The 144,179-nt window shown below is 42.9% G+C and overlaps 2 protein-coding genes across 6 annotated transcripts; one reads left to right on the top strand and one right to left on the bottom strand.

The window, feature by feature from the left end:
- Positions 1 to 49,730: 49,730 nt before the first annotated feature.
- On the bottom strand, positions 49,731 to 110,665 carry CFAP58 (cilia and flagella associated protein 58). The gene is made up of 18 exons (XM_074830078.1): positions 110,624 to 110,665; positions 108,520 to 108,801; positions 102,781 to 102,929; positions 100,804 to 100,960; positions 98,559 to 98,753; positions 96,209 to 96,346; positions 93,025 to 93,184; positions 91,190 to 91,272; positions 89,833 to 90,024; positions 85,443 to 85,604; positions 82,313 to 82,459; positions 78,714 to 78,854; positions 78,138 to 78,361; positions 76,015 to 76,126; positions 73,554 to 73,658; positions 56,551 to 56,670; positions 55,258 to 55,391; positions 49,731 to 49,851 (listed from the first exon to the last, which is right to left on the bottom strand). The coding sequence occupies exons 1-18, from the start codon at positions 110,630 to 110,632 to the stop codon at positions 49,731 to 49,733; spliced, it is 2,631 nt and encodes an 876-aa protein (XP_074686179.1). The 5' UTR covers positions 110,633 to 110,665.
- Positions 110,666 to 117,564: 6,899 nt separating this feature from the next.
- Positions 117,565 to 143,041, top strand: ITPRIP (inositol 1,4,5-trisphosphate receptor interacting protein). Of its 5 annotated transcripts, none has more exons than XM_074831224.1 (4): positions 122,334 to 122,651; positions 122,750 to 122,856; positions 127,453 to 127,732; positions 136,931 to 143,041. In XM_074831224.1, the coding sequence occupies exon 4, from the start codon at positions 136,977 to 136,979 to the stop codon at positions 138,504 to 138,506; it is 1,530 nt and encodes a 509-aa protein (XP_074687325.1). In that variant the 5' UTR covers positions 122,334 to 122,651; positions 122,750 to 122,856; positions 127,453 to 127,732; positions 136,931 to 136,976; the 3' UTR covers positions 138,507 to 143,041. The 5 variants fall into 5 exon arrangements, with proteins under 5 accessions (XP_074687323.1, XP_074687325.1, XP_074687324.1 ...); XM_074831223.1 differs by having other exon boundaries at positions 136,844 to 143,041; XM_074831222.1 differs by lacking the exons at positions 122,334 to 122,651; positions 127,453 to 127,732 and adding an exon at positions 117,565 to 118,111 and having other exon boundaries at positions 136,844 to 143,041.
- The last annotated feature ends 1,138 nt before the right edge of the window (positions 143,042 to 144,179 follow it).

Raw genomic sequence — 144,179 nt, 5'->3', positions numbered from 1 at the left:
TTTTGATTGCAGGAAGGTAATCTGGAAACAGTCTGCAAGTCTGAATTAGGATGAGTCATGTATATTTTATTTCCTTCTTCAAATGCAAATGCTTGTCTAATGTATTTAAAGTTTTGTCTATTGCCAGGCTGCTTTACCAGCAGATGTACAAAGGGAAAGGGATGACAAGGAAACACTGCAAGACAATTTTCTTAGCACTTACAATCCTGAGTATAGTGTCACAGTAGATGTAGCTGTGATCCACATATCTTAAACAGTAGAGAAAGAGTCAAAGGGAAACAGTCAAGGAGAATGGGAAGAAAAAAGGATGTCCTTCATCATAACTGGGATGAAATGAGATATGTGCAAGACCCAGCTGTATTTGTGTCTTGCTGTGTTTACCTCCAACTTCTCTGATGTTCTCTTAGTGCAGGGCAGGTTCTGATCTCTTGAGTATCTTGAGCTTCCTGAAGTTTCCTCCAATGCATGGTACTAGAATACCCAAACATAGACATCATGCCCTTCCTCTCCCTGACCACATGCCTGATTCCTAGGTGGGACATTTGTGAAGTTAAGCAGCACAGGAAATTTAGTAGATGGAAAATATGTGGGGAAGGGAGAAGGATGTTCACAGTTTCCCATTTGTTTTGCATCACCAAATAGCCCAAAACCATGACACCTGATGTCTATTTGTGCCTTGAAAAAGCCCCAGGGACTGTGCAGAAAGAGTAGGCTGGCACAATCCAACCGACAGATGTAGGAGCAACAATGAATTACCATAGTTTTGTAAGAATAGCTTGCTTTGGGCCAGGTCTCAGAAGAGTATCCTGTCTGAGGGACAGAAACAACTCAAGGCATTACAGAGAAAGCAGAAAGCAAGTTACAGTTCAGGACTCTGAGCCACACCCATTCTATCTTCCATAGCACTAAGGCCTTCTCATGGCCAAGATCTCTGGAAGACAACTAAATCACTGAAAGTAAATGCATATTTTCAGTAACACTACTCTTTTCATCTAGTCTTATTCCTTATGCCTAGAAGCTGCTGCTCACAGAACAGTAGGCATAAGAGATGGAAGGAAACCAAAGGACCGATTAGGTCATTAATCCATCAATTTGACAGAAGATTAGTCCTTAGAGCATATTTCTTACTGTTTCATCCAGTTTACTTTTTAAACAACCCCAGCAATAAAGAGTCTATCACTTCCCTTGAGGAAATTACCAAGAGCTTGTTAAAGATCTCTCACCAGGACAATTTCAATTCTTTCCAGCCTACAGTTTCCCCTTTTCTTAATTTCACATTACTGCTCTCAACAACCTTTTGTGGCCTGCTTTGTAGGCCATTCCCCAGCACGCATTCTGCATGTGTGCATGCATCCTTCCTTATCATCTAGCCGTGTAAACGCATCTTCTTCCAGCCCTTTAGATTTGGGGAAAAGTGGCAGCTTCTTTTGGGATGTTTTTTCCCTGAACTTCCCTCCCACTTGTCTCTATGTTCTGCTGTCCCACTGTATTTAAAAAGCTCAGACTGCCACACTGATCTGCTGAAAGAAATAGGACTAAAAGGGCACAGCAGACTATGGAATGATATCAACTGCACCAAATTCAGAAGGGAAAATATAACACAGATATTTTTCTTCTCTGGTGAAGCAATGGGATGGGAGATTGGCTGTTCACTCCTCTATTGGCAAGAGTTGTCCTTTGAGTGCACCTTTACCTGCCTAGCAGAAGGATCAAGCTAACTTCTGGTACAGAGAAAAAAGGCAAGCATGAGCACAGAAAAGACATTTCCATGCAAGCACATTCCATATTGACACCATTACTACATCCAGCCACAGCAGAGGTTTGGATCTCAAAGCACCAGTCCTGTCTCTGGGTCAAGTCTCAACTTCCCCATGTTCAGAAATCGAGAGCAGCTGCAGTTATCAGTTGTGGGACTGGGCCGGGGCTGCCCCTTGCTAGATGCCAAAAAGCACAGCCAGAGGCTGGCTACATGCTGGAAGAATCAGTGGAGACAGAGTCCCTTTCAATCTGAGGGCTGGAAATCAGAGAGGGACTGAAGGTAAGAGGGATCACACACCACAGAGCCCCAAAACAGAATAAACAGTTCTTACAAGATGTTTTTGCTTAAGTAGGATATAAAGAGTAATTTCTTAGCATGGCATCTAACAGAGTCGCTGCCTGTAATTACAGGCAGAGGAGTGTCACAGACAGCACAGCATGGCCACTAGATATCCCCAGGTGGAGGTTCCCGGCGGAGCCAGCTCTTCTCAAGGCAATTGCCTGCTGGCTTACCCAAGTAGAAATACTGCAAAACACACTACAAATTACTCCAGTCCCACTGAAGCAAGAAGCTTGTGCAGATTTGTATCTGATGAAGGTCTGGCCAGGAGAGCACAGCCATACAAGTCATTCCCCACAGCCCCACTGACTTCAGAGGGAGTGGCATGCATCAGCCAGAGAACATCTGGGCAAGGATGAGCAGGACAATGAGCTCATGCTTCTGTGTCTGTCCACTGCAGGTCACTTTGTTCATCTGGAGGGGAAAAGAAAACAGAGGCTTTCATGTGACTGGAGAGCCACAGACTACTAGCTCTGCACTGAGCTTTCTACAGAGGATAAATAACAGCTTCCTCCTTCTCCGCTCCTAGTTGAAGAGGAGTTTAGGATCACAAGCAACAGAAATCTGCTCCTGATTATGCCAGCTCTGTCTCTTCCTCCAATGGATGGAAGAGATTGCATTAATGTGTTTTTACACCACACCATCATAATCTCTCTTGACTTTTAATGGCTTTGAGCTACAACCACACACCTTGAAGAGCTGAGCTTTTTGCATGCCTGATAAACCCAACTTTAAACTGATTATTGAAATATCCAAGCTGTTCATGCAATGACTGCCAGCTGAAACTGCACTCTCTTCACTGCTTAATCTTCACTTACATTGTCAGAATTCATTTGTTCTTTCCCACTGCACTCCGTGTTCCCAATTGCGCATTCCCAAACCATCGCACACACCCCTCTTCCCACCTCCACTGAGCACGCTGCTTACAGGATTTCTGGAAATGGATCATTCAAGGGAGAGTTTATTTGTTTCAAGCAATAAAACAAAAAAAAGCAAAAGGAACAAGTCAATTACTGTTTACTTCAGGACAAAACTAGAGCAGCTTTGATACCTTTATATGCAGCATAGAGTGAATTTCATATTTAATTCTTCTTCACTTCCTCTTATGGACTCCTAAGCAGTAGTAAGCAGCAATCAGCTCTCTACTCTGCCAAAGGCAATTGCATTTTAGAAGTAACCTGTCCCAACAAAAGTTTAAATAGAAAGCATAAATATCAAGGTGCAGTTACCATGTCCAGCAAGAGGGATGGAGCTTTTTCACCACCTGTGGCTTCAAGCAGTGCATGGACTTACCTGAGCCATGAGCCCAGCATCTGAGCAAGAAATCCCCACACCTCTGCTGTGCCAGCCAAGCCCTTCCTTTAAGTTGCCTCCAGCTCCTTTCATTCTCACCCCAACCAAGAAGCAGAGGAAAGAGGAACTCGAAGCTCTCAACTCAGAAGCATCCTCCACATTGCTAACCCCTTGCTCCTCCTCCACGTTGCAAATTTGAAGGATCTTTTCCTTTACAGCTGTTTCCACTCTCTCCTGAGGGCCAGGGAATCAAGGGCACACAGTTGTGGCCTTTCTGCAGAAAAGGGCATTTGCTGCTTGCTTGCCAGCTGAGGGACAATGTCCAGCCCCCTGAGGAAGGCCCATATCATCTCCTCTGCATGACATTTGCACAGTGCTTTGGAACACAGCTATGTAAATGTAAGACAATCAGGGGATACTGTTCAAATCCTGTAAACCTATCTGAAGCCAAAAGCGTAATGCCAGTTTACACCATCCAAGTATCTAGGTCTGTGTAATTAACAATTAGAGATGAAGCATAGGGGCTGTAAGCAATAAGACCAGGTTTATTCAGGTCTATGGCCAGCACTTATGCACAGTTTTACTGAAAAGCAAAACTCTCTCAGAAGAGAACAAAATTCAAACCAGTTGAAGGGATCATGTGATGCTGCATTTGTCATTGCAGTGGCTGGAACAGCATGTACAATTTTTGCAGGTGGGTCAGAAAAAGCCTGAGGCACAGAACAGCAGGTACAGTAGAGGTCAAACAGCACTATGGTGTGGGCACTGAGGCCAGCGGAAACTGTGAACACAAATGGGCTTGAGGACACTGCTTAGCAAGGTGGCATTTCCTACTTCTCTTCTACCGAAGTCATGGGAGCACTAACACTGCAACACTCCCGCACCTCCCCTGCCCCAGTTAAGTCCTAGTTACAAGAGTTGGCAGTGGTGATTTACCCAAGCCCCACGTGCAATGTTAGAAACACCCCAAGTCCTGAATTCCAACTATTGTATCTTCTTATGCTTTTGTCTGACAGATCAAAGAGCTTCTTTCATACATTTCTTCTTATGCAACACAATCCACTGGCCTAAGATGTTTGCCTTTATTAATAAATACTGCAATGATACCCTGAAAGTCACAAGTAAAAAGTGCTGGCACTCCACAGGGCAATGCATGTGAAATACTCCAGTACTTTTGTCCTGGGCTTTCCATGCAGCTCCCTGTTTAATGAGTCCATCACTAGGTTTAATGACCTGCCAAAGCTTTAGAAACACTCTGCCCTCCTCATCAATGATTCACTTGCAGTCTTAAAACTGTGCACAGATTAAAGAGGCTGCTGCTCTCCCACCTCGCTTCAACCCAAAGCAGTTTTAAATATTTCATCTCACCACAGAACTCTTCTGTACACATCCCAAAGGTGCTCTGAGAAGCTCTCGCTGGGAGTCTGGCTTTACCTGGCAGAAGGCCTGCTGGCACCATGAGAAAGCTGTTGCTGCCAGGCCTGGCCACATCCTCTATTTACTTTCTTTAATGAGTCCTTCATGACCCTGGCTGTCAAGAGTGGGGATAGGATTTTCTGAGGCCGTTGGTGCTTTCTATTTATGGAAGAGCAGATGGAAGCCCTGATTGCAGGGCAGAAAAAAGGAATACCTGATTCACAATTACCAGGGTCAACAGTAGCTTTCCTTCAGCTTCAAGGAAAACAGAGTCATGAACCTCTTTTCCTGTCAAGGGAATCAACAAATGCAGGAACATAGGCAGGATCTTGGACTTCCCAGATGAATACGTCGAGGATGACTAGTCTTCTAGGATACCCAGAACACCTTTATAGCTCTTACTGCGAAACAACCCTGATGTGAGAGATCTCATGGTCCAGACAACCATAGAGACCTCCTTCCCTGCACAAAGCAAGATTGTGTCCTGGGATATAATCCTCATGAACACATTTTTGGTCCCTGGGAAAGGAGAACAAAGTATCCCAGGGGAGAGAGAAAAAGACCTAGAACCACTTCTCAGCTTTGCCACCACTTTGCCATCTCCCAGATGGGAATGCTACCAGCAGATCTCACTGTCCAAGGTATTTTGGGATTTACAGATCCCTTGTACAGTACAAGCTATTACATTTCTATGAACAGCCATAATTCTGTGATACTATGGCCATGCATGCCACACACTTCTAGCAGGCAGAGCTCTGCCCAACATGCTGGATTCTGTTATAGCTGCAATGCCTCCACAGTTTCTCTAGGCAGATTCCTACAGCTTAATACTGGTTTTCAAACTATTCATTTATATATATCTGGTATTTTAGGATTATATGCTAAATAAACAAATCATTTAAAAGATCAAAAGACATAATAATAAGAGAATCACTTATTAAGCACATCATCATACACCCTCTCACCTGTTTTTTTTACTTTGCTCTTACCCTTCTTGTACCAGCAGTGCACAACAGCTTGACTGCTGGCACTCACAGGTAATGTCCCCCCCAGCATTTAGACTGTTGATAGGTCACTAATTTCATGGAAAATCCATTTTCCAGCAATTTGGCTAGCTCAACAGAGACAAATTACATTCTCTAGATAAATGATTTATAATTTTTGATTGGCAAATCATTTATGCACTTTTTTTTTTAACTTAGTCAACCAGCTCTGAACACAGAAAGAAAAGGACAAATCCAGGGAAACAGACAGGCAGAGAGATAAATGCACGCACAGAGACACACAATTTCCTTTGTAGCTGCTTCAGCAGCTCTGGATTTCTGCCCACCTTTTGGTGTGCTTCTCACCTAGAGGCCTTGGAAGAGGCAGAGAGCAGGTTGCAGCCACCTGAACACCTGTGCCCATATCTTGGCTTTCTTTTACAGAGGAGTCAGTTTGATTTCACAGCCTGCAGGAAGTGGCAACCAGCCTGCATTTCCACAGTGTTTTACAAAGGGAATTTATTGACAGTGTAAGATGACTGCTGAAAACATGAGGAATCAATGCCCGTCCTTACAACAGGGGTACAGGACAACCTTAGTCCATGCTGTCCATCCACCCTGACTGATGGGGAAAACCTCAATTTCCTTGTCCATTCAACCCCAGAAGTGTTTGGAAAGGAGACATTCATCACAAGGAGTTGAACTGGAACTGCATAGGTTGCAGAAGGGCGTTAAACCACAGTGAACGCATGAGATCCAGCAGTATAGGGCCACAAGATCCATCTGCTCATCCCAAACAGACAGTCCATTTTCTCCATTTTCAGTTAAATTGTGATGGGAACATGGAAGATCTCAAAAACTTTCTGGTTTTCACACACCTGAGTATTAATGAAGGTCTAAAAAAACTGAGAGCCCAAATTCCCCAGTCACTGACTCAGCCCTTCTCCCCTGTTTTCTGGATCTGCAGCAGTCTAGCCTCTGCAATATTGGTGGTTCACAGCTAACAGCCACACTCAGTCCCCACATGCCTGTTGGTTCCCCATGGCACAGGAAAGGTTCCTCAGCAGATCATCTTGGGGCCCTCTGGAGAATTCCTGACCTTTGGATTTTCATTTAAACCAACTTAAACATTTAGGACTTCCATGGCACAGAAGAGCCTTCACCAACACAGCTCCCTTTACAGCACCCGTTCATGGTCAGGATTGTGGGTGAGGGACCAGATGATCCCCCTACACTGCCAGGGACAGTACAGTTGGCAGCACTCAGACACATCATTTCCTTGTCCTCATTTCTTCTCTCACCCCATAATGGGAAATGAGGCCAAAAACTCTCAAGAGATGAAGGGGGTCACATTAGTCCGTGGCAGATAAGGCTAAATCATAAAAATTTTTGTTTGTTAGTGTACTCAGAAAATGAAGCCTTGCCTTCTCCTTTGTAATTCAGCCTTTTCTATATGAGGAAAGAGTGATGAGCTCTGTGGGCCTGCAAAGGGTAGCCCTGCCTGAGAGAGAAGACAAAGATCCCTTTACTTAGTGCAAAACCAAACAAAAGTGAGCAATAAAGCACTGCAGAAAATGAGCAGGTAAGTACTTGCATTTTATCTTCAGTCAATACCTTTTCAGCACGGCTGATCTCTGAAATCCGATTTTGTGTTGTACTGCAAATCCATACCCCCTGGGAAGCTTGCATCCCTCTTGCTGAGCATTAGCTCTCACTTCATTTGTCCACACAATCTCTACACAGCTATCATCTCAACATCCAAGCAACCTTAAACAAAAACATAATCTCTCCATAAAGCACACCTCTATACTCAAATAGCTGTTGCTCTCAGGTGTCCCATTGCATGAAATCCATCACCAAGCCACTTTGCCTTCCTCAGCGAAGGGAGGATGTTGAGACAAGAAAGCTCTGTAGTGCCTCACAGGCTTAATTTACTGGGGTTCATTGCCTCTCCCTGGCTCACTCTAATCTTTTCCAGGGGCAAGAAATCCATGGCATGGATCCTTGACCAGAGCCACTGCAGCAGCCACAGAAGGATCCATTGTACACCCTCATGTACAACAAAGCCATCACACTAGTATGTGGCAAGATAGAGCTTTCAGTTAAAGGACTGTGTGATGAACAACTAGACTCAAGCTGAATGCAGGAACCAGATGATGGGGCAATAAAGTATCCATTGCCATAATGTCAATTCGCTACCTCTTTCTTTCATATCCCTTCTTGTCTAATGACTCAGGACATTCAAGAAAAGTGAACTGATCAGTGCAGTTCAGCTGCTGTTCAAGCTGCATACAGAACACATTGTGTTTCCCTATTACCCTCTGTTAGTTCTAGCTCTCCTACTATGATCGGTGCAGGGTGAATGTCCACATTTCTGTATAAACCCTGTCCAGAAATCCTTGCAGTTTAACCACAGCAGCAAAGTGTCAGATTAAAAGATGCAGGTGCTGAGACTGTTTCCAAACTGCCTTCCACCTAGTTGTCTCCAACAGTTCAGCCAGAGAGCCATCACCACAGTCTTCCCTAGGGGTTCTCACTGGAGTAACAGTGCTAAGCCTGGGCACCACACTAAACTACCAGTGGCATCAGGGCGCCTAAAGCAAAGAGATGTCAGGTACCTACTATGCTACTAAAAACCTTATGCACTTGGCCAGCTTGAGTCATATGAAAATCAGGCTTGACAAATCATAAGGATCAAAAGAGCATCTCCATCCCTAACAGAAGCAGGGTAACCTTAAAGAAGTTTTATCAGGGTTGAATTTATCCCAGGCTATAGAAAAATCATCACAGTAGTCTCAGAGATGTGAAACACTGTTATGAGAGGGCAATTATGTTAGTAAATTACACTGAGGAGTTAAGGTTAGTGGAACCAAACCCAAGCTGGTGTGAATCATCGCAGTTCCACTGGACGGAACAGTTACATTATTTACTCCAGATGAAAATTTGTTTCACTAAGTTGAACAGAACAAGTGTTATACACAGAATCAGACTTAAAAAACAGTAAAACACAATTTTCTGTCCTCAAAGTAAATATTTCCCACACTGGATTTCAAATCTGTGGGCCATGTCAGGTGCAAGGCAAGGCCCCCCATTTGCTGACTTAGACAAGAAAAAAGACGTAGCCTGACAAGACCTGTCAGATATAATCCGCTTGCCACAGCAGGAAGCATCACTGATAGATTGATGGGCCCAGCCCCCCTCAGTCACCTCAGCCCATCATTTAAGTCCTTTCTCCAGATGCAAAGCTGGCTCCAAGGACTGCAGCACAGGTATGAGATTTCAGAGGCCTGGGCTCCATCCTTGCTTCTACTACAGCTGTTCCTTAGCAAGACTTTTAGGTTGTGTCTTAACCAGTCAGTCTTCAGACTACCTTGCACTGACACCAGTGAATATCTGTGGAAAAAAAACCTTCATTTGAGGTCCAGGGACTGGACCCCATGACATTGGGTGCTTCCCTCCTGGCCACCCCTCTCTCATCTTTCTGCTTTGCCTCTCTTCATTGCATTGTTACAAACCCCCTGCCCTGAAGTCTCTGCCACAAGGAACCAGGGTCAAGAGCAGACCTGCAACTCCTTATTCCTGATACTGAGCTCTGCCATACCCTGCTTCCTCCCACAGCCCAGGAGGAGGAAACTTCTGGAAGGTCCACTTTCTGAGCAAGCAGCATGCTGCAGGCAACTTGGTGCACTGCAAGATGTTGTATAGATGGGACAACACTAGCAGTCAGAGGTAATCGCTCACATTAAATCACCTGGGATGTAGGGTGGGGGAAACAGAGAAGCTCTTGAGCACATTAACCCTTGTCACATCACCCCACCTACAAAAGGCTTAGACTATTCCAGCCACCAGAGCACTGGAGCTACAACACTACTGATGAAGAGCTACAAAAGAAGAATGAGCACTTTCACTTTACAGTCACCTGTAATCCCAGCAATTTACATTGACCTGAAGTGGTAATGGACAACAACATTCAGCATTAATCCCAGAGACCAGCTCCCCTCCAGCCTCCCTTCCTTACAACAAGGGCAGGCTTTGCACACTGGGGCATTAAATCAGCAATCCGCTACTTCTCTGATGCTGTCACGGGACTCCACTGCTCACGTTTCCCTGCCACAGGAGTCTGATTCACAGTATTGGGCTCTTCATCTATGGCTGTTGAGCTGATCTGCATATCAATCCAATAACCCTTTGCAATTAATTAAGATGAGAAGGAGGGAAAAAAGGAGAAAGAAAAGATGAAGCCCTCTGCAGATGTTGTCCTCACATATGGTCTCCCATATGGTTGTGTGTCACTGCTGCTTCACTTTATAAGATCTCTCTCTTTAGAGAGTAACTCCAGACCCTTCCATATTGCAATCAAGAGATTGATTAAGAAACAGGTAACACTGCAGGCCACTTTGTCATTGCTGATAGAAGTGCTGAACAGCCACTGCTAAATTACAGCTATCAATCTCCCAGGCTGTACATGGATACATTAATTATTTCTTCCATTCCCCACAGAGACAGATGCTTCCCGTTTTCTTGACATAAGCTGTGTGGATCACTTGCCAGTCTGGCTTCTCTACATTATTATAATGGTATCTTTCCCTTAGATGTTATCTTTCAACTTCTAATAGCCTCCACAGGGAGACAATATTATTACTTAGTATTTCTAAAGGATATGTCTCTAATCTTCCAAAATTTCTTAATGCATCCTAAAATTACTGTATTATGTTGGGATGAACTATTAGCCCAGATAGACAGGGTGTGTGTAAGGCCAGGGGTCTGGTAGCAATGACATGACTTGCCAAACATCACACTGATGACCAGTGACAAAGTAGACACACAAGCAGAGATTTTAAAGTTGGATTTCACACCAGCATGTAAGGATAAGAAAGAATGAGAGACAGCAGTCCGTGACCTGCTTGTTTAGGGAAACTGGAGTCCACATGCACAAAATGACATAGCTTCAGCTATATTGAGGCCCAGGGAAGATGCTGTTTCTCTACAATCATGCAGGACACTCATGAGATCCCAGCGGATGAGAAGCAGCAGCAGTTGAAGCCACAACCACACCGCAGGGCCACTAGCAGCAGTTTGCCAGACTTTATAAGATCTGACAAGTTCCCTGCAGACACAGAAAGCTCATGGGTTTCTGCAGGGGGAGAAAGTCCCTCTGCATGAATTTCATCAACAAAACTGGAGCGCTCTCTGACTAGCAGATAAAGAAAGGAGCTGGTTCAAGGGATTTCCATTTCAGGTTCACACCTGGTCCATAATCCTTGAGGGGAAGATAGCTGGAGATGTGACTAATATTAGAGCAATTCTACAAACAATCTCTCCTAAGCATCAGTTTCTCCAGGCAAAGAGGAATCGGCAGTTTTTATAGCAGTTTCTTTTTTATGACTCACTTCCATGTCATTATACCAATAAGATCCTGTCTCTCCAGGGTGTTTTTCTCTGGTGATTAAAGCTGTGAGCCTTCGACCTTGTGCCTTATCAACACTACACAACACACACTATAACCACCTAGAAACTTGCTGCCTTTCATCCCTTATTGCTTAATAAACTTGCCAGCAGACCTATTGCAACAGAATAATGAAGCTAAGCAATTGCATTCAGCTCAGTAAATCTGGGAGCAGAGCCTGTTAAAAATAAATAAAATTAAATTAAAAAAACCCCAAAACTAATTGCAGAAATGTGGAGTGTTATGAAGAGATCCTGTCAGTTCAGCCAGAGTTCACAAACCACTCACTCCTGCTATTTCAGCTGCTGAGAGAAGCAGCAGTTATGAGAGGAGATGAGGGCAGGGAGTTGCGTAAAGCTAGAAGAGGAGGCAAGAGGAGGTGTCAGGACAGATCCACACACAGTCTGCACCTTAGGGAGCTACAGCAGGGGTTGCAGACAGCATGGCCTTTGGCATGAGGTGCTTGAGAAGGGAAGAGATGGTGCTCAGAAACAGGTGCTTTGGCAGAGTGATATGGAGAAGGCAGCCCAGCACCTGGCTCCTGAAGTTTCAAATTTGGTGAAATTGCAGCCAGCTGATGTTAATAACATGCAGTTCATGTTGTGTTAGTGCTGTAATTGGGCATTTGCTGGCATGAAGCACAAGACCAGTCTCTTCCAAAGCAAGGCATGGGCAGAACGTAACAGTAAAGCACAGAGTAAGCACTGCATTTGCAGGAACATCCAACACTGCCATACCAAGCAGTCGTAAGATGGCTATTCAGGTCCAGATGCCTGGCCAAGGTGCTGAAGGTATGTCCTTTTCCCACCATTGACTATGTATGGAGCCAGTGGTGACTACATTTCTACTCTGGGTGGCTTGTTTGGGTCCTAAGGACAGGTCCACAGACCATCTAGTCTGCAAGATCACACACAGACATCCCACAGGGCCCATGACACTGTCAGTCACATGTTGTGCCACCCAAGACTGTTAACATGCAAGACTAAAAGCCACAGAAATTTATTCAGCCCCCAGCAGACAGTTAGGAGAAAGCAAGAGCCATGTTTGCTCCCATATCCAATTCACTCCAGCAACAAGGAGCTCATTAGGGGAGAATGCCTAAGTCATCACCGGATTACCTACAACTACATTAAACCTTCTTCCTGTACAGTTCCCTGACCTACTGTTTTACCATCATATATCTCTCTCCTTTCATCCTTCCTCAGACAATAGCATCACACTGCAAGGTCTCCTTACTGCTTCATTTCTGCACCCAGCAAGTGGGATCAGAACAGGAAGCACTAACTTTACTATTCATGGAAAGGCCTTCTTGATCAGGCAGCTTGTCAGGACCACAAGGAAACATGAATGCAACAAGGAGACCACATTGTTTTCCATGCAATGGTAGAGACAGGTCCAGAGGGTTGACCCAATCCAATGAAAAGATGAGTGGTCTCCAGAATCCAGGGCCATCACAAGGCCCCAGTGGTTCCCACTACCACCACCACCCCACTTTCTCCAGCTACCAAGTCACTTGTAACTGAAGCTAGAGCTGTGTCTGGCTTCCTGGGAGAAATTTCTGCTGCAGGTGTAAGCTGCTGCTGGCCCTTTCCACCAAGCCATGCAATACATCTCCCAGATAGACAGGGAACGAGAAAAGGGAGTTCCATCACCACAGTGCACTTCACAGTAAGCACTACAATTTATAGCACATAAATACTGTATGTATACTGCAGCATTTTGCAGACATTATCATCACAAAGTATAGGTAGGAGGCGGGAATAACAGCTTGTAACAACTGTAGCATAGACAGCTGCTTTCTTTGCCATGTCTAATGCTGTTTGGGAAGGTAAAATAGGTCTACCAGCAGTGCTTCTGCTAGCATACGCTGCAGCTCCACGTGGGGCTTCTGCTGAATAATTAGGTTAAAGAAGGCACAACCACGTAAACAATCTTGTAGAGGCTTTCTAGGAGAAATTTCAAACAAAATCATTCGTAACTCCAACCACATCTATTCCCCAGAAAGCAGATATGTTGTCCTCATGCTTGGCATTTGCACTGTATTTAACACAGACGACTGACCCAGTCACTGTGGTTGAAAATCTGTAGACGGGATTAATCTCTTGTAATGCTATATGACACAGCTAATGACATGTTTCAGCCACACACAAGATTATTTAAAAGTTTTCTGACACCAGAAAAGTCAGTCCTAGTCTTCCTACCCCTCCCTCCTCCCTTTCCCCAACCTGATTATCAGTCACATGGTCCCACTCCCTCCTTTGTCCTTGTGTCAGACCCTTCATAGAGCCAGTTCAGCTCACTAATCTGACAAAGCGCTTCCGTTATTCTATCCTGGGTAAAAACTTTTGGCCAAGTTTATTTTTCTGCCAATTTAGTGAGTTGAATCATCTCAGCAGGAGCTGACTGGCAAAACCAAAAATCAAAGCTCACAATAGCTGTACCACCAAAGACATACAAACAGAAAGTAAAAATATTCACGATCAGCTCAGCTGCACTACTGAACTGCACCCTCCATCAAACATTGAGCATCTTATTTTGGACTTCCTTGTATTAGACAAATAGGTGATTTCTCTCCTATAGCCCACAGGATATAAGAAATTATATTTTCACTGGTCTAGTTTATTCTCATTGCTGGATTGCTTGGCTCTACTGGCCAAAAAAGTAGCTCTTTCTCATTTGTGCTTGGAGTTTTCCCTGAGGAAGTTTGGCAGGATGCAGCTATGACATCTGTAATGGTAGCAGCATGGGAAAGGACTGCCAAGGTGATCCCCTTTTAGTAAGTGGAATCACACTGGATTTACACAGCCTTAGAGAAACCAGCCCAGGATTTTAGCATATAGATAAATGAAGGCTTGAAGCATTTGTCAAAGCTTTTACAAACTCTCTGTAGCTGGAATGGGACTTAGCCCATATTGTAGGGCTATTGCATACAGAGACACCACACCTGATTCTGGAAGCCTCTAAGATCACCAGAAGCACAGCACGAATGTGAGGAGAGTAGATCACTCTCTGCTCACCCTGTTCTTGCACAGGTGTTTGCTCCTGGTCACTGCTGGTGACAGCACAGCATCATCACAGATCTTTGCTCTGACCTGCCAGGTCTGTCTTCATGTCTAGCCTAGACACTCTGCAGCCACAGACAGTGGCCAGAAACCTTTCTTGACCCCTTCCTTCTCTTCTGCTTTGAGCTCTCATAGCAAAGAGAGCTTTGCTTTTCCCTTTAAGTATGTCAGACCAAGAGTATTCCACATTGACAGTTTGTCTGAGCGGCAACAGAATTACCATGGTTACAGCCTCATTCGTGGACTTGGGGAAAACAGCAGGATTCATGGAGCCGAACTCAAAAGCTCGCTTGTACATCAGAGAGCCACAACTGGAGATGAGTCAACATCAGAAGGAAAAGAAATTGCTTCTCCCACCACACAAAATGCCAAAAGGGACAGGCAGGAAACCCAACATCACATCAGGGTTTTGAGAAAGGTGAGCACAATTATTGTCATTAAAAGGCTTAGGGAAATATCTAGTCATCATCAGAGCAGGCAAGCAGTTGCAATCCAGTGCACTTCCTCCTTGAGGGCAAAGTCTGATTATTCTTTTAGAAGTGCAAACTCCCTCAAGCAGTTCTCTTTACTCCTTATTTTGTTTCAGCCAGAAGCTGTGAGGTTGTAAAGGCCCCACATACCTCCTGGCATCTTTCCTTGCAGCAGCACTGAAGGAGGCTGCAGGAGGAGCTCAAAGAGCTCAGCCTGGGAGACACAGCTCACCTATGTCAGCCTCCAACTCACAAATGTGACATGACACAGTCACAGCACAACCCTGCATGTGCTGCATGACCATGTACAAGGTGCAGCAGCTGAGAAGGTAGTGCTTCCCTCTCAACAGTAGCCAGCTGGCTGGAACAACATCCTTGCATGGACAAACAGCTCTGTCCATGCAAGGTCACCACCATCAGCCCAGGATGCTGTACCTGTAAGGCTAGATACAGGCTGTTCCCCTGAGGCTGGAGCCTGTAGATGTGTTCCCTCTATGCACAGCAGTATGAGTAGGTACCATGAGGTCCTCAAGCCATAGAACACCCTTATTTTTGGTGGTATCTCCCCCTGTGATGCATTTTGCCTTCAAAGCAGCCAGACACGCACCCATACTCCAGCTGTACAGCACCACCAAAGCTCCTCTGCACCAAATATCCCAGAAGAAAAGCTTTTCCAGTGCAGGAAAAGCTTTTCCCTTGTGAGAAAGCTGGCCACATTCTTGGGGGCACTGCAAAATGCTGCTGTTGCGACATTGTAATTCAAAGCCTCAACGGATGCTTCCCACCAGGTACAGACATACACCAGGATGTCGCTGGTGTTGCCCTGTAGGGCTGTGACCTGGGCTCAGGAAGTGACCCACAAGCTTCTCTAGTAGCACTGGAATGGAAATCCCCTCCAACACGAGAACACAAACCAATTTTGTCAGTCAGAGCCCTTGGAAAGTAACTAGAGAGCAACAGGAATCCACCACACTCACTTCTAGAGGTTGCTGTCCACATGAACTCCTTTTCCAGTCTTCTTCCAGCACAAGATGATGAAAAGCAGCCTCACCTCCTCACATTTCATTGAGCAGCTAAGCAGTCTGAACATGCAGAAGAGCAAGGGAAGACCCTTCCCTGGTGCAATGTGCCTGACCTCTGTTGTGCATCAGCACTGGCCCTTTGAAACCTCCTTGCCCCCCACCAAGGCAGTAGCAGTATAACAGCTTACAAGCTCAGAGAGTGCACTTCTGCTGGTGTGAATACCCCTGCTTCCTGGGAAATCAATGTATTTACAGCCACAATTTAGACTGCTATAAGCACTAGCACTAAAAACATATTTGTGTTATTATCATTGCACTGCACAGTTAACTGCTCTACAAATATTTGTGTTGCCCACATTTATCACAAGGCTGCTGCTGCCTCCGGGTGAACTTACTTAAAATCTGATGTGTTTTCCCAAGACTGGAAATCTTAAAGGGGATGTGTGTATTTTGCATGCTCAGAGAAACACGGCACCCTGATCCAAAATTCCCTTCCACTGAAGTGGATCCAGAGGAATGGGGACCATTTGCTTCAGAGGAAAAGCATGTTGGGGCAAGACAAAATACAGACTTCCCAGGATATATTTTTGGACCAAGAAGTGAGGCTGCATTTACTTTTCCTTTTGTCAGCTCATTGTGATTTGTTTAGATTTATCACCAGGCTTTCCTGATCCCCACCCCCCCACCCCCTCTGCTTTCTTTTTTAATTAGGCCATTGAGGCCTTGTTTTCAAAACTGTCTGGATCCCAACAGCAGCTTTTAAGTCTCAGACATCAAATGGTAGGCAGTTTACTATAGTTAATTATGGTAATTTTTGCTTAGTAGTAGCTTCCCTCTGAAGAGTCAAAACCACTTAGTAAAAGCCCCAGCCTCAGGCATGAATTTCTAAGAACATATTTTTTGCCATTTATTATTTTACAAAGTTAAGTAGCAGCAGAAAGTTAAAACCCAGAGGGGAAAAAAGAACTGACAAAAAGAATAAGCTTTCAGGGGCTGTACACCATCACATGATAAACAACGAGACCACATTTGCCTTTTGCAGGCATCAGGCACCTGTGCTGAGCTGTGGTACAGGGTCTGGGTCTCCTACAGTGGCCCAGTTTCCTGCCACCACTGTACTCTGCTAGCAAGGTCGCTCTGAATTCCATAGGACAGACAACCCTCTAGTCAACCCCAGAGCAAAGGCAGGCACAAAGGTATCCTGAAACCACAACAGTCTGAGCATGGGGACCAGGTGGGCTGTCACATGCAGAACATAGGTGTCTCACTGTCCCAAGCAGCTGGCCCCACAGCCATGCCAACCCCTCTGGATGCGGAGCATTGTGTGACCCACAGCATTCAACCCCTGCTGTATGCAGCCAGGACATCCCATGCAGCTAGAGAGCAGCAAGATCATAAAAATTACAGAAAACCACTCCCAAACACTTCTATAGGAAGATCGTAGCAACAGGGCTTTCAAAATGCCCTGACTAAAGCAGGCCCTGCCTCTTAGCAAGAATTAAGCCTGTGAGCGAGAACATATTGTGTGTTAAAAATGACAGGTCCTGAAACACAAATGCCAACTTACACATCCCCTCTTGGTTACTCCAAATAAATCCCCTGCACAGCCCTAGCCCCTCGGTGACAGCACTCTTACCTGCTGTTGTATCTCCTATATGTGCAGCTGCTCTACCTAAATTTCAACCCAGGCTTGTATCCCAGTATGAAACAAAACGAACACAACCATGGCATTCATAAAAACGATCCATATTACAAAGAGAATGGAGTTGATTTATGCAGGGAGGCAACCTTCTAGCACAAGAAAAAGAGACACATGTTCCTTCCCAAACCACCAAACCAAATGGTGAGGAATTAAGAGTTATTTTCCCAATGTCTGGGCCCCACCACCCTCCCACCTGCAGACTACTCAGCCTTGCATGAGTTGAATATCTTGCTTTCTGCCCCTACTTTTATGTTGCACATCAAGGATATTAACCTCTGTTTTCCAAGATTTCCTTCCAGGATCCCACTGAAAAATTTTCCTTTTGAAGAGAAGTTCACCAACTGGAAAGGAGAGGAAAACAGAGGGAGAACTGACAGTTTGCCTTTGATTTCTATGGCTACAGAGTCTGCCCAGATAATCTGGAGCATTAATACATGGGTCCCTTCTTTTATGAAGGGTCTGAAAAGGCAGCACTTTTATCAATTACTGAAATACGTAACCTTCAGGTCTGCTTTTCTACTGCAGAATTTGTTTCATCTTCAGGCTCCTCTTTTAGGCAATTTAACATTTCATCTGGGAATCTAAAAACCATTTGGAGCAGTTTAAGTCAAACTTTCAAATATTTATTACAAGAGGGGTTCAGAGGTAGGCACAAGAATGTAAAATACAAGTTCAGAGCTTCCTGCATAACCCATCTCAGAACTGGAGGAAAGGGCGGGGGGGGGGGGGGGGGGGGGGAGAGGGGGCAGGGAATCTGTATTTCTAATTTAATCTAAGGCAAGTATTTAAGCAATCATTATGATCCTTTCCAGAAGTTCTCATTCTCTGGATGTTGCAGCTGTTTGTTTGCCAAGTGGTTTGAACAGCTTAATCATTGTTTAGTGTAAAAGAAAATAATTGATTTTTGAAGTTACACTGAGACATTGCACAGCATTGCGAAAATTGCCTAAATTTTCAAGAACATCTTTTTAAATACAGTTTGCCTTTTTCAGCAAAGTAGATCTGGGTCTCTGCCTACTTTCAGACAATGAAATCCTGGCTCTCAGCAAGCTTCTTTACATGCAAACATGACTTGGTTTCAGTTCAGATATAGCTGGTGCTTTAGGTCAAACTGATCCTGCACAAGAAAAATTAGATGACCTTCAAGGCCCCTTCCAGCCTTATTCTGCACAATTCTGGAATGAACACTGGGCTTGTTTCTCCTCTCACCACCTCCTCCTTGAATACTACAGTCAGTCTAGAGAGCCACCAAGCAACGGACAAGCATTTAGCATTTGGGACTCACAGCTCCATCAAAGCCCTTCAGTGCACATGTGGCTTCACGCCCTGAAGTCACACCAGGCTATGTGTGCCGCTTTGAGCGTGCACGCTGGTCAGTAGAGGCTATGTGACAAGGGACAGGCTGGCGTGCTTTGGGGATTTTGGGGCACTAAAGAGAAAAGGAGCAGTGGAAAAGCTGCCAGTTGGCAGGGATAAAGCTGAAGAGGTCCATTTCCCAGGCCACAGAACTCTGCCGCCTGAGCTGAGACCTTTTCTTTCAGCAGTCACAGGCTGTGCCATTTCTCTCCTGTGCCAATTAGAGAGACCAGACAGCCCGTTCAGGAAAACATAAAGACAATTCCCGCAACAGCATCAGTGGTAGGATTAGCTGAGGCAGAGAGAAAACAACCATTTCTCCCTGCCAGACTGCAAAACCCACCTAACTTCCAGGAACAATGTCCAAGGATTGCACATCTATGACCCCTTACGCCTCAGAGCCAGCTCTGCTTTCCCAGCACAGAGCCTGTCTCCTGTCACAGTCCTTTACCACAGGTTTTTGGAGTCTTATGCACCCTTCCACCCCAAACCTCACAGGGAAGCACAATGATTAAAACTGCAAGAAGTGACTCACCTTCACTGCATTAACCATGCAGTGTCCAACAAGGGAGTGGTGGGAAAACCTCAAATAGCCTAAAAATCCCCCTTGGAGGAGCCCACAAGGCTCAGCTGTCTAGATATGCTCTCTTCTGCAGATTCAGATGTGTCGAGAGTAATTCCTGCAGTACCACTTCTCATGTCACACTTCAAATCTTCCGCTTCAGGACTAGAAGATTTGAGTGCATTAAAAAAAACCACCACATCATTCTAATACCTAGCTCTTAAATAGTGATTTTTAGATATAGATCAAGGTACTTTACACAGAATAGCTCAAAGAGAGTTATAACAAGGTCCAGGGCTGTGCTATAATAGTCAATGGAGAAATCCCAAAACACTGTGTAAAGATGCTTATGCTGTGGGGTCAGCATACACCCCAGAATTTCAGTTCCTTTTCCCCAAGTGCCACAGTGCACATTCAAAAGCAGTTGGTGCAACATCAGATGAAAACTCTCTTCGCAAATGTTCACCCTCCTCACAATCCACCCCACTACCACATGTGGTTTTAATAACCAAAACATAAAAGATGGTGTGAGTTGGCAGTTGCCTTCTGGATTACCATAAAAAAGCCCTTCTCTGTCATTAACCAGGCCTCTCCTCCATGCCACCACCAACCAGGGCAAAAATAGTACATTAAAGAGATACAGAGCATGACTTTCTTCTCATGGATTAGCCCAGACTAAAAGGACTGCCTCGTGTCTCTCACAGCTGGGACAACATGTACAGCAAGTCAAGGCAAGATTTCCCTTTTCCCATCCTTTCAGCAAATGGATTGAAATTCCTCATCCTTTTCACCATTACATTCTTCTTGGCCAGAACATGTCCCCTGGGTTCAGGTAAAAGGCTTTCCATGTGTCCCAGCTCATAACGCCCATTGAGGCTGGGGACACAAAGATGCAGGGAAAATCACTGTATTGGTGAAATCAGTGGCTTAGTTGGGTGTGTTTGCCTGTTCCCACATTTCACAGTTCTGCGCCCCAAAAGTCCCTGGGTCTGTGTGCAGCTGAAGTCATTTGTCCACAGAGCAAGGGAGAGCCCTATTCTTCTGCAAAAAGCAGAACAAGGAAAGGGAAAAGGGTTTAAATGATTGGAAAACTGAATCACATACTTCAGCTCTCCCTGCTCAGGATCTGTTCAATCCTAGCCTCCAGACCTCCTTCATAGGTACAAAGGAGTCAATCTGCTCCTCTGCCCAACAGCAGCCAAAATCTTGCCTGGAGCTGGGCCTCAGCACAACACCCTTGGACCAGCCAGCAGCTAACATCACACAGCTCTGTGCCAGGAGGTGACTCTGTGATGGGAAACTCTATTCACTTGTGAAACACCAGTGAACTATAGCCATCGATTTCACCATCTGTCTTAGTATTGCTGCCTTTTTATCAACTGCCTTAGCTTTGTTCAAGGTTGGGCTCCCCCCACCCCACCCCTTAGTAATAGGGTTGCTTTTATGGCCAGACCTGAATGATTGCTACTCGTATAGCAACCCCAAGGACAGTTTGGTTAATCAAGAGCACTTACCTGATGCTGCGCTCTCCTTTGGCTTGTTAAGAACTTGAGTTCAAAAGAGTTTCCAGCTGCCAAGAAATCAATTGCAGTGGTTATAGGAAATATCGAGGAGAAAGATCATAGAATCATTTAGGTTGGAAAAGACCTTTAAGATCGAGTCCAACCATTAACCTAACACTGCCAGGTCCACCATTAAACCATGTCCCTAAGCACCACATCTACATCTCTTTTAAATACCTCCAGGGATGGTGACTCAACCACTTCCCTGGGCAGCCTGTTCCAATGCCTGACAACCCTTTCAGTAAAGAAATTTTTCCTAATATCCAATCTAAACCTCTCCTGGCACAACTTCAGGCCATTTCTTCTTGTTCTATTGCTTGTTACTTGGGACAAGAGACCAACACCCACCTCACTACAACCTCCTTCCGGGTAATTACAGAGAGTGATAAGGTCTCCCCTGAGCCTCCTTTTCTCCAAGACTAAACAACACCAGTTCCCTCAGTCAGTCCTCATAAGACTTGTTCTCTAGATCCTTCACCTGCTTTGCTGTCCTCTGGATGTCCTCCAGCACCTCAGTGTCTTTCTTGTAGTGAGGGGCCCAAAACTGAAAACAGTATTCAAGGTGCAGCTCCATCAGTGCCAAGTACAGGGGGACAATCACTTCCCTAGTCCTGCTGGCCACACTATTTCTGATACAAGCCAGGATGCTATTGGCCTTCTTGGCCACCTGGGCACACTGATGGCTCATATTCAGCCACTGTCAACCAACACCCCCAGGTCCTTTTCCGCCAGGCAGCTTTCCAGCCACTCTTCCCCAAGCCTGTAGTGTTGCATGGGGTTGTTGTGACCCAAGTGCAGAACCCGGCACTTGGCCTTGTTGGACCTCATACAACTGGCCTCAGCCCACTGATCCAGTCTGTCCAGATCCCTCTGTAGAGCCTTCCTGCACTCAAGCAAATCAAGACTCCTGCTCAACTTGGTGTTGTCTGCAAATTTAGAAAGAGTGCACTCAATCCCCTCGTCCAGATCACTGATAAAGATATTAAACAGAACTGGCCCCAATACTGAGCCCTGGGGAACACTACTTGTGACCAGCTGCCAACTGGATATAACTCCATTCACCACAGCTCTTTGGGCCTGGCCACCCAGACAGCTTTTTACCCAGTGAAGCATATGCCTGTCCAAGCCATGAGCAGCCAGTTTCTCCAGGAGAATGCTGCAGGGAAACATTTTCAAAGGCTTTACCAAAGTCTAGGTAGACAACATCCACAACCTTTCCCTCATCCACTAAGCAGGTCACCTTGTCATAGAAGATCAGATTAGTCAAGCAGGACCTGCCTTTCATAAACCCACGCTGACTGGGCCTGATCCCACTGGGTTGTCCTGTACATGCTGCGTGATGGCACTCAAGATGATCTGCTCCGTAACCTTCCCCAGCACTGAGGTCAGACTGACAGGCCTGTCATTCTCTGGATCTTCCTTCCAGCCCTTCTTGTAGATGCCCGTCGCATTTGCTAACTTCCAGTCACCTGGGACCTCCCTGGTTATCCAGGACTACTGATAAACGATTGAAAGTGGCTTGGTGAGCACTTCTGCCAGCTCTCTCAGTGCTCTTGGGTGAGTCCTATCCATCCCCATAGACCTGTGTGTGTCTAAGTGGTGTAGCAGGTCACTAACCATTTCCCCTTGGATTATGAGGGCTTCATTCTGCTCCCTGTCCCTGTCTTCCAGCTCAGGGGGCTGGGTACCCAGAGAACAACTGGTCTTACTATTAAAGACTGATGCAAAGAAGGCATTAAGTACCTCAGCCTTGTCCTCATCGTTTGTCACTGTGTTTCCCCCATGCATCCAATATAGGATGGAGATTCTCCTTAGCCCTCCTTTTGTTGCTAATATATTTAGAGAAACAATTTTTATTGTTTTTTATGGCAGTAGCCAGATTAAGTTCTAGGTGGGCTTTGGCTCTTCTGATTTTCTCCCTGCATAACCTCATGACATCCTTGTAGTCCTCCTGAGTTGCCTGTCCCTTCTTCCAAAGGTCATAATCTCTCCTTTTTTTCTGAGTTCCAGCCAAATCTCTCTGATCAGCCAGACTGGTCTTCTTTCCAGCCAGCTTGTCTTTTGGCACATGGGGATGGCCTGTTCCTGCGCCTTTAAGATTTCTTTCTTGAAGAATGTCTAGCCTTCCTGGACTCCTTTGCCCTTCAGGACTGCCTTCCAAGGGACTCTGCCAACCAGTCTCCTAAACAGGCCAAAGTCTGCCCTCTGGAAGTCCAAGGTAGCAGTTCTGCTGACCCCCCTTTCTTACTTTTCCAACAATCAAAAACTCTGTCATTTTGTGATCACTGGATACAGGTGCTCTCTGCAGGCAGACATGCTGATTAAAAAGGTTGCCATCCCATGGCTGTGTTGCCACCTGCCAGCTCTCATGCCTGTGCAATACAGCAGGGGTCTCTGAAGTTTTTCTTAGTATAATTGATGGAAAAATCAGACTGAGGAATTTCAAGCTCATTTTGTGGCTGTGTTTGCTCAGGCTGGTAGACCTTCCATGCAGCAGGTCAGAGAGCTCAGGTGAGCCCTTCCATCAGTAGGGCTGGGGCAGTCACATCCCTCCAAAGGGTAGAAAACAGGGCTGGTAATATCTGCCACCCAGACTAGCAGATGTAAATGAAAACATTTTCCTATCCAGAAGGCACTTTAAACTCTTCAAGCTGTCTGGAAAACAGTGACTCAGGCCCTCCTCAGGCTACTGACTGCGATGAAACCCATTCACTCTCCACTACCTGTGACTGTGGCACCAAGCCTCCCCGTAGCCACATCCCTATGCAGACCCACATCAGCAACTTGCATCCCCCATCTCTAACACCAGCAACTACCATCTGAGGACACCTGGTGCCATACCCCAGCTTCTGATGACAACATCGAGCCAGAGTAGGGTAGACAGAATGGCATCAGTAGGGTCTTCCCTTTGGGAACACCAGCTCTGTGCTACCCCCTACCCCTCAAAACACACCACTGTAGAGGTCAGGCAAGTGGAGCAGCCAGTCCATCTGCCTGGCCTCCTCAATGTTTTCTACAAGGATCTCCCCTCTCCTACTTGGTTTCTCAGCTGCCACGGCACCACCTGGCCACCAGAAGAGCCAATCTGCAAAAGGTTCACATTACTGTTTCAGTTTTTTCTGCTTCAGAAGCACAGAAAGATATTGTGGGATGGCAGCTGTCTTGATATTACACTGCAGCTCTGAACCCAAGTCTGCAAGAACAAGTCAACATTGGTCAAATCACTTGAACTCTCCATATCTCATTCAATAGTCTGTCAAATGAGGTTGATAATATCTCACTAGGTTGCAGTGACGTTTAGTTAATTATTTTAATGCACTTGAAGATGTTTAGATATTTGCTATATGAGCACACATAGGCAAATCATCAGTAATTCTGTGAGTGCCAGTCCTTGATTGAGTATGTCAAGAAGTCTCTAGCAACAGGCAGGTGGTTAGCAAGTAGGAAAGTACCAAAGGTATCTGTGGACAGATGGCAAACCCCCCCTATCCTCACAGGTACCTGTCTTGTGTTTCAGAAGTACCCTGCCCATTTCTAACCAGTGACTGTCCAGCCTACAAGAGCTTCCTTTATCAACGCAGCAAGATGATGCTCCTGCATAATCAAAATTAATCGATTACGTTGTGCGACAGCTTATTCACTTTGATGTGCATATCTAAATAATTATTGCAGGTGTATGCAAAACAGGTTCTAGCTTAATTGGCTCCCTATTTTGTTCAGTTTTGGCCAGAATGATTGCCTATGAAGAAAAATCAGACAGATTTAGGCAGTTGTTATTGTTAAAAAACACAGTTTGCGGGGAGGAAGGAATTTGCAGTGGGGAAAAGAAGTCTCATTTGAATAACAAAACCATTTTTGTTGATGTTGTTGTTGTTTATGAGCTATTTAAGCCCTGGGGTGGGTAGAAAAGGGAAAATAAGAGGGATTTATCTGTCAAACGTATTTTAAACAGATAGTACCAATGATAAAAATCCCATTTTGAGTTTGAACAATAAGTAGCACATCATACAGTTTCTAGGAAGGAAATTAAAATAAAAGAGAACTTAATGAGCCATGAAAATATTGTAAAAAGTGGTATGTATTTTTTAAAATAAACACAAGTAACATTTCATCCCCCTTTAAGCTCTCAAATCTTTCAATTTATTCAGACAAATTCGCCATCCTCACTGTTAGAACAGTTCAGAAACCATGATGGCATTTAGCTTCCTCCCTTCAAGTCACAGGGAGAAATGTTTCCAGTGCAGAGCTTGAAGCACTGATGCCCCTCTGATCCCAGCAAACCTTGGCCTCTCTTGCTCTGCTTAGTTTGCAGAGGCAGAGAGTTGTGCCAAAGACTTGGTCCTTGCTCTGTCTCTACAGTCCACGAACAAAATGAGAAATAGCAACCTGTTGCCTCTAGCAGGCAGGCTGGATATGCACAGAAAAAAGTAGGCAGAAGGGACCAGCAGTAGGGACCGTAAGTGGCCACAGCGCAGTGGCTACCCTCACTCCATGCTGACTTGAAGAGCAGAGACCTCTGTGATTAGGATATTTTTAATACAACTGAGATATCCAAGAATATATAAGGTTCAGACACTGTGCACACAACAGCTCAGATCAGTTTTCAGCTCTACCATGAATCTCTGTTGCTTAAAAATCTGTCTTGGTCCCTCACTTCTACCATTGCTTTCTGCTTCACTGTAAGAGTTCACTAAAGTAATTTCTACTCACTCCACATAAAACAGTTTTGACACCAGTTCTATTTCCATCTTTTGGCTCCATGTGAAACATCCACATTTTAACAGCCCAACATTCATAGCAGGCAACAAAGCTGGGCATCCAAAGGTATCACACGCGAGCAGCACCTGTATTAAACCTGTTTCTTGTAATCAAGCCAAGAGACCAGTCACCTCCATCACTTGTACATGCAGCCAGTCACAGAAGTCAACAGTAAAAAAGAATGAGGCAAAAAATCCACAGGTGTTGTGGTATTTACATGGAAATGTGTATGCAGAAGCCTTCAGCTTTCAGAAGTTTGTCACTGTTTTAGAAAAATAAAATGTCCCTTTTATACTCTGAGTAGTTAGTCATACTTTCTTTTGTGTTTTGGGCTTCTTGGTTGATTTTTTTTCCAAACTAATAAAACCAAGACTTATCACAGACATCTCACAGGGTACATTTGCAACATTTAAATTAAAGGCCTATCATTTTTGACAGGCATCTTCTATTTTGATTTAAAAAATTTTAAAAAGTTTATTTTTTATATAGAAAGGGAAAAACATTTCAGGCAACTGCTCTGCAAGTGGTGATTTGTTATAAATGGATCAGTGTTTTCTTCCAGAGAAATACCCAAAGATATTCCTAATTAGCAGTAAGATAATTATCACAAAGCCTCCCATGTTCAGCAGTGACATGCTAAATCACCCCCGCTTGCAATTTCTAGAGCTCCACAAAAGCCAGAAGTGGGAAGAAGGAACCGCGAGAGGAGTTACCACCTGCTCGCCTGGGAACGAGCTGTAGCTCCCACCATTGCCAAGAGGTGAGTCCCAGCAGGCCCCTCGCACCCTTGCTCCCCTCCCAGCCTTCCCTCCAGGCCAGCTCCATCTCCTCATCCTCCCTATCTGTGCCTGTCACAGCTCTTTTCTCCCACTTATCCAGCGCTGTTTTCACTGTCTTGGTTTGCTTCGCTATGAGTCTGGGTATTCCCAACAGCACAGGTTAGCAAGAGCCTTTCTTTAAAGGCTTTTCCTGCCCATCAGTGAGCACAAGCTCCCCACAACTAGACAAGGGCATTGCTTCTTGCACACACGCATGTGTTACAGCTGCGGAAAAAGAAACAGAGCATGTAGTATGGAATATTTGGAAGTTGTTGATTTTTTTCTTTTCTAAAGACTAACAGAAGTTCCCAAAGAAACAAGCAAACAAACAAAAAATAAACCCATTTTGTTTCCATTTTCAAAAGCTGAGGTATTTCAGGATATCCGCATCAAACCTTATCCTAATCTTCATAACCTGGAAGGGAGAAAATGATGTGAAGACAAAGGCAGGAAATGAACCTGAAAATTGGAAAAGCCAAAATGTTTGAATTTCAACATTTGCAATGCAATTTCATTATTTAAATAGAAACAAATTGGTTTTGACTTTGCTAAAAAACAGCAGGAAATTTCAGCAGAGATGAGAGCTGCATCAGGACAGTTTCTCTTCTCTGCTCAAGATCAGATTCAGCATTTCTCCCTCTTGCCATTGTTTGCCTCTTGAGCAACTGAGTTTAGAGGAATGCTGACCATGCAGCTGGCTCTGCAGGGGTTTCCCAACTCATAACTCCTCCCAGAAATAAAGCAGGATTATCAAGAAGTTCCCCAAATCACAGTTTTTCTGGGGAATTCCAGATTCCCCAAACCAGCAGCATGTAACACATACAGTGGCAGTGGCGAGACCTTCCTCCTTGAGGGACAGGTGCCTCCCTTGGGCTGGTCCAGCCCCAGCCTCACAGAGTTGGGGCACCAAGACCCCTGTTTCTCATAGTCATCTCTGGCCTTCAAGCTCTGGCCCAGCTGTAGCACTCGAGACTGTTGTAGAGATGAGAACTGCAAAGTGAGTTGCCCAGGAGGCTGATTCAGAGAAAGAGCTTAATTTAGCCTCTCTGAATCACCCTGCAGAGATGGCTGCTCTCTGACTACAAAAGGAACTGGAAAGATTAGTGGAAAGTTTACCTCTGTGAATCCTTGTCCCCAGTGTCACACAAAGTCTGCTTCAGTGCTTAATCCACATGGCCCAAATCTTAAACTGTTGCCTCAAGCACTCTCATGCAAACAAAACAAAAATAGCTGGGACAGAGCAGAGAGTAGCAGAAACCACTTTCGTTACCATACTACGCACCATTTCAGTTAAAACATCATTAAAAGCAGCTCTCCATGCCCCGAGAGCCACCTGCACTCCCTGCCCAGGGGAAGGGGGAGCCCAGGGCTGCATCTGAAGTTCAGGGACAAGCTCAGCGGTGGCATGGACATGCAGCAGGGCCAAGGCTTTCAGAGACAGGGAGCAACCCAGCAACCAGAGCCAGTGAGCTCTGAGCCCACTTTAAACACCAATAGAAAGTCAGGGCTCATTTGTCTTGCTGTTTTATATAAAGGATCCTGAGCTATTATTAAATCACAGAAAGAAACTTAGAGGGGAAAAAAGGTTCTCAGACTCTAGCTCTCAGGTCAGCCTCGCACATCCAGAACATTTCCTTGCCAAAAAGAAAAAGCTTGATAAGGGGGTTAATGGCTGAGACACATACTCAGGAGAGCTCTCTGTGTTTCCATTTTTTCTGGAAACCTGACAAGGGGTTTTCTCAGGATGATAAACTTCAGGAAGAGGGTTTGCATGCTCACACTATCTGTGGGTCAGTCTGTCTGCACCCCCCTTTCCTTGTATCCTCCTCCTCCACAATCTTTTAAGCTTGGTAGTCAGTTTTGAACCAAACTGATGAAGGAAATCTGCTCTCTGCCCTTACCAGAGCCGTGCAGTTATGACTGCCATTATCTGTGCCTCACAAAGCCTGCACTCAGGGAAAGGAGTTTTGTTCCTTGGTGATGGGCCAGTCTGTCCTCTCAACCCCTCTGCATTTCTATGGACCAAGAAGCTGTCACATGGCTGATGTGGGGACCAAAGCCTCATCCTCTGCCCAGAAGTACGAGCATAAGCAAGGAGAAACAGAGGGGCTATTGCCAGTGCTCTTCAGGGAGCCAGATTTCTCCACCCATAACAGCATGTGCCCACTTGCAGCACCCAGAACTCTGACACTATGTTGTCTCTGACAGGGTTAGTCCAAGTTTTTATTGATCTGCATTTGTGGGGTTTGATCCACAGCTGCAAATTCAAGCCCAACACTAAGTTTCTTTTCTGGGAGCCCCCTCCACATCTTGTGCCTGTGTGTGCTCTTTGTTGTGCCACACTGAGGCACAACGGGCAGCTGTTGCCATCACAATAATGTCACTGAACTAAACAAACTCTGTTTAGAAGCTGCACCACATGCTCCACCTCATTACCTGAAAGAATCCTGTGCATCAGATGCTCTTGTTTTCACCAGCTTTGCTTCTTGCAAATGATAGGTAGTGTAAAGCAATCTGAAAAAGTGAATGTTTTGCAGATCAGACACTGCTCATCACAGAACGTTACAGCTCCTAAATTATTAATAGTAAAAAATGAGGTGTCCCAGAGCTGCTCATTTCTGGGTGAGGGAGAGTAGGAGGGTGGTAAGAAGAAAGGATTGTGCTATTACAGGTTATTTTTATCCAACGTTTCTATGCTTCTGTCATTAGCTAATTGATGACACAGCCTGTTTAATATTATGTCTGCCTTCGGTATTTATAGCTCACCAATTACTGTGTTATCTAGGTGCTACTAACAAGCTGCTCTCAGATGAATTTAGATGCTCATGGCTGGATTTTTTGGTGCAAGGAAATGCAACTCTCTTGAAATCAGCTGTTATATACTAGCCAAGGATTTATTGACTAGCCTGCTTAATCATGTGTGGCTATGCTGGATCCCAGTTCATCCAGTACTGGGATGCAGCAACAGTAGGAACAAGACACCATATTGCACAGCATAACAGTGACTGCCCTTCACTTCCGACATTTCTTCTGCACTCGCCACCAGAGGATCCAGGGCCAATTATGCAGTGGGACACCTCCGTGTGTCATCTTTGCCTTCAGCAGGGCTGGGAGCAACTCAAAGTAAATTTTCACACATTTGATCCAAGCACTAACTCCCTGGAGAGAGGGAGAGAAGAGGGGCTGATTTCCAGGCAACTGTCCAGTCAAATGCCTCCTAAATACTCTTTGTAGCTGAATTCACAGCACTGAGCAGCAACGTCATAAGTTGGCTGAGGTATTGCACTTGTGGTGGATGGCACTGACCTTTGGGCAATGCTGCTCAGTGAGAGAAGTTGTACAATCCACGTGCAGAGCAACCTCCAAATTCAAAACTGCTCTCAGCTATAACACACAGACACCAAACAGCTCGGTCATTCCTACAGTACATTACCAGGAAAAAATATGCCTCAGTACATATTAATTTCTCTTTCTGCCACCTACCCTACAGCTTCCATCTGACGATGACAAATGCACAGTCCCAAGGACACCATGTTCACAAAGAGCTTGTTGTTTAAGATGCAGGTCCCTTGGGCTGCCAGCCATCAGCAGGTCCTGTTGGTCTGTGGGACTCAGCAGAGCTCAGCACAGAGATTTAGTGATTCAAGACCCACCAGGAACATGCCTCTAACAGGAGCTTGTCTGCAGTGCTATATGTGGCATGCGCAGGAGTGGTTAGCTACAGTAAAATGGCAATTTTCTGCTAATTGTAAACAACGTTGATGCCCATGTATTTCATTTCTCCCTTTATTGAGTAAACCTGAGAAATAATGAAACCTGGGGAGAACATTTGAACTTTTATTGTACAGGGTAAATGCTCTATAACATTAACAAATCAAAAAACATTACTTCCTGAATAGCAAAATGCCAGGCCATTTAGATTAGCCATGCTCAGATTCCTGCTGTGATCGGTGTGTAATCGTCCACCAGCAAAGAACAATCTCTCAAAATTAGTGCTTGTCACAGAGCTCCAGACTGCCTAGAGCTGCACTTAACGAGGCTTATAGCTGAAATGCACAGAAATCTGCTTTTAACCCCAAATCAAAGAATAGCCTTTCCGGTGGCATTCTTGCTGCAGCTGGCCCCTGCCTCCTTTTCATCCCTTCTTCATGAGGGAATTTAGTTTGGCCTTAAAAAGCATCTTTGTTTTATAGAAATTGGCATGTTGCAATGCAGCTGCACATGACCCGCTAATTGCTCCCCCCACAAGACCCACAGGGACTCCAGGGATTGATATATCCTGGTTCAGCATTACATTACAACAGACACTGTGCATGAGAGACAAGTCATGAGACAGGACCAAGGCTCAGCAGCAGCTGAAGGGGACACTCCTCTCCCACCACCAAGCCAGTTCTTCAATGCACCCAGAGTTACAGTAGTTGGTCTGGCTGGAGCATCCCACATTAGAAGCAAACACCCCAGCACCAGGGCATTATTAGCTGCCCCAGCTCCTTCACTGCCATTTCTAGCCAGAAATTTTGTGATGGAGCCAAGAATACCTTGCCATCGCAAGTTTTGTTAAAATAAGCATATGTATTTGAAGAGTTTCAGTTTCAACAAGTCAGCATATTCTGCTAAAAAACATTTCGTTAGAAAACTCCCAGCCAGCTGTAATAGCATTCAACATTTCTATGAAATTTCTTTTTCATTCATAAAGACTGTCTGTATTTTTACATTAGAAAGTGACAGAAAAAAGTTTATATGCCCCCAAGATTGCATTCTTTAGTGGCAGTTCCTCAACAGGAAAAACAATAGCCTTAATTTTAAAAGGGAAGGGGAAGGCTGCAGAAGCATCAATGGAGAAGATTAGGTGGTCTGAGGAGAAAAACAGCACAATTAGCTCCTGTCTGCACCCGAATGCCTTCTGCAGGCTCTTCCAGCTAAGCCAGTAACAAAACAGTCAGGCTGCTTGGAGAAAGCAGCTTGGTCCTTCTTCACACTGCAGCACAGAGCTTAGTGGCAGAGCCTCCTCTCCAGAGTTTGCCCACGTTTGGAGGTTGCTCTGATTCACACTCTGTTTTCCCTGGCTTCTGTTTCACTTCCCCGGTCTCTGTGAGTGCAGACACATTTGAGGGACTGTCCAGAAGCTTATGAGCCCCCCACGAGTACCCAGAATAAACTCATCTCTAGCAATTAGATGGAGGCATTTTGCTTCCTTCAGTCAGTCGTAGAGGGAAGCAGAGTGGTTCTGCTTTCTCTTTGCACTCGCATCACAGAAACAAGTTATCAACAGAGGCACTGGCACAACACATCAAAACAGTGGTTCAAATAGCTGAATAGCCTCTCCCCAGACAGATATTTCAGGTGGAGGAAATCAAAGTAAAGGGCAAGGTCCTGTAGAAGTTATGAAATCATCTGCTTTAGCAGCTCAGTCTTAATCTGCCAACAGCTCCCCAACAAGGCATGTAAGAGAATAAAGTTAGAAGATGTGAAGCCTCTCGGTTTGCTCTCCTCCCAGCCAAAAATGGGCTCAGCTCTCCATGCACTTAGGGCTGAGCACAGTGCAAGGGAGCTCAGAGCATGTCTGCTGTGCTACATGGCAACGGGGAGCAGCGCCTGAGCCAGACGGTGAAGGGAAAAGCAGCTGCTGCACAGACAGCAGCTATTTTCTTTCCCAGCACGCGGCCTTTCTCAGCCGTTCCTCGCCTGCCATGCTCGCAGCACCCAGGCTCCCCATGATGAGTCCTGTCACATCTTTAACATCAAAAGCAGCACCGCGGGCTCCAACCCTGCTGGAGCAGTGAGATCAGCACCTGCCTTGAGCCTGGAGATAGTCAGATCTGCTGTGGCATCAGTCCCCTGTGCTTGTGCATGGTGTCACTGGAGGGAAAAAAAAAAAAATAGAGCATCTGGGGACAACATGAGATGTGCCTGTCCGCCTCTCACTCCTGCTGCAGCCCCAAGGTTCAGGGCGCTCCTGCAACCCTCCATGAGCCACTGTCCTGGATGTGCCACTGCCACAGAAGCCAGAGCAAGGGACAGAGCATCTTCTGTGTTGCAGCCTTTCTGACATGCTGGGCAAAGGAGGATTGTGCCAGGGCTCCAGTGAGGTTCACCCAATGTGTACACAGCCGTTTCAGAACAAAGCTCATGATCTGCCTGGGCCCAGGGTGCCTTGTTTAGAAAGCATATCCATCACCTCTGTCCAAATCCTCCTTTCAGGTGGACATACAGGGCAGGACATGAGAAAGGAGAGTCCAGCTGCACCAGGTCAGGAGAAGGAGAGGGAAAAAAAGACAGAACAGAGTGCTACAGGTTTTACTTCAGTCTGATAGGGTGTAAACAAATCCCTTGAGCTAAATGAAACATTTGGAAGAGCTGGACAGCAATGCACTCACACGCCTTGGCGCTGTTTGGTAGGGGATTGAGAAGAGCTTCCCCTGTGGGCTGCACAAAGGCTGCTCCCCAACATTCTCCCAGCTCCTGGGCTTGGATTGACTCAGGCAGGACACTGGGCAGGATGTTCACCCCTGACACCACAACACCCTTGTTCCCTGTTCTTTGGCCAGTATCCTTCTGTTCTGGAGTTTATGCTGGTGGAAGTCAGCAGAGCTGCACTGACACCAGTGCTGAGCATCCTGCCCTGGCTACAATCCCACTGCACTACATTTTGCACACCCCAGACAAACCAATACAGCAACTAGAACCTGAGCTAGCTAAATTGCCAAGCTATTTGTCCAGATTAACCATCCTTAGATATGTTGCATTAAACTGCCACAGCCTTCATGGTTGGTGAGGTATTCACTGTCTCACCTCATTGGGAGTCAGGAAAATGAAGCAGCTGTGTGAGGTGTCCCATTACTTAAACAGTTTGTACTGAACCTGAAGCACCTCACAGGGAGGCAGCCAAGAATTCGTCCTTCTGTTTCAGTAGTCCTGCCCCTTATCATAGTGTAAGTCTGAAGCATTACAAAAAAAAAAAAAAAATCCTCTACAAAGACAGGGAAGTGTCCACTACTGTCCTATGCAAATTCACTGTTTCCAATGGAGAAGCCCTGAATACATATGTAAAAAGTTTTTAAAGGTGCCCTTTGGCTATAAAACAGATTTTGCTCAGGGTTATGTCAGCAGCAGGAGACACATCCAATTCCTTGCACAGATCTTCCATTCAGGAGATGCTTAGGGCTGTGGCAGAGGAGGTTAACTCCTTGCTCAATTCATCACACCACAGAAGCTGGAGGAGACAGGGCTGCAGCAGACTAAGCTCAGGAGGATATTCAGTGCAGCAGCTGGATGACCAGCACAGGGAGACAAATCTGGGTTAGGGGAAGGGAGGGCCAGCAAAGCTACAGGAACGCAGCTCTTTGAAGAGGTCAGCCCCTTCCTCACTGGGAGACACTGGGGCTCTCTGGGGGCTCTGGAATGGCAGGCAGCTGAGCCTGGGAGATGCTGAACTGAGTGCCATCACCCAAACCTTTCTAATTTACCTCAGTGCAGTTCACTACACTCCAAGCTGGTCAGGGCCACAGAGAGGAGTCTGCACTTGAGATTTTCAGACCAAAGAGGATTGATGCAAACTTCAAACACACACATCGCCAGCACATCCATCACCTGGTCTGCATTTCATCCACCAGGAGGGAGGAAAAAAAAAGTTTGCTTGAGAGGCTTCCAGAAACTTCACAAGAAACAACTTCAGTGGGGACCAAATGACAGAGCATTGAGCCCTCCCCTGGCCCAGGGGCACCTGACGCAGTGGTGGCACAACCCTACCCTGCAAAGGGCAGTGATATTCAGCCCCCTACAGCAGCACTATTGGAGGGCTAGTCTCCTTCACCATCTCTGCAGTCAGACTGCAAAGGCACGAAGTAGCCTTCCTGCTTGCTTGAATACATCTTCATCCCCTTCTCTTACTATACTGCTCCTCCCTGATCTTCTACTGACTGCACTCTCCACCTCACATCATCTCTTTCCCTCTCCTTCCCCGAACCCTTCTTGTGGCAGCTTCCAGTCAACTGACTATATTTTGTTGTACATTAATGACAGCAGAGACAGAAAATAAGGACATGAGTCCTGCTCCAGAAGGAAGAAATAAAACCAGCCTTCTTGCCCTTACAGGGATAGCAGAGGGACAGGGACAGCAGAGGGGTGCACACGGCCACTGGCAGCAGGGCTTCCCCAACAAGTTACACTGTGAGAGAGCACAACATTTATATTATTGAATAAAAGCTGTGTTTATTTTTCGTACAGATAACTGGTGCCAGCCACATTTATCTCCCCACAAATCAGATGTTAATGATGGTACAGTAGCTCAGCCCACCAAAACATTTGTTGGTGTGGTGGTACTTGAATGCCTAACATTATCCCAGTGTCTGGTCTATTTAATGACCCTACAGTCACATCCTCTGGGCCTCATCCAAAGAAAAACCCTTCAGCTGAGCAGGGGGAGGAGAGTCCAGCAATAAGATGCCACCACAATTGTACCCATGCTTCTCTCCTTCAGAGAAATGGCACGAGACTGATGGTGATGGACAAAGGTGGACTCTAGGCACAGGGCTGGGCAACAGCAGCAGGACTAGAGCAGACCAATTTATGCCTTCACTGCAAATCAGAAAACTGAAGGAAAGCAGAGTAACTTGTTGCTATGATTCCAGTCCTGACTGATGCCATTCAGATAACATGTGCTGGAGAGGAGCATGGCAAAAAGCCTCAGCCCACTTCATACAGGAGCATCTCCTTCAGTCAGCTCCTTCTGCACCCTCAGACCCACCCAGGCTTTGACACCTCTGTGTTTCACACTGGCCCAGGCTGCCCATCCCAGAGGTATCCCGTGCCCTCACCGGCAGGAAAGCAGGGATCATAACCCATTGCACTTGCAAAGCACAGCAGAGAGAACTGCCTGAGGCTGCATGAGGGCACAAAAGCCCTGGAGGAGGCTGTGGAGGTGGTTATCAGGCAACAAGCACCATGGGCATGGGAATAAATCAGGTGGAGTCTCCTGACCCAAACTTCTGTTGTTCAGCCAGGCCTACTGCTTCTTTTTGACTTCAGTATTTGGTTTCTGAACACTTTTCACCGAGCTTCAGCAAGCCTTCCTACTACCTGCTAGGTTGTCCTCATTGGTTTTGATGCAGAGATAAAGGCTCCCCTCTCTAATCCAGATACCAATTATGTATTAGAGAAGGAACATGCTGAGCTCCCTGTGTTAAAATACATCACATTTGGTACAGGCACCTCACAGAGGCTGGCACAAAAAAGCCACAGTCCTACACATAGCCTGGGAACAGGTGGGGACCCCTCGCACACATACAGCATCTCTGGGACAGCCTTGCTGCCTGGGGAGGCAGCACAGCAACAGGAAGCAATGGAGGAGGAGGTGGGGGACCAAGCCCAGGGTCCCTCTGTATGCATATGGTCACTCCTGCAGCCCTGGCTCCTGCCACAGGCCCTGAATGTCTATTGCTGCCCTCTGTCCTCCTGCAGCTCTGCCCTTCCCACCTCTTCTCCTAAATCCTCCACATTTGGGCCTGAGATAAACTCTTGTAGCCACCTACACAGCCCATTACTTTGCAGGATCCAAATACTTTGCCCATCTGCTCTCAATCTGGTACCAGGTTGACCTTGGGTCAAGCACCCAAATCAAGGCTGGAAGATCACAACCCCTGCAGGCTGATGTAGTTACCACTATAACCCATATACATCAGGCAATCTTGGCAGCAGAACAATACTAGCCTTGCCATCCTATCTTTTAAATATGTGCTGTGCGTATGCTACCCATACGTCCATCACCAACACTATTATCTTTTAAGCATTTATACCATTTGCTGCAGTCCTCCGCAATAAATCAGGCTGCAGTATCAATGTCAAATCATAAGGGAAGATCATTTTATATAGTAAAGCACTGCTTTAAAGTTGCTTATGGCTGCTGTATTAAAAAAATAAAAATAAAACCTACCCATAGTTCCAAAACAGTAATGACTTTGCCTTTAAAAATGAATTAGATATTAAACAAAAATTATAGCCCCAGAGGGGATAATTGCAAAAATGTAACAAAATAAAATAAAATTAGGAAGAAGAGGGGAAAATATACCTTCAGCTCTGTCAGTCAGAACAGCTTTCCCATCCTGAACACACAGCAGCGCTGAAGAGCAGCGTGTTGGCACAGCTGTGCTGCTTTCCTTGCGTTCTTAACGCCACTTTTGGTTGAATTAAGGAAAGTGACATTCAGAGCAAGTGTGTGCTGTGCCCCTGCCCAAGCAGCCAGGGAGGAGTCGTCCTGCTGGTAGTGACATGGTGCAGTCATTTCTCATCTGAGAGTGTTCAGTGGTCCTGGGTGCCTCGAAGTCCCCAGTTGCCACTGCTCACCCACAGGAAGGAACCAGGGACATCTGTACCCCAGAGCTAGGGAAGAGCCTGCCCTGGCACAACAGCTCTCATGCGAGGCAATCTGGGACTCTTACTAATATTATTCCTCTAATGATAAAGAATGATGCTATTTGCTTCAAGGATCAACTTATCTGTTATTTCCCATCCCATGACGTCTGGTTAAATGTAGGCTCAGTGCTTGCAGGCATCAGCCCGGGACACTTGAGCTGGGACACTGGGGAGGGGACACAAGGTGGCTGCAAGAAGACCAGGCCCCTACTTTTTTCAAAACTCAGCCCATGAGACACATTGAGCCACATGCCCTGCTCCTCCTCCTCCTGCGCAGGGGAGGACTTCCACTGCTCCACCGGGCACCACCTGTTCCTATAACGCATCTCTGCCAATGCTGCCATCAAATTCAGCTATTGCACAGGTACAGACATAGCTCTCCCTGCCTAAGGGTGGTTTTACCAAGTGCCATAAGCCTGGGCATAGCTCAGGAACAATCATATTGCACCAAGTGCCTGCCTGCCCAGAAATGCCTCCAGCAAGCAAAGGTCAGCTCTTGCTCATGTGGTTGCAGCTGAGCTGCTCAGGACCTGGTGTAATGGTGAGGGCACCCATCACTCAGACAGAATCCAGCCAGCACCACCATGAGTGGCTTCAGAGAGGAGCAGTGACAGCTAAGAGCATCCCAGCAGACCCCAGCTTACACCAAGGCAGCACTAACCCTGGTTTCATGCTCCTGCCCAGAGCCTGGCCTCCTGATGCATACATGGCTGGATCAACAGCAGGCACTGGGCTATGTCACGGTCACAATTCTGGCTCCTCTCCAGCAGACCTGGAGAAGCAGCGAGCAAGCAGAGCAGCAGAGTCCCTTACACAAACCCAATGCTGCTGCGCTATGCAAGTGCAAACAGGGGCTGCACAGGGAGGGGGGAGGAGGGCGTTGTTATAGCAGCATTCAGAGGAAGAGTTTGTGAAGTTCCCAGGATGGAGACCTTGGGGATTTGGGCCAGTGGAAGATGTTAAGATTATGCAAATGTTCCTCATGGGTCTCACAGGAGTCTCTGGCTTTTCATCCCAAATTATTCCAGCTCCTCATTAGTCTATCTCTATCCCCTGCTCACCAAGCAAGCCAAAGTGTCATCCAGTTGTCAGAAAGCTACCACATATCACAGAGGAAACACGTTTGCTCCCTCACACTCACTCTGTGCCAGAAAGACTGACCACACTGGTCCTTCTCATTCATTATTCTAACTTACCCTGTTGACACCATTTGGATTTGGGGGTTTGTTTGTTCTCTGCTGTTACTTCTGCACAAGTCCAGCCCCGTGTGTTCCCTCCACCCTCTCAGCACCTGGAATCACACTGGGCCATAAGAAAGCCTTCCCACTAAAACTGCATAAAACCTTCTCCCACATGGCACTCGCCAGCCAAGGCAACAGGATAGCTTGGAGAACAAGACCCTAAACTCACAAAAAAATAATTCAAAACTTTCGGTGGACTTCACTACTGCAGGGTTTGGCCCTGGGCCAGCACAAAACCACAGGCTGAGTTATTAGTGGTTCTGTGGAGCAAGACATGACCAACATGCTCCCAAAGAAGGGAATCCCAGAGACCTTCCCATTACATGGGGACCAGGGCAGCTTCATACCCATTGCATTGAGGCCCTTTCCCAGCACCCCCAGTTTTCAGAGCTCACTTTGCCCTCAAGAAAGCACCAAGTAAAAGGCAAGGAGAAGCAGAGTTGTTAAAGGCATTCAAAAGATAGATGGCCCAAACCCATCTGGCAGACACACCAGCCTGGAGGCACGATGAGCACTGGGGTGAAGTCTTTTTGGAGGACCCCTGAACTGCCACCCCTAAACTCTGCAAGCAGAGCAGGGAAGCCCCGGAAGCTGAGGGCAAAGGGACTTTGGCACCTGATCCACACAGTAAATTAAGTTTAAATGAGGGACATGCCATAAAAGGGCCGTAAATGCATGACAGTGATTTATGCAGAGCCCCAGCCCTGAGCTGTGGTTACAACCCCATGATCCAGCCAGCTGCATTTATCACCACGACTCTCACTAAATTCTGCTCCAGTTCTGGGAGCAGTTTCCCTGGAAAATGGCTCGTGCTTCTGGGATTGCTGTGTCTTTCACTTTTAGGTTTCTTCTCTCTCTGCCTTTGGTTTTTTAATAAGCATCAAACTGCAGAAGTCCTAATGTTTGCTCAGGCTTCCACCCCTTCCTACGAACCATGCCACCCTTCTCCTCAAGGGGCTTTCAGTCTGTCCCACTCAAAAAATAATTCAAGAGAAATTACAGAGGAGTTATACTACTTCTGTCTCTGAAAGTGGTCTTTGTGCTCATATTATTTGCCAGTGACACTCCATCACCACAATTACCACTGCTATTTTATCTCTCTCTGCCTGTAATGCTGATGAAGGAGCAGCAGACAGTGCTGGTGTTTAAACTGAATAAGTCACTTAAATACATTTATACCCCTGGATCACAACATACTGCATAAAGCTAACCACCTATCATGCACTGACTTGATACAAATGCTCACCACGATATCAGGCAAAGCAATCACAAGAAAAATGCAGGATGATTTGAGCTGCATCTGCCTGCAAGTCTTTGACAAAGGTATTAGATGAAAAAATTCAAAAAAGGGATGAAGCATCTCACCTATACATGGCTTTTGCTGTGCTGACTCCACAGGGAAAGCAGCGACTTGAAAAACTCCTTGGTAGATTTGCAGCCATGCTTGTAATATCCTAATCCAGCAAGGAATTGCCCGAGGCTTGGCACTGGAACAGGGTTCTTTTCGTGAGCAAATCAAAGAGGAAAAATGCCTGGGGCCAGGATGCTTGGTATGGGGGACCTGGCTCATGTCCTGGCTGTGAAGCATCTCCCAGATGCCCTTCCCAGCTCTGCTCTGCTGCCCCATCTGTGTGCCAGGGCTGGGAGGCCTGTCTCCATCACTGCTGTGCTGGGAAACTGTTAAAAATTGGGAGATGCCTGGATGCTGACTCAATGATCCTGCACACCTTAAACACTTCTCTGAGGGACTCTGCCACAGACGTGACTGGGAAGAAATCACCTTGCACTTCCAGCTGCCTGTCTGAGACGTGATGTGGGTGTCTCTCCTGAGCAGGGTTGTTGTGATGTGGTTTGTGTTGGCCCCATTCCTTTTAGTCTTCATCTGGAATGTGCTAGAAAAAGGTGAAATACTGTTACAGACCTCATCACATCTGGAGCCAGATGCAGTCTCTGAAATTCACTGTCTACTGCAGCACCATTGAAGCAGAGAACAGTGGGGTGGAGAGGTTTCCCTGGACAATCTGAGGGGCAGATAAAGCTCAGCAGAGCTCAAGGGCTTTACAATGGCCAGGTGAACAACTTGGTGGTGATGGCATGTTATGATCCTAGGCAAGAGCCATTCTCTGAGCAGGCAATTAACCCAACACCTTTATTCCCAGTTGCCTTCTCCAGCCTCAGCACGGGTCCAGGACAAGATCGGGGAAGATGCGAGCCATGGTTTGGAAGCCTTGCATGGTAACACACTTCTGTGTTCCTCTGCCTTGCAGGTGCTTGGAGAGGAGAGGGATGAAGGTAAGACACGCTCAAATTAGGGACAACACTTCAGCCTCTCATCTACCCCAAGAATCTCAGCTCCCAGCATACCCCTGCTCCCTGAGCAACATTTTGCCCACAGCATGTTGTTATATGGACTGTGCTTTAAATGGCAACATTTCCTAGTTGAAGGATTGATCAGCACATCAGTCTTATTTTTTTCCAAGAGTCTAGTAAAAACCATGGAAGGGTTGATTTTTTTCCCCCTAGAATTTCCAATTGCCAGCTCTCCCATCAGGTAGCTGACAAAGGCAGTTTCCCAAGGCCAGCCAGCCTGTGCTACCGCAGCCCTAGGGGAAGCCTTTCCCAGAGCTGCACTTCATGACATATTTAATTAAACCTCACTGGCTGCTCAGCAAACTCAGCCTCTCCCAGTGAGCTGGGGGAAGAGGGGAGGAGAGGGGCTCTCTGAAAAATAGGCCAGCAGTCCTGCCCAGCTCACCCAGGAGGATTTGTCCATGCATGCACCAGGCTGTGGGCAGAGGTGATGGGAGGGAATCAGGCAGGTTACAGTGTCACAAGAGCAGGAGAAAGCTGTTTTTTCTGGTGCCAGGACAGAGACCTGTAACACAGACCCCAATACTCCTCCATGCTGTGCTCAGGAGAATTTTAGCTCAAGATTTGGCACTAGAAGTCTCAGGTTCCCATCCTCAACTCCAGCAAAAAAAATCCTCCATGACCTGTCTTGCCCTTGGTGCCTGCTTCTCTTCTTTCCTCAAATTCAGCTTCAACCCAGGCAGTGCAAGTACCTGAATGAAAGCAGAGGCCAGGCCCCATGGTACAGCAGTGTCACCACTTTTCCCCCAGGCAGACCCTGGGCTGTTTGGATGCATCAATTTAGAAGCTGGAGTCAACCAAGGGCAAAGCAGGTGCAGCCCTGGGACAATACTGAGGAAACCAGAACTGCCAGCACATGGAATAAAAGGGAGTGAAGAAAGCAAGGCCACAGCTGCAAAACTTGATCAAAGCCCAGCAGAAATCTGCTTGCTGCTAGCAAAGGAAATGGACAGGGGAGATGCACCAGGCAGCAGAGGGTTTGGGTAGTTTGTTGCCAGATTGCACTAGAGCAGATAGGAAAGAAAAATCAGTTATCCCTCAGCTTGAAGTAAGTTACAAGACACATCCCTCAAGAGCACAAGGTGAATCTCTTGATCAGATAAGGGATGTTGGCATGCAATTCCCCTTGATATCACCCGATTTGAATTCTAGTGCTTGTGAAGGGTGCATGACTGACAGCTCTGGAAACCACAGCTCTGGAAACTGCAGGCCTCTGTTCCCATGCAGAAGGAGCAGAGCTCACAGCCTCGGGCATGAGTATCTTGGTGCCAGCTCTGCTGCTGGCTGGAGAAGGAGGACAGAGCTCATCCCCTATTACATCCAGCCTTTGCACTCCCCACCAGAGCTGGGCATGCCGGGGCCAGCTGATGCCTTGTAGGGACAGTCAGCTGTCCCATATTAGGCAAAAATCAGGTTTGCCACCAGAAATATGACATCTCCCAAGGTTATGAATCACATCCTTCTGACACCTCCCCACACCACGAGAGATGGGTGTGAGCTGCAGAGGTGGAGGGGAGTGTGTGTTCAAACATTGGCTGAATACCGAAGTAGTTTCTTGGACATCCCATCCTCCCTTAGCACCTCCCCACTGCAGAATCCACCACAGAGTCTACCAACAGCTAAGCCCACCAGAAACCCCACGACCAGAGTCCCCATACTCCTGTAAAACAGAAGCACCTCATTTCTGAGGAAGACCCCCAGTGTAGCCATCCAGAGCATCTGGCTGCTTATCCTGTATTACTGACCATTGGACAGGAATTGGCCTGGAAATGGTTTGCATGCCATCAACATTCAATATCAATGATAAAAGTCAGAAGAAAAGAAAATAAAATCAGACTTGGATCCAGTAAGCACACATCAAATTAAAAGCAAAGAAAGAATTTCACCTGATGAGATGCAAATGGAAATACACTAAACCCTCAGCTAATGTACTCAAGCAGAGATCTGTTGACTTCTGTAACCAAAGTTCACTTAATTGCTCACTTCTTCCAATTAATACACGTAGCTTTAACTCATCTGTTGTGCTGCATACCAATCAAAACACTTATTTCTGCAACAAGGACAACAGGATCCACTCCAAAACCAAACCACAACAGAGGTTGTTTTAAGGAATTTTGAAGGTAACTTTGGCAAAAGCTGACTATTGAAGGTGCTCCAAATTCAGGACCGGTGCAAGCATCAGTACTTAGCAAATAGCTCACCACTAAGCAAATAAAGCAATGCAGGGCTGTGAAAGAAGGCTGGTCTGAGACATTTCAGATCGGCCTGTCTTTTTCCTCTACAGCAACTGAATCAGCAAGGGACTTGGTAATTTCTGGAAGACTTGTGTACACTCAGTTAAAATAAAACTCCAGTGATGAGTTTTCCTAACCTGCCAAGAGGGAATACATCTGAACGATAACACAGAAATTGCAGGGGATGAGGTAGCTCAAACAGGGACTTGGAATCGAGAACATTTATTACCCAGCCAGCCCCCAGAGTTTGACCTGCCATTCAACCATACCACGTGCCTCTGCACATCCTTCATCAAAGGGGGCTGCAATGAGGCACCAAGAAATTCTGAGGATGTTCACAAATTTGCAAGTTACCACCCTTCAGGTGAGATGCAGTAACTGAGTATTTGCTCACAGCCTGCCCTGATTGCAAAGTAAAACAGGCTTGTTTAAACTACTGCTTCAGGCACCTTTTCATTTGAAGTGACAAAGATGGTTTAAGCAAACACATTTTACTCTGCAATTGGGGTCAGCTAAAAACTTGGCCAATTACCTGTGGTCAATTCCTGCAGCTCAGCTGCCACAGGGTTGCTTCTGGCATGATCACTTGTGATCACAAGAATGTCAGAGCAGTCCTAGAAAATTGTGCTTTCCCACAGGAGCTGAACACAGCACTCAAATATTATTTTTTTTTTTTAATGTTTTAAACAAAACGTGGTTTTCCTCCAAAGGTACACTGTACTCAGCATAAAATTTCAGGGTGTTCCAGGGGAGGGGAGACAGGAGCACATATTGACCAGTTTCTTTATATTTTCTGCAGGGAAGAATGGTTAAACGGCTGCATTCAGTGCTGATCCCAAATACACCACTCCCTTACTATTTTTGCTTTTATCACCCTACAGCTCTCAACGAAGCCAAGCTATCAGCATGTTTTGCTGCTACGCAAACATACCTTGTTTCTACAGGGACACTCGGAAAATTAAGAGGTATCAATAAAAGTTTCAAATACATACTTCACTTTAAGTACATTCAAACCCTGTGTAGATTCTCATTTCAGATTAAAATGGCTTTAAATTACTGTTTAGTCTTCTGCCAAGAAAAGGCCCTGAGAAATGGTTCTTGCTGTGAAGAACTGTGAAGTTTAAATAGTCAAGACTGGCTGAAAGCATTGTTGTTATATCCACTTCACACCTGGACAGATTAAAGTGCCCACCACCAGAAAGGGAGGCTCCTGGCCATCTTGGAGGGAAACTCAGATCTGCCAAGATCCAGCCTGCAAAAATAACATCCTTCAAAACAACCTTTGCAGCCTTTTTTCTCTCTGGATGTTAAGTAAGCTGAAGAGCTCACCAAAAAAAAAAAAAAAAAAAAAAAACACACAAAAAAACAAAAAGGAAGAGGAAATACCAACAATATCTGCAAAATAACAAAGAATAGTAAAAATAAAGAAAATGGCTGGTCTAGGTTTCACAGAAAGGGAACAAGACTGCCATTAAAGCCAGCATAGGATGTGCAACCAGGAAATTCACTGTTAGGAGAAAGCTCTGACTAGCCATGTCAAGGTCAGCCTTGCCAGCCTTTCATCATCCCTGGAGGATGCAGTACCTTCTTGAAAACCATGGGGTCTCCTTGAAAGCACTAAGGCTAAGACATGAAGGATCCCAAGCAGAAAATCCACAAATACACTCTGATTAAGAAACAGTTCCACAATTTGCCCATAACTTACACATTTGTGTTCGTTGCCCTCTCAGAGGAGGTGCTGCAGGAGAGATGAGCACCACACAAGCCAGCAAGGCAACAGAGAAACTAGGAGCCCCAGCAGCAACCAGAGTAAGGGCTATTGGATGCACAAAGGCACAGAGAATACCAATTCCTCTTGAAAACCAAGTTAAAACCATCTCTGCGGAAGGGCCCCCCATACTGCCAAAGCCTTGGCCAACAGCAGCCAACCTACAGAAGGCCAACACTAATGGTGGTCACCCCGGTCCTGGGATTAGATGCAACAGCCTAAGAAACATGCTGCTTCTAGCCAAGGTAGATCACAAGAGCAAAGCCTACCTTCACCTTAGTTTCAGAGAAGTCTGCAGAGTTTAGCACTCAATTTGCTCCCTTCAATAACACCCCCTTAACCCTAAAAATCAATGCCTCTTCCCCTCCTGGGCATGCTGCTTGTGGTCACTCACTACCCAACTAGCACCGGGTGGGGACACTCACCTCCCGAGCTGCATCGTGAGACAGCCACAGTGTAGGTCCTAACCTGGGGGTGGCCACATTACAGCAACTGCTCAATATTTGGAGACCCCTACTCAGCCTTTTCACGTTGGAGTGAACTGAGGGCAAGACTGCAGCTTCACCTCCAAACTTCCTTGCTCCTGCGGCTGCCTGCAGGGACCAGGTTGTTGAAGGCAGAGCAGGCCCCAAGAGAAAGCTCAGCACCCTGCGCTCACCAGCTGGGAGGCAGCAAAGGGCAGGGGAGGATGTCAGCAGGTTTGGAACTTGTTCCAGCCCCAGAGATGCATTCCCACAGCCTTACTCATACTGACTTGACTGGGTGGCTCTATACACCTGTGATGAGGTTATATAAACCCACTGAGGTCAGCAGAGGGATTAAAAAAGTATATCGGTTTAATAAAGCCACATACGTACTCCAATTCAGAGGGAAAGCAAGCTGAAGTGTAAGGCTGAGCAGAAGAGCAGGCAGGCACCTGCAGCATGTCCTACAGATCCTGCCCTACTCCCCCACACCCATGTGTGCCACAGGCACAGCTTCACCTTCCCCTTGGAAAATGAGACTCCTTAAGGAAGCCCATGGGCTGAGATCCTGACATCTTTCTGTGTGCTGAACAGCACAAGTAGCTGATCTGCATGGGGCTGCTTAAAAAGTGCCCAAGTAGGGAACAGAAAGAGCATCAAAATCAAGCTCCTGCTTTTAGAAACACACTAAAAATACATTCTGCTAGAGGAGATGGCACAACAGCTAAACCACCTGCTAGGAAAATAATACTCAATTGCTAAAGTGCCTAAGTACAAACGTACATGATTTAGACTCTAATTTTGGTAGAGATAGTTGGGATGGGCTAACTTTCAGGAAGACTCATTAACGCTTCAGAGATGGCAGGCGCTGGTTTTGCTGCCTCACTTCTCTTCTTGACTCTCCTGCAAACTTTACCCTCTAGTGGCTTCACATGGGTGATAGAGAAGAAGTCAAAGATCTATTTCTCTCTGTTCTTTCTTGCAACTTTGTTAGGGCACAACAGTTTAACACAGGGATATGAAACAGCAGCCTGAGATCTGGCACTGTGTACTCACAGTTACTAGCAACCCACCTGCAGGCAGTGCTCTGGGACACGCAGCTGAACACCTGTAGCAGTTCCTTGTCCACAGGATCTGGGAGGAAAACCTTTCCTCTTGTTCACCTGGGCTTTCAACACCCACAGCCCCTTTTCCTGTGCAATACATCCCTCTCTATCCTGTAGCACCCTAGTCTTTGAAAGTACTTTGAAGATAGCACTAAAACTGTTCTTATGTCCTGCTGTCAGGGTGGAGCAAGAGCCAGCTGCTCCCTAAAAAACAGGAAACCACAAGAAACTCACCTGCAGGGCTGAGCTTGTTAAATGGTGCCCCTGGGCTCAGGTGGAGCTGATCAAGGCCCCTAAGGCCCATTAGTGCCCCAGGGCCCAGCACCTGTGGCTGCACTCACAGCAAAGTCTCTGCTCTGTGGTGCTGGTAAGTCTGTAGGTCTCACCTTTTCTTTCTGCCTGCCTAACCTGCCCTGGAGTTTGTAGCTCTCAACACAACAAAGCCTGATCTGTGACTTGTTTTTCACTGCTGTTGATGCAAAGGGTTCCCAGATTTATAGCAGCAGGACATGTTACTGGGTGTGTAGTATGTGCTCCTGCTGCTCTGAATTCACAAAGCAAATGTAAATTAAGGACTGGATTTTTGTGCCATGTCTTTGGTAGCTGACAGGTGATCCCAGAAGGGTCGTGCCTTTGAACTTGGTAAGTTCAGTGTAGTGTTTTGTTTGTGTCCTGCTTGTACAATACACTGAATATAGACCTGCCAGACAAGATCAGAGCTTGTTAGATGTGAAGTTGCTTAAAAAATTATCTACATATTGCAAGAGCTCTGAAAATGAACAATGTTACATACTTTGCTCACCGAAAAAGACTCCAGGATAGATTTACTGTGTAAGCTACTACAGCTCCAATCCGAACCAATTAAAGTGAAGAAAGATTTCCTCTAACTTAAGTGCCATGGATCATAGCCCTTCGCCTCCATCTTTTCACATATCTTTACAGGAACAAGAAGTTAAAGATATGCTTCCTGCTTCTAGGCTTACATCTTGCACAGACTGGAATTCAATTAACATTTTTCTGCAACAAAACTTGGAGAAGCACTTCAGAGCTGTTGCTCACAATGCAGAAGCAACTGAACAAATGATACTCTCATTAACGCGCTGCCTTTCCCTGCTGTGCAAGCCAAATCCTTGAACACTAAAAGCACCTCAGCATCAGCTGGGTTCACAGACATCCAGAGCAATTTTTCAAGCTCCCTGACTTTTATAGACCAGGGGGGAAGGGATTTGGTGTGCTTTAATCCATTCTATTATATGAACTCAGAAATGGTTTTCACTCTCTAGAGCTATAAATTAAGCTGGCTGCAGTTATTCTATTCCTGATTACGCTGAAAGTTACTGGCAATAATTTGATGACTTTATTTTCTCCCCCCCCCTTTTTTTTTCTTTTCCAAATTAATCTGTGAATTTAGTTTTTCTGGTAGTAAGTAAATAATGCAATAGAACTAGAGATAGTAGCCAACACATTCACATCTGGATGCCTGAAATTGTGGATGAACACAGTAAAAGCTCCTGTACTTTGTAGGTGGAATTTACTGTATTCCCTTCCCAGCCTTTCAGACTAGAAGAATGTATTGTATGAGAAAATCACAATTTTTTTTTTCACTTCTCTATGTTGTTTTTTTTTTTTAATCTAGAAGACTAATCGCTTTTTAGACATAAGTGAATTCACCTTTGCAAGTCATTAGACAAATACTATCCCACCCATTTTAGAGACTGGAAAACTCAAGAATCATTTAGGGATGGAGCTTCTTACTCTAAAAATAGTCCAATCTGTGTAATGCAAGCAACTATTAAGTACATCTAAAGATAGAAAAGAATCTGTATTGGTGTATTCATAAAAATATATGCAATTAGGGAACAGATTCCATCTGCTTGGCTCCCCTTCCTTTGCTCTGACCACTGTAACATCTTGTCTTCTAAACCCTGATAACAAACAGAGAGAAAGATGTACACAGACTTGGATAACCTCTGGATAAGTTAGGAGGTATGTTGTACAGTTCAGAGTTTAATAAATAAGTTGCTTCTCTACGGTGTGATGGTGATCGGGGAGTCTAACTGTGCCTCTCTCATTCATGTGAATTAATAAATGTGACTTTGATGATTTATTTGGGTACAAATGACTTCCCAGTATCAGTAAGCATAGCAGAGTCCAGCTCCAGGCTGGATACTCAGGACCTTAACAAATACTGGCTTTTAAAAGCTTCAGTAAAACCTACTTGGGATCCCATCAAACTCAAGTGCCCATGTCAGTTACTCTCAATTATTCTAACTATAAGGACATATCAGGTACACAAAAGACAAGATTCAGTCAGCATGACTGCCCTAAAATGATAACTTTAGCATAATGCACTTGACAGTGAAAAAGCAATAATAGCTATTTTGGGAACAAAAGCAAAATACAATGGATCTGATGACTAAGTGTTCTGGTCCCCAGTGTAAAAGCAAAGTAGATCCCTGTCGTATTTAACTTGATTCCTTTGAATTAAACACTTCCATTAAAAGTTTGCCACAGTAGCTTTAATATTTAATTATGTATTCCACCAAAGGAAAGAACAAAATCTTTGCAAAGGTTTTTTTTGTGCATGTGAAATATTTATCAGTATATCTCTTTGGACAAGTATTTTTATCCCCCAGGCTGGGAAAAAGCTTCCATGTACAAATCAGTTTCAAAACATTTTATTTTACAGCTTGAAAGTTTTCTATACTTCAGCACCTCATGCCGTGACTTTGTTATTTCACTTGTTAATGAATGGTAATTAAATCTCTTTTGGCTGAAAAGGTTGGAGGGCTCCTGCTGTATTACAAAAACAATTTCTGAAAGTTACAAAAATGCCCAAGTGTCTAGAAATTAAAGAGTAAAGTTGGCTGTGTTTTAGGTCCAAGTTTGAATAACTCGGAAGGATTTATGTGGGCAAACAGCATGTCCCAGTCAGTGTGTACCGTCTCCCCAGCTGCACAGACATAATTATGTCACATTGTGTCTACCGGAGTAAACAAAATCGCATTCTTAATAATGTACATTGTGGCCACAAACTTCCTTGATCTTACTAACAACTGTAGCAAACACTGCATAAACCCTATTATATACTACATGCACAAAGAACTGCTACATGTGTACATCTAAGTAAAGACTTGTTAATTTTGCATTTGCTCAGTAGGGCTTGAAACATCAGCCTATTAATTTTTCTTCTTTTCTGTTTTCTCATTTCTTTCAGGTGCTTTGAGTCAGAAGATAAATGGAGTGCTTACAACAGAGGTAGATTAAGGGGAAATAACTACATATTAAGGCATTTTGTGGTGTTACAGTGCTAAATAGAGACACAGTATTGAAGAAATATCTGCATGGTCTCCGGTATTCAGTTACACCAGTGTAGGCTTCTGCTGGCATCATATGGGCAGATTTGGTCCACAGTTTGTAAATCAAAACTATGTAAATTCTACTATTAAATGCCGTTTCCTGGAAGCAATACAGTGATTTCAGAGGCAAAGTTGATTCTGAATTTCTTTTAAAATTACAGTTTCTCAAACAACCCAGCACAAATAGAGTTTAGCAAGAAACTGGGAATGGGAATGTGATGAGTCCATTCCTAAGCTGTAACTTTGGGAAGGGGTCTGCTGAGAGCAAAGCCACCTCCGGTGAAGCGAGGAACATCAGACCTGTGGCGTGGAAGCTCAGGCTCCTTGTCAGTCAAGAATCGCTTCTTCTCCCTTTAAATAGAAACAAAGAAAAGGAATATACATCTTTCATTCTGCAGCCCAGTGATGTTTACAAACTAAGGAAATCTGTGTCCTCCAAAGTTTCTTTGATGCAACCACCTATCAAGAGATCATTAAAAAAATGTTGATTAAAGCCTGTTAGGCTAAACCACCAAGACTAGGTGTCTGTTTGGATCTAATTACAAGCCTACTGATGGTTTTTGGAATTATTAAAAATCAGAAATAAATGAGCTTTCTTCGTGCTACTCCCCAAAATGGTCAGAGCACCTCATTAGAGCAAGTTTGTACCTGAGCTCTGTGAATTCAGATTTCTAATCACCACCTCATTCTAGCAAGTATATGCCTGTTTTCAAACAAACAGCTACATTCATCAAAGGGAGATATTTTTTCTTTGTTGAATTTTAATGAATGATGTGATCTGTCTTCACATTTTAACAAAGTTCTAGTGATAATTACCCTGCCTGTGACATTTGCAGAAAACTAACAGTGTGCTGTGAGTGCACTGACAGCCCCTGGAAGTTGCTGCATCCGAGGATCCAGGAGGGTTTGAATTTGATGGCCTTAAGAGGAGGGAACGAGGGTTATCTGGTTCCACTCTTATGAGGTTGGGGAGGTAAGCACAGCACAACAAATACAAAGGGCAGCATTTCAAACTCACTGTGATATACCTGGAGGTTTCAGAGAAAGGTCCTGAGATATTTAGAATTAACCAAGTGAAGCTTTATGAAGTACTAGTTTATCATAACAACAGAGGTCTCAAGGCTTTACAAAGAAGGTCAGTGACATTACTTTTATTTTACAGTCATTGAGACTGAGACACAGACGTGAGTGCAACCAGGCTTTTGCAAAATCTAGCCTTGTCACATTAGTACCCTTTCTCAGTCCCCAGTAAGAGAAAAGAAAACATTTCCTAGAATTAATACTTCTCTCTTTGTCCCTACATAACTTTGTTGGGAGAGGAGGAAGTTCAGAGAAACCCTGTAGGATGACTAGTTAAGATTCCTTTTCCAAATTTAACCCATATGGAGGTAGGAGAATAGGCAAAAGATGGCACAGATTAACTTAACCATGAAAACCATTTATAACTGGTTTTAATTGTATCAATATAGCACTAATGGATGTGCCAGCTGACAGCTCTAAAAACTAACATGCTATATTTAGATGGCTCATCCTATCTCAAGTGTTGGGCTTCCAACTTTGGGGAGAGAAAATGATCCAGAGTCCATGCTCATTCTTTCTTCATGCTCCCATGGAGACAGCCAACAGATGTGCTCATCAGTATGGAAAATTCTATGCAGCCAAATACTGTAATATATTATGCAGAATTAATGTGCAAGCAGCCACATGCAAAAGCTCTGAGTTACTACTGACATCTCTCAGTGCAGTTATTTACATATATAGGACTGCAGGATCAGGTCTCTGGTGTGGATTTAAGCTTCATATTTTCTCACCAATCCTTATCAAGGTCAAACTGGAACCCTGGTGCTAGAAGCAACTAGGAAAAGTAGGGAAGCAGAAAGTGTGCAAGAAGTAGAAGAAGAGAATGGGAAGAGTGAGAAAAAGAAAGCCTAAGACATCTGGGAAAGAACATTCAGAATCAAAGAGCAGAAAAAGAGGATTTCAAATTCACAACCAAAATCTTAAACACTGGAATTTCAGCTTGAACACAAAGCTAAATTCTTGTTGTCACTCATTATATTCCTTCAGCATCCCATGGAAAGGTGCATTAGTTCAGTATCAAGACTTTAAATCACAAACCAGAATTGTCTTGTGCAAATCAATAAAAGCTTTAGATGATACCTTTGTGTGAGGTTATCTGAGAGTATTAATTCTCTTTCATACCAGGGTAGTCAATAATGCTATTAATGCTATTGTCCTGACAGCATCCTCTTTTTATTAGCAAAAACAGCCACATTTATTTCCGACATGGTGTTAACATCATAGTGATCAAGTTGGTGGTTTAGTGTCAGCTGGGATTTAGAGCAACTTGAGATTGTACAAATCAAATGGCCCAGCTCTTTGCCTAGCATCTACACACCAGGCAGTGCCTGTCCAGCCCAGTCTGTGGCAGGAACGTTGTGGAATGGCTGTATGTCAGGGGTGAAGGACTCCTTTGGGAGGGATCTGGCTGCACAATAGGCTCTCTCTACTGCAGAAAGCAAAAAACGTGTCTTGCACAATTGGCAGTTTGGAGGAGGAACGCTGCACAACAAGGTTGTTTCCTTTTCACTGCTGCTGGGTAACACTAAGCGCAGTCTAGAGATTACAGAAGCTGCAGTTATCCAGGACTGATACACCCAGTTATGCCTTGGGGTGTGCATATTCTTCAAAGCAGGATGTAGTCCAACAGGTTTGACTGGGGAGCAAAACAATGAGGGGCAGAGAAGAGCAAAGCCCAGCCTCTTGGGCCTCTTTGTGGCCACCTCTTGGCTGCCACAAAGACAAGAGAAGTGCAGCTCAGGACTGACTTGCTGGTAGCTTCTGAGCCTGATGTGGGAGCAATGAGATGCTATCAACCTGCAGAAGCACCACTAACAGCATCTGAATGTACTTCCAAAACACAGATGTCACAAACACTCCATGCTCATCGGACAAGAACAACAACGTGAAAAGCTGCACTAATGGTAGATATCTATCCCAAACCTATAAACAGTGTGATAAGTCCAGCACTAATTGACCTGCAACACAAAATTCCATTCACTGTATATGATTACCAGACCCAAGTTCAGTCACCATCATCTTGCACAATATTTTTGTTTTACTTTAAAGCAGTTATGCCCCTAACAAGTTGTGTTTTTTCAATAGTTATGACAGGAATTAATTCTAGGTATGCTATAACAACAAAACATGGGTGAATTTATTCTCATCTGACGAACAGAAAGAAACGTGATGCAAGGGTCCAAAATGGAAACATTAAAACTATTGTGAAGAGGATACTTAGCTGCTGGAAATGGATTATCAGGCATTATGGTAGCCTCACATATTGATCCTAAAGCTCCAGGAAGGCCATTAGCACTGCACAATTGTTTCTAATTCTAAACATTATGTGATTTGCAGATGGACAAAAGTCACAGTTTATCACTGACTATTTTGCTAATTTAGTCATCAAAACTGTTTGCTGGCTGAAATATGATTAAGGAAGAAATAGATACAGGCAGCTTTGAATTATATTCAGCAACGCAGAGAATTGTTGGCTTTAGTGTGTGAGGAAGGGACAGGCTGAGGATGGAAAGGGGTGGAAAGACAAAATGCATACACAGAAAAACTTGGTAACAGATCATGTCATCTGACTGCAGAAATGTAAGAAACTTCTCTTTAAAGTAAATAACTCCATTTTCAGAAGTGACTAATAGTTTTGTTGTCCCAGCTTGGAGTTCCATTATCAGAATAGTCTCATCTCTCAGACTTTGCAGATTAGGTCACTTTAATGGGCCACAAATTGGGCAACTAAGATGCTAGTCATCTTCTTTTAATCAAGAGGAGCAGCTGAATGCTCAGTTGTGGACTGAGAGTAGCAGGGAGGTGCCATCAAACTGCTACTAGTTAAGGAGAGACAATAACTACCTACAGGAAAGTTCTTGGGCTCTACCATCAAAGGAGTAAGACACCTGACAAAGCCAGACTCGGCATTGCTCACTCTCCTCCATCTGGAGGTAGGAAAGGAACAAGAAGCGGTTGGAGAATGCTCTTCCCTGCAACCATCTGCAATGGGGATCTGCCGCCAAAAGGGGATATTCATCAGTCACAACTACTACATGTTGGAAATAACGACATTGTTCTTACACCAGGATTATGTAGTTGACACTTGAAGAAAGGTTGTCCCCCATATTAGATGCTGTTTCATTACAATTTTTAACTTGTAAAATGCACTGAGGTCCTCATAATGCTTGAGGATCTCTCATGCTATTTAAAAAGTCATGGCAGTCAGGTGAAGTTCCTGGTGACTCGAAAAAGCGAAACATTGCATCCATTTTAAACAAGGGTAGAAAGGAGGACCTTAGGAACAACCGACCTGTCAGCCTCACCTCTGTGCCTGGGAAGATCATGAAACAGATCCTCCTAGAAGCTATGCTAAGGCACATGGAGGACAGGGAGGTGATTCAAGGCAGCCAGCATGGCTTTAGCAAAGGCATGTCCTGCCTCACCAACTTCTGTGATGGAGTGACTACATCAGTGAACAGGGGAAGAGCTACAGATGTCATCTATCTGGACTTCTGTAAGGCCTTTGATACGGTCCCCCATAACATAGAATCATAGAATCATTCAGGTTAGAAAAGACCCTTTGGATCATCGAGTCCAACCATCAGCCCTACTCTACAAAGTTCTCCCCTACACCATATCCCCCAGCATCTCATCTAAACGACCCTTAAAAAAACAAAACCAAAAACATCCTTCTCTCTAAACTGGAGAGATATGGATTTGATGGGTGGACTGTTCGGTGGATAAGGAATTGGTTAGATGGTCACATCCAGAGGGTAGTGGTCAACAGCTCAATGTCCAGATGGAGATCACTGACCAGTGGTGTCCTCAGGGGTCCTTGGTACCAATACTGTTTAATATCTTCATCAATGACATAGACAGTAGGATTGAGTGCACCCTCAGAAAGTTTGCAGATGACACCAAGCTGAGTGGTGTGGTTGACACACCTGAGGGATGGGATGCCGTCTAGAGAGACCTAGATGTGTTTGAGAAGTGGGCCCGTGTGAACCTCATGAGGTTCAACAAGGCCAAGTGCAAGGTCCTGCACCTGAATCAGGACAATCCCCAGTATCAATACAGGCTGGGGGATGAAGGGATTGAGAGCAGCCCTATGGAGAAGGACTTGGGTGGATGAAAAGCTGGACATGAGCCAGCAATGTGCTCCTGCAGCCCAGAAAGCCAACTGTATCCTGGGCTGCGTCAAAAGAAGCATGGCCGGCAGGTCAAGGGAGGTAATTCTCCCTCTCTACTCTGGCCAGGACAAGAACATCCAGCAGAGATGTTGCTGGCATGTTCTGCAGTCCAGTTAAATTATTCATATCAATGAGATGGTGCCCAGAGGACACAGATTAGTGTCTGGTTTCTCACGTCAAATCATAGAATCATAGAATAGTTGGGTTGGAAGGAACCTTTAAAGAGTCCCTGCAATGAGCAGGGACATCTTCAATTAGATCATGTTAGTCAGAGCCCCATCCAGTCTGACCTTGAATGTTCGCAGTAAATCTAGGCCTTGAAGATCATGGTAAATCTAGACCAGACGGAAGTAATATGAAGGATAACATTCAGGAAAATTAGGCAACAATAGTACATCACCTCAGTCAAATCTGGCCACATTCTGATCAATAGGGTAAAGCAGGTTCTAAAAAAAATCTAGTTTATGCAGAAAGTTGTGTAGACAAAACTGTTCTTTTCCCATACTTGGCCTGTTGTTCTTTGCGTTTCTGAGCCAGATACTTCTTCTTCACATTCAGAAGCTCGTTGGCAAGTCTTTCAATTTCATATTTGTATTCTTGGCTCTGTGATTCATACATATTCAATTCTGAGGACAAAACCTAACAAACAAAAGGCAAAAAGCAGAAACAGATGTTAGTTTCACTTACACATAAGTTAGTACTTTTACAAGCACTTTTTCCTTTCACATTTGATGATATAAGACAGCACCATTTTCCACCACATCTCGTTTTCTATCATGATGTTTCATTTGATCACCTCTGCTCATCTAAGGACAATTTACAAAATTAAGGCTATACCATTTAACAACAATAAAACCTGTAAAACATGCTCCAAGCATTATGGGAATGGTATTAATACATACATTAGCTCTTAATGTTCTGGGACACAAATTTGGGTGAAAACCCAAAATTAAGGTTTTAAAAAATAATAAAGCAGGGATTTATTTAATAATAATGAGTTTTAGTCACGGGGATCCACTTTGTTACGTGAAGCAATTCAATCCACACAGGCGAAGTAGTACCAGGCAGCGTAAATATGAACACAATGCTGCTTCCATGTGAATCACTAAACTTTAGGGAAAGTAGGAGTATGCACAGTGTGTTTTCCTTTGTTAAGAAGGAGAATAGCTTGACCTGGCACCACAAAATGGCATGCACGCCACTACGCTACAGCATACTGTGCCTGAAATACACAGTAGCAATTGACTGCATTAAGGACAAATGGGAACCGTATGGAAAACTTCAAATCACATTCAGTTTAGCTAAACTTTGGCTTCTATTTTACATTTTCTACATTGTTTTTCTTCTCAACGGAAAGCTAAGATTTGCATAACAGCCTCTTTGTTTCCTAAGGGCCCATCTGCTCCTGCATTTTTTTCCTCATGGTTAGTATAGACGTGATTATGATGCAGTGAACAGGAGATGATGACTTCAACAAAGAGAGAAGCTATAGAAGTAGATGAACTCCTGCAGAGACTGATCTTTCATGCAGGCAAGAACAAGGGAAGATCAGCTTATTCTATCAAAGAATCACTTTTTAATGTCATGCTTTCAAAGTTTCCTACAAGATGCCTTCAGAACCAGGAAACCCTCCCTTCTAGTGACAAGGGGTTAGGACAGATTACTCCTGTCATCCCTATAAAAGTTGCAAGTCTAACATATGTGTATACATTGCAAGAGAAATAACAAGAATTTAAGACTGGATTCTCAATATATTCCCACTAGTTTGTTAAAAAGAGAACAAAATGTCATCTCTTACTTTCAGCTGTTTAGTCTTCTCTCGGAGAGTGTGCCGGTAGAGCTGCAACTGTTCTGCGGCTTCAGGCCCAGGCTGCCGGGCCAAGATGTGCTTCAATTCCACATACAGTTTTTCCTTTTCCTAAGAAAAAGACAAGAGGAAGAGCTCTTATAAAACTACTATAGCAGCAAGCAAAACCTGTGATGAAATCAACCTCACTGAAATACAACTCAATCAGGAAGATATTTGCAGAAACAAATCTGCCTGTGTGTCAGTATTTCCTCACTAGCCATAAGGTATTTAAAGTTGTTGTGATAGCAGTGGGAGAGCTCATTAAGAGAAACATCCAGCTACTTCGAACCACGAATGAAATACTCTTAAACACTGTCATCAGTGAGCACACTCTACCACATGGAATATAAAACAGTCACTGGAAGAGTATCCAGGGGTGGGAAATTAATTACTAGTAACTGTGCTTATTGCAATCTTTCTTCTTATGAGCCACATTGCCTTACATTAAGGATCATAGCTTCACCCAACAGGATGTGAGCAGGCTATAGAAATGTCAGGGAAGGACTGTACAAAAGAATAACTACTTCTTCCAAAGAAAATCCTGCAAAGCACATGTACACACACACACGCACATATACATATATAAACTTTCAGTTTCACTGCAGGGGCCCTGGGAAAGGAAAAGTATAAGCAGCAATAACTATGACTAGCACAATTATCACCAAGTAATTTTAATTTGTCATGTGTCTCCTCTTCCTTCATGTTGGAACAGTATACTTGTGGGAATTGGATATAGCCATGTCTGAACAGAAATCACACCATGAACCCACTTATAACTTTCTGTACTGAAATGCTGCTTTCAGCTGTGTTTTGAGAATGTACTTGGTTTTAGTCTGAGGAATAAAGCTCTGAACAAAGCCACCTTCATAGCTTTGCGCATTACAATATTTTTAGTTACTACCCTCTCAGATCAAGATTATTATTATTTAACATTATTTAGCAAGATCCCATCTTTGTGTGGTACCTGGAGAGACAGACCAGCAGACAAAAGATTTAACTGAAGAAGACAAAAATAGGATGGGGGATTATTTACACCGGCTTTGACAAAACCCCTTTTTGCTGCTTTTTTTATAAGCTCTGTCTACAACTCTTACCAAAGAACTCTTCCACTGATGTGGGAAAGAGTGCCATCCCATCACCTAGAATTGCTACATTTGGCCTCGCTCAGTGGTTGAGTCAGGATTTTCAAAAGTGGCTTGTTATTTTGAACATGTAAAATTCTAGGTGTTCAGTCTTCAAGAGCATTAGGAGTTTGGAGCTTTTAGACCTGAGCACTTTCTGGAAACCATGCACTATAATGGTCACAAGTTGGGACCCAAAAATGGAAGCACTTCAAATCATAAATTACTTTTGAAAGCATTGCCTTTAAACTCTGAATATTACTGAGGAAGGGTTCCTTATAAATGAAGTGGTTCACAGTTTATCTCTGGAAAAATCAAAACCTCCTAAGACTCGAAGTTAGCATAATGGCAAAAATTAAATTGAGAATTCATTCTCAGTAGAGAGCTGTTATGTCATTACAAGAGGTTTCCACCACCACCTTTTCTTTCTGAGGAAGCAAGATTTTACTGCAAGTTAAAAACAACACCAAAAGAAAAATCTGCCTTGTCAAAATCTGGCTGGTCAGTATTAACATTCCACCCCTGAATGTGTCACAGATTTGTATTTTGGAAGAGTGTAATGGTAATTTGGATAAATATGGAGCTGTTGATGGATTGAAGGTCTTATGTGCAATTGTTTTCCAATTTATTTCTCTCCTAACCCTCTACAAGGGCCAACCAAGCTCTTCAAACATTGTGCAATGGTGTGTATAATAACCTCATTTAGAGACAAAGCGTGCAATTCTATCATAAGGAGAATCTATCTTATGCAACAGAGACTCGTTAGCTGTCCGATGTATATTGTCTCCATAATCCAACAGAGGCAGAACCAGCTGTCTTATAATGCATATACTGTCCTTCCTTGCTAAGCGCTGTCCATCTCTTTTACATCTAGTCAATTAATTTGTCACTGAGTTAGAAGCACCATATGTCAGCAAAATGTTAAAAGAAAAACCTGGATACTTCTTTCTTCAGCAGCAGAAGTTTATATTCACAGGTTGGCATTTCTATAATTTCTGACATTTTAACCCAAGATGCAAAAGAAACCCCAAAACCAAAACCAATTCACTTCTATTAATTTTAAAACAGCAACACCAGAGTAAATCTAAGTCAGTCAGTCACAAGTACATGTGATACTACCACCAAAAATGCATTGCTTACAGCAGATACTTTTATCTCTACACATAGGAAATCAGGAACGCCCAGGAAAAAAAAATCAGCACAAATTAATAAAGAAAAATTTTGGCTTCTACAGTACTCTAGCTATATGCAAAGGACAGATAAGCTATACAATGTGTATTACATGCAGATATCTTATAAATAGCCAGCTATCAGATACAGTGTAGAACACATAGAAAGACCTGTAGGGTTGTCTGATGTGTGAGTTGTATTCAAAGTAGCTTTCAGTTGTAGTGTATCAACTAACATCTCCAGAAGATGGATCTATATTGGGTTTTTTTGTTTTGGAAACAACTAAAATGCATGTGCATTCCTTAATGCATAATTCCCAATGGGTCCAGACAATGGTATCCTGACACTGACAAGAAAATCTAAGTCAGCAGTGATGATCAGCAGTGTAGCAGTAATTCAAAAACAAGAGGGTAAGCTGATCTGTTTGGTGCCTATTAGAAGTCAGTTAACACTATTTTGCCCAAAGTAGAAGTCGGTTAATGTTTATTTCTGTTGGTGGCTGCACAGATGACATTGGAGAAAAAGCTACCTGAAAGCCTACATCCATTGGGCAGGAATAGGTCAATTCATTATAGCATGTGTAAGATGGATTTCGTTGGCTTGTCCCAAACTGCCTCCCTTCACACTCCACTCTGTGCTCATGCCAGGCTGCAGTCACGACATACATCTTGCCAGAGTTACGAGTTCTTGAGATGAAAAGAACTTAAAGTCACAGACACACTGCAAGGCACTAATTCTTCTTGAGGAGGTGAAGGAAGATCCATCAGATCTCTCTGTAACTCCATGCTATTAAGCCTTCACTGGTAAGACTAATGTACATGTCTTCAGATCAGGCCTAGTCCAGTACCAAAGCTTTTTATGTCATCCTTCCCACAGCAAAATTCCCATGGAATCCAGCAGGTGTTTGACTGTAGGACTGAGCCCATAATGTCAGCCAGCTTCACTGGTTTATGACATAAACTAAACCAAGCCGATGGTGGAGAGATGAGGGCACATTCATTTTGTGTATGTAGGGCACACTGGGAGACTCAGATTGAGGGTTACAGTCAAATTTCAGGCATTCCAAAGAGAATTTCAGCACCTCTGTGAATACCTGCTATAAAAATTGTGTAAATAAAACTCCACATTATTTTTAGAACAGCCCTTCGTGTCTTAGATTTGTTTTCCAGGGGAGGTCCAAGGAGCCCACAGATCTGCCTTTAGGCTCAGCCATGACAATAAGTTTCTGCATCCCTAAGTCTCTCACTCATTAATTCAGAGGTGGGGGGCAGCGAGGTGAGTGGTGCTTTCCCCTATATTTAACTGCCTACTGTCAGCCAGAATCCAGAGTCCTCCGGGCCTGCTTGCTCTACAGTGAATTGAGAATTTTCTTCTGCAGAAAACTGGCTGATGTTTGGCAAATTTCAACTGATCCTTCAGGACCCAGTGGTCACGAATTGGCTCGCTCTACAGAAAGAAGAATCACTTTTGCCAGCACAATCCTATTTCAAAAGAAGCTATTGCTGCTGACTAGCACAGCCCAATTTGCTTGTTCTTCCCTGCCAGAAAGACCATCAGCACATTCACAAAGTGACACCAAGGCATTTCACTGCTTTGACAAGGAGTGGGAGGCAGTCACCAATGGTGGGATAGACCAATGCACCTGGTATTAGCTCTAAAGATGTGACTCCATTTCATTTCATCTTCTCCCTCACCATGACACCAGGAAACTCCTGAAATGACCCATCTTGTTAGTTAGCCCAGGGCATCATTCTGAGTCAGAGACGATGGATGACCGTACATTTAATGAAGATGTATTCGCAGCAGAAAAAGGCCATGAAGCCCCAGCTTCTTCATTTTTATCAGCTTGTCTTTCCAAATAGATAATTCAAAAAATTTACCTGACATAGCAGCACACCAACAGCCTTCTCCACCAGACCCACAAAAATCCTATTGTGCACCAAAATCTTTCTATCACACAAATTATTTAAAAAAATCCCACGCAAAAATTCACACACAGAAAATCCCCAAAACTTTGACTCAGAGTAAATTTCATTTACATTAGCTCCTGTGTCCAGCAATTGAGCTAAAGAAAAAACCCAACAAGTTAAAAATGTAGAGCTAAAGTGTGCAATGTAGTTTATGGTGGCAAATCCCAAAACATTTAACCTAGCTAAAAATCCTTATTTTAATTAGTAAGGTGAAGAAAGCAACACAACTCTGTAAGCACACTACAGTTCCTCACAGCTTTGGTGAGGAAAACAAGTCAGCCAACGTGTCACAGGGGGGTTTCTTGTTTATTGGCATTATAACCAAAATGTCAGTGCTATGCTGAATTCCAGAGCCATTTTGTTTACGATGCCATGCAGCAGCAGAGCATCCTTAAGGGGTTGTGATCCCTTTTCAGAAGTGTTAAACAGAACACTGTAATCAGGATTACATACATACATAGACATACACATCTAGTCATAGGCATTTTACCTGTATAAACTGCATGTTTATTTGTGTGTATGTGTATGCCTAACGCAGTAGCTGTTGGCTCAGGACATCTATGATTAAAAGTTTTATGAGGTGTAGAAAAAATTAGCATACAGTAACCTTCACAAATTTTATAACAATAGAAGCAAGTTGCCTCCAGCACTGTGAGAAATGTGCAGCATAAACTTTTCCAATAAACACTTTTTAAAAGCTCCTGCTCTTTCTTGTGTATTCCACATCTATCAGCAAACACCTCTGCAAGCATGCAGTTCCCTAGAACAGCTTGTATTTTCATCATCATCTAGACCCTCCTCTGTCTAATGTGAGGGGTTTTTATTGGGTAAATTAATTCAGGTTTGAAACAGGGTACTGAAGCCCTTTCACAGTGTGGCAATACTAACACTGCATGAGATGCTTTGGGTTTTCTTGTTAAAACGCTGACACCAATTTGAAGAAAAGGGTGGGATAATCTCCCCATTTTTGGTGAAATCTGCACCACTCTAAATGGAATGAAATTAAACCTGTCATGACTTATCCCTCCAGTTGATAATAATGCTTCTCAAGAGCACATCTGTTTCCTTTGGCACAAAGCAGACTGCACCAAATTGACTGGCATTTTCAAAACAGCTTAATGAGAGAGGAAAAAACACCTTGGAGCATCTTCTAAGGTCTTCACCCTTGACTCTTTTTTGTAACAGTAAGAGCTGAGTGCTGCATTATTACCATCTTCCAGGAACAGCAAAGTACAAACATTTCCAGCTAAAGTGCAACTGCAACTTACTATTATTTTTATTATTATTGCTAGGTACCTGTACTATTGTATCTTTCTGAGGAAGTGTGTGGGAAAACAGGGGGGGGTTTCCATTGGACAAACAAACAGGTTACATATCCTCTCCTCCTTTCAACTTCTGAACTCTGACACAAGGATAACAATCAGAAGAAAATGGCATGGATGCCTCTTGCTGAAATAACAGCTGCAATCCCCTTTTTACTATTGACATTACACAAGAGCTTATAAAATCATTAATCAGAGTAGCTCATTTAATCACAGTGTTTATACTTTACATTGCAGACAATGATCAATTAATAATCCCCTGTTCTATATGTGTGAACAGGAACACACATGCACATACATACACACAAAAGAGAAGTGAGCTGTTCCTTGAAGGTGAGAATTACCCTGGCATGGATTGATGTAAATATTCCAGCTATTTCCACAGTGCCTGCAGCTTGACAGCTGGGCTGAAGAGAGCTCTAAACAAACCTTTGTTTCACATTCTAGTAGCAGCTTGTCTTAAAGTATCCTGGAGGAGATTCAGAGGTTGATACAAATCTTATCAACAAGGAATCTAAATATTCTAAGTGAGTAAGTCTAAAAGGCAAACAATGGGGAGCCTTTCACTAGCTAATAATTACTATATACAGGGTTTCAAGCCCCCCAAAAAAGTATCTTCTTCAAATGTACGCTATTTGACTTAAAACCTCTGTATTTTAACATCAGCGTAAGAGCATGTATTTTAGCTATTCAATAGCCATTTGGATTTTAAAAATATCAGTTGAATCAAAGGAGAATTATCACAGCTCTGCTGTTAATGATTAGCTGTTGCTGCAGCTAATGCCCTGGGATGGGCATTCCCAGCAGACCCAGCTTCTGCTCTCACTTCTGACTGATCTGACAGATGACCTCAAAGGGTCAGAGTAACTGCAGAGCTGCTTCTAGAAATACCTATCTGTAAGTTAGGCACCTACATCTCTTTAATCACCTGCTTGACTTAGATCCTTAGATCTCCCTGAAAGATGAGAGCACTTAGCTTCAAGTCCTTTGGTGTTCTGGAATTGCTACCTCTGAACAGCTGTCTCAAAGTCAAGCCACCACTTAAACCTACAAATACCTGTCTAACAAGGCAGTAAAGCCTACATACATCTTTCTGACAGGATGGCAGAGTTTTCCTGCATATGCCAAGTACCTCAGGGAAGGAAGAGTGGTCTCCTGTTACACTTTGGAACCTATTAAGAAATAACAGCACATCTAAGAAACACACACGGTAGTTCTGGAATCATGAACATTTTAATATATGGCTTTCTTCAGACTCAGTGTAATTAGAGCTGACCCTCTGCTATCCTTCGAGGAGTTTTGTTTCAGCTTGCCTTGCCTGCTTCTTAAAAATTAAAGAAACAGAAACAGGATTAAAGGAAGGGGAAAGATAGTGAATCCTAATGTTTATGTAAAGACAACTGCTGTGCCCAAGTGTGCCATCCCCTGTTTAAGATTACAACTATATCTACTAACACAGGCATGGGAAGGCTCTGAGCCTAGAGGATGTGGAGCAACTGGCTGACTGATGCACCCTACTTGGCAGAGAGTGTCCCTGTGTGGCGTTCATGGCTCCCATGCACTCGTCTGGCTGTCTCAGAGTGAGGCCTGGTGGAACACGGTTCTTTCTATCCCTGTTTGTGTTTTCATGTGTCCAATTTTAAACTACCTTTTTTTAAAAAGCAGCAACACAATGCTGTTTAATTGCCTGCCTCTAACAGCCTTAGTGCTGCTGCATCTTTCTGCACATTTTCTCAACAACAGCACCATCCACACTCCTGTAAGAATGAAAATAAGTGATCTGAAATAGATAAAATCTAGTCTGTCCCTGTAGAATGTATTTTTGTGTTGGTTTTTGTTGTTGTTGTTGTTGCAACTATCATACAAAATAATAATCCATCACCGAATGAGATGCTGAAGATTGTCCATATCTTGCTGCTGAGGGACAAGCAGAACACCCTTGCCTCAATGGAAGAGTGCCTGCCAAAGGGTACACCTGAATAATAAAGATTTGCAGCTGGCTCTGGGCCACACTATATAATATGAGCTTGTGAATGTATTGCTACACTGCTGTTGCACTCCTCCAGTACTTTAACTTCTCTAGCAGCTTCTGGATGGCTGGCAGTCAGTATCGGATTGCTAACAGCACTACAAAGTTTGTGCATTGCAATGTATTCAGTCAGCACAGCGAGTCATTTACTTTCCCTTAACAAGATAACTGGTTGATTAATATACTTTACCCTGGGGTGCACAGCAGATTTATTTCCTTCCCAGATACATGCTGAATACAGGAATGAGGAGTAAACAAGTTTGTTTTCAGTTATTTGTTATTTACTGGAACAATTCCTGAAATTTTTATTCAAGCTTTATTCTAGAGAACTATCATTGAAGCTAATGGCAATTTTGACTAAGAACTTTAGGAATGGATTATTTTACAAAATATTTTAAGTCTAATGACACAAGATATCCATGCTCAGGAATTCTGGATTCAAACCAGATGTAACGTATTTGAATAAAATACTTTGACGATCACTGTTTCTGCTTTTCTGATGCAGATTACAGATAACGGTGATGTACCTTGAGTACTTATATGGCCTCCTCCTTTTAGTATCTGATTGCTGTTAAATCTTTAATGTACTTATGCTGAAGTACTGCTTCCAGCCAGGGCAGTGATCCTCTTCTCATTCTATAAGAAGTCTGGACACAAAAAGTTGCTACATGAATTGCCAAAGTTCACTAAAACTCCTGAAAGACACACAGAATTGAAACTCAGTCCCCCAGGCTCCCAGGACCAGTGTGCTGAGTAAACCTATAATGTCTGCTCCTTGCTTCTCAGAAACACCAGGGCTAGACTACAGCAGCAGGTTAGAAGCGTGGGAGAAAAGTCACAACCATAAACCAAGTATACTTCAAGCCAACAATCTCTTCATGCATGCTGAAATTCATGATTGGGAGTACGTGTATTAGAATGCAGAAAACAAATCTATACTTGACATTCACCTACCAAGGATGTACTTGTGTAATTGAATCAATCTTGCATGATGTGGAAGGATGGCATCTGATGACCTACCAGAGTTATCTTTGAAGCTCAAACTCAAGTAAATACATAAATTCTCCTAAAAAACTTTAAAACCAGATTACGCATTCATGTACATTTGTCACCTATAAACTAAGAGATTTTTACTCCACCTGCAACTTCCTCATCTTTGTAAAGGGAATCTAAATATTTCTGACTAAAACACCATTAGAGCAGCTAAAAATAGTGCAGATCCCCAGAACTTATTTTAATGTTTTATTCTAATTTCTCAAATAAATTTGAACCTTGCTTCTGTCCAAAACCATTTATCATGGGAAATCTGTTTTGTTTATGAGGGCAATGTAGTTCCATAAAGATTCAGTAAAAACTAAGCTCTTCCACTAAGAAGATTCTTCATCAAAAATGTGTTGTTTGATTGCTAAGTAATCTGCTTTGCTTGTCATTTTCCAGTACCAGAAATATTTGCACTATTTTTACTGGAAAATTATTTTCTTATTCTAAAGAGCAGCCAGTTATCTTCACCTGATGACATTAAAGTCATCAGCACCTCTTCCACCCATTTTTTCAGAACCCTGTTTAAACAAACATACCCTAAACAAAACAAAAACCCAACAAAACCAAAACGGCTATTTTCCTAGGAAGACTTTATTCTCTTCCATTTGTATTCCAGCATATGTGGGAGGAGGGAAAGAATGTAAATGTCAGTGTGTTTTTAAGAGCAGTTTATCACGCTGTAAATTTCTATAGCATAGAACATCTTCTAATTCTAGATGGACTGAGATTAGAAGGGCTAAAATAAAGTAATGTGCCAAGAAGTATACTCAAAATATGCAGAAATAGAAATCAACTCCTTTCTGAGGAGAGCTAGGGCCAGAACAGAACATCCCTCAGATCCCTATTGAATTCTTAAGGCTTACACAAAACTTTCAGGTAGGCATGTAGACCCTCAATAGACCTTCACACAGGTGACTCTTATCTTTCCTGTTTATGAGAAGTGATTATTCATTACATCATCACAGGATGGCATATGAGCCTAGGTAAGTTGCACTGAGAATAAACACAATGATCCTACAATTTTCTCAGTGTGAGTGGTTCTACCCCACTCACAGAACCCTACTGGATACACAACCATCTTAAAAAAAAATAATTAAATTAATTGGAAAAATAATATCAGTGTCAGAACAAAAGGCACTAGAGAAACTCTAATTGTATGGAGAAATCATCATGCCAGGCATAAAATCACTAGAAGACACTAATCCTTCAACTTAACACCAGTACTAAAATATAGAACATTTCCACTTACAAAGTTAAAATCCCCAATCAAAGCCATAGCTCAGTAATGAACATTTCAAGCACAACAAAAGGAAAATAAAAGGACAGCATGAGGAGGAAAGAACCTGAGAAAGTAGTCTTGAAGGACGAGTCAATGCATAAAGTACCTCCATATGTCACTTCATACTGCATTGGACACTCCAATTGAAATCAAATTCAAGGCACTGGACTGAAATTAATTTGATGGCACTGACTCAGTAGACTGTTATGCATCAAAACATTGTGCTGATAATTAGATATTTTTTGTTCATCACTTGTTAGAACTGAGTTACCGCCAGAGTTCATGGGAATACATTTTTTTCATTTGAAAAAAAGAACAGAAATTCTCTTCGGAGTTCAGTTCTAAATCAAGGCAATTCTTACAGTGTGTCTTTGACACACCAGTGCCTAGTTCTGCATGGTACTGGGGAAGTAAAGTTTTTCTTTATGATTCATACCCAGGTGAAAGCCAAAAAGTAAATGTTAGGCCTGAGTCCTTACTGTATTTCTCATTTCTATATTCCAATATAAATCCCTTGAAATTCTGGCCACTAACTTAGAACTGGAGTCATAAACTCAAAAACCACACTCCACCAGGTACTGTTTTCTGTCTCTCCTCTTCCTTAAGATACATAACAACCCTTAGATTTTTATTAAGGAAGGAAAGCATTTTTCTGCTTTTTTTTTTCCATGTCAGGAATCATTTCATCAATGGTTAGAAGCTTTGCCAGTTTAGCTTTCTCTGTTAGTGGTGCAATTTCTTTGTGCTGACATGGCTATGCCAGGTACTGGCTATGCAATTAGATGCAATCATACTGGCAAGAAAGTCTTCTGCCATTCAAGAGCTGGTATAAACTAAATCAGAAAAGTGACTTTTTGCCAGTAGGAATGGTACTTTTAAGAGTAGAAAAGGACTAAAGCTCAATATACTCACCCCTTTAATTGAGGGCTGAGAGAACCGCTAGCTTCAGCCACAAGATAGGGCATTAATCCAGTGCTTCCAGAGGAAGTCAAATCCTCCAGGAAATAGAGACAGAAAAGAGCCAAGTCCCAGTAAAGTATAAAAAGCCAAAAAGAAAATTTCCTTTTTCATTTTCAGATGGAAAAAACCCTTCAAAAGGCTGACTTTATATATAAATGATAAAGGAGCAGTAAAGAAAGGATTGTATTTTGGCAGTGGATTTTACAGTTCACCTGTAAGTCTCAGTGCATACAAAGCACTCTCCCAAACTACCTCTGCTAAAATCTCTCTAAAGGCAAGATGACAGAGAAACAATAATGGGCAGGTCAAAACAGACTCTTAGGGATTCTACAGTCATTAGTTTCCTGAAGTGAATTGCAGTTATTTTTATGAAAATAGACAATTCTGCCAAAAAAATTCCTAACTCAGACTATCTATGCTACATGTAACATGTAAGTAGGTTACACTCTCAAATCCGAGTGGAATCTATACTCAACTCCAAAAATATATAAATGTCAAATTTGAGAGAGTAAAGTAAACCTCAGCCATTTTGAAGATGTACAGGTAATACCTAAAATAAAACTGAACTGGGCTTTAAGAATATCAAAATAAAGGCAGGTAATAGGAGAGTATTCTATTTTCCCTAGCAGGCTCTCCAATGAGAAAATCCCTTACTCGGCATTTGAGCACACTTTTCTGTATTACGTGATGTACAATGGAAGCTACATGAGCACTGCAATGAAGAACCTAGTAGAAGCATGCTTCATGAAACTGCCAAGCTGGGGAAAGAAATTATTTTCAGAAGGACTAGGCTCTCATGAACTGGGCTGAAAAAAATGATACAAGATTGAAAAAAATAGTATTTTAGATAATAAATGGGCAGAAAAATTTTGTATAACAAATATATGGAAGCAAATCCTAAATCTCCTCCATTAGTTGGGAGAAAACTTTGATTTCAGTAGCTGCCAGCCTGCATAAACCCACATGGTAACACACTGTTCTAAAGCAGATTTCTTTATGAAACTATAGTACCAGCTTTGAGAAATAAAGATGGTTATGTATATGTTCAGACACTATAGCAACAAGCATATCAAATTGCATAGAACAGCTCTACTACCAAGTTAGCACGAATGAAATAAAACATCTGCCTATTTTGAGTGTTTAGCTAGCTATTGTTACTACTGAATTGAGTCATATCTCTAATATATTCATTCAAACACCACTGTAAGAGTGGGAATTATTTTATTCCCTTTTTACTTGATACGAGGCACGCAAAAGCTAAGTAACCTGCCCAAGGTCACAGAGAAAGTCTCTTTCGCTCTCTCCTCCCTGTATCTTACAATACCCAAAATGAAATGGCTGATTTATACTGGAGACAGCAGCATCCCCTCTACTCCTCCTACTCTCTGTCAGTGGGACCGTCAGTTCTTGGGGGGATTGAAACTTAGCTCAAAACTTGGCTCAATACAAGGACATGTGGGTGTTATCTGGCTGTAATCTCTGAGTCAGATATATGAGCTAATCATGCCTTTTGCCCTTGCACTCTTTGAAACTATGAGCTCAAGATGCTAACAGTCTGGAAGCATCACATCCTGACTGCCCATTGTCTCGTCTTTGTTGACAACTTAAAACAATGGTGATTAAAAATACATATGTATAGAAAAGCAGTACTTTCACTACTACATGCAAGGCTTAAATAAGATACATTTGCCTTTGCCTCCCTCCACAAATAATCTTGGTTGCACATCTCTCTTTTACATTTATGAACAGTCTTCTGAGATGACTGACAATGGAGGTAACTGACATATAATGTGAATCTTCCCACTGTTATCCATTCCAAAACGTTCAGTTGAATAAAATTCTGCTCAGTCAGACATAAAATCAAATTAGAGGAGTTCACTCTGAAGAGAAAGAACTAAATTTGAAACAAATAAAGCAGTGCATAATTTACTTTTAATGGGATAAGTTCCTAAAACCACACTAATCATAATCCTAACAAGATAATACATTACATTACGAGTTTACCACATCACTGTTCAGTATGCAGTAGAGCAGCAGAGCTTCAGTCACATGAGGGATTTGCCCCACATGCAAAGTGAGCAAGTATTTTTTTTTTGCAGTGGGAATTTGTTCAGCAGAGCACTTCTGTTTATTAATAATTATACCTTATGGCCATACAACACATTTTGTTCATACCACATGTGTTCACAAAGACCTTCACCCATCACTGAAATCCCTTGGTTAACACACAACGTATTTCTCCACAAAGACCTGCAGTATTGCTCAATGGTTTAGAAAAGAACCAAAAGATGTTGTATCTTTTAACTGCACAAATTCAGAAGGAAGGTAATGACTCAAACATGGAAGTTGGCTTACCCTGAAATAACATTTCCTATGTTTGGCAAAAATGCCATTGGATTTTTATTGACCATAAGTATTCAAGACCTTGGGTTTGGATCTGATTTTTAAGACAGCATTTTTCATCAGCACTGCAGATCACAACTGTAAGAATGCCTGAGTTAAAGGAGAAAGTATGACCGCCTGCTTTGCAGCTACTCTTCAAAGTCTCAGGATGTCCACACTTATTTGGTATATAAGAGTTGATAGGTTATAACCCAAGATGCTGTGGCTACAGGGCACAGATAAATCAGAAACAAGAAAAGAGCTTAATAATTTCTATAACATGGGACATCTTTCTACACCTTTATTAAAGTGTTCAACTCTGAAAAGTCACTCTAAAAAAACCAACATTCATCATGTTGCATATTCAATACCTCTCAGCAAATGTCTGATACAAAAAATGTGCCCTGCTGACAGGTTAAGAGATATTTTTGTATGGGATTTTAGAGTCAAGCTGGGTTCTTCCTGTACTGTCAGCAATCAAAAATTTCTGACTGAAATGTAGCGAATCATTCTTTTAATCACATAGCATGGATATAGCATGCTTTTACAGCTGCATCATTTTTAAAGAACTAACAGGTGAGAAATAGTGAGAAAGCTAATAAAAAGGATATGATCAAATACACATCAGGAGCACGTAAAGTAAGCAGATGCTTTTCTTCATGAATCTATATACTGTGATCCTTAGCAAAAATTTCCATTTATATATTCAGCTCATCCTGAAACACTGTTCCCTGCATAAACCAGCTTTTATTTAAGAGACCATTTACAAAAAAAAAAAAAAAAAAAAAAGAAGAGCAACAGAAGACAAAACTACACTGCATACAATACAAATGGAATTATTTTTTCCTTATACAAACATTATGGCTCTGCATGAGGATGCAGCAAGGCGAATACCCAACAAATCAAACTGCAGGTTGCTGACACTGGGCTGAACCATTTCCAGACGTGGGTTATTTCTAAATTCCAAAGGTGTTTTTAATACTCAATACTCAATCCACATAGTTTTTTGCACTCCATTTTATTACTACACTTTGATGTGAGGGAATTTAAGTTACATAATATTCACACACAGAAATCACAGACACACACTCACAAGCTTCACCTTCAATAAATATCCTATTTGCCAGCATGATGGCTATACACATATAATAACAGTTACGTATGGCAAGCAAGAGATTAAGATTGTTTTAAAGCAGATACATGCAATGGCTATGCCCTTGTCACAGGGTAAGATGTGGACGAAGACTGGGAGTGAGGAGGTGTGACTTATGCAAGCAGACACAACATGGGGAAAGCAGTAGTCCTTTGACCTAGTAAGTTTGTATCCCTCAGCTCCTGCACTCTCTGACTCTGAATACAGGGGATGTTACACCAACTAGGCACAGGCCAAGTCGTCAGCAATCCCCCACTCCTGCAAATGAGCAGAGACTGAACTGAATTGAGCTGACTTCCATAAAAAGAAGATGTTGAATGCCTTTAAGCATGAGGGGATTTACCAGAATTTAAAAAAAGAAAGGAAAAAAAAAAAAAAAAAAGGAATTATCAGACCTTATGGGGGAGCAGTGCCTTATACACTGGCTGTTATATTAACCAGACAGCAAACTCACGAAGCAAGATTAATTATATTGGGATGACAAAAATTAAAAATTCCAGAAATGGGGGCTAAATTGCTGCTGTTTTCTGTAATTCTACATTTCAGTGAGGATCAAACCCTACATTCTCTAAGGATACACTGCCCAAAATGGGGTCTGGTGAAGCAACCATCCTGGTGCATACAGCTGGGTTCCCTACAGAAGGTTAACATTATTGCTGTCCATTAATTTCCTTCTGCTGCAGGTGTTCCTCAGGCTCGGTCTTTCACCAGAGGAGTTTGGAACATGATAGCATCAATTTCGTAAGTTATTAGCAAGCATTTTGCTTTATTGAGTATCAGAGTATCACTTTACAAAACAGATATTACCATCATACCGAGGAAACCCACTCCAAAGAATAATAAAATTACTTGTACAAGGTTATCCAGACACTTAGCAGAAGCAGCTCAGCTAGTACATTTAACTTGTGAGACCTACGCCAACGACCTATGCAGCAGGACATACAGCCCTTTGAGGAAATGAGCTGGGGGATATCCTCCATCTCTGGTTACCTCTCCTTACCTGCGCCCTGCTATGGAAGAGTCCTATTTCAGTCATTGTGAAGGACTCAAAAACTCTGTGGTAAAACAGAAAAGAGTTCAGAAATGTTGATAATAAAGCCCTGAGCATGGTATTTTTGGTCTTTTCTTTACCATCAGTCTGAGGGAGACCTTCATTTCAGCACTGTTGCACGGGAAATTGGTGCAAAGGATATCATTAGCAATTCTAGGTATAATAATTAAATTTTATATAGCCAAAGTCTGACTTAAATCTAGGAAAATAATAAAAATAGATTTGCCATAGAAGGACTGCTGCATAGACAGAAAGATTGTGCCAATGGCTAGTACAGTGACATTTTCTTGGGCAGGCAACTTAATACCTCTATATCTCAGTTCTTCACTTCTAAATAAGGATAATAGCTAAACAGGAGCACACTAACGATAAGGAAAGATACACAATAGAGGCAATGTAAAAATCTAACAAATTGGGTTTGTGTATGGGTAAAGCACAGTAAATTTGAAGCTGTTTTTGCTACATTTTAAGCTAAAAAACTATTTCACTGACAGTATTTCAGTGCTATGCAACAAAGATTACATTTTTCCAAACAAAGGCATAATACACCATACACTACCTTCAAATTAAATTGCAGATCTACTTTTTCCTACGAAACAATAAAGAGAGACAAACCCTGACTTGATAACATCTGCTGAACTTCTTCTCAAGACAGAAGGAGATTCAGGTCACATTCTACTCTCCATTGAGCAACACCCAACATAGGCATCAAGACTATTAGGGTATTTAAGACCAAGATGTTAAAATCATACCTAGAGCTGGCAAACTGTAGCTATCCCTACAGTCACCAGAGAGGAGACAAATTTCCCAGTTTTACATCTAAGGTTGAAGCCCAAAGACAGTCCTTTTTTGTTATATTTGATGGCAATGTTTGCACTACAGGAATATAGTCTCTCCTTGATTCTACAACATAGATCTTATTGGTATCACTAGGGTTAAGGGACATCTGATACAGTTAAAAAAAGATAAGTATCACAAAAATTATTTTTTGGCAAAGTTCAACACAAAGACCATGAAGTCAAATATGGCCCAGACAGCAACAATTTTAAGTCACACAAACTCTGTAGGATTCATTCTGCCAAAAGCCATGCTGAGCACAAATGGAATCAAACAAGGATTTTCCTTCATGTCCTGGACATAACAGGCATGTTTAAAAGGACAAAAAGCTTTTCTAAAAGTCTAACACTGACTTGAAGACTGATCTATGACATGAATAATGTAAATCAGACCTTTAATTTTATTTTCCAGAGTTGTCCAGGTACCAGTAACCAGAATATAAAAATCAACTAATCAGATGTTATTTGTTCTCTTTCAGTGAGTCAGTGCTGCCATCTAAAGCTATCTAAGGGGCATGCAAAAGAAATTTAAAGTCATGCATCTAAATAACATTCAGGAAGCACATCTGAGTAGACAGAGAATGCAAGGTAAGTCAAATATATTAATAAAATACAACAAAATAATGATGCTGCAGTACCTGAAGAAGCAATTCTTTCTCTATCACTTCACCTGTCTTGCTGATAAGCTGCTTCTGTAGTCTCTGTATTTTCTGAATCAGCTCATAGGTACTTGGGTCACTGGCCTAGACAAGAGCAAAGCAGTCTCAAAAATTATACATTATAACAAGTTAGTGTTTCTTGCTTGCAAATGAAAACCATAATATCTAATTGTTCAAAAGTGACAAATATAAAATGGGGGGGAAGCGGGGGGGAGTGTTGGGTGTATTTTTAAATGGCATGTATACAAGCAGTCCTGAAACTGGAGTGTCTGCCTCTTGGAGATCAGTTGGAGCATGCTCATGTTTAACACTATTACCCTCATGAATCCTCCTCCAAACAGTTAATATAAATAGGAGTCCTTCACAGCTTAACACTCAAATCAACAAAGATTGGTAGGAACACGTGGCAGGGAAGGAAAAGGAGGTCAGTATATAATTTTTAGCAGAAACTGAAACTGCCCACTGACAAATGAAGAGCAGTGCAAGTACTTCCCACTATTTTAAGAACTTCAAACAGTGTCAATTGAGTTTTAAGAAGAGGAAGATTTTTCTCCTGAACAAAAGAAAGAGTAATATAGTTTTAAAACAGATTGAGAAATTAAGAGGAATAAATTATGGGTGTACATTGATGAATTATTATGAGGCTTTAAAGTGTCCATACGTGTGGAATCTCATTCTTCAATGGAATTAAGTGCTTAAAAAGGTGATGGACTGCAGGCACTATCCTGCTGCCCTCTATCTACATAGCCTGTAAAGACCAGGAGCTAGTAGATATCTGTCTCTCCTTCTTCCCTTTCCATTCTTTTGTCACAGATTGTATCTGAAGGAAGCTCTAAGGAGCAAACAAATAATTCTGTGAGAAGCCGCCAGCAAAGCTTACTTTCCCACCACTTTGGATCTTCTTGTTGAATCCTTTAATAAAGGGCAAACTGTCTGAAGCTTTTTCCCACTTGGGGATTCACAACACCTCTCTCCCACATGGTTTCTCCTCTCTCATATGGTGTCTCATAAGGATTAAACTCACACTGCAGTGCAGGTTCCAATAAAGTCCTGCTCTCTGTATAATTTGCTTGAGCTTATAAGGAACTTGATATCTCATGGCTCTTAATCTTTTGTTTGATGTTATCTAAATTGACTAATCAATTCAAGTGTAACTGGGACACTAACACAGATACACATGCAGCGGTTACAACACATTTCCTGAGAAACCAGGCTAAAAAGTAGTTCAGTCCTCACGACCCAGTCAGTCCTTGATTTTTTTATAGCACTATCCAAACATGGTACCAATTTGTGACTACTGTATTGATATGAGGGTGTTTGTTCATTAGGAATTGAACCAAAACCCCATGAGGATTATTTCATATGGATCTTGCCATCTGCTGGCCTTTCTGTGTTCCAAATACAGACCAGTGACCTAGAATGGAATGAAGTAATTTCTCTTTATCGGTCTCTTCATACATTAATTTTCGCAGCACTGGATGTTTTGACTGGCCTGATTTTCCTTTGTTGCAAGGTGCTGCTGGAGATTGTACCTAACTGTCTTTAACCTAGATCAGCTTCCTGCATTTTAATTCCTTTCCATGAGAACAGCTAAGCACACTGATCAGCTTTAATCTCAGCATGGAAAGATCAGAAATGAACTGTCATGTTAGTAAGCACAGCCAAAATATTCAGCTCTGCTTCTGTAGGGACTAGCATGTTACCACTCATTATTAGAGCAGCTAAGCAACCCAAGTTGGCATCAGATCAGAGATCCATGCAACGGAAAAATCTCAGCTGGCTCTAACTTACTTTGAAAATATCCAGTGATGCCAGTTGATGTTCACATATTTGGTCTGTGCTTGATGGATTTTTTTTTTTCCCTTTCATTTGGCAGGTTCAAATAGTGTGAAAATTTAGATTTGCTGTTTACGTAACAGTTGAACTCACATTACCTGGAATGGATATCTTTGGGAGCTCACCACTGTTTATGTGGAGACTCTCCCTTTGCTCACAGATGTAAGTTACCTTTTGACTTCATGTCTGTCCATTCCCCAGTCTACCTGATCTATGAGCCTTTCTAATTCTGGGTTTCTTCCCATATATATCTCCCTAATCGGGGAGGGTAGGATTGTATCTTTCCTCTATCATCCTCTTTCTCATCATCCATTTTAAGGAACCACCCCCTCCTAAATTCACCTTATGCATTCTTATTCCCTTTAGCATTTGACTGGCTCTACAAATCCCTCTGCAATTTTTCATTGAGAAAGTGACACAAAAATAACCCTGATTGCATTGTGCAAGGAAACCATTCAGCAGTTAACCATTTGACTGGTACTATGGAAATTTCGGTCTGCCTGCCCCTCCACATAATTTGCATAACAGTAAACGAAATAGGCTTTGTGCCATGTCACTGATTTGGTAATATGGGCTTTGGGAACATGAAACGCTGACACATCACCTCTAATTTTCTCCATCTGTGAACATTCAAGGGATTCTCCAGTTCTTCTTCCAAAACTTTGCACCTAGTTTGTTCCTTTAATAGTTCCTTCTGCATGTGATGAACCTCCTGTCTTAAGACCAGCATAAAACAAAAAGAAAAAAAAACACACCAAAACCACATCAGTGTGACCAGAGCTCTAATAGGGACATTAACAAATCATTCTCCCATGCACTACAGCACAGGCAAAGTGACTCTGGTGATTAATAGTCGACATTGATATCACTGAACAGGTGGAACCATAAGATAACACAGTTAGACATCTTCACTCGCTTTAGTAGGAATGCTCAAAAAAGGGACTTTTCATCAGTTCCTGGGGACTCTATTCCACAGCCTACTGAATCTCACTGCCCACATCTTCCCATACACATTAAGGCCAGAAGGACAGTTAATTCGTCTAGAATAACCTACAAATCAGTTATGGAGTCATACCCCGTTACCCTGGTATTGAATCTAACAGCTTGTGCTTGAAAGATGGTTTTAAATCTACGTGGCTCACACAATCCAGTAAATAAAACACACTCTAGGACTTAAGTATGATGACACTGTTCTTTAGAGAACCCAAATATTTCTTTTATTACCTCTCCTCAAGGAATTTCAGGGGTGATTTACTGCTGAATCTAAAATTAATTGAGCACTCCCAAGATGCTTTGACAACTAAGCTCTTATGGTGGGGATGGGGGCTTGAGGCGCAGGTAAAAAAAGACATGTTTTGCAATGGTCCAACCCTTACACTTTAGTGGGTGGATTATGTAAGTTCTCCAAGGGGAAAGGGCGTGTAGGATCACCATGTTCCTACTCCACCACTGAATCTTTTCCTGATAAACTCAGAGTTGCATTTAGCTCACTAAAGAGAAAAAGGCCTTTTTAACTGTGAGTTGGACAAGGTTATGGAAGAGGAAAAAACCCACATCTCCAATTGGCAAATCAAGAAAGCTAATTAGCAGCACAAGTGATAAATGGAGTCTTTCGACAGGCAGTTTTCATGATGGTTTTGGACTTCATTAAAGTCTGTGATTGCTGCTGCAGTTAGCAAGAATTGATCCACCCATCATGGCATGCATCGCAGTATACTTCAATTCCGTCACTGAGTTTCAATACAGTAACAGACTTTCAGCTGAATGCATTTGGGCAGCAAGTTCAAATCCTATTCCTGTCTGCAGTCAGTCGATGAAAACTGCAATTGCTAATGTTTTGTACCCAGTTCTCTTTTCTGTTACACCAAATCAAACTGGCATACTTCCACTGGAGTCAATGGGACTGACCACAGACTGAAGTTAATTTGCTCTGGTGAAAGCCATGGAATTATACTGATACAGTTAAGCTAAAGATCTCACCCAAAACTGTGGTGGCTACATAGAATTAGTATGACTGTTATCTGTTAAAAACGTAGCTGCCTCTCCTTATAAACCAAGACTGATTCTATAGAAAATTACAACAGTTTCCCATCAGCAAAGTCTACACCTCAAATATAGGAGAGTAAAAAAAGAAGGAAAGCATTAAGCCAGAGACGGAGAAGATAAATCAGGCTGGGACTATTAAACTTCTGTTTCAAAGAAACACAACCTTCAATGAAAATTTAACTAAATCTTTCTCAGAGAGCAAGTCTGCATATAAATCTGGAAGGAGAGAGCTCTGAAAATGTGCAGAGGTTTGTTATAAATATGTCAAGTATTCCCCATCCTCTGTGGATTGCCTAATAAAAAGCAGTTCCACTAATTTGGGCCTCGGGTACCACTAAGTAGCTCACTGAACTATGAACACCTTTTCTGCTGATGTCTGTCAAGTTTATTCTGTAGGCAGTAACTCACAGTACAAGGGGAAATACAGAAACTATTTCAACTTTGGCCAAGATGTCTTTTTTCCTCCTTTTCTCCTTCCTATATTTTAATTTTCTTAATTGCTGATAAATTGTTTCATAAATTTAATCCAGTCTGTGTTTGAAGTCAAACCAAACAATCCCCTTCTCCAAGGTATAATGTTTGTTGATGTAAATCTTTACCATGCTTAAAACATATTTTCTGTCTCAAACACAGAAACATGGGTGCAGTCACTATGGAAATGTATTCAATCAGATTTTCTACCTGAGCTCCTCCACATTAGCCACACTCTTGCCAAGTATTGCCTTCTCACGCCGCAGTTTTTTGATCTCCAGCTTGAGAAGTCGGATGTCTTCTATTCTCTGTTGGTATTGGGTTTCACCGTTGTTTAAGATGGACTGCTGGATTTTTATCTTTTCATAGAGCAGAGCCACTTCATCATTGCGCCGAACAAGCTGGGACCCCAGGATATCTCTCTCATTGGTAATCTAAGGGCGCAGGGCACAGCAATAATCCTAGTTACAGTTCCTCAGTACAAATCCAAAGTATCATGACTATATTTGCATCAGTCAAAATCATGTGCATTAAGAGGTTTCGGTGTTACCAGTGAAAGAAATATGGCAAGGGCCTAATAGTTTCCCCTATAAGGGTTCAGACACTGAATAGGATAAACTATGTATTCCGTTCACTTCAGTATATTAACTTTTTTGTTTCAACAGCACTATAAAGCTTTAGTAGTACCACATTTACAGTAGCTGAGGATGCTGATCTCAAAAATACACTGGACAAATGAGGGAACAGAATGCAGTGTGTTTGAAAAGCCAAATTAGAGATTCCTACCTGGTCACATTCCTTCTTCTGTTTCAGCCTCTCAGCATCAGCTTCAGCGATGATTTTTAGGAGTTTTCTCTCATCTGCCTCCTGATTTTCTATAAAGTGTTTGGTTTCCAGAGCCTGTTTTTTCATCTTAAGCAGTTCAGTCTGATGGAGTCAAAGAATATAGGTAAACTGCATTTAGTAACAACTTCCCATTACATACACCTGGGATTAAAAGTTAGAATTTTAATAAAATCTCATACATTATTTTAGTTTCCTGAGACATACATATTTTGTTAGTTTTTGAGAATAAATCACTAAGACAAGAAATCATGAAGACCCATAAAGAAATGTTGGAAACAGTATTTTAATATCATTGTGTTATACACACTAGAAATTTGAACAGATTTTTATCTATGACAATGGTTCAAGTTGCAATTCAGGGATGTCTCATTTAATAAAAAAAATTTAAAAATTAAATAGGGCATATTTGGAAAGCTTTTCAATGGTGTTGTTATTCGAAGTTCAAAGTCAGTCTGGGATGTGAGAAAGGATAATTCACCTTGCTGGAAAGGGCAACAATCTATGCTATGTAATACAAATCAGCATCAGCTCAGGCCAGGCTTCAGATTGGAATAACAGAATTGGTGGAGAAGATGGCAACCAGGCATGGAACAGCAAAATTAAAGAGCTTTAGCACTTTTTTAGTGGATGTGTAGATGAGGAAGACTGAGAAAAGAGGGGCTGTCCCTAAACGCAGGAGAAGTAACACACTGTTACAGTTACTGCAGACCACTAACATAAACTAACAGTAAAATGTGCCCAATAATTCTATCCCACTGTCATGAACTTTATAATTCAAGGCATGTATGTAGATAAAAACTAATAAGGTCTTCCTGGATTATTAGAAATTTCTATCATTGCTAGGCAATTAGAGCTAAAATGGAACTAGCTGACTACAGTCCATTTTCACAGATAAGAAAACTTTCAAGCCTTGACTCAAAGACTTTGCCACAACTCTGACCCTTACAAAGGATGATGTTCAAGCTGCTTTTTGGGAAAGAGCATCATCCAATGCTGAAAGAACGAGGCTGTGATGGAGGCTGCATCCACAAAAACATTAAGACAAACAGTTCCATCACCATAATAAAATAGCTTGTTCCATTCTTATTTTCTTTAATAAAATTCTCATTTTCCCATATGTGCAACACTCATATCTCTCTTACTCAGTGTTAGATGTTCATCGGAATCCATCATCCGAATAAAAATGCAAGCCACTTCATATTGAAATGCAATCAACACTGTGCAAAAGCTGTCTACAAATGTAAAACTGCTCATGCATTTGGCATTGCTGGATAATATTTTTTTAATATATCAAAATTCTATGTTCTCCTTATGTCAGAAAAAATATGAGTTGTAAACAAGAAGTGGCATTAGATGTTGGCAGCAACCATTCATATAAACAAATCTCCTCAGTGGAATGCACTAAGTTAAAATAAATCTGAACTGCCTTGTATAGTAAAGAACATAAATACTTTAAGCCACACAAAGGCCTCACAAGCTAACAGGACTTTCAAGTAGATTAAATATGCTAAAAACAACAGTATGAGGGTCTGTGTACATTAGTTAAGAGAAAAGGAAATGAATAAACACAGTCACTGTGAAGCAGAAAAACGGTCAGGTCTGAAACTACTGTAAATCAGTAGTTGGGTCAGAGAGTTTGTAAGAACTGAAAAACAGTCAGTAAGAAAGAAGAATTTATATGGGACCTATGTCAATATCTCAAAGCAAATTCAAACCAAGTCCTTGTTTAGATCCTGAAATATTAGCGTAAGTGAAGAGGGGTTTTTATTTGTTCTAGAGGTGGGAGGAAAATATGAATTCTATAGAAGATAACTGGGGCTGGACACAGAATGCTGAAATAACAATAAGTCAGATTTTACATCCAGATTTCTAGAAAATGCTAAAAAAAGACATGCATGAACATCTACAAAAAAATACAAAAGCACTTGACAGTAGCTCAAACCTGGAGGGCCATAGTTCTTACAGCTTTCAGATATGTATTTTTCAACATTTAGATGCTTTGTCAAACCAGTGTGATTCGCAAGCCTGTATGAAGGCCAACTGAAACCAAAAGATGGCATCGTATGGTGCTTGCATCAGGCATCCTCTGTTTCATTTACCATGATTACACATTTTTAAGGCCTTTATGCCAGCTGAGGCAAGCATAAATCCAATGACTGTATAATCTCATTCCTATGAATCCCAGTCCTCCATGATTTAGCACATTCTTTAAACTGATTTCCCAGGAACAGCTTGCTTGCTTCCTTCACATAAGCACAAACAGGACAAATTGAAGCCAGCTTGCTACACAAATAATTGGGTTCTTTTGTGCCTGTGTCAATCGGCTCCCTCTTTGAATTCTCTTCTGCTTTAGCATTCAGCAGAGACACTCAGGTAGAAGACCACAATGCCCTGAAGCTAGTCAGTAATGTGATGTCAGTGTATGGACATACTTGCTAGTGAATAATTGAGTGGGTAAACCATGTAGCAATCATATGTTTGTCAAACGGATGGCAGACAGTTCTGAGGTGATGAGACCAAATTGGGGACTAGTTAAGGCAGAAAGCTGCACACAGGAAATGAGACGCTGTTTGACTTCTCCATCACTGATAGAACAACTCTGAGACAGATCAGGTACAAGAACACAAATTCATCACCTTTTTACAAAGCTCTATTGACATCTTGTCATAACTGTAATGTGCTGAGAGGGGCAGAAAACTCAAGGAGTCATTGCAGCATAGCAATAAACTGACAAAAGAAAACATTGTGGAAAGTGGCAGGGGACTTTTGTTTTTGGGGACTGTTGTTTGTTTCCTGGTTTTGGTTTTTTTCTAGTGCTTAGTGAAGAGAAAAAAATCAGCTGCTGTGGACACTAACTCCTTAAATCTTTCAAGAGTGAAGCAAATGGGGTTGAGATATCGCCACAAATCTAATAGCTTATCTAAGGATGGGCTGCAGCCAGTGCTGAGAAGAACCACCAGAGCTTCAAGCTCAGATTTCCTTTGATTTAAAATAGATTCTTTCTGCTTTATACCACAATATTAAAATAACTTTCTGTGCAGAGGGACCTACTAAAACGCACTGCCTAATTCCCAGAAGACTAATGCTTGCTAGTCACACAGAAATACAAGGTTGTGAAGTGTAACATAATGGGGTTTGCATTTAAAAACAGCAGAGAGAAAAAAGTTTTTAAAAAGAAAAACTTGAATTATAAGGGTCTATATTAAAAAGTTTGCTAGAATCAGGCTATCCCCCAAATCCACATTTCTGCAAGCAAAATGGAACTTTTTAGTAAAAATGTTCAGTCACCGAGATTTAAAGCTTCCAATAGACAATCCAGGACCTTTCTGATTATAATTATAGGGAGAGATTAAATTTGTCAGATATATGGAAGATTTGTGTAACTAATACCTCTGAAGGGTACTGAGATCTTGTGCTTCAATTACAGAATAGTTTATCAAAATACAGCAAAACAACTACCACAGACTAGGAACATAATGCAGTCTGCAAAAATATTGAAACCATCCTTTGTAAGAAGGCATATATGTAAAGGCTCTTACTTTCAATGATTCCTTCTCCTTCTCTGTTTGCTGATGTTCTAGATGTGCTTTCACAAGGGCTGCTTCTTTGTCTGTGATCTCCTCTTTCAGCTGATCCACCTGATGTGTCAGAGTTTTCAGTTTCCTCTTCATTTCTGCTATCTCATCCTAATAGGACAGAAGTGTGATCACAGAGAGGGATCAAAAAAGAGCAAGTCTGTGATTAGGAGTTCAGGATATTTTGATGTTGGAAAATGTAATCACAGTGCTTGAGAGGAGGTCTGTTTTATATACCACAAGACATTACTTTTTAATCCAACAGACCAAACCAGTTTCATTAAATGACAATTTCTTGCTTATGCTAGCATGATATTGAAGTAAAAAAGCCTTTAAAAGATACATTGGCAAAAATAATGACCATCAATTATGAGTATAACAAGCCATTTAACGTGCTGGACACATGATAAGAATTAGCAGTCAATCGAAATTAATAAGATTCTGATCCTATTCATTTGTTTTCATGCTTCTAGTAATGTGTTTTTCAATAAGGTTGTATGCAGTTGGGCACAAATGTTTGGAGAGAAGCTGGTTTTGTGTAAATGAACATACCCGTAAGTAAGAAACCCATATGCCTGCAAGGGAGCATAGGAAATGCTTATCTCCATTCTCTCTTGCACATAGGTGCAAGGGGGGAAACAGTGTGCTCAGAGATTGAGAAGTCCCTGATATGTGAATATTTAGCATATGTTTTAAGCTCAAAACACAGATCAAAAAGCCTCGTAGCACTACAGAGAGATCAGGTCAATAGGAATATTTCTACTCACGGCACAGAGCTGCCTGCCCGTACAAAATTAAGAAACTGTTTCAACTCATTGCAGTGACAGTGCATGTTGTGACATGAAATGGAAGCTAATAAATTCAATGCTTAGACAGACATGCTTTTCTGTATCTAATGAAAGTAGCTTTAGAAGATACTACTTCTCTGCCAGAGGCTGCCACCTCATAGAGAAGACATCATAACCTTTCATGTGAATATACTCTGTTTCAGTACAAAACCAGCATAGCTTAGAGCTCTTCCAGCACTGTCCACCATAGGTGTGGATTTACTTGACAAATGAGTGATGTTTTCTTACATGAAATGCTTAACATAGTTAAACAAGGTCTTGAATCATGGCAGTCTTCATAAACAGTACAGAGAAAATACTGATTAGTAATCTGACAGCCCTCAAAAATAAAATACATGGATTCCACACCTATTTGGCAAATTAAATGGACCAGAAATAAATGTAGCAATATGCTGTTAGGCCCACCTGTTTGCATGTTCAGTCACTCCTGTGAATGCAAAAGTCATATTAAAAGCTATCTTTGCTAAATAGCTTATAAATCTCATCAATATTGTAAAAGATGAGAGAGATTTAAAATATGGTGCCCAGACATATACCCAAATACATTCCTAATTCTGTATTTAATGAAGAACAGTAAGAACACACAATTTTTGCAAACAGGTCTCCTAATCAACTTGCTTAAACAAATGAGCTCCTAATACCAAAAGAAACCCCAGGGATGAAAGCATCATATATTATCTCATATCAACAGCCTGCCAGCATGTCTCTTCCAAGAGATTTTACTGAGCTGAATATTATGGTACTCTGGAGACCACTAGCAAGGTGGGCAACAGATCTTTCCACATTAAGCAATCCAGAAACACTTACATATAGCTTTATCTAAACAAGCTTGTGCAAATTTGTTTTACTTCCCAAAAGGAAAAAAGAATTTACCATAATTTTTAACCCAACACTCTTTTTTTTTTTTTTTTTAATTTCATGGCTGGGTGACCTGTTACTGAACTATGAATGGCTATTTTTTCACTGCTACACATAACATTGCCTTGGCCAAAAGATCTTTTGGAGTCAGCTATCTTCTCACACAGGACTTACCAAAAAATTTTTGTGGTAAGCAAAGTAAGCTATTAAAGTCTAAATGCCAGCCTCTAACAACTGGAACCATGAACAGCATTGTGTATACCACCATTTAATATTCAAAACCTGAAAAGGCTGATGAGTTCACTGCTTCATTTTATAACTCAGCACATAGATGCTAGTTGTTTATAGGTAAGCAAATTTATGTTGTATCTTTAAAAAATAAAAAAATTTAAAAGTCATCAGTGTTGCAATTTTTCACCCTTATTTCTCCTGAGAAATTGTTTGGGAGCAGCGAGAATCCCAACACTGCATCCACTGATGAAAGGCCAACAAAAGTCAAGTAAAGTGTCCCATATAAATGGCAAAATGGTTCATTCATAATCAAATTCAGCACACAGCTGGATGGGAGCTTGGACAGTTCATTCCCATCTGCTTCTCAAGCAAAACACCTACCTATTCAAACCAAAGTATAAATTTGTAATCTACTACACAGGTTTATGTTATAACTCCTTACTCTGAAATAACCCAAGGCTGTAAATCACAGCTATCCAAGGTCCCAATCTCTGCCAATTGCAGTAGGATTTGTGTAGTATTTTAGATTTTTACATCAGAATAGCAGAATGTATCCTTAAGTGATCCTTCCTCTAGTATTGTTAGTAAGATCCCCAAGAAAGAGATATGAATGGAGAGAATCATTATCTGAGGAAAACGACACTCTCTGAAAGGAACAAGTGACATGGAAGCATTATGTTCTGTAAGAAAATTCCTCTTCAGCTAGGAAAGTGTTCCCTCTGCTTTCTAAATCATGATTCATGATCATGTGCATACTCATTCAGGGCTAAGGAGGCAATCTTATTCCCCTTATACCCTATTTCCTATACATGCAGACAACTCCTAAAGCGATAAGACAGAGTGAAGCCAGGATGGAAAGGAAAACGTTTCTTCTCTGATAAGGTTTTATGATTCCAGTGTACCATGGTTTTGTGCATGGTTTAAAACAGGAATATTGCCACATGATGACTGTGGACTCCGATTTCCAGTCTAAATACAAACTGTCCAAATAAAATATCAGGAACCTAAAACATTCATTTCCCCAAAAGACACAGGAATGAAGAAACCACTTCTGCCATTTAACCAGTGCACTTTCCTTTTAACAAATTCAAATCAGATCTGGAAAAAAAACCAACAAGAGCAGAGAGAGAAACACAAGGAAAAACTTATCCTTCTACCTTAGCTTCAATCAGATTTTTACTGTACAGGTTCCTCTCTGTTCTCACAGCTTCACAGTGGTTTTGTTGCTGTTTCAATTTAATCCCAGACTCTTCTATTTTCTTCTCATAGTCACAGATCTGCATTTCCCGTATTTCAAGATCTTTCAGGTGCTGGAGGACCTGGAACAGAAAGAAGGAAGTGAACACAATTAAACCATCATCACAAGATTATAAGGATGGGGCAGAGTTTGTGATCTTCTTCTAAGATGACAAGTTTAAATCCCTGTGATAAGAAGTTTTAGCTACAGCTAAAAATCACTTCAGCCCAAGAACAAGTTTAACCTTTCTGGATTGCTTATGTGGGACAACATTTTATTTTAATCTGATACCTAGGTTTTGTTCAAGACTAAAACTTACAGATGGGCACATATTTAATTTAAAATACTGAATACTACTGAAAATATTGCCACTGAGCAGGTTCAATAAAGTCAGCATAAATAGCTTTCATCAAGAATAGCCTTAGGTTACTTATAGCGCAAAGCTAGGCATTGTATGTTGTTTTTGATGTCAGCTGTATGATAAGATGAATAACATGTACTCCTGTATTCTAACAACCCAACTTTTTTTAAAATGAACACACGATCACAAATTGTTAATGATTTCAAACTGTTGATATATAATTACAACAATAAGAAAGTCAGGTAATGTAACTTACACTTGATCTAAATAAGCAGGTAATCATCATTAGTTCCTTCTATGAAGGATTAGAAATAATGATGTGAAGATTACCTAAAGAGAATGGAATATTGTAGACCGCAGAAAGAAGATGATCACATGCAGTATCAATAAACAAAAATACAAAATTTTATAGACACCTTTGTTAAACAGTTACCACCATAACAATACATAAAAGTTACTACATTAAAGGAGCAAAAATACAAATAGTTGCTAACCCTTATGATGGGCTTCCTAATTATGTTTTTTAAACATAAGAACCTTCCTCCTGCTGTACAAAGTTGAAAACCAAGGAGCACAAAAACCAATATTCAAACAAAATCCATCATTACAAAGAAAGATGATTAAAAGAAATAAAAAGAAAACTACAGAGTACACACATCAAGAACATAATTTTTCAGGTTCACTGCCTGGGGGACAAAACAATGCCACACCTAAAGCTGGGAAAAGATCAAGCATTAAAGAAAAAGCTGAGGAATCACATGGACAAAATCCAGGACAGAAGCCCATTTACAACTGCATTTCATATCCAGTTCTCTTGACTCTGTTTCCAAAGGTAGCAGTTTGAAGATTTATGTTCATATGTCAAAGCAGAGGAATAAAAAAAATGTTTACATCAAATAGTCAGTAACTGCAAAGTTTGCGGATGACAATGTGGTACCTTGCTTAGCAGTAAAGCCTTGTGAGGTCTAACTATGGGGCAGGAGCTTAATTAATTGATCATTCTGCCAGATGCCTCCAACCAACTTTGAAGATAGGGGATAGCTAAATATAGAAAATTTTATTACAGCAACAGGAATACAATTCCAGCACATTTGTAGCTGACTGCAGAGGATCCCAGGAATTGCTTACAGTGCAATACAAAAACACAGTCCCAGTTTATAACCCACTCCTGCCTTTTCCTTTTCTGTTAAAACAACCTGCCAATAGTAATAGCAGGGAGAAGAAATCAATAAGGCATGTTTTCTATCTGCACTGTGGTGATCGTAAGCTGGAGCAAGATTTGAAAGTAGGTCACTGCATTTGTAAGTTTTTTACTTTGATTTGATACAGTAAGTGCAATGAGCTTGTGGACTAAGTTTTCTGAGTTGTGCTCACAGGCTGGATGCTGACTCTGCTTTTTCAGGAATGATTAAATCTAAATAATTCTCCCTTATAAACACAGAAAAGATACATGCAATGTTTCCCAACAGAGCCCCGTGGGAGGTTGAGCATCCTCAGTTCTGATTTAGTTGATAGCACACTACACCTCATAGATTTGGCAATGAGGGGCCAAAGCTAAGCAGAGAGTATTAGATATTCATAGTTTTCTTCTGTACCCTCACAGATTTTTTTATCTGTACACCTAACTATCACCTACTGTTGGTTACCTGTTTATTTCAGTGAACCTACTCAAGATCTCGGTAACGGTGCCTTCCTTACTTGCTTACCTTTATTCAGCCACTCCAAGAAGTGCTACCATGGTCTTAATGACATGCCAGTTGATCATTAGGTTTTCCAAACATTATGTGAATTTGAAAAAGGAAATATGTTTTTTTAAGTTCCCTGGATATCTTGTTAAACTGTAAATTTAACATTGTAAATGTTTTTTTTTTTGAAAAAACCCAACATATGGTTTTGTGACCTCTCATAAGGCACACTCAGGGAACACTTCAGGTGAGACTGAAGGGTAGACTTCACTGCTTCCTTTTCAGCAGCCTAAACCTTCCACAGGGAAACTAAGATTTCATAATCTAAGAATTTCAATTTTAAAAATAAATATTTTACTAACATTTGTAGCTCAGTAATACAGGCTACACAACAAAGAGCAAAGAGCCAGATTTTTTTCCTCATTTGCGTTGGCTAATCTAGGACTATTCAACAAGTGACACTGGCTTAAAATCTTTTACTATTGTGGATATAATTTTGCTGACTCTGTTCATCAGTTAGTAGTAAATGATTATTTTGCAAGAAGAATCCTGTAGCTCTATAGATTCTGTCCTACTGTAAATAACCAGACAGTTTTCAGAGCCAGCATGGCTCTGTCTGTCTTGCAGGAGTTTCAAGAAGTCTTTAGACTTAGATGAGTTTGGCTCTTTACCAGCTCTTACACAATTCAGATGTGCAGTGAGCTTCTACAGAGCCGGCTTGGTGGTAAAAAGTGATTGAAGAGCACTGACTGCTGCCCATCAGTAGCTCATTGCCCACCAGTTGTGAAATGGTGCCCGTAGTTTTCCACATTTTCTCAAGTCTGCATAGGTCAAACAGTGACCCTAAATATTACCTAGTGGATATAATAATACTGATCCTATGTCCTCCTTCTACCCTGTGTTTTGCCCTGTCTTATCCTTTCAAACAATGAGTAGTTTCATGTAGGGAACCTCTGCAGGGATAAGACTATTTTTCCACATACTCCTGTGCTCAGAACTGCTCCTGCTGCTCTTCACCTGCAAGCTGAGTCAGGAATTGCCCCTTTAGTGAATGACAGAAGCATGCAAGTCCTTTGGAGACTTGCAATCACAACTCAGGCATCATTATACAAACAGTTCAAGTGTCATAACCTATTTACTGAGGCTCTGCCTTGTAAGAAGTGACAGAAAATTTGCACCCCAAGTGGCAGGGGGAAAAAAAGAAAAAGTAAACAAGCAAACATTTGTCATTTTCACCCTCCAAATACTGTGAGCAACCCTAATCAGAATTGAAAGCAAGAGCCTTGTAGTTCTGAGTGTTATGCATGACTGCCTGGCCCTTGTTTACAATATTCTTAACTCATACCTATACTGTTAGAAATGCACTATGAGGGAAAGATGCAAAATATTGCAACAAAGACAAATCTCACTTTCGTGGAATATTATTCCAAGGAAATGACAAAAGATATTCCAGACAAGGGAGCACATACCATTCAAAAAATGATTTAAAAGCCCCTGGTCACATCAAGTTGGAAAGGATAATTTTAAGGTGAAAAGATAGCAAATAACTTGTGAGTTGAAACAGTTTGAAAGATAATCCCAGTAAATCAATGAGCTTCTGGGAGGGCCCTTCAATGTGATCTTCAGCAATTAATGGAACATGTTACAATCATGTTCCTGAGTATGCCGTCAGGATTAAAGTTGTACATAATAATGGGCAGCAAGAAACACCAATTTTGTGCAGTGTTTCTCTGCAGCTGTTCCTGGAAAACTTCTGTTTTTCAGACTAGCTTGAACATGTTTGGATGTTTTCACAGATTGGGAGTAATCCTTCAAAATGTTAAGTCTCTTACAAAGATGTCGAGCACTGTCAGCTCTCACTGGCCTCAATTTGAGGACACTAGTAGTATGCAAGATAAGGTCCTGTGCAGATCAGACAGAACAATCAAAGAGTAATTTCCAACTGCATATGACAGTTTCAATTGTGGGACTCGGGTATAAGAAGTCAGAGGCCTTGGTTTGAACTCCAGCTCACATTTCATTTCCCAAATGATCACTGAATAAGAGAAACACATGACTGTACCCAAGTCTCTCTTGGAATACACACCCATTGATGAGGTTTCCCCAGAGAGACCTGAAACAGTAGCAGGCAATATGCACTGACAAGGAGAAATCTTTGTAAACTGTGTGAATATCACTGATGTAAGCTTCCTCCCACGGGCACATTAGGAAATTAATATCTTTACAGTTCTGAGAGTAAGACAGGAAAGAACCACTGTTCCTACCTTTTGTTTGAGCTCATTGCTATCATTGATGAAACAATCTCTCTCCTTCTCCAATTGGTAAATAATCTTCCTTTGTTTCTGAGCTTCATTTTTATAACTTTGAATTTCTCCTTCCAAGTTCTTCTTTGACTGTTCATGGAGCTTCACCAAACTGATCTGCTTCTGAGTGGCACTGGTAGCCTTGACCAAGTTCTACATGGAACACAATGACTCTTGAGCTGAGAAGGCAACACTGCCACCACTATGACAAAAACATGCCATTCTCTAAGTGGATTATGACCTTCCCAATGTTATTACCCCTTATCTAATTTGTTCAGTTGAAATACTTGAGCCTCAAATCTGATTTTAAAAAAAAATCTCTAACAGAGCTGCTGAATAGTGCTTTTTCTGATCTGAAGTTAAAACACTAGTGTCTGAATTACAAAAAAAATGGATAGGATTGTTTACAAGTGGATATAACTAATGACTGGAAAAACCTTACCAGCTTTAAGGCATATAGATTGTAAAGCATGAAAATAGCCAGTAAAATAAATAATAAAGCCAAACACCCTTCCTTCTCATTCCCTAAATAGCAAGTTCAAACTGGAAATTAACCAAGCTTGGTTTAAAATTATGCATAAGGATTAAAGAGAAAACACCAAGATATCTTTACAAAATCAGCCTTCTGGTCCCACTTTGAAATTTCTTTCCCTATTCAAAACAAATATTTGTTACCTGCCAAATCTGAGCCTCTGCTAAAGACGCAGGACAGTGAATCTATACCAAGTAAAGCACCTCAGAAATCATTTTTTAGCATTGAATTTACTAGATTACACTTCAGGAATGCCCATAAACATGAGATGCTATCCTGCAGTACAAGAACCTTGGACTGATGGAAAACGATCAGTATGAGAAATGGATCTAAAAGCAAGGATTAGTATTAATACAGCCTGCCAGCTGCTACGTGGTGCTACGTGGTGCAGAACAACCAGCATTTCAGTTTGTTCTTTTACTAGCAAAGCCTTAGTTTGCCTACATTAATATTAACATTCATATGCTACAGAGTGTAAAAGCACAGATGTAATGAACTCTTTGGATATCTAATAACGGGTTTGCAATAAAGGTGAACACATTTAGCATTTTTGAACTCCCTGACGGTTTATATGTTAAAACTTAGAAATCTTTTGTGTGTTTATGGATACTAACACTATTACAATGCACAGAAAAGAAGCAGTGTGAGCATCTGCTTAAGGAAATCTGAATGCTTTACTTATTATTTATTCTACAACATTTCTGGATTGCTGTGAGTGTTTAAACTACAGACATTTCATTCTCAAACTGTGAGATCTGTTTATCAGCATTATCAGTGCAAACTCACCTTGCTTAGCATATCCCTTTCCCTCATAAGCTCATCTACAGCTTTCTTGTCAATCTTCGCCTGCTTTTTGGCAGCTTCCAAATCTAGAGAAAAGGAGGAAAGATAATAAATCCTGGGTTCAAACTGTACAGCTGTTAAAAATGCAGAGACAACTTAGTGAACTTTTTAAAAAGCCTTAACATTACACAAACAGTTCAATTAGTTGTGACAAAGTTTTGCAACCTCAGGTATCAGCTAATGATGTTAATACTTATTTGGGTACTTAAAACTCAGGCACAGTAATTAATGATATGAGGACTTATTATATTTGGGTGTTCAAACCAAGATACCACAAAGAAGCTGTATTTTCAGAAATCATGGAGCACACTGAAAATCAGAGCCTTCTAAGAAGCTTCAGTGTGAACATCCAAAAATTGAGGCACTTTCAAAAACAGGGACTTTCACAATTATCCTAACCTCTCTATGTGAAATCCAGTTCTCCTTTGAAGCAGTGAGATTCTACTGCCTTGAGTGGAGTTAAAACTACTTGCTACAGGCCAAGATTAACACAGGATATATACTATTAAAAAGATATTAAAAATTGAAGACATATGTTTTCACTATATTTTAAAATTAATTAAAACCTGCTACACTAACACTGCAACTCAGAAAAAGCAGTACATTGGAGTACTATATGTGTCAAATATCACAAAAAGACATGTTATTAGTAGCCATTCTCAGGCATTCCAGTATAGACTTCAATTTCCTAAGTTCCTCTCTCCTTTCTAGTACAGATGACTTAAGCATGACCTTAAGCACTACTAACAAAATGCTTCTGGGAAAGCTCTTCCACCCTCACAGAGATGCATGAAAAACAGACACAACTTTCCATAAATACAGTTATATGGAAGGATTCATATCTCATATATGTAGTCTTTTCAGGACATGAGCTAGAAACAAGAAAGAGCAGGGAGAGGCATTTATGCCAGTATACAGCAACCTGAACTAAATGAAGTTTATAGAAAAGGGGTTTTTTTTCTGCCCCAAAAAGTGAAGTCTCATCAACTCAAATATTTAGCCAAGTTCATAATATTATTTTAGGAAAAAAACCCAAAACCACCTGTTTTTTTCTGAAAATCTCTTTGAAAATGTGTTTCTTTTTATTTCAAAGCATATTTGATTTTGAAAATTTTTTGCATTTTACTGTTAAAAAAAAATAAAGTCATTTTAAATACTCAGAAATACCCCAAAATTTGTTTTTTAAAGTTAAACAAAATATTTTGTTAGACCCAAGGTATTTTCTTCCAAAATTTCCATTTGGCAAAAACGTTGAAAGGTTTTTCTTAAAGTTTTCCAGATCTACTAGCAAGTCAAAGTCAATACTTGGTCAGCTATAGCATCCACACTGACCAGCTGAACTCCTAAACATACCAGAAATAAGTTTATCAGCTCGCTTGCACATACGCATTTCCAGGCTGTAACTATTAGCAGAATCAAAGCAGGAAAAAAAAGTGTGTCCCAACCATGTCTGATTTCAGTAAGCTCTAAGATTGCTCCTCCCTCACAGGTCAGCGCAGGAGCAATGAATGTGCACTGGGGACGACTATGTCACATGGCACAAATTGGCCACCACAAAGTTCAGTTATGTCTGCTGTATTTTCACCCCACATATGTTACATTATGAAAACTTTGTAAGGTTTAAAAACAAGGTTTTGAAAATGCTGCTGTAGAGTTCAACTGTCATTTATGCAGTCTCACACTAGACGCTAAAGGAGAATGATTGTAGCAGGAGGATATACTCTGAATGAATAAATTATGAATCAGAAGACAGATCCAACCATCAGCTAGGCACCTACCTCTCTCCAGTCCAGATATTTGATTTTTTAGGGTGTTACTCTCATGTCCTGCATTAACTTTTTGTTCCTCTGCAACACTCAGCTTATTCTGGAGAACATCTCTTACTTTGTTCAGCTTTGAAATTTCAAGGCGCATCTGAGTCACTTCATCATCTCTGGTCTACAGAACAGCAACAAGGAAAGAGGAGAGAGGTATCCACAGAAAGAAAATGCCTCTGTGCTTAGTATATACTTATTCCATGAAATTCAGGAAGAAAAGTTGTAAGTGCTGTCGGTCACCTGACAGAAGATAATTAGCTAGTTGAAAAATATTAAAAATAATATAAACAAAGCCAGCTAGGGCAAGGAAAATGATAATCATATCTTATGCTTTAGAGCTGAAGATGGTCAAAGAATCCCCAGCTGCAAACCTCACACAGTCCTACCCAATTAGTCCTGCAGATTAAACACTGGCAGCTCTAATTTCCTTTGAAGTATTCAGGATAGTGACTGTGATGAGAAAGATATTTGTAGTGTGGTCTGATTGCATGTCCCTAATAGCAGGTATCTGTTATCCCCATCTCTTTTATAATCTATGGCTTTAAAGAAAAAGCAAAATGTAGAGTTCGTCTCATTTGCCATACAATCAGAGGAGAAAATAATCAATCAAAACACTGCATAACTGGTTACCAGGAAACACAACCAATAATCACAACAGAGATTAGTCTTTTTCCTTTTAAGAAGTAAATATAACTTCCTCACATAATTCAGTGCCACTGTTAGGTTTTACAGCCATCACAGACTACAGTGTTCCACTTACAGCCTCAGATACTGATTCTGTGAGATGGTGAATCCTGCTATGTGAGTATCCTCTGGGAGGACGTGAATCTCCTCAATTCTTACTGACAATAACCTTCAAGAGATTTATGAGTACTTTCCCAGCTCAGGTTGCCCAGTACCATAGTGGAGGCACTCAGCACACTGCAGGATAAAAGTGCAAGCACTGTGTCTACAAAAAAGGCATCTCAGGTCATGACTGGGGCTCTTAGAAGCTTTAGCAATTGGCTTAATTACTAACTGGGCAGTATCTTCTATCTTTTTGTTCCTAGAAGTCCACATGCGTGACTACAAGTTCCATCAACTTTTCTTGAAGTTAGGATAAGATCATAGAATCAAAACCCTCCTTTTGACACTCTAGAGCCCCAAATGTAAGTCACATTTGAACACATTGTTCATAAAGTTTTAAACAATGATGGTATTGCCAGAAGTAGTGATAAAACCAGATAATCTGAAAAAGACTGTTTTTCAAATAGGTAAGAAAAATATCCTCCAGTCTGCCTAACAAAATACAACAGAAAACAAGCTCTTACCATACAGCCTATTAAGGGTCCAAATCAGAATCATCTGTATTATATTACTTATGAAGAGAGGCTTTAATCTGTTAGTGGTTAGTTCTTATCATTCTGACTAACAGTTCCCATTTTAAAAAAAAAAAAGCTCTCTATTGGCAAACAACCTTTTTATTTAGGTGAATTGGTTATACTTGACTAAACCTTGATAAGATAGTGACTTTCTACCTGAATTTTCTAATGTTTAGTGTTTTAACTGCAATGATGATACAAAATGCAAGATATGGTAGACAGAGTAATAACATTTAACACTTATACATTACCCTTTATCACAAATGCTCTCAAAGTACTCTAAAAAACATGTGCAGGAATCATTTAGTCCTTCCCCAACTGAAACTCACCTGCTTCGGAGTAGTACAAAACAACTGTTAAACAATGTAAAGTCAGTCAAGAAAACCATTTAGCTCATAAAGTAAACACCATCTTGGTTACTTATATTTAACTTCCCCAATCGATACTGTGGCGGAAAATTTTACTGTTGGAAGTAACTCCCTACAGTGGAAGCTATCCAGGATGCTGTCGTTATAATTTATTAACATTTTTCAGTGGGTTTTGGCAACATTCAGATTATGTTAATCACTGTAAGAAAGAAAGTTATTGCTCTTATCTGAAGATCTCACAATCAAAAAAAAAAAAAAGACCTTATTCTTGTCAAAAGTACCATGCATCCTTTATGAACACAATTTGTTGAGCATTTTGGTTTATTGACAGGCTTGAGAGGTGGGCCTGTGCAAACCTCATGAAGTTCAACAAGGACAAGTGCAAGGTCCTGCACATGGGTCAGGGCAATCTCAAGCTCAAATGCAGGCTGGGAGATGAGTGGATTGACAGCAGCTCTGCAGAGAAGGACTTTGGGGTATTAGTGGACAAAAAAGTGAGTATGAGCCAGCAATGTGTGCTTGCAGCCCAGAAAGCAAATCATGTCCTGGGCTGTATCAAGAGAAGTGTGGCCAGCAGGTTGAGGGAGGTGATTCTCCCCCTCTACTCTGCTCTTGTGAGACTCCACCTGGAGTCCTGTGTCCTGCTCTGGGGCCCCCAGCGTTAAGAAAGACATGGACTTGCTCAAGTGGGTCCAGAGGAAGCCACGAAGATCATCAGGGGGGCTGGAGCACCTCCCTTATGAGAACAGGCTGAGAGAGTTGGGGCTGTTCAGTCTCAAGAAGAGAAGGCTCCAGGGAGACCTTACAGTGGCTTTCCAGTACTTAAAGGGGGCTACAGGAAACATGGGGAGGGACTTTTTACAAGGGCATGTACGATAGAACGAGGGGTGATGGCTTTAAACTGAAGGAAGGTAGATCTAGATTAGATGTAAGGAAGAAATCCTTCTCTGTGAGGGTGGTGAGACACTGGAACAGGTTGCCCAGAGAAGCTGTGGCTGCCCCCTCCCTGGCAGTGTTCAAGGCCAGGTTGGACGGGGCTTTGAGAAACCTGGTCTAGTGGAAGGTGTCCCTGCCCATGGCAGGGGGGTTGGAACGAGGTGATGTTTAAGGTCCCTTCTAACCCAAACCATTCTATGATTCATTCTATGATTCTATGTGTTTTATGAAACACAGCTCCTCCAACAGGACAGGTACTACACTGTCAGGTGACAGAGTTGGAGGCTGCATCATGGTACTGCCACAGAAAGAATGGCATCCAGTGACAGCCAGATTTATTCCTAAAAACTCCTCAGATTTCCTCCGAAACTACCCTTAGGGAACTATCAGCACAAAACTCGAGGCCATCCCTGTCCCAAGTGGTAAGACTGCCATCAGAGTCATATGGCTGATAGGATGTGTGTACCTTCTGGTACTTACTTTCAGTTCTGCTGTCTTCTGCTGGATGTCCTGCATCACCTCTTTAAACATCACACGGTGCTGCTCACTCTCTTGCATGAGCTTATTATTTCTCATCTGCAATTGCTCAAGTTCCTTACCAGCTTTTTCATTCAAGATCTGTTAGATTAAAAAACAATCCTATTAATTCTTTTTAATCTCATTACAATATCTACATATACATGAAGATAGAACCTTCCATCTCCCCAGGAGATAAAAGTTGCTACAGATTGTTGTCTGCTTAAAACTCACTCTTCATTGCTGATGAAATTACTAATGTGAAATATGATACATGTTCATATTGACTAGGGGAAATGATAATTTCTAATGAATAACACAGTCAGTGTCATTTTTTTTCTGGGAGCTTAGCAGGTCTCTCTTGCAGGTGGTAGATAAATATTATACTTCTTGTTAGGCATTTGGCAAGCATCACGTAACACAACTTGCTACATATAATTACTGAAAATGAGTTTGAGATTCAAATTATTTCAATCAGCAGAGGGCAGGGGAGCTCTGTTTCTTAGCAAGCAAATCCTACATTAATATGCTGATAACATTTCTCTGGGTACATGGGTTGCTGAGACCAGGACACAACCATTTTCCTCTCTATCTTCAGTCAAAAGCCCAGAACAGCAGTTTCATGGTTTCTATGGAGAACATATACCTCAATACTGGAGATGCCAGTCTTTTCTTCTGCTTGATGGGACTTCCTCTAACAGATATTACTCCTTAAGTGAGGAAAGAACAACCATCATATTTTTCACTTCAAGCATTAATGAGTGATAAACTGACAAAGTCAATATGTACTATGCCCTTAACAAATATTAAAGGAAGAGAAGTGGAATCTCCCTCTTCTGAATGCATGCAGAAGCAAAGACAATGTAAAAACAAGGCATACTGTTTCTTCTGTGGCAGATGTCAGGACAGCACTGTCTTTCAGGCAATTCTTTATTGAGACTTGGGCACGGGTGAGATGAAGCCTATAATAGCTGTATCAAACCATCTTCACTGTCATGCAAGCAAGGATATTTTACTAGAAATTTCAGAGGAATAAGAGCAGGCATCACAGCCAACTACAATTAAGTTGAGAAACAATAGCCTGAGTCACCTTCTCTTGCAGATCTCTACCCTGACTCTTGCACAGTTGGATAGCCTGTGTTTTGGACAGACTTTTTGAAAAAGACAATGCAGGGCCTCCACAGACACCTTCAAGCTAGCACAGGCAACAAAGACAGTGCAGTAGTCTGGTTAATTAGCCTTGGCACAGCACTTCATGTGAACTATTGGTTTCCAGCATAGTTTGGACAATTGAATGCCCCTAAAATATTTGCTTAAAAAGGTTGAAAGGGACTACAGAAAGGAGGAGGAAGAATGAAACAAAACCAGGAATTGTAGATATCCTATTTAAAAACAATGTGATTGTCCTGTCAGATCATGGAGCTGCCCTCAAAAGCTGCATCAAATCAGTGATATTCAGAGAAATATCAAGTCTCTTCTGTATCTCTTTATGTGAAGTATTTTACTAAGACTCTGTGTTGACAAAAAATTGTCACAGACCTCTACCTTCACAAATTCAGGGACCTGAAGGGAAGAAAAAGCCATAAAAGTCATAAATTTACAAGATACACACAACTCCCAAAGAAGTTTCCCTTGAGGTAGGACTGTTTTACAGTGATGAGATCTCCCCTGCCATTTACTGAAATTGCTTCTCTAAGAGTTTCTCAAAGTCAGGGGAAATGGTCTGAAAACCTGAAAATTCAAACACTTGCAGAACACTATGTTAGGACATTTCCAGATAAAGTTTTTAGAAACAGAATGGGGAAAATCAATCAAAAAGGTTTACGAAGACAGTTCTCTGCCCTTTCACAGAAACTCTTCCACAGGCTTGAGAGGTAGATAAAAATTATTGTGACAGAGAAGAAAGAAGGGGTGGGAGGTAAAATGACTTCACCAATGCCACTACAGTCAATCAGTGGCAAAACTGGCAATATACGTCAGAAGTCCAACCCGGCAGCCTCCTGTTACTGTCATTAGATCATCCATGCTCTTCACAGCCTTTGTCTCATTTGCTGTGATATTTTAAAGATGTTCTCTAACAGTATCATTGCAACTCACTACTGATTTCTGTGAGGAAATCTATGTGAAATCTGACAGCAAGTTCTACATATTTATTTACTAGTAAAGTAGTATTTATATTAAAATAAATATTTATCAAAATTATTGAATTAAAATAATCTCCCTCCCTCTCCCTTCAGGAAAATCCATTTTCTTCTTATTTTGACATCTGACCCTAATCTTAGACCTCATGAATACCGTGTGCCATGTACCCTACCTTCTGGTCTTTTAGATGCTGTTCCATATTCAGTTGTTCCTCTTTGTTCCTCTGTATATGTTGCTGTAAATTCTTGATCTCAGCTTCCTTGTTATCCACTTCAGCTAGAAGATTTTTCAGGTCCTTCTCCATTTTTTCCTTCTTTCGAGCCTCTCGTGATGCCTCATTCTGATGCAGCTGGATTTCTTGCTGAAGCTATAATAATAGAGAAGACAAAAGTTTTAAGTTCTGCTGCCTTTTATTCAGGAAAACAAGGCCTCTCACCTCTCCCTCTACTATCACTGATTTTGAAAACAACAGCTTCTATACTCCTATCCCTGCTACTACATGGAATATGCCAGATCTTCTCAGAAGTAAATATGTTCTCTAGTGGTTGAACAAAAAATCCTGCACGAGGGAACCTATTTATTCATGGCAAGAATTTGTTAAGCACCAGTCAGTTCACCCACACAGACGGGTCTGATACAGTTCAGACACAAAAGCATTCCTCTCAAGATACAGTGGCACAAATGTATTTTTAGTTGTAAGCTACTTGAAAGTGGTACTTTCTGAATGCAGCATTAAAACTAATTAGGGCTTGATGTTGTATTGCAAGGCTTTTTATTTTGATTTTTCTATCTCACCAGCAGAAACACTCATTACACTGACATTAAACGGAAGAGAGATGTCAGACCAGTGTTCATTTTCACAACTGCTCTCAATCTTTCTGCTCTCAAAGCTCCTCTGCAGGAGCTTTTCTGAGGAGCTTTCTCTTATATTTAATAGACTGTCTCGTGACTTCTGCTCTCACCCTCCCCAGAAACATGATGGAGCAGAATCAGCCGAAAGGGGACACAGGGGCTTGATCCCCATGGAAATATTCAGTTCAGCCAGGGACCAAAAATTAAAATATGTTCTTTGCTTAAAGATTCCTAATCCTCTGAGCCCACAGATGAGAAGTTGCTAGAACTGACAGGGATCTTCAACAGGATCTTCAAAAAGACATTGTCATTTAAGCAGTCTGAAGTGGAGAATAATTTCATATGGGAGGTGGTTACAAATGCTGTAACAATCCCATAAATTTAAGGGCTGATGAAGTGAGTATCAGAAGATTAAGGCTGGCAAGATTCAATAAGTTTTGATGGGAGTTTCAATTCTCTCTCTTTTCACCCATGCCCACAATGCTGTCAGAAAAGCAAAGATTTATATTCTCTTGTAACACATTCCCATCCATCTGCTTCAGAAACAGAAATGAGTTCTGTGCATGAAACCTAGGCTGATCATTACTTTTCTATCTGTGATTAATAAAAAACTATAAGCTAAGTGCTGTCTCTATCTCTTCTCTGTTCTTTTTCTAAGTGTTCTTCTCTGCTTTTTCTTTCTCCTGTTGTCTTGCTCCAGCCCCTATTTATATTCTGCTTTAAATTCTTTTATTCCTCATTATTATGCTTTTATATTTTGGTGTATCAGAGTTCTGTTTCCCATCTTCCATCCTTTTCTACTTTCTCTCCATTCAGTAGGTATCCTATTGATCCTTCTGTATCTCCAGCTGCTATACACATTTAAAGGAAGATATACATGTTGATCAGTAAAGAAGGTCTACTCAGATGGTCAGAAAAACAGCGAACCTAACTTAAAGAGGAGACAGAAAAAAGTAAAGCTGAGATGGAATATGACTGGTCTCTACAGACACTGGTGAGGTGACAGATTATTTAAGCTGAAAAACAGTAGGCAGGCATCAGTGTGAAGAAGAAAGCAGGAGGTCTCTAACCATTAGATAAGTGAATTCTGGAAAAGCTTCTCATAAAAAGGGGAGAAAATAGCCTAGTTAGCTTTTAAGTCAGAATTTGATATGTTCTTAAAAATTATGGTATGGCATCATATGACAACCACTGCCAACAGCAAGGGACCTAGGATCTCCATTTCAGGTCTGTGTTCTAAGTGGTTCTTTGGAGGCATAAGGATTTATCAAAAAAACCCACATCTCCAGTATGAAAGGTAACTATGATTCAGGCAAAGGAACCTTGGCCTCATTCAGGAGCTATGGAAGCAGCTGGTACATGACAATACACTTTGCAAAAGACATAGCATAGAAGTAGAGAAAAACAGAAAAATCGTTCACAACAGACTCATTTCTGAGCACTCCTGAAAATGTTTGAGATGTGAAAGAACAGGTAGTAGCATACTAGTCAATGGAGATCAATTGCAACAGTGGAGAATGGTTCAGGACAAAGCCTAAAATCACCACCCGGTGATCTGTACAGACCTGCATAATGGATTGATCTGCCTCATTTTTTGCCCTCTCTGTATCCTGCTGCTGCTCTGTGGCTTGAGTTAGACTTTGACGTAACTTCACGACCTCTGACAACAGTTGGTCTCGCTCCTTTGTTATCTCTTCTTTAAGTTTTAGCAAATCCTGGATACTGGAAGCAAGGAAATAATAGTCAAGCAGTGTCACAGGCCATTTCTGTTCTTCTTCCTATGCCAGAACAAGATCTTTTGTGAGAAACAGGAGTTTAAAAGTAATTTGCTTCATTTTAAACTCCTCTTAGATTAAGGCTCTGTTGGTCAATTGAATTATATGCTCGATCTACTGTGATCGTAGTCACCATCATCATAGGCAGCTTTAAAAGCTAACCTAGTCCAATAAATTACTCTTTCTTGTTATATCACATCCTCATGGGTTTGAAGAAACCTTCAGTTTTCCAAAAAGGTAACAGGGAACAAAATTCTTCACCACTCATTGCAAAATTACTCAGGGACCAAAAATATTACATTGTTGTAAGCAGTTTCTCTGCAGCTTACCTGACTGGGCACCTAGTTAGGTTATGTCTTACAGTCACCTAATGTAAGAATAAAACAGACTCCCTCTTTGGACACATTTACAATTCAAAAGAAAGCCCAAGCAGTGTGGGTTCAAGCTCAACCTTAAAAACCAGCCTTACAGTTCTAAAAGACTATAGGGTTACAGCCCTACAGGGCTGAAAACCTGTAAAAGAGTTCTCTAGTCCCACAGCCTTGTCACTAGACAGAGTATTTAAGCACGGAACTGGAGGGCAATACAGAAGGAACTTTAAGAAGAAAATCTGAGTAGGCCAGTCTCAGCAGCCTGGGCAGCAGCTGGAAATGGCAGGAGTGAGGTCTTGGCAAAGTAACGGCTCCTGGCTCTTGCAGGAAAATGCAAAAAACAACCCCAGAGAGCTGCCTTTAGGGAGAGTTGTACTAGGAGAAGGCTTAATAACCAAGCTTTTAGATCCAAGGAAACCTGTTACACAGTTCCAGAACATTTCAGGGACTAAAAGTGAAGGAGTGGCTTTCTCATGTATCCAGGTGGTTTATGTGCTGGCACATTCCTTGGAGGGGAAATGTTTGAGCACACTAAAGGCCTTGCTCACAGACACAAATCTTGTTTATGCAGCCTGGATACACAGTGCATGGGGAGATGAACATGACCCATACATATCCTGAATGCATAATATAAATAAATACCTTACACAGTGTGAAAATTTCAAGCCAGAACCAGCTGGCCCAGCCATCAGCAATCTCGATAGAAAGTACACAGGTCATAGGGTCCATATACTTAATCTTATCTTTGAGTTTACACTTAATCTTACAGCATAAGTACAGTCTGAGGACCTGATACAACAAGCACTAGCTTTTGGAGGGCTTTTGAGCAACTCCTGAGGATCATTATTATTTGCACACTGTAGTAGCTAGAGGCTCCACCTGAGACTAGGTCCCTCTATGCATAAGTGTTCACTAAAAAAAACTCATAGTCTTGAAAATGTATAAATATAAAATACAAAAAAGAAGAGAGATAGTGATAATGCCTTATAACGAAGCTGAGAACAGAAGAGAAATCAAGTCTCCTGCTTCCTTATCTAGTTGACCCTGCTGCCATCACATGTAAAAAAGCTGACAGGACCCTATTCTCAAAGACAGAGTATGTTGAAATGCTACTCAGATAAAACAATATGACAGTTACTGAGAAAGTGCATAATATTGATTTTTGTTTGATCTCTCAGCTTAATCCAATGCTGAATGAATTCAGTCAGAGCTTGCTTCTATATTTGCTTACTGCATAAACACATAGACCAATAAATGTGCACTCATGAGAAAAGTAAAAGGCAGAAAAGACCTCTCTTTCTTTTTTCCAGTGTCTTTGTAGTGTCTACATGGCTAAACAAAATGTAGAATGATAGAAAATCAGATCAGGCTTTCCCCCTCCCTAGGGAAAACTTACTTGTGCTCCTGTCCCAGGGATAGTCCAGATCCTTGCTCCACTAAATTAGTTAGGCGTGAAATTTCCTCCTGCAGCGAATTAATCGTTTCCTTCGCTTTCTGTTCCTTTCCATAGGCTGTATCCACCATTTTCCAGGCCTTTTCAAGCTCCTAGGAACAAAATGGAAAACAACTAAATAAATTAAATTGGGTTAAAAATGAACAACAAATAAAAAATTAATTGCCTTGCATTTTGGTTAATTAAGAAAATAGATTTTCATGCCTTTTCATGCTTAGATTCACAACAGTTTTCTTCACCAGTTTTCTTTTGGACAAGAGCAGAGCAAACATTTTGAACCATTCAGGCTATGTCAATTTATACCACAAAAGCTCTAAAACATTTTCTTTAACACATAGGTCTGAACGTTATCAAATCTCACTCTATGAGATTTTGTTCATGTGTCTCCCACTAATATCTGGAAATGTACTGAAAATTCGGTGCCCACGAAGATACCATCTACTTAAATAGCTCACTTATGTCTGTAAAAATCTTATTAGCTCTTATAACAATGAACATCTAATTTGATTTGGATGAGAAAAAGATGTTACTTGGGGCTTTTCTCCCTCCTTGTTCATTTTCATCTGTGAGGACCTAGTGTATTTTGATTTTAACTATATATTTTGACAACCCACAATTCTCCTGCCAAATTTCAGCACATAGAATTACTTGAATGACAGACTCATGTACCTCTCACAAGTCCAGTGTTTGATATCCATAAACAGGATAAGGGAGGAGAGTTCACTTGATTTTTTAACTTCCTCTGCATCTCTCTCCCTTGAATCAGATCCTTAAGAATCACACACAACACTTGCCTGGTTCAAACCAAGTTCCTGCCAGTTCTGGAATCCTGTGCTAAAAAAATGCATAAATTCAGAAAGTAACTGGACTGGAAGAAAAGTTCCCAAAGATTCAGTAAATAATGAAGAAACTACTTTTGACACTAGAAGTCCCTGAGCTGCAAATCGCAGCATGATGTACTCTCTCTCACGCTCTTTTCTCAGCTGGCTCCTGGTGGAGTTCTGGGCTTGATGGACTTGTACAGATTTAGACTCCAAGTGTGGCTGTGCAGCTCTACATTAGCTCTAGGGTCTCCCCAAGCAGAGCCAGATAGAAGCATCATTACATTAGGCCATAATATCCCTTTCAACTCCTACTTGCAGCATATGAAAATGGGGCAGGGAGAAAATAATTTAAAAAATCCTCCACAATGAAGAATATCAAATAATTTAATTCATATCAAATTGTTGACAGCAGTTCTTTACTGAAATTAACATCTCTGGTTCCAAAAAAACCCCTATTTAACATTAAACTCAAAATGATGACACCTATATTATGGTATATTGTTAATATATTTATTGAACTCTTTTAAATCAAATAAATGTACTTAGCTGTTTGCTGCCTAAATTAAAAATTCAAGCTACTAAACTAGCAGAAGTAACAGGCTACCAGAATTTGCTTAAAAGATAACACAAAATATAACATCTGCAGCCTCTTCAAACTGGAGAGGGAATACATTTTCATTTTATTTATTCAATTAGTTCAGCATATCTAAATTTGAGAAACCATCTGGAACTTAAAGATCAGGAATGTTTGCTCTTCTTTTTTTCCTAACTTATTAATAAAGAGTTAAACAGTAGGATTTACTTGCTCAGATATTCTGAAGGATATTATAGTCAATTAAATTCACTACCTACAAACAGTACTTTTATTACTTATTAAAGTACTTAGTTTAAATTTAGTTTGAAAAATGTGCTTTTCACTTATGTATCAAGCATATTTAAACAGTTTTAAATATTAAAGTCAATTTTTATGTTTTATACATTCTGAGTTCTAATTTTCATTCAAATGCAGCAATGAGCATACATAAAGTATTAAGTATCATCTAGTAAATAATAAATTTTTCATTCATTATTATCTTACATAAAAATGTTCAATTATGAAATTTAAATAAATGCACACTAGGCTGAAATAATAGCATGAAGACATAGTGTATCATCTTGACAGGCAGAAAAGCATAAAATATAGCTGTAAATAAACATGTTTCAGATTTGCCAACCAATAAGAGACAAACAACCTTTCTCTAGAAAAATGCAAATGGAAAATAAGATTAAAGCTGATTACTTAAATCAAAGCTTCCTGCTGGCTGATTAGACTGTGATTAAAATTGGTGAATTAAATCATTACGATTGGAGTTTTGGGAGATAGAACTGGTGAATAAAATCAATATGCCCTCTGAGAGGTCCTACTGGCTTCAGTGAGTATTTTGTTTTGGTGAGTATTTGCAAAAATGATCCCCTGAAGTCAATTCAGATAAGCAGTAATTTCAGGTCACCTTAAGCTGTGCTTTTTGAACTTTATCTTGCTTTTGAAGTGTAAAAACAATTCTTTTGAATTTGCATTGGTAAAACCAATTTTTATCAAGAAATTTAGCAGGCACAGATGATAGCCCCATTAATAAGCAAAATCTAAGTAAGAATTTGCTACAGACTTCAGCATCAACAAAACTGGGCTTCATTGTAGTTGTTTCTTGGTTGTGTCTTACTTTGAATAGCAGATCATCAGATTGCTTCCTTTAACTCCAAAAGTAAAGAGGAGGAAATTTCTGATGGTGGAAGCCTTCTCTGACAAAATTTTCACATTGTTACTCAGTGCAGAGGGGAACTGAAAGAATGCATCACTGAGTAATTGCAGTACATGGTTAGATAGGTAACATGCATTGCAGTCTGTTGGTGAGAAGCTCAGCAGGAGCCAGCAATGTGCATTTGCAGCCCAGAAAGTCAGCCCTATCCTGGGCTGTATCAAAAGATGCGTGACCAGCAGGTCGAGGGAGGTGATTCTCCCCCTCTACTCTGCTCTTGTGAGACCCCACCTGCAGTGCTGTGTCCAGCTCTGGGGCCTCCAGCGTCAAGAAAGACATGGACCTGCTCACGCAGGTCCAGAGGAAGCAATGAAGATCGTCAAGGGGCTGGAGCACCTCCCTTATGAGAACAGGCTGAGAGAGTTGGGGCTGTTCAGTCTCAAGAAGAGAAGGCTCCGGGGAGACCTTACAGTGGCTTTCCAGTACTTAAAGGGGGCTACAGGAAACATGGGGAGGGACTTTTTACAAGGGCATGTAGGGATAGAAGAAGGGGTAATGACTTTAAACTGAAGAACAGTAGATCTAGATTAGATGTAAGGAAGAAGTTCTTCACTATGGGGGTGGTGAGGCACTGGAACAGGTTGCCCAGAGAAGCTGTGGCTGCCCCCTCCCTGGCAGTGTTCAAGGCCAGGTTGGACGGGGCTTTAAGCAACCTGATCTAGTGGAAGGTGTCCCTGCCCATGGCAGGGGAGTTGGAAGGAGGTGATCTTTAAGGTCCCTTCCAACCCAAACCATTCTATGATTCTATAATTAAAGACAGAATTACACTGGATGTTTGCAGTTGGAATAATTCAAAAAAATTTGGAGAAGTACTGGGACTCTGGAAATTCTGAAGCAGAACTCATAAAGTGTGACTGCCTTACTTTATTTCCATTAAATACCCCAAAAGATCACATCATTTTCACTGCTCAGAAACCAAGAATTACTGAAATGCTTTCTTAGTATATTGGATTGATACCCCTGGAAATTGAAACCTTGGTAATTCCAAGCAGGGCAGTAGAAGGTCTCTCACGTTCAGCTTGCCCCTTTGCTCCTTTGATATGACTGTAAACAGCAGACTATTATGTCCAGTTTATCAAAACTACAAAACAGAGCACTGAACTACCATCAGACAGTTAACAGCTATGGATTATTACTGACCTGGGTCCTACCAATCTGTGCAGTTAAACCCTGCCTCTAAACAAACCCTACTGATTACAATGAGGCTTCACATGGAGAAAAATTTTGTTTCTCTAATTGTTATTTGTATATGAAACAATGAAGCTAGAAGAAGGACTGTACACCTGTTATCCTGATGACCCATCATGTCACCAAGATTAGGGCCTTAACTTGAAGCAACTATACCATTTTTACAGGAACAGCCCTACCAGGATAATAAAACAGTGAAACAGATTGTTTGTTTAATTTAGCACTGAAGAATATCATCTTTGCTATTTTAGCACTTGAACTTTCCTCAACACTTGCCTTGGGCACTTGCAAAACACATTTTTTGAATGTTAGTAAAATTGTAGTGAAAAACTACAGCTGTAACGGAACTTCCCTTCAGAAAGGAGAATAACATGAAATATAAAGGGTATACCAAACAAAACCCCAAAACATGACAGGAACATTTTAAACAATATCCAAATAATTCCTGAACATTTAAGGAAAAGACTAATTCTCATAACCAAACTGAAAAAGTATCAGTGCTGTTTACTTGGCTGACAGCACTCCACTAGAATTGAAATGTCAGATGTTATGCATTGCACGTCATTTCTAACAGGATCATATTGTCAAGCAGCTTTTTCCCCTACAAAATCTCTTAGCTGGTTCAACAGTAGGTGGTATTGTTAAGCTATACCTTGCCTGAGCTTCAGATTAGCTGCTGAAATTGGAAAGGCTCTTATTTTTCCTACTCTTTGGCTCCTCAGTTTTACAACATTGCTAGGACAATGCTTCCTCAGCTTGGGAACATCTTGAAGGATTGCCTCTGCTACTGTTCACACTCAGAGTATTGCCATGTAATAGCAAAAAGAAAATTATAAGGATCATTGCAGTTCCTGACACCCACCTACCAGGTTTTGATTAGCAGCAGTGAAAATCAACAAGATTTTCTATGCGGTTTTCCTCCTCCTTAAGGATGCTTTGAGCAGTACCATGGCCTTGTGAGCTGCAGCCATCGGATGACAGCACTGCTATTTATATTTACCCTGAGTGTATTTTCTTCCTAATTCCAAGGACAAGAAACTTCATTTCAAAGAACTTCTATTTCTGTAGTGCTCATAGATCACTCTGGATTGTTACACTGAATTTATTTTACTGGAACAAAACACTTTATTGTAAGGCATGGAGGTTTCTCAACTAAATGCTAAATTAAAGCCTGTCTAGATACCATAGCCTAAGTTTTTAAATCATCAGAAGGAAAAAAGTTCAAAATAGAGTCTTCTGATCATTTGGCAGCTTTAGGTTTCTGGTAGTCAAACCTCACTGTAAGGCTAAAGTGATGGACTGTTTTTAGCAAGTCAAGCACTTTGATTTGACAGAGTTCAAATCAATAATAACAAAGAACACATCAGCGTAAATTGGCAAAATCACATTGAAATGTTATATAGGATTCCTTTTCAAAAACACCATGAAACATTTATTTATATGAGTTGATGACACTTCCCTGGTCTACAATCCATATTTCAGCAAGTAAGTTGATTTTTTAATGTTCTGGCAATAGTTAACATCCAAGCAGCCCTTCAAAAAAATTAATTAATCAAAACCTGTATACTAAGTTGAAAATGTGCTATTTTACAGAGGAAAAGCTGAAACAAAAACTGTTAATGAGTACCTGAAAGCTGATGGAGTTGGTTTAGTGCAAATAAACACAGAATTTGATTGGGACCTGTAAAAATACCAGACTGAGGAAACAAAGTGGTAGGTAGCAAAGCAGAGGTTGAAGCACTGGAGATGCCAGCTCTATACTTAGTCCTCTGGCTAGTTCTCTACATAAAATAAAGTGTTCTTGTAGATGCTTTTCTTGTTACCATGTTTTTCATTAACAATTTCAGATCATATTTAATTCTATTCAAATTTACCGTCTTCATTGATGATATAGTTCCCCGATCATCTTTAGACAGCTTTGTGAGCGCAGCTATTTTAGATGAATTCACCACAAGCTCAGCATTCAACTCCCTGCATTTCTCCATGAGACGATTTTCATTTTCATGAGACCTCTTCATAACAGCATGGAGCTTCTCATATTCTACTCGGAATTTTTCCAGAGTTTTATCTCCCTTAAGTAGATTGATGACTTCTTGGAAGTCTTTTTCCAGTGCATCGAATGCACTTTCTTCCAGATACGGTTTGCCAGACTTTTCCTGAATGAAATGAGATAGATAATCAACAAACAGGAGGAATTCAACATCTCATGACCCCAGAATACAAAAAAGCAATACACCGGGTGTGTAACAGCTACTAAGAAATCATGACAAAATTTTCTGAAGTAACAGTTCTCTTGCTAGCATATGATATGCACATTGCAGGCTATTTTTCAAACAGATCTCCCCCGATTTTACTGAAATAACTTGTGCTTTAACAGTCAGAGTTCCTATAATTGAGTACTACAACTACTTTAAAGATAGGTCTATAAAATATCATCATTGTGATAGTGTTTAAATAATACATCAATTATTCAGGAAGCCCAGTATTTTAGCCCCAGTTCTTCCCAGATCTCTACACTCTAAAGTCTGATTAGTTTATGCTTTCTATGCAGATAGTGCCAGCAAATCACCTGCAGATAAGCATGTCTGAAAGCTCCAGTAATGCCAATCCTTCCCCTGCAGGAAATGCTACTGTTAAACCTTTCACAGGGGATGTTTTTGATCTAGCTCAGTTCTGATGCCAAATTTTGCCAGCTCAGTTGCTGGACAGCAAATTCTACCAATATTTTTCAAAACAGCCTAAGACAAGCTTCCATTATAGCCTTCAGCAGAACACAATCATACCAAGAGGAGACTGCGTGGCCACTTCTCAGGAGTCAGCTTGATCTGCTAAGGAGCAACATATATCAGCCCACAGGACACTTCATGCTGTCACTGATACATTGCTGCCATCGCTCACTCAAGCTTGCTCAAAACTGACCAGAACATCTCTACGCTGCAATCTGAAGTGTAGGTATATCCTTATAATCGCATCTCAGAGGTGGACTCACTCAGATAGGAAAACAGCTCTCCTGTTTAGGTGCCAGCCATGGATGTATGATGAGCCTCCCTCACACAGGGTAGGCAATGAGATGCACAGTTCCCACAACCTTAAAAATCTGCCTTCGTATCTCCCCCGCACAAACCAATGGATTGCTATTTCAAAAATGGTTCAGGCCCCAACTCACCATTTGAATATAAGCAGTTTAAAGGCAAGAATTTTCAAAATTCTAAAAAAAATAAATTCTGAGAGGAAAATGACACATTTCATTTGTTTCATTGTTTGGGGGGGGGGGGGGGGGGGGGAGTACATAAATTCACACTGCCTGGAAAACCTGAAATTAAAAGGCTAAAACCAGATCCTTACAACTTGAAAGAAAGGTCAGGCTTTGTGACACACTGAGGCAGAGGCACTGGCTCCAAGTCCCCCCCTCCTTGCCAAGGCGCTGACTTGAGGGGTTTTTTTTCTGTGTCAGAAACTTCAGCGGTAAAACAGCAAAGGCAACCTGAATATGAAAACCCACGCTTCTGCTGGTGTGGGAGGGCGGTCTGCACGGCAGGGCCCCAGTTTGGTGCGTAACCCCTTCAAACTGCTCTGGCGCTCACAGCAACAAATTTGGGTTTCTTCTTATGTCATCCTCCTCTCCAACATCAAACCTTCAGTTTTGATCTCGTTCACGTTTGTGATCATAAATAGAGTTAAAAGAAGAGCAGTAACGATGGGGGCGAGGAGTGGGGGAGGTATCACACCCACGATCTTAAAAGCAGCAGGTGTTCCCAGAATTTAAGCGTTATTACTGCCGATGTACGAGTAGCTTAATTGCTCCTACTTTCCACACAGGATCTAACTGAGCTCTGCTGACAAAAGTAACTCGACACGTAGTTATGGTATATAGATACAGATGATACGTAGATGATGATGTTGGGCTTATTCTGAGGTACAGCGTTCGTCCTGCCCAAGGAACAGGCGGGGAGTGGAGGGGGGGTGAGGGGGTCTCACCTCAGCCATGCTGCCGGCTGGCGAGGGGCGGCAGCGGGCGGGGCGGGGGTCGCTGCGGTGCCGGGGGCTGTGGCGGCCCGAGGCGCGGCCGTGTGGAGGCCGCCGCGCCGTGTCGTAGCAACGGCGGCGGGCGGGGCGGGCCGTTGGGGCGGCGGGAGGGGCCGGGCCGGGGCGGGCCCCCCCTGGGTCGGGCAGGCCGGGTTCGCTCCGTGTGGGCCCAGAGACCCCGGTCACCTCCAACCCCGTCCCGTCAGCCTCAGGTTTTTCTTCCAAAGTTGTCCGTCTCGCTGATGAAATTCAACCGCCGGGATTTTAATCAGCGGCGCTGAGGAACGTTTCCCCTCTGAGCTGAAAGGCCGGGAGCCGCTCCGTGATCAGAGCTGCACCAGGAAGAGTCAAAGGGCCCCTCGAGGCTCGGCGGGAGGCAGAGCCCGGTCGAAGGTGACACAAGGGGATTTGTGCTGTTTTGGGGCACAAATTACATTTGGAGCCTGGCTTCTGTCATTTCATTGCACCTGAATATTCACACTATCTAGTCTGTGCGTGTGAATGATTTCGTAGAAACCGTGGTGTAGAACAAGGGAAGGCAGGAGAGCAGCTCTGTGCTTCAAGAGCTGTGCTCACCTATCAGCTGCTGCTGTTTGCTCCGCTCCTAGCTAACCCTTGAAATAGTTGGCTTTATCTCTATGAGGTCACAAATTGTTTCATCTGATAGCTTTTTAGGGCAGGGATTGCATTGTACCATGTATATGCTCGCTAGCAGAATGGATGTTGGTTATGACCTTAAAGTACCACTTGAAATGGAAAACTTCTTCTCTTCCTGGTTTAATGAAGCCTGAATTGTAGCACTTCATTTTACTGATTACATGGCAAAACAGGCAATTTCAAATGGATGCTTTCAAATGGTCTGATTTTACCATTAGAACTGGAGAATAATACAGATTTTATAATGTATTCTCTATATGTATGACTTAATTTACAAAATATCCTACACACCGAAACATAGTTTCAATCATTTCAGAGCACACTTCTAATAAAAAAATCAATAAAGTTCCTTTTCTAAGTTTTGCACTCTGCTTTTTCCTCATTTTCTCTTGTACTGATGTTTCTTCCATAATAAAATTACCAGGAAGATGATCATGATAAATTCATTTATTCTAGGATTTCACATTCTCAAGAGGACCAAACTTTTAGACCTTTAAAACACAACAGCTGCATGTGTAAATAAATATCAAAAGGTATGATTTTAATTTTGGTAGCAAAGTACTGCTGGAAGAAGGGGATATGTTCAGATTTTTTTTTAAGAAAATAAATTATATGATAAAAAAACTTCAAATTTACATCTTAAATATATAACCTTGATATTTATTATACTCTTCCTTATGGCTTTAACAACAAAACAGGAGTGGAAACTTATGAAGGGAGGTAGTTACCTTTGATTTAGGTTCATGCTTGTGCTTCTGGGTAACAGCATGAATGTGTCCAAAAGTGATATCCATTTATTGAGGCATTCCCATGATCTTCCTGGTCCAGTTGAAGATGTCCCTGCTCATTGCAGAGGGGTTGGACCAGATGACCTTTAAAGGTCCCTTCCAACCCAAACAATTCTATGATTCTATTCTATGTTTTTCAAACTCCTGGTGATTTGTGTCCTGTGAGACTCTCTAAGGGTGACTATATAGGCTGGTCTTCATGACAAGTGCTATATGAGCTGAATTCATTCAAATTTGACAAGCTCTCAATCATGGTAGCTGTGCCTCTGACTGCAGTGCAGACATAGTAGGGTGGCTGTGTTAGGAGTCCGTGATAACTCATGCTAAAGCCTGTTTTTGATAAGCCAGCCACTATGCCTTAAAACATCACAACTCATAGCGCATGGTTTTAAGTGCAGCCAGGACACAAATCTGTGACAAGACTCAAATATTTACTTTGAATTAATTCTACAACAAACCTACAGAACACCTTGACAGGTTCATGACCGAGGAGCTGGACTGATACTCAAGGGGACATCTGGGTTTCTGACCTTAGCAAGAATTTCCTGTAGCTTGGGACCAACCAGTTAAAATTCCCTGTGCTTTCTATTCATCAGTAAAGTGGAAATAACCACATCTGCCATCCTGCAATAGTGTTGTGACTGCCATGGCTATAAATGATGTGCTCATGTCATAGAGTGAACCTCTAGACAAGATGGAGCTCTTGAAGTAGGATCCCTTTTTAACACTCCCTTTTAAGCTGAGCCTATGTTCCCAGCTCTAGGAAAACCTTTCTGTTAGTAAGAGAAAAAAACTCCCACAGCCACGAAATAAAAATAAATAAATCTCCATTAACAGCAGGGACAAGCCAGATCTGGAAAGTTTCAGTTCATTGAAAAGATTGTTATTTATTTCCCTGAATATCTGATTTTGTTCAAGAGACACCCGCATTTTATGGTAAATAAGCAGAATCACCTGTTTCACCAGCTGCATAAAAGAGAGTTTTGCATCAGTCGGGTGTGTTTGTGTGTGTGCAGAAAGGGTTACTAGAGAAGAAATATTTGCTCACTGATTTATTTGAGGTCACAACCCTCGGGCAGTTAATTTAATGCCTGTTTTAAGCTGTAGCGGCATGAATATGATAAGCCATCACTTCCTGAGTGTAAGGATTTATGGTCTGCTGCAGAGGTATAAATAAATAGAATAAAATCTCATCATAACATCACCCAGGAGAATGGAAGTAATTTGGAGCAGGAACCATGACAGTACATGTCTTCTGGGAAGTGTAAAATGAACCTTGTGGACACTGGAAGTTAACGATAAGAAGAATTGATAAAGGAAAGCCGGGGGGTGGGGGTGGGGTGTTGAAATAGGTTTCCTTTGACACCACGCTGTTGTAAGGAAGAACATCACTAGGTGGCACTACACCACCACAGTGGCTTGATAAACCGCACACACACCACACCCGCCCGCCGCCCCCCCTCCCCCCAATAGCTATTTGCAGCCCTGACAAGCTTTTCCGGTTTAGAAACGTGTTGCAAATATTAATTAACACATGGAGACATAATGGTTCAGTGAACATGTGTTCATGGATGAGGTCCTGTATTTGCATACAATTTTGCTCAATTTACTCAGATAATATAATTGGTGGGAGAGTACCACTAACAAACCCAAAATTTGTCTAACAATTTGCTAATATTAAAATATTATTTTACACATATTACAAATATGTTACATAAATATTACTTATCTAACTGCAAGTCTTGTAATGGCCCCAGCAGTATGGAAATCCATCACAACATCATTGCCTCCAACACCAGTGACGCTACAGATGCTGTCAGTGGGCTGACATCCTGGGACGTACCCTAGAATCTAGTTTACTTTATAAGTGTTAAATCAGTTTTGCAGTACTAAAAGGAACAAGAGCTTATTAAAAATACTTCTTTTTCTCCAGTGACAAGGAAACGCTACGTGGGCCTTGATTACTTAATTACCCAACTGATATTTTTACTATATTCTTTTTGACTGTCCTTTCCTCCTGTTATTTTCAAACTAAATGATAGTTTTATAATGTGAACAGTTGTTCAGTTTAAATTGGATTGAGGCTTTCTACTTTGTTCATAAAGATCACAGAACAGACCTCAAATAGCAGTAACCTTTGATCATGTTTGGCACTAGAGTTGAGCCAATGATCTCAAGAGGAAGAAACATACTGTATCTCATTAACATTTTCATAAAAAATTAAAGCATGGAAATGTTCTGATTAATAGAAACACCCACATAAAGAACTTGGTTATTTCTGAGACAGAAGCTAAAGCTGACAAGTGGTCTGTGTATAACGTACAATTACATGCTCTACATAAAAAGTAAAATAGATTAAAATTATGGAAAGCAACTAAAAATTAAGTCAACAATCCTGGAACTAAGCTGAACTTGCCATTCCCCAGCATGGTTTGAAACTGCAGAACAGTTTCCTGTTCCAATTTTTCCTCCCAGTTCTGCAACTAGCATTACAACGGCCTGCCATGCTTGTCAGAAAACTCCTCTCTTCCACCCTTCTCTGAGTCAAACCCAGGGATTTTCCAAGACCGCTGGAGGAAAGCAGCTCTGCAGATCCCCATCACCACTGCTGCCCACTGTGGGCTCTTACCACCACCAGTATTATGGTTTCTGCTACCAATCTGACCTACAGCTTTGGAGAGTGATGGGGCAGGACTCTTCCTCCTATGTATTTGGAGGAAGTCTGGTAGACCCCCTCCCATCCTGGCTGCCCAGCATCATTAATCCCTAGAGAGGCTATGAAGAAAAGCCTACAAAGTAACATAAACACAGGTGTCCCTGCACAGCACTCCGGTTTCTTCAATGGACACTTTCCATTACTTGCTTACCAGTTGTGATCCATGGGTGTCTTTCCAGTGATGAACATTTGGGTTTATTTAGAAATTAGTTACAATATGTCTAGAATCATCATGTGTTCATTAGCAGAAACAATTTCCCCCCATGCTTTCCAACCGCCTTTCTGTTCCAGCAGCAGAATCCAGCCCTAATCTCTGACTCTTGTTCCCCTCAATCAAATTTTGTTCTTCAGCCTTTTAATTCTCAACCACCAAATCTTTCTCTAGCTGAAAATTCATCTGGCATCTTTCACTACTTGACACTTGAGTCCTCTGGAACGAAGATGCTATTAAAAAAAAATCCCTCTTCTCTTAATACCCAGAGAAGGCTATAGAAATCACAGAGAATTAAGATGTTTATAAGGTCAGGTGTAAGGGGGTAGATGAGGACATCATATGGTAAACTGTGAGGAGCTGACCCAATCCCCCTACACATTTCCTTGTATGGCAGCTAGGAGGTGTGAATTATTCATGGTGGAAGGGAGTCTCCCACTCCCTTCTCCCCTTGGGCTGCTTGTCCACCTGCTCTGCTGGGTCACGCTGAGCTGTGCCTATTAAAATACTGTCCTGCTGCAGTCTCCTCTAGGCTAAGACAGCCACTTGCAGTATAAAAGGTAGGGCCTCAGCAAGGCCTGACTCAAATGTATTGCTCTTGCTTTCTGCGTGTTAATGTGATCCCTCTGTGTGCTTCAGGTTGGCAGCCGTCTCCTGTGTTCCTTGTGAAGGTGACAGCTGGAAGCTGTGCTAGAACCTGTTTCGCTGCTGCCTACCCATGGCCTCTCTATCATATCCCTCTTCTCTTTTGTAGATCTTGCAAGATGATTTTTTTTTTTATTTACTGCTTGTAATAATTTAAGGAAATGCTGCTAGTTTTGTAATGGATTAGAAATACTAGTGGAAAGAATAAAATAAATCCTCAGTCTTCCAAGATGTCTGAAAGCAGCTAAGAAAGATATCTAGAATTTAACTCTCAGCCCAAATCTTGCTCTTGTCCTGCTCCTGCTGATGGCATATTCGAGTCCATTTTAGAAATAATATTATTATATCTAATTTCTGCTGCAGTAGCAGCCATGTGACGGAGCCACGGGCTATGTCCCAGTGTGCACAGAACTGTGGTACGGTTACTCTACTGCTCAGAGCTTCAGGTCCTGCCCAACATCTGAGCAAGGTTAGCGGAGCTTGGCTCATTATCAGATAAATTACTACCTTTAGCAAGACAATGATCTTAAGCCTTCTGCAGTGCAGCAGTACTCAAACAATGAATCATGTGCTGGAGTTGTCAGGATATGTGCTTCTAGCTTTCCCTCCTCTTTCGAACTGCTGAACTGCATCAAAAAACCTAATACAAATCAAATGAATGTTTCTTGGTTTGACTTTTCCATTTACATGTATCATATTATTATCATAATTTTATACCATCCTAGGTGGCACAGAAAGTAGATCCTGAACGGGATGGTGGATATGTAATATAATCTGTTGGGATTTGAGCCTTTCTTTGAAAAATGTTCAGGCCTTTTCCCTGTATCCCAGGGAAATTTTGCAGATGAATGTAAATTTTAGTCAATATAACCTATAGTGATTTGTATTGTCCAATGTGTGTATATATATACATACACATCACCAGAATCAGTAATTACTATCTTGTCAGGCTTTATGCAGGTGATATTTAATAGACATTTTCCTTTGGCTTTGGTGATGAATAGCTGTGATCTTGGAGAAGGAGCTATTTTCTCTCCTGCTGCTGCTGTGAAGTTCCCAGGGGAAATAAATAATGCACCAAGACAGGCTGAGTCCTGCAGCGCAGAAGCAGGGAGATTCCAGTACTGTTCTTGCTAGAGATTATTTTCATGAATTATAGCATAATGAGAAAGGAATGTACTAACAACACCCAGGTTGCAAATAAACCTGAATAAACTTGATTCAGACACTAAGGAAATAATGCCCATACACACACATTTACTGAACCCAAACCCTTTGAATAACATTAAAACTGTTTCTTAACTCAATAAGCACTCAGGAAATTCAAAGAACGGGCTGATTTAACAGTCCCAGTTACCACTCAAGAGCTAGACAGCTCCAATGTAAAGCTGCGCCACCACCTTTACCTGGTGCCCTCTTGATACTGCAAAGCCTTAGTGCAACCTAACACACAGCTGGCTCTCCCACCACAGCACATGTCCACCACCTGAGCTTAAAAAAGAATCAAAGCAGCGGTGGTGAACATGCAACGTGCCATACCAGTGATAATACAAGACAATTGTTGCAATGCTGTGGAAGGAGGAAGGGTGCAATACAGGGATCCATAATTCCCTTGAATTGGATGGATGTTACTCTGCTGTTGCTCAGGCCTGGTGCCCTTAAGCTTCTTTGTGGAAGTGACAGTTGTTGAGCAAACTTATTTCTCTGCTAGATCTGTAAGAAAATGCCCTTTAACTAGAATGAGGGCAGTGTTAGAAACCACTTTTTAAAATCCCTTACCGTGGCCCTTATCATTGGTTTAGTTAACCCTGCTGTGCCGCAGCTCCCCCCCCCCCCAGGAAACCAGTGCCCCTTCTCTGCCTCGAAAGGATGTTGGGCAGATTCACAAGTTTCTACTTGTGCCAGTTCTGAGCAGGAGAAAGGTTCCACGTCCCTAGGATCTGCTCCTTTGCTTTGATAAGGACTGCAAGCGAGGTTATGTGTTCCAGCTGCTTTCCTGACTCTCAGTCACGACCACCAGGAGGTCAGAATACACCCGAGAAGCAAAATGAGCGCATTTCCTCTCCATTCCCCGTGCCCTCAGTACAAAACCATCCGGGACGCTAATGGGGGAGCCGGGAGGGAGCCCAGACAGCGAACTGCAGCCTGCCGGAGGATGGCTCGGCTTCTAGGGCTGGCGGGGGTGGTTTGAAGGAGGAGAGAAACAAACACAAAAAAAACCCCAAAACAAAACAAAAAAAAAAAAAAAAAAGCGACCAACAAAGAGAAAAGGAAACCCGCTCCGGCCGGGCTGGGCGGACTCGCCTGCACCGAGCCGAGCCGCCGCGCTGCGGGACACCCCCCCGCCTCGGGGAGCGGCCGCCGCCGCCCCGACAGCCGCCGGTCTGCCCGCGCCTCCCGCGGGGAGCGGCGGCCCCGGCCCGGTAAGTCTCGTCCGGGACCCCTCACCTCGCGGCGGAGGGTCGGGGGGTGGGGGCGCGCCGCTTCCCCGCGCTGCCGCCTCGGGAGGGGCTTCGCCCGCGTGTGCCGCGGCTGTTTGGGCGAGCAAAGCCGCCGGGGGCCGGGGTGTGCCTGCAACAGGTCGCCTTGGAGTGATTTTCCCCGGTTTCTCTGTACAGAGTAACTTTTCCATTTTGCGCGAAATTTTCGTCTGGGTGGGTGTTCGGGCACGGGGCCGGCTCAGGCCCTGAGGCAGATTGCTGTGCCCACCGAAGTTTCTACCCATCTTTCAGCTTTGCTCCACCGGCAACGCAGGCAGGAGCCAAACGCGGGCAGCAGAAGGCAGCCGGCTTTTGGGGGGCCCCGTGAGCGGCAGAGGACTGGCCGCAGCCCCCTTCAGCAGAGTGCATGGGGAACCTCTGCGGGACCCAGTCGGGCTGAACAGAGACCCCGCGGCCACCTCTTTTTGCTGGTGACACCAGCCCGTGGGGTCCTGCGGCCGGTGGTGACCTCAGGCGCGTACAGGCCGTGCAGAACGCGTGCTTCAGCTTTGCTGCGTGTTCAGTATTACCGGCTTGGGCTTAGGTTGTTACAAAATTTCTTTGCCTTTTTTCTGAGATGCAGAGTACTCTACTGAGTACGGAGAGAAGGCGCGGCGTTCTTTGTAGAGCTGCTGTTCATGTGTGTAGGCATCTCTTAGATGATGGCCAGTAGGTATTTTTAGCTCAAATCAGAGTGAGTCAGGACTGGGGTGCTGGAAGTCATGGGCTGTAAAACTGACACGCAGGACCAGAGCCTTAGCGGACTTTGCATCTTCAACTTGGCAGTCTCCCACTGAAGCACTTCTCTTGGGAACTGCCATATTAAAATCCTTCAGGAAAATAGGACGTGTTGCTATTGGTGTGTGTTATGTGGTCAGGCAAGATGAGCACCAGCAGTGTCTTAAGCGAGCATTACCATTAACATGTTTTTAATGAGCGCTGTAGGCCTAAACCATACCCAGCGCATCTCCTTCAGGCATGAGTGTTTGGCGTGAGCTGCCAGACAAGGACCTGAGCTGCCAGGCAAGGAGCACCTGAACAGGAGAGCAGCTGTAGTGTAGTATGGCTTGTTTTGTGAGGTTTTTGAGTTCAGTTTGGTGATGATGATAATGCTCTTCTGCAGCTCTGACTAAAGTGATTCTGTCTACCTTCATAGGCATCTGCTTTTAAAACCGGTTTTTCCTTAATATGCATGAAAGGGGTTCCTTCAGTCCTTAAGGAAAAGCACAGAATGGAAATTAGGAATGGAAACTTAAAGCCTTCTCTTCAACCTTGTTTTCAGCACAGTAGAAGCTTCATACTGCTTCCATGTGGGAAATGCGCATATTATGTGTGATTGCCACAGATGTGGAGCAAGGTGATTTACCAAAGGTCAGAAAGCCAGTGTCAGTACTGCGATCAGCCCTGAGGGTTTCTTGCCTTCCAGCTGGTAGATGACGCTTTTTTTTTTTTTTGCATGACTGGAGTGTGCAGAACACAGTGATCTGTGTTTGCACCGGTGGCATCTACAAGGAAGAAAAGACTTGTGCACACCAAAGACGTTGTACCTGTTTATCAAGAGCTCAGGCGGTGGCCCCTCCCCACCTAACTGTCTTCCTCTTTTTGTTGCTTGGAGCATTACAATATACGAAGAACAGCTTTTTTTTTTTTTTTCTTTTTTTCTCCCTGCAAGTCAGAGTAAATAGGCCTGGTCAGGGACTGGGGGATTTGGTTTTCCTGAGTGATTGCTTCAGGCCGTTTGACTACTAGGGCCACCGAAGCTGCATGTCCTGCTCCCCTTTTGTTTTTTGTTGGCTCTCTCCATGGCAATAAGGGCTCCTGTGTGCCTCTGCTGCACGGTAGTCTCAGAAGGATGCCAGTGCTTGTGATCCTCCTTACGTGGCAGTGAGTAACAGGGAGGGAATCTGACCCGCAGAAACCCAACACTGGTGTTCCACGAGCTGATCTAACTAATTTCTGAGTTTGTTTTTTAAGCAAAAACTGTATAGTTGTCAAAACCGACAATTTTAGGCTGGCTTTTGCGACTGTCTATTTGCTGACTTGTTTCAGTATCTTGGAGCTTGCCTGTAAATAATGCAATAGTGCAATATCAGGAAACACACTTAGTGGGTTGTATTGTGATGTGCTTTTTTTTTTTTTCTTTCCCCGAGAGCTTAAATTAGTTCCCTGAGCACAATGTGTACACAGCAGAAGGGGTGGTTTATTTTTCCAGTTGTATTGTTTTCTATTGACACATCTGCGTCCCTCTAAAACAACTGTCCTGGCAAAATTTAAGCTAAATTCAGCCTCTATCAACAAGGTGAACATTCAGAAGCAGTTGTTCTGGGGAGCACTGATAAAGTATATGAACTCCATGAAGAGACTGCACAAGTCTCCCTGCTGTCCTGTGCTGTCCTGTCCTGCACACTCTGCTCCACAGAATTGCAATTGCAATTGCAATCCATAGCAATGGTGCAATGGAGATGGGAGCTGGAAAAAAAGCTCCTGGGTTGTTCCCTCAGATCCCCTTTAAAATGGGCTGTTGGGTGGGCCAGCTCTTTCTCTCCCAAGTGTTATTATAATCCATTATACTGGGGAAAAAGCAGGTTTGCTGCCAGGCAGCATATTTCCATCAGCACATGTAATTGCTAAGTGGTGGAGAGAGGTAGAGACTCTGGTTTTCAGGCTGGAAGGAGGGAGCGTGGCCAGGGTGTGTGCTGGGTGGCATCATTGTGTGCCCAACCATGAATTCCAGGTTTTGCAGGGATGTGGGCTCAGCTGTGTAAGCAAAACCTTCTGCCTGTTCAGCCCTCAGTGTGGGCAATAGGAAGGGAGGTGGGTAGCCAAGCTTCAAGCAGCTTGAGGGGTGAGGAGCTGGCCCAGGGGTGCAGCTGCAACAGGGCTCTTTTTTTAGCTTATTTTGATTTCCATGCACATGTGGGCTGCGCAAAGTTGGCCGAGCCAACCTTGACTGGCAGTTCAGCAAAACAGACAGGTTTTACTGCCGTGACCTGAAGGCCAGACTAGCTGCTGAGCTTCACTGGAGCAGGGGTAAGTTTGATTTCTGGTGTGGAGAGGAGGCTCTCGTATAGGACAGACCCATAACAAATGCTGTGCTGTGTTGCTCGAGCTGCCTCCAAGAGAGGAGGTTTGACCTAGCATGTGAGGATGCACTGCAGACACATCCACTGCTGAGAGGGACCTTCTTGTCATGACCTTAGACCATCCCCTAAGGTTCAGTCAAGGTCTCTCCAACATCTATACATATATAGTAAAGGGAGACCCTGACTTAAACTCTCTCTTTTGAGATTTAAAAATTATTTTAACAAGTGAGAGCGTGTAAGTCCTATAGCAGCAGTTCCTACACGGCACTCCGTGGCTCCTTTCCTCCAAGCAGAAGCACCTGCTGTAAGCTGGCCCTGAGCCACCTTGAGACCAGGCATTGCAGCCCTGAGGGCTAACAAACATCCACAGGGAAATTACAGTGCCGATCCAGCCCTTTTGGTATTGGGCTGTCTTGCTCCTGTGCTTGGTAGTCTGTGCTGCTGCTGGTAGTGTCATGGTGCTGGTTGAGTGGAGGCACAAGCAGCCCTGCAGGCTTCAAGGTGCTGAGAGGTCAGGGCAGAGCCCATTCGCTTAATTTGGCCTTGGTTGAAGATGGAAATGGAGAAGTGAAACTGTACACACGGTCTGGTCAAAGCAGGTACGTGGGAGGAGGAAGAGTTGAGCCATCGCCTCCCCAACAGCTACTGAAGTGAAGGGGTTGGGGAGAGTAAGGACGCATCAACCTAATGCTGAGCCCTTAAAGGACCCAGCTCAGCCCACACTTTTCATGATTTCATCAGGCTTTGGATCAAGACAGTTGGAGGGTTTGAAGTGGTGATAGTGGCTGCTAATGAGGGCGGTTGATTCCTGCTTCCCACCCCATGTGTGTGCAGCTGGGTAACATCTCCCTTGTCTGTCTGCAACTACCTTGTCAGGCTGTCCTCTCCTCCTTCTGGTTGGAGGATTTTGCTTTGTTTCCTGTTTCTTCTAAAATTTCTTAACTTCTCTCTCTTAAAATACGGTAGTTTATCTTCTGCGGTTCTGTGTTTCACATCTTCCTGTATGCTCATAGATTTACTTCCTGCCTTTTCTCCTGTGTGTTCTGTTTCTCACAGTAGCTCTCTAAACCCAGCTCCCCAAGCAAGTATTTCTACCTCGCAAGCTGCTTACAGCAGCTAGATGCCTTTTCTGAGACAAACCAATCCCAGACAAAACTGTCCCAGCCCTTGCACTTATGCGGCTGCTAATTTGACCCTAATCCGTTTTAAAAGGAGAGGGCTGGTGGGTGAGGATGGAGTCAGAGGAGGGAAGTCCTCGCTTGCTGGGATGTCTTCAACACTGACAGACCTGCGGTGTGAATTGCAGGCTTTTCCACGGAGAAGCAGCATTTTAACTCTTCCCTGATCACTTCAAAGCAGATTATTTCTGGTCTTTTGAGCTTTTATGATCATTTTATTAGGTAAGGGGGTGAGTTAATCTCTCTTTTAATCAATCCCTAATGTAGATAACTGCATCTTCTACCTTAACTTCCTCATTCATCCTCTTTGTGTTTTACAGACTTCCTGGCTGTGCTTCAGTGGTGGGTGACTGAATATAGTCTTCTCTGCATCACGGTGATAGTAGTAATGTGAAATTTAATGAGCACCTGCAAAGTCGTGTAGCAGGTAAGTGCTCTGGGGGTCCTTCTTCCTTCTAGATTTGATGTGATTTATAAAAGCTTCTTGATGGGCTCTCACTAGAAGATCTTGAGCCTTGCAGCAGAAATGCCAGAAGGAAAGTGGTATGGCTCATATTTTAGTAAATGTTCCCAGCAGCAAGGATCACTCAACACTTGCAAAGCGCAAGTAGCAATACTGTGAAGATTTCATTTGGAAATGGCTTCAGTTTAGAAGATCAGTGTTAAAAGTCTCTCTTGGCATTCGGTATAAAATTGCTTTTGTCTGACTGCTTGGTACAGTTGGGGTCTAGTCAGAGAGTGATGGCAGAAGGGAACCAAGAGGTCCAAGCTTTGCTGACAGCAGCTACTGCTGCATTTGCTGCTGTGCAGGAGAACTTGCCAGGGGTACCTTACCCAGACCAGGAAAGCACTAGATCCCCCCTCTTCCAGGTGTTAGAGGAAGAGTAAAGGCCTGGAAGTACCTGGATGACCTCCTGATGATCAGGAACCTCCTGATGATCAGGGTTGACAGCAGAGGCAGCCGGATTGAGGGGATATTGTGGTTTTTATTTAGAGCAATATTTAGAGTTTTCATATTTGTATGAAACCCCCTGAAAAACCCACTGAAAGCTGAACTGCTGGGTGAAACCCAGATGTCTGGCAGTGCCACTCTGTGAACGTGTAACAGGAGGCTCTGTGGGTAGCAGTAGTGGGAAGGGAAGAACTGAAGCTGATGGCAGAGGGAGCTGCCAGAGCAGCAGTCCTGGCTGCCACAATGTCCCGCTACAGCTCTGAGTACCTGTTACTTCATGTACTCCATATGATTTTTTTTTTTTCTTATTTATTCTGGATCTGTGTCTCTGTTGGGTGGTGTCTGTCCCCTTCTTCCCATTCCAGTCAGTTCAAACAGCTGCTCTGCTCTAGCAAAGATCAGCTCACAGTATTCCCTGGCATGCTCCGCCAGCCAGCCCCAGTCAAAGCTGTGAGAGCTGGCCTATCGCCATCCTCCTGTGTGTAAATTAAGCTCTTTCTCTTTTTCCTTTCCCCCCACCGTCTTTCATTATTATCCCTCTTCCAGAGGCAGGTTTTTCTGGCTGATCTAGCACAATATTTATATCAGTGATATTTGCCTTAAGGCAGAGATGCTTTTTCAGCATTTATAGGGAAAACATCTGATGCACCCCACTGCCATGCATGTGGGTTGGAAAAACCAAGCATGGTGTTGGCAAGGATGAGAACCATTGAGGCCAACTGTTTCAAAATGTAAGCCCCGTTAGGCAGAGTCTCCGATTCATATGGTTATTTCAGTTGCCAGGCAGAGTCTCCGATTCATATGGTTATTTCAGTTGCCTGGCAAAGGAAACTGTACTGTTCCTTTGCTTCTGAAACCAGGGGGAAGAATACATAGCAAAGGGTCTTGCACCTGAGTAGAAAAGTGACATTAGCTACAAGGTGGCAGCTGAACCTCCTGTGTGACCAACTGCATCTTTCTCTGGGTTGCCTCAAGGAATGGTGGGCGCTGTCAGTTGAAAAGATAGAGTTTGTGGCCAAATGCAAATGAAAACAATGAAAATCAGCTTCAGAGTGCCTTGGTTTCAGTTCTCCCAAATTGCAGAGGATTTGGTGATGTTTGGGGAGCACCTGATGAGGAGTGGGAGCAAACGGTTCCCACGCTGCCTGCAGGGAGTGAAGTAGCTCTGTAAGACAAGATGCTGCCTGCATGTGCCAGAATCCCATCAGGGCTTACAGCTTATTTTGGAGAAAGCACATACAGTGATAAGGAGACTTTCCTACAGGTAGAAGTAGTTAAGCAGTAGTCTAGACTGCTTTGGGAGGCAGAGATGGAGATTTGCTGGAAGCTTTTCAGGACAAAGTAGACAAAGATTTGCCAGAAACCATTAAGGCACAGTGTAGGCCATGTGTGTAGACAGAGCTGTGGAGACTATATTGCATTTTCAGACCTCTTTTTTTTCCCTATTTTTTAAGCTCTTGTGGAATGTTAATATATACCAGAGATGGAGCTAAGGAGCATTCTCAAGCTTAAAATATGACACTTGATGTTCACAGTATAGTGCTTCCCAGAGGGTCTTGTGCTTGTGTGTGTATCTGCACCCAAAATGCTTAGATCCTAAACTGTTTCCTCCTGGATGTTCAGGTACCTGACTGACACTGTTTTCAGATGAGAGTTTGATATCTAAAGGCCTCTGGAGATTTAGCAAACAGATACCTTGGGACTGTTGGAAATGTGAGAGAAAACACTTGGATTTTCTGCAGCACAGCCACTTCTGCGCTGCAGATTGCAACCCATTCATGATTGAAGACCTATTCAATTTAATGAACCCATTGAATTGAAGACCCTTATCTTTTCCTCCCAGGCTAGTGTGGGCAAGGATGAGATGAGTGTCTGTATTTTGGGTAGCTGGAATCCATCAGCTGACTCTCCCCTACTGTAACACACGCTGACATAAATTATCTGCCACATTAAGTGACTTAAGGACATAGAGCTCTACAGTGGTCCTACCTGGCTATGCTCACTATCATGGCCACACTCTTCTGCAGCCAAAGTCAAAAGACAGTCTGAAGGTGCTTGGCTGACATCCATCCCACCTCCCTGTGGAGCCATAGCTGCTTCATGCTCTTAGAACAAGTGCAGGGTTATGATCTCAAGCGCTGAAGGAGTTACAGGAAGAAATGTCAACTGAAAGGGATGTGTTTGCATCTTAAGTCATTCACAACACGTGCTTTCAGCTCAGCTTTGTAATTGCTGCTAGTCCTGGATGCTTTCAGTCTCCCATGTGGAGCTGGAAGCTGTCTTTGCTCCTTGCTAAGCTAAGCTCCTTGCCTGCTGCAGCAGAGGGGATTTTTGTGTCTAAGAGCAGGGGCCCCACAGCTATGACTCACAGTTCCCATTACGTTGTAACTTAGCCTTTAAGTGTGCGGAGAGGCTGTCCCTTGGCTTTCAAACAAAGCCTTCCTTTGTTGTGCTTATGTTATAAAGAAAGCAAGCTATGTGTGCACCCCACACATCCCAAATGAAAACCACGTGGCTTCACAGCCTTTATGTGTGTGTTTGGTACTTTCACTACAGCAGTGCATGTTACATTGCTCTTATCCCATTGAGTCTTTTCAGAGTTTTTCTTCCCAGCATTCAGTTTACAAACCCTTCAGGGAAAGAAGCAGCTTAAAGATGTTTTCTTTTGTAAGCAGAGGGGACCGAGCAAAGAGCACATGAAAATTATTAAATATGGGTGTATGTGGCAATAGACTGGTCTCTGAGCCACTCCCTTGGGTGAAAATGGCTCTGAGTTGGTGGTCATGGGTGCTGAAAGGATGAGCTTCGTGGAAATATTGTATGGAAGTGGGGCAGTTTGTTTTCTTGTATGGATTTGCTTTTTTCGTCTGATTTTTATTTATTCAAACTGATTTTGAAAAGCAGAGTTAGCCAGCAGTACTCTGCAGCCAACATATTTGTGTGCATGCCTGTCTCTTGGCAGTTTTTAGGTTTTTGACTAGCGAGCCAGGACTGGGCTTACTGCTTCCCAAAACATTTGTGTTGTTTCTCCTGTTCTTTTCTAGAGGTAATGAAGTAAGAAGGCCTGATTCTTCCTGCAGATGCTGGTGTGCAATGCAGAGTGCCTCTGCTTAGATCAGGGAGTCATCCTAGTGAGAGTCAAGAAAAATGGGACATTGCAGTAAAAGTGCTCTTTCTTGCTCTCTCCTCTTTCCACACCCTCTACCCATCCCTGCAGGGGCTTTCACAGTCTGGGGTTTTTTTTACTTTATTTAAGGAATGATACTGTGTTTTATAAAAAAGCTGAGATTTCAGGCAATGGAATAAAGCATTGCTTTTCATTTCTGTGGTGACGTTTTGGCTACAATAGTCAGCTTTTAAATACTCTTCCTCCCCAGTTGTTAGAATACAAACAGCTGTAACTAGTTAGCAAAACAATAGTCCAATATCACACAAACCTCCAGTGCTATCCAGTGTTTTGGAGTCCTGTTTAAGCAGATACTTGGGCCTGCAGGTCTTCTGATACAGGAGTGTGACTGTCACTGAGTCAAGAGTGTGATGGAGTAAAAGATCTCAGATCAACCAAATTCCCAGCCTGCAATGACAATTTCTTTTTGCTGTTTTTGTTCAGCGTCTCTGGAAGTGTCTGGCAACTACTGTGCTTTCTACTGTCTGTAATATGTAAGTGTTCCTTGTTACGTGACTGAAATGGAACTTCACAGTTTCACATGTAAAACATAATCATTCTGCAAGTCATGTCTGAGCTGTGCTAATATCCCCATGTGCTCTTCTTAGATGTGCTGGAGTGGTGTATCCCTGCTGGGAAATCAACTTTCTAATAATGTTTCCACCAACCCTTTTGATACCAAAGCATTCGTTTCAATGGATGTACAATAGACAGTTAAGTTGGATGTGTAGCCATGTAGAGCATATGTTCACCTTAGGATGAGGAGAGTCAGAGTAACCACTGCCTGATTTAACAATGCTGTGTGATTTTCACCACCTTGTTGAGAATTAAGTGGGGAAAAGGAGGGCAGATTTAAGCAAACATCTTGGCAATTGAACTCTTTTGATTCTCACCACCTTTCCCAGAGCTGACTGCCAGACCGGATCAATGAGCCATGGCTGCCTGCATGTTCAAGGGGAGGTCATGTGGCTGACAGGGTGACAGCCAGAGCGGCTCCCAGCGTGAGCACCACGTGGAGGCCAGAGAGCATCTGTGTGGTGACATTGCTCCATACATTGTGGCTGGCACTGTCAGGCTTTTGGTAAAGCAGCAGGGGGTTTGTGTCCATCTGTGCTGATGAAAGATTGTGCAAGGGACCAGCCTGGACTCCCATCACGTTTGAAGAGGAGGGAGCTGGTGAGGTTGGTAAGGCAACCTTCTTTTTTTTTTTTTTTCCTTGGTGTGTGTCTTTTCTCCTCCTAAAAACAAAAAAGCACATAGAAGTTCAGTTTACTCCAGTTGTTTTCCTCCCAATTAACAGACAAAATTTATTTGGCTTAAAAAGCCAAGCTGTTTCTGGCCCAGATCCTACCACAACAGCTCAGTACGTGGGTGGGAGCCACATGCACACTTCCTACCTTTCTCCTCCTGCCTCCCTTGCAGCCAGGGCTATGTTCCAATTTGTAAAACCCCTTCTTGGCCATAGCAGGGGGAACCTGAGGCACTACACGGACTGCCCATGTGCTGTTTGCTGACAAGAGCTGAGCTGGCTTGCACAGTCAAAAAGCAAAAAAACACATTCAGGCAATGGGCAGAATGCTGATAAACACTCCTCCCACTGATAGCTTTGTCTCCTGGTCTCCATGGGCACCCCTTCTTGGGTCCTGTCTTACAGTGAGTAAACAGTGAGTGCTTTGGGGGCATGATGTGGTTCTGCACTTATTTCGTAGTTATTACAGCTGTCTTTGACAGTGGCTGTTGGCTTTCTGGGGTGAGAAGAGGGAGCCAGAATCATGTTCTGGTTAGTGGGTTGATACCTGTATGCACTGAGAAATAGTGACTTAGAAATACCCAGATAAACCCCCCACTTGCTGATAAAACTGAAAATCTTTGGGTTTTGGAAAAGAGCCCTAGAAGGCAAGTGAGTGCTTTTGAGCCAGAAAAAAAAATTTGTACTGTCTGAGCTTTGGGGGAAGGGAGGTCACGGGATTTTATGGCAACATCTTACAAATGCATCTGTGTGCAGTGAAAGCTGAGGCAGGAGGGGAAGACCTCTGAACTCCTTGTGTGCTACTGCAAAAGAAAACAATCTGTCCTACTTTTGCCCACAGTGGTCACTGGCAAGTTAGAGGTTCAAACTGCAGCAAGGGAGAGTTAATGAGGCATGAGAAAAAGCTTCCTGATGGCAAAGGTAGTGAATGACTGGAAGACATGAGAGAGACTCACTGTCCTTCCCAGCACAAATGAAGCACTCCTCTGCTTGGAGAGACCCTGGCAAAATCGCTCCTCACTTGGACCTGGGACTGAATGGTAGCATCTGCCTCCAGAGCAATATCAGTGCCCATCACATGTTTATCCACCCTGAATCTGTCTGTCCGTGGGAAGGGAGGGCTACCTAGTCCTGTACACAGGATGAGCATCAGCATTTCCTTGGAAATACCTGATCTGGTGACCCTGGGAGGAAAATATTGCTTCCGAAAATCCATAGCAGACCTGTTGGGCAGGATGTCCGACTCGGGCTGCGCGATTGACCCCCTTGGCACTGCAGCAGGCCTAGGACAGGATGTCAGAGATGTTATGAAAGGCTAACGTGTTCTCAATCAAATGGCAAAACAATAGTTGTCAGGCAAGTGGCCTTGTCCAACTGCTGTCCTGTGGCCAAGCAGCTAATCTGGGGTGGGGCTTCCAGGCATGTTTTGGAAGGCGGTTGCTCTGCCATACCTGCCTTTTGTAGTCCTGAGCAGGCCAGCTGGCTTGTTCTAGTTTTAAACATGGTTGCAGTACCAGTCTCAACATCCAGGCCTCTGCATCTCATGCATTGGTGCATTTGGTCCTTTCCGCTGGTGGCTTTGGTAGAGAGCCAAAGACAGCCCAATCCCACCAGTCTGTATTGAACCAGCTGTAATTGTGCTGGCAACTGGAATGTGGTACCTTGTCTGTAGCACTAATCTAATGCTCAAAAAGACAAGTCAGAGCATGAGTTATAGCTGCTGTGGCTGGCACTGTTCTGTCTCCATCAATAGCTCGTCACACCAACGTCCTGCACGCAAGCTTCATAGGGGGTCAAAGAACAGCACAAGTTGGTGCCACTCCAGCTCTGTATTGTGTTTTTGTGGCTTCTAATTTTCCTGGCTGGGATGTGTGTGCAGCAGCTGACTGTGTGCTCAAGAGATGGGAGGGCAGGAGCCTCTCCTGCCTGCCCTATGCTGCATGATCTCTGGGTGGGCTGTGCTGGGTGCTGTCACAGCTGATGGTGGAGCGGGAAGTGGGGGGTCTTCATGACTCTCTACGGGTCTGGGGAAATGTTCTCACTGCAGCAGTGGGGTCTTCATCCTGGAGGGTAGAAACCATCTGAGGATCCTCATCTGAGCATCTGGGCTCTTGCTGCCTGTGCCAGGTGAAAGCTGGGCAGGGTCACATGTGCTAATGCATACACAGTGAGGTGGGAAGGGTAGACTGGTGCAATGAACTCTTAGTCACCCTGGGGTGTGTTTCAGTACAAGGACTCTTGAGTGTTTGCTTTGGCTATAAGGGCCTTCCAGCCCTCACCGAGGGTCTAGAACCTTGTCAGCCCCACCTGATGCCACAGCCCCACCTTGCTGACTCAGGTGAAAGTGGAAATTCTTGCTTTGAGATGCAGTGCTTCACCATGATGTCTCCTAGGAGCTGGCTTAGCTGGCAGCATCCATCACACTGGGGTCCTGGATAACCCCCAGGCCCCACAGATGTGGTGCTGACCTGGGAGGAAACCTCACTCACTTCTCATCTGAAATTCTTCACCAAAACAGGACTCTTCCCCTGCCCACCCCATAAAATATTTATTCAGTAAAAATGGTCTCAAGAACAAGACAGATTTGAGTGAAGTCCTGCCAAAACCAATTCCTCAAGTCCTGTGAAAGCCCAGGTCAACCCTGGAGAGCAGAGCATTGACCTGAAAGCAGCCAAGTGATGAGGGCAGTGACCTCAGGGGCCAGGAAGGAGACCAAAGCTTAGATTACTGTTACTGCCTCCTCAATCTGGAGAGCCTTCAACAGAAGTTTCTGTCATCCCAAGCGATCAGACTATAAGGGCATAGACATGTACTGGTTTTAAATATATGCATATAAAATTAAAACTTGAAAATTTTCTCATTCTTCTCTGCAAAATTTGAACAATAAAGTCCCAGCAACTAATGGCAGAGACCAGTGTGATATCTTCAACAGGGTGATTTCTGTTACAGCGAGGAGAGGAATCATGCAGCTCCCAGAAGCTCAGCCATGAGGGAGTATAGCTGGTCTGGGCGTGAAACCCCTGGGCTTGAGATTCACGTCTTCCCAGTAAGAAAGTCCCAAGTGCAGGTTAGTGGCTGTTCTGGGCTATTAATCTCTCCAGTCAAAACAGGCAGTGGAGTCCTTTCCAGACCTCAAGGACCTTCCCAAAAAGAGTCTCAGAAATCATATTTGTTCCCATGAAAGTTCTGGTTTCGAAAACTTGGAAGCTTTCAATGAAGAAAGCTCCCCACCAGCTGTAGTTTCTATCATCTCTTCAAATTGCCTCTTTTCTTGCAGCCTACCAAAGCAAAATACAATGTAGCAGCCACCTATTCAGTGCCTTTTGTGTCAGCCAAATCACAGGAAGCAATCGAGTATGTCGTAAATGATGTCTTGGCGTATTCCAGTGCATTAGTGAATCGCATTCAGTGGCTCAGCTTGGGTTTTTCTAATTTAAGAATCAGAGCTTCGGCTCACTCCTATCTGGTTTATTGCTGAACACCAGCCAGAGCATGCTTTGCATCCTATGATTCAAAATTTAAGGGAATAAAAAGGTGGAAAAAATACAGCTGTATGAGGAACTCTTGAGGAAAGAAAGGGGCCATTAATGAAAGGGAAATATTCTCCTGTGTCTTCAGAGAAGATGGAGGGTTCTCTGGGCTCAGAGCACATGAGCAGCCTTCAGAGGCAAGTTACAAGCTGCCATTTAAATCTTTTCCTTTGCTAGACTAAGCAGGAGGCAAAAGGTTCTGAAGCTGCTGTGAAAAAGGGTGTGAGGAAGGCTTGGGGACATCAGAAGTTGAGCACATTTTAGCTGGAAGGGATGGGGCATTATAGCTTTGAGCAACATCATCTCTGCAAAGGACTTTGCTGCTCATGCAGGGAAATCCTCTGTAACAGGGTGACTGGTGGGAAGGGGGAGAGCACACGTTGCCACAAGGCAGTGGCTGTCCCAACTCAGCCTACATGAACACCAGATGAGGTCTGTGATACTCCCAGGTGAGGAGGAGGTCTTCAAGGCAGAAGCTGAAAGTAGAACCAAGCTCTGCCCCCATGCCACATAAAACACCAGTAAGCAAATCTGCTTGTTCTAATGTGCACTGCAAGTACTATTCACCTTCAGGGCTGACTACAGTCAGGAAACAGTACAATAGCTATTTTTATATTGTCTTGCAATAGTCTCTGCAGATGATTTTTCTTTCAAGGCCACTTGTGGAGGGATCCAGGTTGTAAGCACAGGTGATGCAGAGACAGTTACTGCAGAGATGCAGTGGTGGTTTGCAGAGCTCAGCGCCAGTTTTTCAGCTTAGAAGGCTGCATTTGTGCTGGTGAGGAGCTGCAACTCTGCCTTTGCTCCAGTGCCAAGGGTCTGAGCATGGCTGGTGAGTCAAGTCTTACCTAAGTGACCATTTTCAGAGCTGCAGCCCATTTCCTCTCTAGCCTTTGGCACGGCTGGCACTGCCCAAATGTGGCAAAGGAGAAGGGTCTTTTCCAGTGGCAGTTTTGGGGCAAGCCTCTGTGTGCATACTCACCCCTTGGTTTTTATGGCATGTATGCAAGAGGATTTCAGCTATCTCTCAAAGTCCCCATGCAGAGGCTGCTCTCCAGCCATCGCTTGACCTTAGGCAAGCTGCTGCCTGGCTGTGCTAAGGCTTTACTTACCTGTGAGCTTCATGTGGTGCTTTCCTTTCCTTGCAACATGCTACCTGTAATCATAGTCCAGGCAAGCGCATGAATGAAACATTAGTGCAACAAAGGGCTTTCAGATCAGCTAGTGTGAGAGCTGGCCTTCCCCTGCGTGCAGCTTCATGGCACCAACCTGAACTGCATGAGAGCAGCATCATCTTTCCCCTTCCACTCTTAGGGCTTCCTGTGTCATTCAGGACCTGCTGTGGGGCTGATCGGGATCCTCTAGCTGGGGAGGCTGCTTCAGGCCTGAAAGGATGAGGTCTAACTTGCCTGGGAGCTGAGGGTGGAAGGGTGTGGGTGTTCTCGGTAAAGCCTTTGAACATACCAAGTGCTGCAGGATGCTGCTGATCATTGTTTCTAATCGGGCAGCAGAGCAATCAGCTGCTTTTATCTCTGAGCCCTCACTCCCTAGTTGGAGAGTGGGATGGTGCCTGCCCCCTCACTTCCCAGGGTTGTCAGAGCTGTCATCAGCCTTAAAATTGGTGTAGCACCCAGTCACTGATGCAGTGCCACAGAAAAGCCCAGAAGGAAACTAATTCTAGTGCTAGAGACAGGTTTGAACAAGCAGCATCACATGCTGGGCAGTGACAGAGCTCTGTGTCAAGGCGGTGGGGCTCAACATACCGCTTTGCCCCCAGCTGTCCTCCCTTCCCCAAGCAGCTTCCTTGGTCTCACTGCTCTTCTCCCCGCTTTGTTCTCACAAGAGCACGAGAGGTGGGGTCTCTGCTGTCTCACCCTGGGAACGCCCTGGCCCAGGGAGCAGGGTGAGGGCAGGCTCCTCTGCTTGCAAAGGTGGCACCACAGCACCCTCCCTTAGGGAGGTCTTTGGAGCCTGGGACTGCTGCAGGAGGGTCTGCAGAAGGTAGGTAAATGTAAGCTGTTACCAAGTCTGGACATCGTCTACACTTTGAATGGGGAAAAACTGGCAAGGCCAGAAATTTGGAAAAAGTTGGAAGATTGCTTTGGGAACTTACTGTTTAAAAACTCATGAATACTTTTTTTTTTTCCCCCCCATACTCAAAACATTGCTAAATTTGATGCATAGATGAAACAAAGATTTTTTCTCTTTCTTAGTCTCCAACTTGGAAACATTTGAACTCTCCCTCTTCCCCACACAAAAGCTGTCTCAGCCAGAGCAGGCATAAATATTTTTATCAGACTTAAATTGCTTGGGTTGAAGTTAAAAGCAAGGGAAAAGAGCAGCCTTTGTTACAGGGAAGGCTGGACTGCCTACCAGGCAGTGCTACTGGTTTCACCTGTATTATTTAGTCTTTCTGTATTAGCCAGGAAAGCTGTGTCTGGTGAGATGTGGGAACGCTCTGCCTGTACTGCCCTTGCTGCTGTCAAGGCCAGGCTCCACTGACTTTGGTCACTGAGCATCATTAACCTTAAGCCTTAACTGAGGTTAATGTTTGGCATCATTTTCTGATGTGAATAGCAAAAGAGCAGTCTTGGCCAGGAGCGCTTCCTCTGTTCAGGCTGAAAACAGACATGTTTCTTACAAATTCATGCAACCTGAAGATGTTGTCACTTCCAGTTTTCATCTTGACTCTCTTCCAGAGGCCTGCAGAGTTTGCTGGGGGAAGAGGTTGTGTGCATGCTTCCTAACCTACTCCTGCAATATCAGATGGGGTAGCCTAAACTGTCAGTGTGACCCAGAATGAATTCAGGTGAGCCAGCCAGTGATGGATTTGAGGATCTCTGGCCTAACCCCTTCTGCTAGCAGAGCTTCGGGGCAGGTAACCTCTGGAAGTGGTGTGCCCATGGGCAGCTGAGCACAAGAGAGTCTTGAAGGGTACAAGAAGATCCGAAGGAAGCTGACTTCTTTCAGCCTTATGCATCTAAGAAGTAATCTGCTAACAGTAAAACATTTCATCCGTAGGGACAGAGGTCTAGCAGGGCAGAGCAGCAATGTCATCCTGGTCAAGAATGCAAGAGGAGGCATCTGGCTCCTGGCCATGTTATTTTTAAGCTTGGAAAGCACACGTGGTCTGCAAGAGCGTAGCACTAAGGAAAGGAACTCACCAGTGCTTCCTGCCCTGCCCTAGCAAACTGATAAAGCCCTTTGCAATCCAGGGCGACCCCAGTGTATTTTTAAAATGTGGCCAGGCATGGAGCACACAGAATAAATGGAACAGCCAGCTTTGGGCATTAATTCACCTTAAATTAATTTAAATTAATTCATTCAATTAAAGAGTTAATGTAAATGTAAAAAGGACAAGAAAGGCCCATAACCATCTCCAGAGCAATGTCTGCATGAGGGCGTTCACCTATGCATGTACATGTGATCTAAAAAAAAGGGTAGTTAGTAAATGTTACACAGGGAGGGGCACATAGCGTTATCCTGAGCACCGTGTGAATTTTCTTGCTGCTTGGACAATGCATCTCAATCCTGTTCCCTTCCCTTGTTATTCCAGTCCCAGCCCTCTTGTAAGCAAAGATAATTGCACGCCAAAGGATAGAGTTCCCGTGTACAGTAAGTGCTCACATCGAGGAAATCTAGATTCCTGTAATGGAAAGCCAGCAGTTTGTTGTGCAGTAATGATAACAAGGCCCACTGGGATGGATCTATCTTTATTGCGTGCCCTGTGGAGGCATAAATGAGATTGCTAGAGATGTTCTCCTTGCCCAGACGCTGGGACAGCAGAATTGCTGTGGCACCAAAACACGGTAGGTTCAGGCCAGGAAGGAGCTATTGCAGGGGGTGGGAATTACAGCCCTCAGTTCCAGTCCACACGCAGTGCTTCACCATCTCTTGGCTCTCTGTGAAACGGCTTCATTCCGACAGCAGGATGAATTGGTTTGTTAGGAATGAAATTACTATTTCTGCTCTGATTGATTAGGTATTTTATGGATAGGCTTTATTTCTGTAACAGAAACCCTTCTCTCTCAAGCACACTTTTGAGGCATTAAAGGGGCAGCATTAAAATAGTTCCATCTGAAAGAAGAAATACTGCTGCTTGTCCATCTTGTCCTTCTGATCTCCCTGTGGAGGACTGAGGGGTGATGTTGCTAGAAAGAGGAAATGGTGAGCTCGTCACGTCTCAGCAGTGGATGACAACTTCAGATTGTCCTGCCCTGATGAGGCGTTTGGGATCTTGATAGCGATGCCAGCCCTCCAAAAACAGAAATGCCACCTGGGATGAAACAGCCCAGGTTTTAGCCTGAGCACCCTCTGGCCCAGACGTCTGGGAGGCCTCGTCAGGGCCAGGCGGAGGCCCCAGCAATGGGACTGTGTAGCGGAAAGCTAGGAATTAAATTCTTTCATCATGAGCCCCATGGCACAGAAAGCTTTATTAAGTGTGAGGTCCAAGCAGCAGAGCCAGTAGCCACACAAAGCAACTCCAAAACACCAGAGCAGTCTCAGTCATGCCAAGGGCCTGTGCAAGGGATGACATGTGGGACTGTTGCAGGCACATGGCTGCCTGTGGCAAGTGCCTTGACACTGAGACCTGGGATGTGTCTTGCAGCCATGTTGAGGCCACTTCAAATGGGAGCGAGCTGGCTGCAAGCACAGCTGTTAAGGGGGTGCTTTGGGGAGATGGCTTAGATCAAAGCTGTGGTGTTTACTAACATCTTCTACAGATTAATAGTGGAGTAAGCACCAAAAATAAACAACCCAATGCTTTTAAAACCACTGGGTTTAAAAAAAACCCTTTAGAAATACCTTTCTGGTTTAGCAGTCTTTCTGTCTCTGCCCTTTCTCCAGGGACCGCAGTCATGAGGCATCCTAGGGCATCCTGGGGACCGGGAAGATTTGCCACAGCCTGATCCTGATTCCTATCTTTCAGATAGGAAGAGCTTTGCCTGTGGCGCCTGCTTAGAAGCAGAAAACTCTGCAGGCTTTTTCCCACCCAGGTGCACATACCAGCACTGGCAATGAAGATTGCCCTGATCTAAGCTGGCTGCGTGGGTCCCCAGACATGCGTAACGTGGAAGGTGGCCAGGGCATCCCTGCCTGCGCCATTGTCACGTCTGCAACATTAGCCTTATATTGAGGGAAAGCAGTGCTCATCTCCAGTCCTGCTTTTTTACACCCTGCCTGCTTCTTTCTCTTTCAGTTCTGGGGAACATTAAAGGAGGGAGGAAGGACATGCCCTCCCACAGTGCCCCAACAGCAGCAAGTGCCTTCACAATTCTGTTCTTCAAAATTAATTTGATAAGAGGACACTTTCATCCTTGCTATCTACTGATAAAGTCTCTTTGGGAAGCTTGGTTAATAACATGCAGAAACAGGCATGCGCTTAGGAGCTTCTAGACTCTTTCAGGGCTAGAAAGGGTGCCAAAGCTTTTATTCAAGTGGGGACTTCCTTTCATTTTTCTTCTTGAGGGAATATATTCTGAATTATGGGTCATTCTGCCTTTTTTTCTCTTCCAGGGAAGGAACTGCCATGCCCGTGGGAATCTTCCGGGTGTGTCTAGTGGTGATTACAGCTATAGTCAACCACCCGCTCCTCTTTCCTAGAGAGAATGGCACTGTCCCCGAGAACGCGGAAGAAATCATCCAGAAGATGAAGGAGCGGGAGGAGAGCCTTCGGCTGGAGCAGTTGCGCTTGGAGCAGGAAATCGCAGACCAGGAAGCCACACAGAAGACTCTGGAAAAGGCTGCAGAGGTAGTGGAGGAGAGCAAAGAGGAAAAGGTCCGATGGGATATGTGGACTGCCCTTTCCATGATCATCTTTCTGCTGATCGAGCTCTGGAGGCAGGATTTCCAGGAAGGGATTTGGCAGGACACAGGAGGAGAAGAGGATGACATGGCTGTCCTGGGGAAAGCCTTTAAAGGTGTGGCCTTCCCTGACAAGGCCGTCTTAGCCAGCTTCTACGAGAAGCGCATCCTGGGTACCACTGGAGACATGGCCAGGATGAGGGAGATGGTGGAAGGCTTTGCAGATGACCTGCTAGAAGCCTTGAGGAGTGTTTGTAACCGGGATGCTGACATGGAAGTGGAGGACTGCATGGGTGTGGGGAGCATGTATGAGAACTGGAGAGTGCGTAAACCTTTTGTCTGTGATCTCATAGTGCCTTTTGCCCCCCCAGAGCCATACTGTTTTCGGTCCCAGACCTGGTGCTCTGGCAACTCTTTTCCCCCAGATGAACAAGGTTATGGCACTATCAAGGTATGCAGGGCAAATGAGGATGTGACAGGTTGCATCTGTGACAAGACTAAACTAGGGGAAGATATGCTGTGCCTCCTCCATAGCCAAGCCAATACTACTAGGCCCAGCAGTGAGATGGAGGACCTCCTGTGCTTCAAAAATACTCAGTATCTGGATGCTGACCAAGTCATGAAGTGGTTCCAGATTGCAGTCACCAAGGCCTGGAACAGAATCTCCCACAAGTATGAATTTGACCTCTGCTTCAGCCTCCTGGACTCCCCAGGAGCCCTGAAGATAAAATTTAAGTCAGGGAAATCGATTGCCTTTAACCTCACCCCTGTGGTGCAGTACGAGAACTCTGATGTTTACTTCATCTCTCATTTTCCTCGGAGCAGCCTGGCAGCAGACCTCCCCTCCAGCACTCACTGGTTTCTCACCTTTGCAGTGTATGAGAGGAGGTTCATCCAGCTGGTCTCCAAAACGCTGCCTGCTAATGCCTGCCATGTCAGCTGCCTTCAGATCCTCTCCTTCCTCCATGGGAAGCAGTGCAGCCTCACAGGTCCAAGTGGGCTCACCAACTACCACCTGAAGACAGTAATGCTGCATCTTCTGCAGGCACGTCCCAGTCAGGACTGGGCCCCAGAGAAGTTGGAGGCCCGTCTACAGGACATGCTGAAGTTTCTGGAGAAATGTTTGCATGAGAAGAAGCTCTACCACTTCTTCATTGGCAATGGGAAGGTACCAGCAGAGCTGGGCTTCCCCATCATATTCCAGAGGGCTGAGCCTCTCAACCTTTTCCGTCCCTTTGTGCTACGCAGGGCCGTTTACAGGAAGACAGTGGACACATTCCACGAGATGCTCAGGAACACGTCTGCACTGATAAATGAGTACACAGTGCACATCCCCCTTGCACACGCCAATGGGATCCATAAGGAATCCCTTTAACCAAAGCCAGCAGGAAAACACTTGTTCCTCTAAGCACAAGTCCAGAGGGCAGCTTTCCGAAGCCTCTTGGAGACAACTGACTTTGCCAGTACAGATTCTTGTCTGCAGCTGAACCAGTCCTGGGCCATGGTTCCTGCAGTAAGGGAGAGGGGAAGGGGGGAGTATAGGGAGGAACTGGAAGACATGGTATAAAAGTAAGTTTCGGCTCCACTGGTGTGCTGGCTGGGTTTTATGCAGCTAAGAATATATTTTTCTATTGTGCCTCAGTCACGCTACAGTGGTGGTGAGCAACAAATATGACTAATTTATTCAGATGCCTGCAATGCAAACGGTGGTGGTAGCCAAATACTTCATTTCCTTTGGAACGGGGAGATAAGAAAAGGGTGGAGAAATCAGAGACAGGATCTTGCGATTGCAGGAGTCTGCCTGCTTGCAGACAGCAGGAGCTCTGCAACGGATGGGAAGCACAACATAAGACTCAGTGCTGACGTGGGGAGGAGGGTCATGCACAAGATCTGGACTGGATGGAGATCCTTAAATCAACTGTAGCTCTTTAATCAAAAGGGGACTGTAGTTATAAAAAAAGCCTTCTTGATAGGACTTGCAGTGGTAGTTTAAATGGCTTGTCCTGTCCTTCAAAAGCATCCCTGCACATTTCTTCTCCTCGGGGAGGATGTAGCAGAGCAGGCAGCAGGGTCTGTGTCTCCAGACCATTTCATCTGAGTCTTCCATTTTCTTCATGGTAACATGGCTAATGGGTTATATTCCTGGCCATTTTCCATGGGTAAACGGACAGGAACATTTTTTACCTTAGATAAAAGAAACACTGTTACTGGATTCTGGCATTTTGGTATATTTGTTTGTTTTCCTTACTTTGGGGCAGCAAGGCTGAGAACAACCAAAAAAGGACTGCTACAGGTTTTGCTTTAATAAAAGAAGCAGTTCTCCAAAATTATCCTGTAATGAAGCCAATCCCAGCAGTCTGGTAGCAGGAGGGAACAATCACCCTCCAAATGAGAGCGTGACTCTCCCAGCATGGTTTTAATGAGGCCAAGACCAGCAGGATGGCTCTGAGTTAGGAGGAGGGGATGAAAGAGGTGCACATGTAGTCGAGCTTGGCAGTGCTGTCTCTGCAGCTGCCTTGTTGTCTGTGTTGTATCCCTTCTGCTCCCAGATACCCAGGCAAAACCTACCTGTTTGCCTCCATACAGGGTCTCCTCAATCCTTTTAAAGACTGCTGCTCTGATGAGGCTCTGAGTAGCTGCTGCTAGCAGACTGTAATTTGCTGAGCTGGGAGCACAATGGGAGAATAACAGCTTCTGTGGGCTTTTAAGCCAGGGGAGGATCTCAAGGCATGTGCTAAAAAACCCAATGCAGACATGGAGGTGCCTGAACTCCCTCAGGAAGTAGCATGTTAGTGCTGTACCAGTGGGCTGTCCAGCCCCAGAGAGGTAGTTTTGCTGGAGGAGAGGGCTCAGTACCTCCTCACCCTCCTTCGTGCAGGATCCGAGGGCCTCAGTGCAGATCTGCTGTGTGCTGGTCCCAGAGGCCTGGCCTCCAGTATTAAGGGGCCTTTCCTGCCATTTTCTTACACTGGGATTTCCTGAAATGTTTTACACTAGGGCTTCTCTGAATCCTCTTTACAAGAGGGTAGTTGTTCTGCATGGTGGGACCCATCAGGGATGGTATTACCATGACTCTACAGGTCCCTTTTTATCAATCTTCTCTATCAATCACATGCGTCAGAGAGATTTAATCTTGTATCACTACTAGGGACAGCATACAGCATGAGGCTTATAATCCAGCTTGTTGATAAGCAAACTCTCCATAGACATGTCCTGTCCTCCCTTTTCCTGGTAAAAAACATTTCACCACCTCCTTGATCTCTGCTTTTGACTGTCCCTCCACCAGTGAGGGGCACTTCATGCACAAAAGCAGAGAAAGCTGCAACTCCCATTTCCACACCTGGTTTATAAGAAAGCTCAGGTGCATACAGACAGCTCTTTAGCTATTTGCTCAAATTGCTGCTCCCCTTGACTTTTATCATCACAGCTATAGGGTGGTTAAGTAATATTTCTGAGCAGAAGGTAAGGGGTAGAAAGCAAAATGGGATAGAAGAGGCTGGTAGGTAATGCCAGTAGGAAAGAACCTTGGATCATCAGTGCTTGCTTCAACGCCCTTGATGATGAGTGCCAGGGAGACTGCCAGGGCTGCCAGAGTAACAGGGCAAGACTAATTGCTAACGCTAAAGAGTGCTGTAAGCCCCTGGCTTTCATTAGCACAACCAAGCAAGCCTTCCTCAGTAGGAAAGAGGGCAGGAGCAATCTCAGGGGACACGGCAAGCAGGTAGTGACAAGTAGAGGTACGGGAGGGTGGGTGAATACTGGAGCCTGGAGGCTACATTGGAAGCTGTGTAAGTCATTTGCAAACCCAAGCAATTTGCCATTTTTACCTGCCCAGGTTTACTGCACAGTGCCTGTAGCAAATCCAGCTTTGCATGGGCTGCTGGCAGGCAGGTCGTGCTGAAGCAGCAGTGGTCAGAGTTGCTTCTAAATGTGTTCCCAGCCCAGCCAGAGAAAAATAAAAATTTTTCTGCCGTTTCCTGCCAGGAGTCTAAATTTAGCCTGTCCAAAGAACAGAAACAAATTTGTGACTCAGGTCTCTCAGGAAATGACATTCAGAGTTGAAAAATAACTTTTATATAAGGTTGAACAGGGGAGGATGAGAAGAAAAAGCTGTTAAACAGAGTAAGTTAACTCCCCTCTTAAAATGTCAGAACAAAGCTTTGTAACGCCAGTCCTACAGGCTTGTAAACATGCCTAAACACGTCTTTAGGCAGCTTTGAGCACTGCTGCTCAGACTCAAATGGAACCTAAACTGTTAAGTGGATTGAATCTTTTGTTCTCATTTTCTGTATTTGTGTGCCTGTTCTCTCTTAAGCCCAAACTGACCCTGAAGTGTTCCCATGGGGTTTAGTTGAACCCAAGATGGAGCTGAACCAAGGAATTTATGGATTTGATTCCCCTGAAAACAAATTGCTTGGCTTAATTTTCCTACATGCAATATGCTCATTTTGCCGTGAGCACCTTTTAAGAAGTCTTCTGTGCATTTAGGCTGTGAGGGAACCAACTCACACCTATCCAGGGGGAGAAGCACTCTGTGATTATAAGATGTGCTCCAATAAGCCTCAGGGCAGAGATCTTCTTTGTGTAAGCCATATACCAGAGGTATATATGTGTCCCATCTGTGGTGATGTGGGTACACAACATTTCTCTGGATCAGACCTCTGCAGTGGTACAAGGAGGCCATGATGTGAAGCACATCATTCCTTGGGCTTGCCTTGTCTCTCCTGTATTAAATCTTTGCCCACCAAGTACTAGCCATATCAGTAAAAGGCCACACTAACATTTAATAAAAAAGGTTTATAAGACAGTTCAGCTCCATCAGCTGTCAGCCACTAAAAATGTCCTAAGACATTTTAGTGCTGCCCATGTTTAGTTCCGCCTTGATTGAAGTCTGGCTGGGCATTCATAGGAAGCAGCTTTAAAGGGTGGGGGTGGAAATGGGGTTTTGTGGTTTGAAATGAATTAACATGCTTTTAAAACCAAGCAGCATATGACACGTGAGTAACAAACACACAACATCTCTTTGGTAATGCCTGTTATCTCCATGAGGGATCCTAAGGAAGGGTAAACTGCCTGTCCCAGACCCCTTTCTTGTGTCTCAGTGCTGTTCTTGCTATTTGCTAACCAGGTGAATTTAACAGATGAACTCCTATCGCCTTCTGCTGGTTTCCAGCCACTCCCTCCACCCTCAACTTGTGGTTTTAATATTTTATTATAGGCTCTGTCAAAGCAATGGAATTAGTGGTGGCTTGATAGCAGCCACTGATCTACAACATAGCCTTAGGAGCCATTTGCCTTTAGGAAATGTCATGGTCTAAGGTTATTATTGTTGTTCAGGAACTGAACATCTTTAAGGGGAGCTGTTGGTAGTTCACCCTTTAGTATGTGGCAACCATAGAATATGGCTTCTTTCCCTTCGAGTTGCTCTGTATACAGGTCTTATGTGTGTATAAAGATGTATTTCAGCAAATTGATCCAAAACTTTATCCAGTATTCAAGCAGTAGGATTTGGTGCTTGTTCGCCAGACATTTTTAATGCAAAGCCTTTGCAACATTTTCTCTGTGGTGAAGAAATGAGACTTTACCCACCTGTAACAGCTTAGCTGCTGGTCATTAAGGGGTTAGTTCTCATAGGATCCTACACAGTAAATAGCTTTATTTATTACTTGTCTTTTTTTTTAGGATTGGGGGCGTGTGTGTAATATGTTAGCTCAGAAGCAAAACCATAGTATGAAGATCAATCTTGGCAATGCGGCTGAGATGGACGGTAACACCAAAACTCTCCAAACTAAGGTCTTCCTTCATTGACAATGCTGTACTCAAACCGCTGCTTTTATAGCAGGACACTGTTGAATTTGTAATGATCTTCTCATGCAGCTTTATTTATAATAAAGGAAGTCTTGTGCGAAATCTAAAGTGTGAAATCTGTTTTGTTTCTAGTCCCCCCCCAAATGTTTCTGAGAGCAGAAGGATGGAGTGGGGATATGCCCGGTGCATTCCTAGCACAGTGAGCACAACAGCAAGATTCCCTGTGATTTCCGACTGCCTGTAGAAATTGTTCCAGAATAAGATGCAGTGTGAACATAAAGTGGAATAGCTATTCCAGAATAACACCAGGGATGTGAGACTTCATGAGAATATGAATCCACAGGAATTCAAAGTAATTATTCTGGGTATCTCTGCTCAAAAAAAACCCCCTTTTGTGGCAAGCGCTAAATATTGCTGGTAGCCCTTATTGGCTGAACCAGAAATCCCCTGAATTTCCAGTTCAGCTAGAGGAATCCTCTTTACCTGCTTGTTTTACAGGTACCCACAGCCAAGTTCCAGCAACCACCCACCACCACTTAGCCTCCTGCTTAACCCCCTTCCCTGGTTTAAGGGAATGGCACCTCCTTGTTAATATTCTAATGTGCTCTGGCTCTGGAAGGAAATCCAAAGCTAGTTATGAATTCATGTAATAAAAGCACCACTGTTTCCTTGGTGACATGTCTTCCAGCCCCACAGAATGATCTGCACACCTTTAATGAAGAACTCTGACTTCCAGTGATCGCTGGGGCTGAATCGGCATTGAACAGGTCTGAGAAGCATCTGGCTTAAGAGTTGCAGCACAAGTCTGCCTAGCCAGGAGTTACAGTTTCCCGGGGGGCCAACCACAGACTGCAGTAAATGGAGCTTGTGAGCGCTGTGACCCTGCATCATCAGAGGTCTTGGTTGTTTTAGTGCATCTTTGTTATTTAAAACAAAAAAATGAAACCCTCAAAATAAATGCACCGTGCTTTAAAACTCAGTCTGATAAGCTCAGCAACATTTTCTCCATTGAGCTGTTGGTTTCCTGGAGCATTTTTTATGCTTCTGTGTTGCTATGTAACAAAATCCTTTTTCAGAAGGGCAATTAGCAGACTTTTGAGCCATGCCATGGCCATTATTACAGTATTATCTGCCACAGAATAGGCAGATCTAGAGACAGAGAGAGGCCAACCCCAGCCACCAGAGATTGGTTTTGGCCTCCTCTTCTAGTAGTAAAATAGCTTGGCTCTAGGCTTTGATC

This window comes from Strix aluco, chromosome 7, assembly GCF_031877795.1.
Source record: "Strix aluco isolate bStrAlu1 chromosome 7, bStrAlu1.hap1, whole genome shotgun sequence".
NCBI lineage: Eukaryota > Metazoa > Chordata > Aves > Strigiformes > Strigidae > Strix > Strix aluco.
Note: the sequence above shows the minus strand (reverse complement) of the source record. Positions and strands in the feature narration are given on the sequence as shown.

Coding starts and splice junctions, on each gene's coding strand:
- CFAP58 (XM_074830078.1), bottom strand. Junction 93,185..96,208: donor AGAAGACAGCAGAACTGAAA/GTAAGTACCAGA, acceptor GCTGTTCTGTAG/ACCAGAGATGATGAAGTGAC. Junction 55,392..56,550: donor AGAAGACTAAACAGCTGAAA/GTAAGAGATGAC, acceptor TTTGTTTGTTAG/GTTTTGTCCTCAGAATTGAA.
- ITPRIP (XM_074831222.1), top strand. CDS start 136,857: ATGCCCGTGGGAATCTTCCGGGTGTGTCTAGTGGTGATTACAGCTATA.